Source organism: Lagopus muta, chromosome 7 (assembly GCF_023343835.1).
Source record: "Lagopus muta isolate bLagMut1 chromosome 7, bLagMut1 primary, whole genome shotgun sequence".
In the NCBI taxonomy this organism is placed as follows: domain Eukaryota; kingdom Metazoa; phylum Chordata; class Aves; order Galliformes; family Phasianidae; genus Lagopus; species Lagopus muta.
Window position 1 is genome coordinate 30,827,829 of NC_064439.1, and position 143,180 is coordinate 30,971,008.

The window sequence follows — 143,180 nt, forward strand, 5'->3', positions numbered from 1 at the left end:
TCTGCCACTGTGCAAGGCAGGCAGAGAAAAGTAGATGAGAGCAGGGGTATGGAGCAGCTGCCCCAGCCTGGGGTTGGGGTGGCAGCCAGGGAGGTCAGCATTCTGCTAACAGGAGGCTTTATTACACATAATTAACCTTCCTCTAAGGAGAATGGATTGCTCTGAAGGTACAAGAACTGTTAGAGGTTTCTGTGTCTACAGAATTACACAAAGAGTTCAGCTGAGCTGAGATGCATCTGAGTGGGTTTCCTTGTTTATTTGTCTGTCTGTCTGGGGAGGGGGGGGCTTTTATTTTATTTTATTGTTGTTTTTGATGACCAACTTCTGAACATTTGCTGCACTACAATCACAACCTAGAAATCCAAATCAGATCCTCAGCCAGGAGGGACTCGGCTGTATAGTGACCATGGGATTTCACACCTGGGATTTCTCACAATGAAGCAGATTAGCTTTCTCAAGATTTTGCTTCTCTCCACCTGCCCCCAGCACTGCACCAAACCCAGAGAGAGGGAAAAGCTGACACTGTGAGCCAGGAGCAGAAGAAAAATGGGAGCACTAGGAAAGCACAAGAAGAGGTGAAATGTTACAAGCAGGAGATAGGAGCTGCTGACAAAGTTCTTCATTCTGTTGCTGTTCTGCTACAATCCAGATCATGCCAACATATTCCACTGTGTGAGAGATCGCCATCAAAGTAGCTGAATTTTTTCTACTGAAAATATTTTGTGCATTTGATGGGAATTAGATGCTTTATATTACTTATATTCATAAGGATCTTGAATCACATATCACCAATCATGTTTCAGTCAACAACAGCCAAGAGCTTTTTCTTCCTACATGAACGACTGCTGAGAACTGAGTGTCCATTGCCACAGACCCCTATGGAAGAGGGCTGAGCTATTGCAAATTATTAGAAACTGACTGCATAGAGGGTACAAGTATTAGTTATCTTTAGCTGTTCTTCGAGTCTTCTGTATCTTCTCATTTCCACCACAAGACAGAGGGGGCCAGCTGACAGATATTGTAGTACAGTAAATAAGCATCTCATTTTCATTACCCTGGTTCATTACCATCATGCTGAGAATGTGAGCAAACGTGGAGCAGTACAACAGATGGGTCCAAACAGCCCGTGGTTCCTCCACATGGAGATCTGCAAGACTGCTCTCTAGTAGCACCGACACATTGCTCTACCCCATCGAGTTTATAGGTGCATGTATTTTTTTTTTTCCTTTTAAAATAAAGACCCACAGAAGCTCCTCCCAATAACTGTGATGCATCTCTGTGCAACTTGAGGAATGCTGTCAGTGCCTCCCCTTGGGGTACATCTTGAAAGCCAAAGCCACTGAAGCAGCCTGGAAGGCTATCACATGCCTGGCAATGCTTATTTGTAACAGCATATTCCATGCAATAAGGGAGCAGGTTTGCAAGAGAAAAAAATCAGCCTGGAAGATTTGACAGATCACAAACTACTGGATTTGAGCTTTTCAGAGAAGGTGCATCCCAGTCCTGTAAGGGTGAGACTGTGGTCACAGGCAGGATGTCAGGAGCATTTACAGTCAGGATTGCTTTCTTCTGTGACAACTCACCACTCACACAGGAAGCACTGCAAGCCTTTTCTCACTTAGGGAAACTTCTATTTCCATAGCAGCCACCCATTTTTTCCAAGAACTGATTTAAATACAGGTATCCTATCTTAGTTAATCACCTTTAGTGTTCAGCCAAATACGTTAATGGTTAATTTGAATATGAAAAGGTATCTGCTATTAGACATCAATGATGCCACAAGGGCTGTCATTCTGTGTAAGGTGATCTCTCTCCTCATCATGTCCTTCAACAGCAGCGACTTACAGCTCTCTCTAAGGCACTTAGAGCTGTGATTTCTTTAAAACAAACATGTAACATCTTTTATCCACAGCTCCTATCTAAAGCAGAGAAGAAAAATGATTAAGCTTATTCGCTCCGGTTTAATGATACTTTTGACACAAGCTGAAGGAGTGTGATGATGGCATTCCCACGCTGTCTACGCATAGTACTGATCTACTTATGGGAAACAGTGCTTTCCACCTAGACGGGATGCAGGTGCTGTACTTCCAGCTCTGTACAGCACAAACATGATGAAACACGATACAAACTGATGAAACTAGCACTCCTTCACCCAGGAGCCAAACATAAATAGCATGGGAGATGTCTGGATATTGGAGACAGCGTGGCTTGAAAACATTGCACTCTCCATCACACTTCTATTTAGAAGAGAAAGATGCTGACCACGTGCACAAGGAGTTTGGCTACATCATTCACCCAACTTCTACCATAGGAAGCAATACAGACTGCTTGTGCCAGATTGTGGCATTGAGAGGTCCTGTAAGCCCCTGAGAAGTGCAGCAGCTCCACAGAAGGCAGCTGGGTAAGAGCTGGAGCCTCTTCCACAGGAGGAAAATTGTGCAGAGCTGTAATGACAAGGTTTATTCACTCAGCTCGTGCTTGTCCCTATCTACTGAGAATATATCAAGGAAAGGGTAAGCATACTTAACTACTGTTCCTTACTGAAGCCGTGCAACAGAAGGTGCTTCTCCCACAAAGCATTACTCAGTAGACTAGGTCACAACTGCTTGGTCAGTACTGCAGGACAGAACCTTCCATGTTGTCAAGCATAAATGACATCAAATGATAGCCCTAATAAACTTCACCTTATGCACGTATCTTAGCTTTGCACATGCAAACTCAGAAGTTATTTTGACCAAATACGTAAAGCAGTGTTTCTCTTAACGGCTGCCATCAGTTGCAGGCTTTCTGGTACAGCCTTGGGCTGGCCTGCACAGCAGCTGTTGGGAGCATTATCTTGCACTCTATATGCTAAGCTTTCAATTAGAGCTACAGAAGAACCAAGGTGAATCACTGGGTTTTTCCTTAGTACTTATTTAAATCCCATGGCAAAATCCAGCTTTCTGGGTACTAGCACAAAGCAACATCTTCTCCGAGTTTTGTTACGTAGGTTGACTTAATTCTACTTTGTTGCAAAACTTCTGTGTACCATCAGAGCCCTAGAACTCAAAACTGGCAAGAGGAAGTACTTCCTGTGCAATCAGCTGTCTTTCAAGGCTCCGCACACACTGCCTCACCAGGCTGCTCTCTTTCATAAACACTACCAGCACTATCAGTCAGATAAATGGCGCTCCTAAATCCATTGAACACCGACCCTAAAGAAAAGTTCTCCTCTGGGAGCACACAGGCTCATTTTATTGAGAACTTTCAATTGCAATTTAGGGATAAACCGTAACAGATAAACACTGAGCAGCAGCAGAAGATACACATTTCTCCATGTGTGTTCTATCAAATCTTTTAAAAATATGTGGGTGTCTGTTTCTTTTAATTACTCGTAAATAGTTCCTGGCACCGACACTCAGCAATAGTTACAATTGCTTCATACGCTTACCCTTAAAATTATGAGAAATGTTTTTGGTGGCATTCTGTGACAATCAGGACGCGATGCTTCTTGCTAAAAGAGCTTGGTAGTTCCATTGCTTTTGCTGTGCCAACACCAACACTGAGCCAGCCACATGGCAAGTTAATTCAGGGAGCAGAACTTGCCAGAAACCCAAACAAAGTTAATAGTGTTTCCTCTCCTTAAACCATCTCGCCATGATTCCACTAAGTGCCAAAACTGTCGGGGACAACCCGGACTGCCCACTCTGCTTAGCCATCTCACACCACTGCGTGCCACTTCTCAGGGAAGGCAAAGTCCCCAGGCAAACTGATAAATGCTGACTTTACTAACCATCCAGCAGTATCGCGTCCTGCTTAACCTGTCTACCAAGGTGATGGGACACGCACAGCAGACAACAAGAAAGCACATCTCAGTGGAATTTACTTTTATTGAAAGGAAAGAAAAGTTTACATGTAGTTACAGGTTTTCCATCCATGCTTTCAAAAGGACTGGAAACAAAACTTCATCATTATTGCAATACCAAAAGTCTGGGGTTTTGTTTGTTGTTAAGTGAACAGCAAATTATATAACTAATTGCTATGTTCAATAAATAGTTGTTTTCTCCTGCACTTATTAAGGGGAAATATTTAACCAAGCACAATAAAAAAAAGTCCCAGGAGTTCTATGGTTTTAACTCCAAATATTTTCCACTGTTCAGCTATCCAGAAATTTATCTATAAAACGCAGCCTTAATTTTCAGTGTACAAGGATGTTTTCCAAGTCAGCCAAATACCCATTTTTTTCTCTAGCTCAAATATTCTACACTCAAAGCAACTACCTGACCAAAAAACAGAACAAAAAAAACCAACCAAAATCCTCTGGTTCATCACTACCTAAATAAATTTGTCTTTACAGTAAAGGCTCGAAGTCGTTACTTGTTTATCAAAGTAAAATGTTTGCCTTTTAACAGAAGGATCAACGAGTTACTTGGAAATGCAGGTTTATATCAAAGTATCTGAGTGTGTGCATTACGTATGACATGCAAGCTTTAAAAATATCACTGCTCTCTTGATTAGCCAGGAGTCCAATTGTTTTAAAAACAAAATAGGAATGACTTCCAAAATGTATCAACACTTTGGGTTTTCTATTTAACTTTGCTTAAGATGTTATACTACACAAAAACTACAATTACGATATTTAAGAGTATTACATAAGGAGGGATGAAAACAGGAATACTTCAACGGAAGATATGTATATTCTAAATGAACCCAAGTTTTCTAAAATAGCTGGATGGAGGTCAAGGAAGGGAGGGAAAGGAGGGAAAACAGTAGGGAAGCTAAGATCTAAACTTTTTATTTAAAAATCAAGTCCTCAACTGTTCGTTCTTCTGATCTTCAGTAGCGCCCTGGAAAGAAACAAAAGACAACATTGTTACTATGAACGAAGAGCACACACAGACTCCAGCATTGCAGAGCCCAGGCTTTTTTGCTCTCACGTTCAGAACTCTCACTGATCAGTCAGTACTGTAACAAGTGTCACACCAGCCCGATTCTATTTATTCATTCATGTTTACTTACTTGGACTATAGGAACGGGATCTTGACCGTGACCGGTACCTGCTATAGTAAGGCGATGGTGATCGTCTCCTTTAAAGGAAATTAAAAAGAAAGCAAACAATCATAATGAAAGAGGCCTCATTCACATTACTTCTACAGAATATTATCATTTCCTTAGCACTGAAAACCTTGGACTGCATGAATGACTCCTGCTTGATCTGGCTGCAGCTTACAGTTATTTAACAAATGCTTTTGTATTTCTCTATCTGATGTGTTTAAAACCTGATGTATCTCTACAGCACATTTAATAAACTCTCACTAGCTCTGTAAACACCTAAGTGCTTTTACAGATGCCTACCATTCTTGTTGTACAACATTCTCTGAAACTAGATAACTTTCAGAATGGTCAGATAGCTGTGAAATGTCAAGCATTAAAAACCCCATCTACAAATAACTCCTTCTTCAGCAGCACTGTTTGTCAGCTGTTCCTGGCTCTATATACAGTACGGAACAGAAGAGTTCCCTTTTATTCCTGTCTGCTACAGTTGGAGGGTATACGTTCTACACCTTCTCCAGCTAGCAAAATTAACCTCTCACACAACCCATTAACAAGTAACTGCACTACAGAAACACTGAAGATTACAAGCACTTCAATCTTGCATTACAAAATCTACTGTAAGGCGGCTCTCAACAAAGCAAGCACACATGAGGAATCTTGGTACAAATGGAGTAACATTTCTACCATCTAAAACTGAGAAATTTGTTTTCTTCCAACTTTTTTTTTTTCTTCCAGAAATACAACCATTACTTACCTGTATCTGTAGTCATATTCTTCGTATCTGTCATACCCTCTGTCATACCCCCTATCATAGTAAGAGTCACGGCGTCGACCTGCTCCACCACCACCACCTCCTCCACTGCTGTTAGGAAAAAATAAGAAGGAATTCAGATTATAGTCTCATCAAATTAAATCATTCAAAAACATTTTTCAGTGTTGTAAATCACACACTGAAGACTGAGCCCTTAAACAATCTAATAATTAAGCACGTAAACACCTTCCAAACAAATAACCCTTAAGACCTACTCCCTCCCAAAAAAGGCAAAATACCATCAAGACTTTCAGCCTAGATCTCATTAGAATTGAAGGCAAATAGGCACCCTGGTATTTCATAAAGCTAAGGGTGCGTTAGCTGACTGTGCTGGATGAAATTTTTAAAAAATAACACACTTTTTTTTAGATAAAAACACAAGAAACCACAGAAGGACTTAAATCTGAATCGCAGTAACACACTTTACATTAACACCTTTGTGCAGAAAAACATTTAATTCTAAAATGTAAAAATAAAATAGGTAGTCTGCAGCACAGTTTCCTCAACCAGACTTCAGTCTTCCCATTTAAATCAATTTTAGTCCCACCACAGGAAATGAGGACTCCTTACTGCGTTGGCCTGCCCATGTAGATGCCTGGGGTGGGTGTATGCGCTCTCTTGGTGATGGAGTAATCCACCCGAATCCTCCTGCCATCCAGCTCCATTCCGTTTGCATGCTCCATTGCCTGCAGGAAAGAGAAGGAATGAGGACATGAAACCTTCGACCTCCTATGGAAAGCTAGGCACAAACCACACTGATTTCTGCCAGACCCAGACCAACAAGCCCCAAGCCGGCTCCACTTAGGCTGGCTACTAGTGCCCCATTGTGGTGGCTCGGCCCCAGCCCCCGGCCCGCTTGCCGGCAGCGCTTTCAGGGCTGCATCGAGGCGCCGAGTGCCGTGGCAGGCAATCAATCCCTTTTTAAGAAAGCACAGGACCATCCACTAGCACAATCGCTTCCCTTGTAGTAGACTTTGCCTTCTACCCATCAAAAAGGTAAACAAAGTCAAAACGGCTTTTCCTGAAAACCACATCTTTCCTACCATCGGCTCCGACCCAGAGGGGATGGGCGGATTCAAAGGCTGTGCAAAACAGTGGCTTCCTGTAGGGTGCATATGGCCGGATTACTGCTAGTCGGCTGCCATTTCATGCTCTCCCAGCCTCCTGCCATCTCCCTTACAAGGACCTACTCCAGCTTAGTAAAATGGCGGGTTCAGCCTACATGGATACCTAATTACAACCTTCCTCCCCACCCGCCCTCACAATAGCGGCCAGCCAAAGCCATACGCACAGGGGGCTGCGCCTGAGAAGCCCGCGCCTTCAGAGCTGCTCACAGCCGTGCACGCGCTCACTGGGGGTCCTACCCCGCTCCTTTCAGCTTTGAATCAATACAACGGCCTTTCGCAAACCCAAATCACGCAAGCAGTTTTTCCAAAGGACCACAGCAAACTTATGAGAATTATACACAGGGAATGCTGCCTTGAAAAAAATAATTTCACAAATAATAACGATTAAATCCACCATCAGTTAAAATTTTCAAAGGACATTTTTGGTGTTTGCACCTTCCATCTACCACTGCCCTAAGATCTCCAAAATACTACTTTACTAGGCAGCTTGTCCTATATGTATTATTTTCATTTTTGGGACAGATATATCTTACAATCTTGAGTTTAACTCAAGACTTTTTTCTATTATTTACCTGAGACACAATTCACACCCCAGCTCATGAACACGCCTCTGAGCAGAGCAGCTTTTCCCTTTTTCTAAAATCAAAAAAGAGTATAACAGCTGCTCAGAAATTCACTTCTTACCAGTTCCGTAACAGGAACCCTGCTGAATTCACATCTAATCTACGCAGAGGAGGAAACAAAACTAACACCCACATGAGTTCACTTTGTGGCTCCAAACTGGAAGTGACCGAGCTATCTATCACTAGCCTATTTATCCCCACTTATTGTGCTTTACGAGCTCTGTTCATATCTGTGCTATATCGCCACCTAGTGACGCCTGTTCCTACACAGCAACATCACACCTAGGCTAACTGCTCGGCTGAGCCAGACCATGGCACATCTCAACATACACTACTATGTTTTCTGAACAAAGCATGTTCATTAACTTCAGCTTCCCAGCCTTTAATTTTTTAGATCTTGCTGCACAAGGATGAAATTAAAATAATTCTGCGCACGCATACTGTGAGTTATTACAAATCCAAAACAATGCTGCAAACAAGCTGGTGGAAATACAAACTTTTATGATTAAAAGCATCTTTCTGGAAGTTTGGCAATACACAATGCATCCTAAAAAGAAAGGAATTTCCTGCTTCGTGGCACTTTCATGTCCGATCCCCAACATGCGGTGAGCTGACAGACAGCCACCTGAAACCCAGACCATTTGGCACTGATTTCATTTAGAACAAATGAAACGACAGAAGAACAAACACTTCTTAGCAGAAAAAAAACCCCAACAGTTCTTTGACATAGGGAGCGGTGCAGAGAATAGCAAGATAACAGCAAGACAGCCAACAAGTGACTTTTGATAACAAAATCTGATGGTTCATCTTCAAAGTACTGAGATGCGTTACATTTCAACAGATGATGACTAGCTGATAGTTCCCAGTCTGCACGGAACCCAGAAGCCTCAGTCACAATATCTGATGTCTTTCTCAGTGGTAAAACTTCCACTGTATTTGCTTTTAACAGCTGTTAGCAATAACTGGTAACTATGAAGGTTAGCCAAAATGTTAATAGATACATAGGCACGTGAAGCCTTCCACGGTTATCTTCATCCTCAAGCTGCAAGAAAGCAACAATACTGACCACCACTCAGTTCAGTCCCTCACAACTGCAGCTCACACACCTTAACGCCCCGAAGCCAAGCACTAACTAGCGAACGAGTGCGGCGCTTCCACCAGTATTTTAAAACCACCTCAGACATGCGGCACCACATGTTTGTTTTGAACACAGACTGGAATCATAAATGTGACTGACAATTACTCACATTTTCATTTTCTCCTCAAACTAAGAGCACCTTATAACCAAATGTGGGATTTCACGGTTTTGTTAGAGTAGCTGTTTCATTCCGAACAAATCTCTGCTCGCTTCTCCTGCTGCTTTTGTACGTGCACAAACGCTAAGAGCATCTGGATGTCCAAGTGAAAAGACATTGCACACTTGGGCCAACAATTAAGAAGCATTCTCAAATGCTGTCTAGAAATCGGAAGTATATTTTTCAGATCATCAAATAAAACATGCTGAAGAAAAAAAATCATATTATATTGGGATTTAGAGGCTTATAATACCCTCTCAGGAGCCTTTAACTGACAAATCTATTTTTATTCCACAGCCTGGGTTTTCTTCTAAATATCTGAGCACTGTTAAAAGACAAAAGGCACAGCTTTTGCAAGAGGACAGTAAGCAAGCAAGCAGCCGGGATTCACATGAACATACACTAGCAGCTTTGGCTGCAAAACGCAGACTGATGTCATACACCACATTCTGTACCTGTACACGGAGGGTCAGAAACAGAATAAGACTTGGCAATGACACAGGTAGGAACTCAATCTCAGATTACAGTTTTAAACCTAGAACAATGTACCCTTAACAATAAAGGTCTTTTGAATTAGTACTGGTAAGGCGTTAATTAGTCAAGATGAGCAGCTCCCTAACTACTGGGTCAGACCTCCATCGGCTACAAACAGAAAACTTGAAATTCAACAGATTTCAACTCATCCAATGTGTATTACAGTACTTGGCATTTTGTAAATGTCCAAGTGCTTACAGAAAGTAGTCTGAATATATTTAAATAGCCAAACACGAACAATTTGTTACAACTCATTTTATAAGAAATCTACTTTGAGGATCTAAACTTATTTTCTTTATGAAACCAAATCCTTCCTATGTCGTACTTAGCATCAACAGTAATAAGATCACCTCTACTGAATTGCAGGTGAAGCACGGGATGAACAGACATCATTGCTGCTTTTTGTTTTTAAATATAATCAAAATACTGGTAATTACTTCCCTCCCCCCCCAGTTTCTGAGCTTTAACATCTATTGATTACATGGATTCTTTTTATAGCAAACCTTAGAGCTGTAGAGTAAAGACAAACAAGATTTTAGAGAATCAGAATGAGTAACTGGGTATGCTTCTCTAACTATTAGCAATGGTCTCCAGAAGCCTGTAAATCCAGGCTTACCCAATTTCAATTCCAAACATGGGAGACATTCTCATGCTCTTTTCTGGTTTACCAAGAGTCCTCTTGATGCTGAAAACATCACTTAAGGCAGTGGGAGAAGTTTTGATCAATAACAACTCTTCTAAATTGCTCTGCCTGCACCACAGAATGTCTTGCACAAACGAACAAAGAAACACACAGAAACTTGGAAATATTATAGTCTTAGGCAACAAATTATGTCAGAGGTTCAGTTGTCTGTGTCAGGGTTGTCTTAATTGTCAATATACACTACTTTAGAAAAGTGTTCTGAAATATGGTCAAAACTGTAAATAGCATGTAAGTAGCATGAGAAACTGAATATTCCGTACTGCCAACAGCTGTTGTAGTTAATGCTTCACAGATGAGTTCCTTGTACAGACACAGCATTCACAGTAGTCTCAGTTTTAACAACTACTGGTTGATTGTGTGACAAGTGACTGAAAAGCCGGAATGAAATCCCTAGTAATGTAGTAAATGTAGAACCACCTCCGTACAACTCCAAGCCTTTTACTTGTGATCCTGTTATTACTGACCCCAAGACAATCAATCTGCCTCAAAAGGTGGTTGTTTTTTTTCCCATTCTACTACACAGCTTGCAACACAGTGTGTATTTCTTCTGTAAGAGGAAGAAACAAAAATCCTCAACTACTAACATGGTGGACACGGGAATAACTCAGCTAAAACACTGCAAAACTGTTCAGTGCTAGTGTTGCAAAACAAAGTATGTCAGTCTTTAGAAAGAGGTCTTCCACAGAAGATAAGTCTGGCTCTTCACACAGCAATGCTGTACTCCTCATGTGTGGCTCTGAAGTCTTAGCAGAAGGATGATAACTTAAGACAAGACCTTGCAACACACAGGGCAAAAACAACACCAAATACTACTTCTCTTGCTTTCAAGAAACCAAAATGTAATTTCATAAAAAAGCAAGACACAGTTACGCTTCCACCAGCTCAATACCTGAGGTGATTTTTAAGGAAGTTTACTAGTGTCAGCAAAGATCCCAGCAGGATTTCAGCTGCAAGAGAACCCATGCAATACCACAGCTGACCAAACTGCAAAGTTTAAAGACAACTACTCACTACTCTTCAGGTGTCCTATCTGAAATCAACACTGTTTCAAAGCACACCAACTAAAAGGCTTTCTCGAGCACCCCTCTGGGAAGGGTAGAAGATGATGTGAAATCTCAGTGATTACCCCCTCTTGCCAGGGTTTTTCTACACCTATTTAATCCATCTATGACTGCCTTAAAAAGACAGGAGTTCCACTTCACTTCTTACCTGGAGTTTTACACTGCCTTTACTCAGAGGCTTGGTTTATTTTATTGTTTCTTTAAAGAGGAAACATATTTACATGAAACAGAAGCAGCTCAAGTAACATTACTTTTAGCACACCCAGCTTTTCACATCTGACCCATCTTCCCCAAGGATTTATATCACTCCTCTTAGTCCTCCTTCAGGGCCTGTCAGTTTCATGCCTATAGCTATATCCTCTTTTCCTACTTCAAATCTGCCTTCATGGTCTGTGAAATTAAGCCAAATGAAGCCATCTTTTCTCCCCAGTGAGCTGATGTGGGGAGGAGGAGGGATGAAAAAAGTCCCACCACTTGGAACAAAGCGGAGATGGGAAACGTTTGTTTATATTCCCATCTAGTTTAGTTCCTTCTTACAGTGCTCATCTTTATTACAACATTTTTGCTTCTGCATGTAATATCCCATTTTTTTGCCCTGCATTCCAATTTTGTACCTTCTGCCAAAGCAGCTTCATACTAAACAAATTACTTCATGGTATTTACACGGAACATTTTAAAAAATGTATGATGTCATGCATGACCATTGCCAATGACAACTAGCAAAAAAGTACTTCTAAAGACACGAAGTTTTAAAACAGACAAAACCAGCACATGAATGCCACAAAACAACATGCAAGTGTTTTGGATACTGACTGCACTACAGAACAGTCATAGTTTCAGAATCCTACCAGTCTGCAAAGAAACACAAGACTAAGAAGTAGAACCAAAGAGACCACTAAATATGAACACACAACAATCCAGCCCATTAACTCCTCTCTTAACCTTTCAAGGTGATACTGGGGAAACAAAGGAAAGCTGAAGGTAGCTTCCAGCTCTTTTTACTTGCTCCTCTCCTATAACCTACAACAATCATACACATACAACTTCTATCCTTGTCATAAACTGGCTCTCTGTAAGTCTTGTTTCATCACCTTCTACAGCTGCATGCTCTATCACAATTGCTTGTAGAATCATACCAGAAATGAGTTAAAGTTCAAAAATGCATCTAGCCCAACTAAGTTATTCATGACTTTCAGTACCATAATTCCCATCAGCAGTTTTCATTTTTAAGTTACTGACAGTAGGTCCACAGCTGTCATCCTCCCACCCTGCAACGCTAAGTGAGAGAAGTCATACCCAAACATCATGAATATGAATACTTTCACCTAGTGAAAACAGAATCAAACAGCTTATCTGAAACATCTGCCCATGACTGTTTATGCACAAACGTGTTAAGTCCGTCCATAGGAAAGAAAAGATATCCCCATGAGGAAGGTATGACATTCAAGTGCACTGTTACTAAAAAGGAGTGTATGATAAAATACCTTGGGTAACTGAAAGACAGGCACTTCTTTATTTTGTCAGAACAAACAGAATACATCTATTTAACAGCAAACTCATGAAATCTTAGTAAGGCTTGCTGCATCCTTACACAGGTTAAAAAAAAAAAACAAAACTTAATGTAGCAAACCATAATACAGACTGCAGTTCAGATTCTTTGATTGCTTCCTTACACATCAATTACACTAATGGACACTTAGTCCAGACACGCACAGCTATTTTCTAACTAGCCACTAACTCAAGACAAAAATACTCTCAAACGCACAACACACTTCCAAAGAGAATGGTGAAGTATTCAGAATTTTGATACAGAAAGTTATTTTCAAGAGTTAGTTTTCAAAAAATTTGAAAAATCCTATGATTCTTCTGTGCCTGTCTGAAGATTTTCATCTTGAAGTAACAGATTAAGAAATCAAATTGCCACTTTTGTTAGTGATTCAATACAAACAACAGTCAGCCTCAAACTTCACTTGAGCATCTCAACACAAACTGGTGTTGTTAATCTGTTTAGAAGTGCCACACAGTTTGAAGAAAGCATTTGAAATGAATCTCAGAGAACTTCTGTAGTGAACACACACAACTTTTTACAAAGATACTTGTGAAGACAATACACAAACAGTATGCTGGTTAAGTAGTAAATGTTGAATTTACCTCTTTAGAATCATCAATTCTCTCAAAATAAACAAAAGCAAATCCTCTCGATCGTCCAGTCCGTTGGTCATAAACAACATTGACACCAGTCAAAGGTCCATAACGAGAGAAGACTTCACGCAAATCTCTCTCAGTGGTGTATAAACTGAGACCAAACACTCCAAGACATGTATTTGGATCTGGATTAGCCTGGTAAGATAAGAGGTTAACACCAGTTAATAAAAAACAAGTCATGCATTTACACATATACATTTCTCAACGTTTTATGAAGAAAGTTAAGTATAGCTCATTACACATTTTAATACTTCAAGAGTTAACACTCCAATCTGAAGACACTTTCAAAATGTAACTAATTTCCTGATATTTTAGAAAAAACAAGGGTAAACTTCTCAAGTTTCTGAAGTGTGCCATCAGTACCACACGAGGTATTACAACTACAGAAAAGAGGCAGCAAACAGGAAACTGTTTTACTCATATTTTTCACTTGAATCATCAACAAGATGCAGTCAGGATAGTTAAGGGTGCTAAAAACGGGCCAGTCATTCCAAAGTCCCTCCCATCTTTAACATTCCCACACGGTCACCAATGATGCCAAATTGCCAAATGTTGGACGCTGCCTCTACTTTCATACAATAAATACACTTGAGCTTGTCAGCACGAACAGCTGAACTTTAACTCACCTTTTACCAGAACTGGGTACTTCCTTCCCACCTCAACACTTCCCCTTCAGATATAGTGAAGGTTAGTATTCAAATTGAAAATTTTCTCTCTGCCCCATAAAACTGGATCAAAATCACCAACTTAACTACACAGAAACAAATACTAGTTCAACCAAACTAATTCAGAAGCATGTGCGCTTGTTTAGAACAAGACTCTAGACTCCTTTAACATGATGCAAGAGATTGAACTATTTGTATACTTCAACTAAAGTAAGTCAAACATGGAATTGTACAATTGCTCAAGGTAATGCAATTCATTTTTTTATTAGGTTCAAAGTTTCCCTACAAGCCTCAAGAGCTAAGCCAACCCCTAAGGGGCTACCTTTATCAACATAAGTGGAGTGTTTTTTGTTAGCTTTTTTCCTTTCCAGTTAAGTTCCTGACATCTGCTACGCTAGATACTCTAAAATAACAGCAACAGGCATAGGGATTTCATTTTTTCCTGCTGAAATACTAATGGGAAGTTGAAATTTCTGTTTCAGATTTTCAGAGCCACTGGTGCACAGTAATATGCCTCAGAGCTTCCTCTTCATTGTGACTTGAAGAATGAAGAGGCCTTGCTCTTCTCACATGCTCTTTTATGAACTCTACTCTGTAGTTCTGGATACCAAGATGACAGTTTTTAGACGACAATTTTGAAGTAAAGCCTTCAAATTCAAAACTTCCATAACAAAGGAAGTTTCTGCTTTAAAGCACAGACAGGAGGCAAGTTGAGACTAAAGGCTGAGCCAAGGTATTCCATGGTCATTACCTGAAATCTAAACTTAAAAAAATAACTAAACCAAAATTTTGGAGCATGCACATAAGTAGCCGGGTTTTAAACTGCAACATGCAGATTTTGAAATAAAGAGCTCTGGGAGTCAGCATGCAAAACATAAAGACAAACACACCTATGACCTGTATGCCCCAAGTTTAATCTACAAGGCTCTGCTTAAGGCTTAAACTCCTTTTCTGGAGAACCATAGCATTAGTTCACTAGCTGTGACTGAGATAAGCACATCTTTATATGCAGGAGGTAAAAAGCATCTGGATAGTATTTTCCCATGTAGAAAATAGGGGCATCATACACAGTTATTTTCACAAGCATTTTGAAGAATGTTAAAAGCCCTGCTCACCTGCTTCCATCTAAGCATGTTCAACTAGCCCATCAGTTTCTTCTATCAGGAGATCTGCAACCTAGCTTTGCTCTTGTTGCAAGAATCCAATTTAACTCAACTCTCTTTTAAAAGGATTCTCCCTCACCATAAAGAGAAAAGACTGAACAGAGAAAAAATTATCACACACAAAGTTCAGTAAACAAACCGTATTCCAAGCCACTCACTATTAAGAGCGGAGCATAGGTTCAGCCAAAGGCTTCTCATCAAGGAAGAGGTCTGGATGAGGCAGCAGCTGAGCATCTCCTGAGCACTGCGACAGCACAACTCTCACTTTTCTTAAACAGGAGCACGCTTCCCCCCAAAAAACCCACAGCTGACAAACTCTCCTCATCTTCTACCAAGACACAGAAGAGGGATGAAGAATGTGATTTACCTACACTCCCATCCTACCTTTCCTTATTTTTGTGATGCTACATTTCAAATTGGTGTGGATTTTTCCACTTTCAGAGTTTGTGTTCAGGAGCCCATTGTAAAAAATAGTGGACAAAATTCTTGCCTATTTGCTTTTTCCATTTGCCAAATTTCCAGCTTTTAGAACATGAACTTCATACAACTCCTCATCACATTAAATGGCACAACAAAAACTGGCAGTCTGCCACTTTGAAGTTTCAATTAGAGAGGTTTACATTTCTTTTTTATTCCTCTTCATTTAAGGCTATTTAATAATCCAGTGGCATTAGCATCCACTGACACACAAGTGCAGTGAGACCTCACAGTCTTTTAAAACATTGTGTAGACAAGTCCCTGCACACGGTGCTCCTCAGTATTGCTCTCTTATACATCCCCACACAAAATTAAACCTAATTACCTTTTCTGAGACAAGAGAATCAGTCTGTGCAACCTAAGCAACAAGAGATAGTTACATCATCCATCACTAGATGGATTTCAGTGGTAGAGGACAAAAAGACAGCTTTAATATCAAGTTTTTGTACTGCCTCCACAGACCCAGGTCAGCAGAAGTGGCAAAATTGTCACCAATTTCTCTAGTGTCTGTAGGACCTTGCATTTAGAGAATTCAAATCTGGTTTATTTTGTTTTGACATTACTAGAACTATTGTTCAGAATTAGTGTGGAATTCATTTTGAAAAGGAGTTTCATGTTTCACAGTCACTGAGTCATTTCCAAGAAAAAAAAAACTCCCAGAATTTATTCAGAGCAAAACATCCTAGTATTTCTAAAAGTAATAAAGTAGATTTGTCTTTCACCAGGAAATCTGCTATGCCTTTTGAAGTTCAGTTATTGCTTCCAATTTTTCAGGACATTAGATTCATATTTACTACATCGTGATTAAACACCAGCAACAATTCACAAACAGCTTAACTATAAATGCTGCTTCACAGCAGCTTAAGACACTGTACATTAACTAGCACTGGTGTAGTCTTGCTGTCTTCCACACACTCATTTCTCTCTCACATCGGTATTATCTGGTCCTAGTGAGCTGCTTCATCATAAGCAGAACGCATTCATAAATACATTCAGAAAAACTAAACTACATCAAAGCTGAAAGTATCACAGCCCTCACCAAGGAAGAAGTGTTTATTTAGCACCAATGTTTATTTTGATCAGCTTGAAGCAATGCAAAAAACTAAGGTGCTGAAGAAGGAATGACTTTGGGGGAGATCTCTCAGAATGACATACAAGAAGTATCCTGCATCTTAGTTGGTTTACCTACACTTTCTATTCTATCCACAGAAAGACTATTTATTTCCCATTTGAATTCTCAGAGGCCTACTGGTCCTTTTCATAACTTCTTCTCTAGCTTATTAAGATCTACACATTAGCTAACAGTGCACAGGTGTATTCAAGTTAAACCCAATTCATTTACTTAGAGGTATAAAATCACAAGCAACCTTCAACATTGTAAACTATGTTATAAACAAGAACACTTCCGAAGTCTGTTCCTTTGTTTCATTGTATCCAGAAGACCTTATTTTGTGAAGGAGGTATATGCTGGGAACAAAAAAAAAAAAAAACTCCAAAGGTAGAGCAGAGGGAAGTAGACATTAACAATCTGCCTACACTGAACTGCAGTGGTATGGTTCTTAGCCTCTGCCTCATTACTGGCACAAGCAGTAAGGCCAGTGGAAAGACTTTGCTGTTTCCAACCCCTTCTTTCACTCAAAACCCAATTCCCCTATCTTCCACTGACACGACAGTAAATCACACAGCCTGCAGTTAACTTGATCACACCGGTGTTAAAGCAGCAACCATTTTGTTAACAGTCAGCCGTGAACATGACATACCCTGCTGCCTGTGTGCCTTCTTCTGTTGGACATTGGAGAGTGACTACGGCTCCTTCGACGACGATATTCTGGCGTGTACGATCTGCTTCGAGAACGTCTCCTATGGGAATGAGAATGGGAATGGGATCTGGAGCGAGTGTAACGTCTGTGCGAGTGTCTTCTGGACCTGGATCTTCAACAAAGATAAAGGTTTTGGTTACATCATATGCACACAAGCATATAGAATTGTGAGCTTTGCTCTTCCCAGAGAAAAACCTCAAGTTCATTTTTCTGAGGCTCGCTACAATTAAAATAGTTGTTTGAGCTGAAAAATATTTTAAGACACATTTAAAGAAAAGAGGCACGCAGTTCTCCCTGTACTCAGAGGGATCGCTCTGTTTTACCACTTCCATAAAAGGGAGAGCTATAGAGCTTTGCCTGCACAGGTACACACTGACAGGGAGATGAAGAGATTTAAAAATGAATTTAAATCTTAAAACCCAGGAAAATCAAGAAGCTACCCATCCTCAACTTTAGCTGTAGTTTTCAGATTTTGTTTTTATAAAGACTCAGCGTTTCAGTGAAGAAATGTCAAGAACTGCCCCCAAGCAATTATCCTTCAACATTTCCAATAGTTCCAATGCAGAGCTAACCCTTATCTAACACAGGCTACTTTTGCTGTGGTTTTCAGTTGAGTCTTCCTTCGTACCTGCACAAAGGGTTGACACACAAGACCCTCCCCATGAAGATTTTTGAGGAAAGAGACCATTAGATTTTAAATAAGTGAACTGTAACCTCTTCTCCCTTCTCAGGAATAGTTAAATCTCTTTATTTTAGGGGTGACTTCTACACAGCTACTCCAATTTACATTACTTCCTCTTGACATACACATGCTTTATTACTTATGGAATCTTCCCCCAGCCTTTGCCACCAAAATGCAAATTAACACGGCCCTCTTAACACCCTCTAAAATATAACTTTTACAGGAGAAAAAAAATCTCAGTAATGTAACGAATGAATGAACAAAAGCAATAACTCTGAATGAACCTGAACTACTTCCCAGACATACCTCGATTTTGATCTTGACCTAGAGTGTGATTCAGAATGTTTGGAAGCTCTCGATGGACTGCGAGATCCTGACCTGCTCTCCGATTTTACACGAGCAGGACTCCCAGCTGGAGATTTTGACTGGGAGCGAGACTCCTAACAAAAAGAACAGTATTACAAATGGTATTGGTTGTATAAATGCCTAACTCCTAACATTTAAAGTACAGTAATTCTATTACATTGATTGCTCCTGAAAAACAAATGGTTAGGGAATACCCTCCAGAACAAATTTCATTTTGCTAGCCCACTGTTAATATTGTATGCTTTCCTCAAATAGATCCCTGCTCGAACCAGATCACCAGTTCTCTATTAACTAAGTAATCATGCAAATTCATCTACAACTTGATCATACAGACACTGGAACATAAACCATACATTTACTTAACCTAGGACCCATTCATTCTTCCAGATTCTTTTAATTCTACTTCACTCTTGCTTTCTACTTTTCTTCATTCTTCATTGAGTTTTTCATTTTTCATACTTCGTGTATTCTTCCCCAATTCAAACAATTCATTATAGCCTTAAAAAAACATTCAAGTGCTTCTATCTGACCAATCTTCTGTTCAATTTTTTCCCCCATTCAATTTTAATTTTCTGATCTTTAATACTTTTCATTAGCCTTCTTTTATCTTGATTTATCTTCCACATTCTTGGAAAAAACTCTTCAATTTCTTCACGAACATTAACCTTAATGGAAAAAGAACATTTAGTATATTTAAGCACGTGGGGATTATAAAACTCTGCTGGAGTTCAGATGTTATCTACCAAATTGAAAAGCCAGCAGGTAAAGTGCAAGAAACTACTTTATAAAACAACTTTTCTTAAAAAAGCTTTAAAACTGTATAAGTGTCTATGGTCTAACAATAAGCTTACTGGGTTCTCAGTGTTTTACTGTATTTTCAAAGCTACCCTCCTCCCCTTTCAAACTTGTTATTCTTTGTAAGATACACAAATGAACTAAACGACCACTTAGCACAAATATATTAAAATATTGATACCGGCAACTGAATTTCCCCCCTAAAAAAGCAACTGTGTTTTCTCAGCATTCAATACCCCAAATTCTACTCCTACACATTATTACTAAGACACTCTCAGTTCAATAGAATGGCCAACAATTTCCAGTCAAAATCTATCTATGCACATACTTACTCGCACAGTACATGCACATAGATATACGCAAGACAAAATTTTCTTCCTACTTTCTCTTCCTCATTGTTATCCTGTTTTTCTTGCATACAACTTAATCCACAAAAACAAAAAGACATAATACAGCAGTTCAAAGCAATCCAATGAAATACACAACTTTCTTGTTTTCTTGTATGATAGTGCACACGAGAAAAACTAAGAAAACAAGTAAACAAAGAGCAGGTTAGGATTTCCTCACATTCCTTTAGTATGCAGCATTTCTAGGGAGCCCAGCAACAAGAACAAACTATGGAAATACTACACATATAATCTGTATGTATCTATAATATCTACATTATCACAAAAAATTGTGCAGAACTCTTAACAGAAAAAAGCATAGCAAGTTCCCCTCCCACAAGTGACATTTCACTCTTATTTTCACCATTTCCCCTCCTGCTTGTCCCCAGAACGTATTTCTCAATTTATCACTCTATGTAAATTCAGATTTGTATTTCCTTTCACAGTTAGCACTCTGAACCCAACCCCTTCTTCAAAGGGCTCCTTCCTCGCATTTCTAGACAATAAAAATGTGCAAAATGGAACTTGAAAGATCCCTTACTAACAAGCATTACAGCTACGCTACCTGTTGCCCTTCACCTCAATGAAAAGGACAAGGGATATATGGAGAACGTCACTTACTGGGATGACAGGCATGTTAAACTTATCAGCAAGGGCTACGTTGAAAGCCTGGCTGTGACATGAGTACCACAGCATTAGAGGTTTCCCTTATTAAACCAGCCAACTGCTGATCTAGCTACAAGGCTGTCACAGAAATAGGAGGAAGGATGCACACTTTGATATCACTGAATTTTGATGTTTATATTTTTACATCTAAAATTGACTGTTCACAAAAAAAAAAAAAAAAAAAAAAAAAAGCATCTATACACACATTATCCTTTTAAGGGCACTAATGTGATTTTTTAAGTACCTCTCCTCAATTCTTCCCTTTACACTTAATCCCCAGCAGCAGCTCTCATTTTCTCTGGCAGTTACTTCCACCCGTCCCCCTTCTCCTCCCAGTAAGAGTAATCAGCAATACAGAAAAGCATTTAATGCATCACTATCAAGATTTAAATAAGAACTTCCAATAAAAAAAGCAAACAAGTGAGGGAATTATATTGCCCACTCTTATTACTTTTGGAAGACCACTTCTTGAACAATAATGATACAAACAACAAAAAGAACAGCAGCAGCAAAAAAAAAAAAAAAAAAAAAAAAAAAAGAAAGAAAAAAGAAAAAAGAAAAAAGTAACGTCACAGTTCTGTTGGGAGGCACCAAAAATATTGAGGACCTGGTAATTCCCATACATGAAAAAATTAGCTTAGCATCCTTATCTATTCACCTGCAGCATCTTCTGACACCACCCACAGCTTTTTCTAATAGCATTGGTTATGACAGTGAGTCCATACGCAGCTGCCGAGAGCAAATATTACGTTATTCCATGTAGGCCACGTTCATTCAGAGCTCGTTGCTTAAGCCCTTCACAGGCTGCATTTGCAAGCATATAACCTTCGAAGTGGAGCAACAGAGGTGACAGCGTAAGTCTGTATACATTTCAAACTTCCTCAACTTAGGTGTAACTGCAGCTAAAGAGAGATTACCTGTTAGCAGTTGCATAGTGTGTGTGGCATTGGCAGGCAATTACATCTCATCTTCCGATGCAAACTGATCACCTAGTTATATCTCCTACAGTGCTCTTCACCAGGAGGGACTAAGAGAATCATAATAAGCTGCAAGAGTTTAAGGACTTAAGGAAGTCACTGAAAAAGCACCTAATAAGATTTATATTAGCAAGACTACAGGTACGGATTAAGAGATTCAGAGCTTCAAAGTGTCACAAAGTGAGATTTTAAGGAACTTTCCTCCTCTGTTTCCCCATAAGGAAATAATCAAGGTAACTCTTAGTCTGTGTTAGACAGATCCAACAGTCCTGCATTAACAATTTATGTCCACTGCAGTATCAAAAAGAATGCTATGTTTAACTTTTTTCTTATTATGTCATCTTTAACAAGAGCAAATAGACACCTCTATTATCCAAAGCATTCCAATCCCTTACTACTCTTTAAGCAATTTACACACTCCGATCTTTGTCCATATTTACCCAGAAATGAATTCGACTACTGACAAGAGAACAAGCTACACTTTCTGCATCCTCAACATTTACTTCTCTTTCTGCTCTGAAGATCCTCAGCCACCTGAAGGCCATAGATTAGACTGCACTTATTTCAACTCAGCTTCTCACCCCACCACCACCTCACGAGTGACAGCAGGCATCTTCTGCTTTGTTGTGCAGCTACCAGTCACTGCTCTCACCCTCACAAACTCGCAAGGCAGATACTCACTGTCACCATTTCCAAGTATCTAGATTTGCTGTCACTACAGCCTGTGGGAGACTGACTGTCTAATATTCTTCAGATCAAGTTTCCCTTTCAGAGGGAAAACGCATGCAAATAACACTTTTTCCCATGGCAAAATGGAAAAAAAAAGTGTGCTCCTCAGAACGTCCCATTGCAGTACCCTCAGCATATGGGGGAAGTGGGATTAATGATTCATAAAGAACTGGAACCAGGAGCCAAATAAACTGCTGTAGGTGAATACAATCTAAGGACTGCAGCTTCAGCAATTGATTCTGTGGATGACAACTCCAAAGCCAATGAGTATTTTCCATTCTTCACACCCTCTTTATTCCAGAAAGACCAATGTGAAACCAAGCGGTACGGACAGGAAAAGTCCCTTCCTATCATTACCTAACAATTGCATATATCTAGGCACTGAATAATTCATCGACAGCTCCCCACCAGCCAGCTGAGCAAGATGTCAGAGCATTTCATCCACACTGGTACAACTGTATCAACAGATCCCAGGTACATCTGTCTCTCATTTGTCTTCCTCACATCCTTCAGCAGAAATGCTGCTTTCAAATATAGGTATTCCTTGAAGAAAAAAAAGAAGTTATTCAAAACAGTTCTACAGTGAACGGAACTGCTGAAGTCTTCACAAAATACTTTTAGGTTTCCAGCTGCCATCAGAGGGTATGATAAAGACAGCGAGACGACAAAAACAGCTCTCTTAAGCCACTTCTCACCCTCACTGTGTCATGTCTTACCTCACCCCAGGTGCTACCATTTCAGGGTATGACAGAACAGGATTACCACGAGGCTATCAAAATTTACAGTGACACTAAATAAGAAGAGCTGATGAAGCTTATGCTAGGCTTTCTGCTAACAAAATATGGGAAGTAAAACAGGAAGAAAAAAATCATGAAATCACACTAATTTCAGCTGCGCTTCATTCAACCTTAGGAAGTACCCACAGCACACCAGGGATGGAAGCACACAGCACCAGTAGCCCAGCAACACCACTGAACGAGCAAAACAAAAGCTCAGACTTCATAAAAATCTTGCTAGAAAACTCCTGCCCAAATGCCAAAAAATAAATGAAGTCCAACTTTATCAGGAAACAGAAAAGTATAAGTGGTCAGAAAAGCAGCAAATTTAATATCATCCTACGTGCACTGGATGAATCCATCAATTCAGTAGCAAAGCTCTGAGATAAGACAATCATACCTTTTAGCTATTGCTTTGACAGGAGTCTACTGACTTGAAGCTCACAAGAGAAGTTAAAAAATATTTGTTTAATGCTATGACCTGTCACTCTATACTCAAACTAATCCCTTTATTAGCTATTCTTCCATAAATGTTTTAATGCGTATGTGTAGGCAATAAACTTTTCTATAAAGCAAAATTAACCTGTGCTGCCTTGCAGACACCTTTAAAAAGTTAGCAGCATCAACAAGCATTATGCATTCATTTATGACACTACTCCAACTAAGAAAAAAAATCTTCAGCAATTAATTTCTTGCAGATTATCACCTTATAATTCTGCATCTTCTCACTGAGGGCTGAATGTACACCTGCTCAGGGAAGGGTTCAGTAGGCAGTCTTTTGCCCAGGTACTGACCTCAACTTTAAGCTCAACTGAACAAAAAAGCAATCAACTTGCCAAAGAAGTCTCCTTTCCATGCCTGCCATTAGAAACACCATCACAGCTTTCTCCAAGCTAATGCAGAACTACACAGCACGAGCACAGCCACATCTGTACCTCAACAACCATAGTAAGCAATGTGCCTCCTTGCTGCTGAAGTAGCAGACTGCCACTACACTAGTCTGAATCAAAGTGCTGCAGGCGTGATCAGGTTTAGATAATTAACATCAGCACGTATGTTAACTTTAATATTTTCTTCATGAAGCTTGTGATTAGCAGGTCTAAAAGCCACTCGCATACATAGGAACAACACATATACTTCCTTTAGCAGTAATATACACTTCAAGTGCTTTTTTAGAAGGAGTTCACTGTGATTTTACAGCAAGCAGGAAGAGGCATCTCGTGAGAATCAAGGGCAATCAATCTGAAGTTCTGCCTTCGTTGTAATGCTGCAAGTGGAGCTTCTGCCCAGCTCTGTTCAGACTGCCAGTCCTTCACTGCTCAGAGAAAGCTTCCAAAGAAGTTGCATCACAGAATATGCACTGGATGAGTGCGTTATTACAAATAAGGACAAAGATGAAAGGAAATAACACCTAAATTCTTGTTTAAAGTTGCCTGCTACCTAACAACAGGATAAAAAGCCTCATCTGCCTAACCTGCTCTCAATGAATACTGATAAAATCCTTTAACCGCTCCAAAACTCAAGTCACTGCATACAAACATGACTTAAAATCATCTTCCTCCTTGAAACCCATCAACTTAACTCTAATGTCTGTTATGTTTCCAACTACTCTAGCAATTTCTATTAAATCACCATATTTCTGTGCTTTCTGGGGAGGAAGTGGAAGAGAGTTCTTCTGTTCAACCAGCAACTAAGCTTGCTGAAGTTGAAGCAAAATGATACAAAGCCAGAGCAGATGTTGATTAGCCTAAGCATATCTGATTAACAGCTGCTTTGAAAAAAAGCAGTCACTAAAGAAATGAGCAAGCTCGAGAGTAATAATAGTTTAAAAATCCCTACTGATGTCTACAATGATTTTATCCAATGCTTCAGAAAGGCAGTTTCCTAGACAGCACAAACTACACAGCCTTGCTGTTAAGTTGCTTCCGAGATCATCCTAAATCTCCTCTACATATTAAATGATGGTAATGATTCTAAAATTTACAAATTAAAAAAAAAAGTAGAAAATTAAGTCAACTATCAATAATCACATACGAAACTTATCCACAAGTAAGAGGCAAAACAGGAAAGACTTTCTAGCTAATCTTATACCAGGATGTGTTTTGCTTACTACTCATTCAATCAGTACCTTCATCTCAGCATCAGATTACCGCTACCTGCAAGAACCAGGCCTCCTCAAACACCACTCCAGGGGGTACGAAACCCAGTAGTGAAGGAGGTGGGGGGAACTCAAAAGGCACTCACACCTCTTTCGTGGTAAGCTTGAGGAAAGCAGGCTCTCCACAAACCCTCTCCCACCCCCAAACCCCACCCCATGTCTTCTGTTTCTTCTCCCGCTGAAGACTTAGGCCGCGCAATCCTCACGTCACGTGCCTGCACATAGCACACTAAACCACTAAGACATCCTAGTGTTTAAGAGTTCTGGTCTGACCAGGAACATCAAGTCAAACACCAAATCCCCTCCTCCCACAAATTTACACATTTAATTTTACGCCTGCAACTATTTTCAGTTACAATAAAATAAATAAATATATTAGGCTACAAGGTTTTCTAAGTATTTTAATAGTGCTATCAAAAATGCATTACTGAAATAAGTAAAAGAACTACTTAGGAACATTCTTAATTAGAACAAAAAAAACGCTGTGGGGGAATCAATTATCTGCCATTGTGTTCAGCTACATTTAGAAAAATGAGACTCTCACATGCGAGTGCTTCATAAATTCCAGTACTGAGGACTGAAAAGAATGCAAGTTTTCCAAAGAAAAGCTCAATAAGGTCAGCAGCTCTTCCCAACAGGTAGACTTTCCACCTCAAAAAAAATAAAGCATAAGCCAACTGAGAGGCAACAGAAAAACTGCTATGTGGGACTCCTCATACTTCACATACTGTCAAAATGCTGTTTCACTTCTACGTTTGGCAGAACGTATGCAGAAATCCTCAGCTCTATTTGTTTCTTTAGCACTAACAAGAGACCCATTAAGGAACCTAATATAAATATTTCAATCAAAAAGCAAGAGCTGCCAAAATATGAAGAAAAAAATATAAAAATATATATATAAATCTTGATAGAGATGATGTGACTGGAGTAACAAACCTTAAAAATGAACGACAAAGAACACATGCTGCTCAGCTTCCTCAGACCTGGCTGGCTTCCCCCAGAGATTAGCTTATTTAACTGGAAAAAGCACAGGTACCTGCCACCTTTGTGTAGCAATTAACACAAGAACAGATTTTGTTTACCTCACCTGAGGAACCAGCAGCAGTCACTGCACAGGTAAAACACACCGAGCCTGGGGACTGGGTTTTTCGGTTGTTTTTGTTTTTTAAACTAACAACGCAAAAGGATAAGCACGTTTCTGTAAAGATCATTACTGGAATAAGACTCAGCTCTTTTAAAACGTTCATTTCTCCAGGCAACAGCCTGATAGAAGCGAAAAGCTGCTACCACTGGTTCATCAGAAAAAGTCACCAAAAGGATGCTCAGGTGTTCTTCTAAAGCAATTCTTAGGGAGCAAACAAAAAAATCTTCAAAATTAAAAAAAGTCAGCAGTGATGGAGCGAGGATAACACACGTTTAATTTCTGCTTCAAGCAGCTTCCAACTGCTGCTTATCCTCATCATCACTAAGCAATAAAAAAAAAAAAAAAAAAAAAAAAAAAACGAAACAGAAAATAGAAAGGCCCGGTTATTACAGGCGTACAGAGAAACCGCAGCAATGGGAGGGAGGGGAAGAGAAGACACGGGCCTAACAGCGTTATAAAACCACAGCGGCGCTGAGATAAAGCCCTCGGCTACACGGCCGGGCGCCGCGCGGCTCCCGAGGAGGGCCCTGCCTCCGGGGATCCCGGCGCGGCCCGAGGGCGCTGCCGCGGGCGGCGCCGCTCACAAAGGGACCGGGCGGGCACGGCGAGGGCCGCACGCGGGGTGAGCGGGAGCGGACGGCTCGGGACGGCGGGCAGGGACGGAAATAATGGAGAAGTGGGGAGAGAGTGCGGGGCTCGGCGAGCCCAGGCCGAGAGGGAGGGAGGAAGGAGGGGAGGGAGGAGGGGGGCGACAGCGCCCGCAGCCCGGGGCAGGGGGTCGGGACGGAGCCGTGAAGGGAGAAGGAAGCGGGCGAGGGCCGAGGCGGCGGGGCCCAATCCGCGCCGGGCCGAGTCACAAGAGAAATAAAAGAAATAAATGAGGACGGCGGGGAGAGGAGGGACGCGAGCGCCCGGGCCCCGCCAGGAGCTGGGCTCCCCAAGGAGCCATTTTAGACACGGCCGCGCCGCCACCTCCGCCCGAGCCGCACCGGGCGCCCCCGCCACCCGCCCGGGCCCGGCCGGCCCTCAGCACGGCCCCGGCAGGGACGGCCACTCACCCTCCCCTCGAAGTTGTTCTCCTCCACGTCGCTCATGTCGGCAAAGTCCTGACCGCGGGGCCGGGCGAACGGGGACGCTAGTCCCAAGCAGCGACCGCACCCGCCGCCGCTACCGCTACGGTTACCGCGGTTAATGCTATCCCTACCGCCACCGTCCGCCCCCCTCCCGCCAAAGCTCCCAACCCGTCTCCCGCAGCAGCGCAAAATGGCGCCTCCGCTTCGTCTGCGCCCGACACGGCTCGGGGGTGGGGCCGGGCCCGGCCCGCCCGCCCGCCACAAAGGAGGCGCCGCCGGCGGACGACGAGCGGCTGCGACGAGCTCCGAGCCGTGCGGCCGCCACGCACGCGCAGGCTCGTCCTCGTGCCGCCGAGGGCCGAGTCCCACCCGGCAGCGCGCGGCTCCGCGCCTCCTCACGGCGGCCGTACGAGGACGTGCCAGGTCGATAATACCGCGCAGCTTTACTTTTCTTCTCTCGTTAACGTCACCCCTTCTGCTCCTTTCTAGTAAATTGCCCTGAGTTCTGCACCGCTAGAAAGGCATCTAAACGGAAACACGTTCAGGCTACCAGTACCAGTCTTGTGTCGCAACAAATGGTTACTTCATTTACAGGGCTGGAAGGTTGCTTTCATTGTAAAAGAAAAAAAAAAAAAAAAAGCCAAATGAGGAAAATTTTAAGAAAGACAGCTTTCCCAGAAAGGAACAGAGCTCAGAGGTGCCCAAGCAGCCAGGGAGCGCTCCCTAAAGATCACATCCTTGCTTCATGAGGCATGCTCCAGGGGCTCCAGCAATCAGCAGTGCCTGCAGCTCTGCCTGGCTCTCCTCCAGTCCATCACACAGGATTCCAACAGCACCTGTACAGCCACTCCAGCCAGGTTGCAGCAGAGAAGCTCATCCCTATGCAGCTGGGGCAGAAATTCCAATACAGCTGTAGCAGAAATGCTAAGTCACAGCATGAAACAGTGAGCACCTGGTGGGAACGTAGGCTAACCCAGGGGAGCTCAGTGCAATGCACCTGAGTGACCTGAAGGGGTGAAGTCAGGATCCATCCCTTTCCAAACCTCACTTAAGGGTTGGCAGTGGAGGCAAGGATATCTTACCGTAGAGCCTTAGCTACCTGTGGCCTTTCAAAGGTAAACAGCTTTTTTTTCCTTAGTTTCTACAGCAGCAGCTGCTGCTTTTGGGCTTATCCTCACTTGCTGCAGTCTAGGACATTGCCTAGAGGACTGACTCTGCTTTTACCCTGTGCTTTTCATTGCACTGTAACTTTACAATAGCCATTGTGTATGCTTATCTGTATGTAAAGGATTGGTGTTGTTTCCTACATCAGTGAAGCTGATTAAATGAAAGGCTGGGGCTCTACACACTAGCCTTTCCTCTTTTTGCCCAGAGAACCAGAAGCAAATATTTTAACTAACCAATACCACAGTAGTAAAAGTAGGTGGCATATCAGAAAGATCTTCATTCTCTAGGCTTTTGAAATGTTTCATTTTGGCTGAAAGCTTCTTGCTTTTGACTTCTCTGAAAAGTTTAACTCCTTAACCTTGTTTAATTGCAATTAATTTGTCATTCCTAAAAGGCTAGGCTATATTGTAGACACTGCTGTTGTCTAGCTTTCCAAAATACATTCTTAGTCCATGTCCTAATGTCTTTTATACCAGCTCCGCTCCATTCAGTTCTAGTAGATAGGTTTGCTCATGTCCCCTTCCCAGTGTAACTCTATCAGTGAGCAAATATCCTACCACAGGATTGCATTCTGTTCTGGCATAATCCGATCCTGGTCCTAGCTGATGCTGCATATAAGCAGAGGGAACAAAAGGAAAAGGACACAAAAGCCACACTTAAATTCTAACACAAATAAGCTTATCAGTCTTCTGCCACCAGGTGGATCAGTGGAAAAAAAAGGGAACCAATAACAGAGTGGAAAAAGAATATGTATATATAAAATACAACACTTAAAAAAAAAAAAAAAAAAAAAAGAGGGAGGGGAAGGAAAATGAGGCAAGAGAACATAGGACAGGAATATATTCTCATTAACATGTACATATGTGAGACTTAGCCACAGTGTACAGTGACAGTGCTTCCTAAGTACCAATATTAATTCCAGTAGTATTTTAAGATATTCTGATGGTTAAAATAAAATAAAAAAAAAAAAGTAGAAACTGATACAAAGACCTACTTGTAAAAAAAATAAAATAAAATCAGATTTACATTTTAAATTGAAAACTGCAAGCACTCTGTGTTTTCCACAACCAGCCTGTCTTCATCATTTCCTACAATAAGCTACAATAACATCAGCACAGCTTCCTGGAGTCTAAAATTGATAATTATTTGATATTACCTGTGTATTTCAGGTTTGACTTTTACAATCTATAAGGTGGCGAGGATAAAAAGAGTATATGATGAGATGCACGTTCAAGAAGGATGACCAAATGCATGAGGCCTTCAGGCAACAGAAAAAAAAATATTATTAATAGTTGAGAGTTCCTGTAAACAGAGGATACATTTATAACAGAGACATATCTTAATTTGCAATCCCACCAGCAAATCTTCTTGTGCTTACACTATTGACAGATTTCCCTTTCTTTCCCTTGCAAGCTCTAAATTTCATATAATTTATATTTGCAAAGATATTACAGCTGCTCACTGCGTGTCTGTGAAAATAAAGGATTAATCACTGTGCAAGTAGTACAGCAATAAATGGCAGTAAATAGCTGTGATACATTTGTTACATGAAGTCCATTTCAGCTGTTGTTTTTGATCTTTTCTTGATGTTAGGGGAGAATTATTAATGAGAAAGTGCTTACAGAAACTGATGAGATTATTTGCCTTTGGAAAATAATTCTACCAACAAATTTATTGGTGGTGTACAACATATAATCAGTCTCTTCCCTCAAAAGCTAAATTATGAAATATTTCATGTCTTAATTTTTGCCTCTTGTCTGTGTTGTGTAATTTAGCAAAAGTCTTTTTTCCATGGGACAGATTGAATAATCAAAAATTTTAAAAATTCCTTTAACGCAGCTTCTTATGGTTTCTCTGTGGGAATGCAGCATCTAGCTCAATAACTGTATAATCTTCCAAACTGAAATGGGCCTTTGGGTGAACACCAATATTTTTCACACCAGCAAGAAAAATTCATTTTTCCAAAGTAGCTCTTACAAGACTGAAATAAAAGCACTGTAGACTAGTCAGCATCAGAAAACTCATACAAGTAAATATTTGCATACATGTCTGATTTGCTGTCTGTTGGGATACCACCTACCCCCAGTTCTATTTGTTTTCTTAGGCCTAGGCCACCAACCCCTCTGACGCATTAATATCCTTTTCTTCCTGTTGGAGCAACAGATTTAAATGCTGAATTTTCCCATGTCTAATCCATTCAGAAAAGAAGGTTGAAAAATTCAGAACTGGCAAGTAGATTCAGACAAGCACTGGAAATGAGGGAAGAAATGCACATGTGGGAAGATGGTGTGATCAGCAAAGTGAAAACACTGCTTTCTGCATCTCTGTTTATTTTACAAGGTGAAGCTATGCATGCAGAACAACACTGCAAGTAAAACTTTCTAATACACTAAAATTGAGTTACTTGATTGGTAACAGGTATGAGAGCTAGCCTAGACATAGAGAATTCTGAAGAGATTAAGTAAACTAGAAGTACTTCTGATCACAGCAACGTGACAGTTGAAGGTGCCCACACCTTCACATTTGGTAAATTGATACCAATTTCCTTATATGCAGCACTGTAGGAATACGATGTAACTTGCTGGCACAGCTCTGTACGTACATCTGACTTACATGAATGTTTGAATACTATGGCATTAGAGTGCCGAAGTGCCAAAGCTGTGAGTAGCTTCTGCAACCCATTACAATAACTGAACTGTATGTAACAGCAAACTAACCACATGCCAAACCAGATGGATGGTGAGAGCTTCTGTGCCTACCGTCAAAATTCATTTACACCAGTAGAGGGCAGAAATGATAACTTTCCCATTTTTGTAAAGGCTCCCTAACTTCATCCAAATCGTAGAATTGAATAGGAAAGGACCCTTAAAGGCCATCTAGACAAACTTCCCTGTAATTAACAGGGACACTTACAGCTAGATCATGTTGTTCAGAGCCCTGTCCAGCCTTTATCTTGAATGTCCCAAGAGTTGAGATATCTACCACCTCTCTGGGCAACTTGTTCCAGTGCTTCACTACCATTATTGTAAAAATCTGTGTCCTTGACATATCTAGTCTAAGTCTCACCTCTCCTACTTTGAAACCATTTCCCCTTGTTCTGTCACAACAGATACTGTTAAAGAGTCCGTCCCCTTCTTTCTTCAGCCCCCCTTTAGAAACAGAAAGGCTGCACTAAGGTCTTCCCATATCCTTCTCTTCTCCAAGCTGAACAGCCTCAGCTCTCTCAGCGTGCTCTCACAGGGGAGGTGTTCCAACCCTTGGATCGTTTCTGTGGACTTTCTCTGTTCACGCTCCAACAGGTCCACATCTCTCCTGTACTGAGGACTCCACATCTGGACGCAGTACTCCAGGTGAGGTCTCACCAGCACAGAGCAGAGGGGCAGGACCACCTCCCTCACCTTGCTGGCCGTGCTACTTTTTGTGCAGCCCAAGATACAGTTGGCATTCTGGGCTGTGAGGGCACACTGCTGGCTCATGTCCAGCTGCCACCCACCAGTGTCCCCAGGTCCTTTTCAGTAGGGCTGTTCTCTAGCCTTCCATCCCCCAGCTTGTGCTGATAACGGAAGTTGCTGTGACCCACGCGTGAGACCTTACACTTGGCTTTTCTAGCCTCATACGGTTCTCCTAGGCTCATCGCTTCAGACTGTCTAGGTCGCTGTGGATGGCATCCCACCCTTCAGCTGACGTCCCTACGTCCACCGCCTCGCCGCCGGCCCTAACGGCGCTCCCTGGAGAGCAGCGCGGCCGAGAGCACCGCTTCCGCCGAGCACGAGCCCCTCCCGCTGCCAAGATGGTGGTTGCGGAGGGGCTCCCAGGAGGCGGGAAGAAGCGGTGTTCTGCGCATGCGCCGCAGGGGCGTTGCGGCAGCCCTCCCGGTGGGGAGGGGAAGTAGGCGGGCCTGTGGGCGAGCGCCGAGTGGTGCGGTAGGGTCGGTGGAAGCGGAGAGCGGAGCGTTGTCAGGTGGGTGCGGTTGGGAGCAGAGACAACGCGCAGTGTGCGCGCGGGGAGCGGGAGCGTCCCACGTGTGCAGAAGGGTGAGGACGGCCGTGCGCTGCGCCCCAGGGTCGGGGCCGTGCGGGGAGGTGGGCGCACCGCCGGCATGGGGCCGGGGAGGGGTGAGCGGGCGGCCGCGGCTTGCCGGCGGCCGGACCCGGGCTTCCGCTTCGCCTCGGCGCCCGCTTTGTTCGGCTTCGTAGTTTTATTTTCTTGCTTGCAGGCGCCGGCTGCTGGCCGGCGTCCGCGCGGCTTTCCTTCCCGTAGCGTCGGTTGTGCGTTATTTGCGATTTTTCAAGTGTGGAAGTATCCAGTGAGGTAGTGAAACATCCGATATAACTTAAGCGGGTCTGGAACTTGCTTTGAACTCGCAAAAATCCGTCGTGGTTTCCTTCCTCGCATGCAGTGGCCTTTCAGTCAGCAGCGGTGAGTGCGGTGACTCTGCAGGATTTACTTCTGCCTCGTGCTCCAGTGACCCGGCTTGTGGAGAGGCTGGGCGCGCTCAGCGCTGCGATGGAACTTAAAGACAGCTCGGCCCACGTTCGAGCAGAGGTGGAATCATTAGCTGTAGTAATTTCCGTTAGCGTTTGTAATGCGCTAGCATCTGTCTCCCTTGTTTCTGTAGTTTCATTAATCACTCAATAAATTTTTTTTTCAGTTTTCTAATCCAACACGTTAGCATCCCGTATGTTCTCTTTTACGTATTATGTCTCTAAAAGATAGTGACAGAGAGAAGGGAGCGCAAGTTCTGGGTTTGTGTGCCGCAGAGCGGTGCAGAGAGAAGACGTGTGGTGTTTCTTATGACTTTATTCCCCTCAGTGGGTAACTTATGGGAGTGGGGGGAAGCTTCTCTCTTTAGAAATTGAGCTTTGTCGGAACTGGGATTTTTATTTTGTAACAAAGCCTTCAGAATATGAGCACGTTGAATATAAAAGCTAATTGTGTATGAGATTTGTTCTGACTAATTGTGATGTGTTGTTATTCTGCTGCAAGTGTCATGAATTGCGATTGCATCCTTGTGAGGATATCACGGAGAAGAGACAGGATGGTGGTGGTAACAACGCACTGTGAGCAGCATCTTGTTCTAGTGTTGCAGAGATTGCAGTTTTAGATCAAATTTATTGCTCCCTTTGTTCCTAGTTTGACTGCTGGATATATCCATGTATAAAGCTGAAATTTTTGTGTCCTATTTATGTTATTTTATGCGTTTCAGTATGTTCAGTGATTTAACTGGGAGCTCCAGAGAATTAAGTAATTGTGATGAAATCAATTCGGTCCAATAAGTAGGTCTCTCTCTTAAAGCTTTTTCAGGTAAAAATGTAGCTATTTGGAGTTCTTTTCGTTTCTTGTTACTGCTTTGTTTTAAACCCCCTCATGGCTTCTCGCTTCCTGAGGGAGGCATTGGTATTAGGTAATCCCATGCTGTTTAGCTTGGAGGTTGAATGTTGTTTAACCGCTAAAAGTAAAATATTTCCCCTGGAGTTCATGAGCACTCATACCTTTTTTTGAGAATAGCTACAAGCACTGGTTTTTGCATCTTGCCCACACTGTGAGTAGGATAACTGCATGCTGACAGCTTAAATTGTCAGCTGTGTACACTCCATATCTGCAGACAAGTAAGCATCAAAAATACATGTTAAGTTGTTTACAGTAGCTGTCAAAAATCTGTTGCGGATCTCAGTCATTTGGATGAATGTGTTTTGTCCTGGTGGAAATTTACTGCTGAAATGTTCTTTATAAGGTATTTGTTATTTGAAAAGCCCTTTCAGCTGTGACTGAAATCTTGCACCGTCGAGTGGGCTGGGTTTCCTGAACCAAGTGTTAGTAACAGTCTCTTAACTTTTCTTGTATGATTATCAGATTTACAAGAATTATTTTATCGCTTGCCTGTGCCATTTAAAAGGTTAATTTTGAACTAAGTAGGTACTTTGTTTATTTAAAAGAGGGTGTGTGCTAATGCTGGACTTGAGAGGACTTCAATTTCACTGGGGTAAATTTTATCTCTGCAGTAGCAACAAAGAAATGAGGCTACCTCAAGATGGACTGCCTGGATAAGTTTCTGGGTATCTTCTTCTTTTGAAGAATGAATTCTTCTGCTTTCCCTACTTTTATGGTTAAAGATTGTCTGTCATAATGCATATGATGTTAAGGTAAAATGACAGAGTAATCTAGCCATAATGGAACATGAAGAAGGAGCGAAATCGTCTGTCTTTAACATTTCCTCTGCTTTCATTTTAGGTCAGCTTCCTGGGAGAGGGAGTGTGAGCCTGAGGCCTGGTCCATGCTGTAGTGTGACCACTCAGTGGTATTCTTGATGAACGAGTCTTGCGCATATCCATACTTAGTTTGAATTCTGAGGGTTTCCTGAAATAAAATCACACATGTTACGTCCTTCCTCTCTCCCCAGTATGCTCTTTTGCTACTTATTACAGGAGTAGTGTTTCTATGAGTGCTGTGTATATGCATGTGGGTGTGTATGACCAGTTTTACAGAGGCAAACTTTCTGCCTTTGTAGCAGTCACTTTACTAGTTGGCTTTAATCCCCCTCCTTCCCTCCCAGTTATTTTTAAAACATTTAGTGAAAATCTCTCTCAATTGCCCACGTTGATGGTCTTGAAATTGTGGCTCCTGGTATAACTAGCTAAAATTAGCCAAATGTTAACATTTCAGAAGGAAGTTTTGGGTACGTGGTGCAAACATAGCTGTGAAATTTCACAGAGGAAGTTGTCAAGGAAGTGTCTTTTATAGCCTGGTATTCAACTGCACTGAAAATATAGTGGCAAAACTAGCAGAAGAAGGTGGGGTGGTACCTCATGCTCTGCTGTAGCTGTGGTTCTTGTGAGCAGGTGTCCCACTATGATGGCCTGAACGACAGTGGCAGAGCATACAGACAAAAGTGGACCAGATGAAGTGAAGAAGCTGTTAAGAAGTTGTAGGAATGCTTTGAGGCCCAGATGGACCTAGTGGGCAGCAAGTAGAATATAATATACTGTCCCCATTGATGTTTGCTTGCTTTGAGTTTCTTCATAGCACTTGCCAAGTCATTTCCCCTCTCAAAACCTTGGCTGACTGCCTGCAGACAAGGAACAAAGAATTTCTGTTGGTTGATTTTTTGAAGCATTTGCTGCCAGTGGTAGGCAAAACAAAGGGGAGGGGAGGAAGAAAAAGAGAGGCAAGCCAGGATACTTTACAGGAACCAAAAGGTATTCAGCAGACTCCTTAGGCTAATGCAGAGTAAGAAGAGTCATTGGCAGAAAATGCAAAATAAAAAAGTACAAATTGGGTTACATTCAAAATTGAAACAAGTCACCAGAATTTCTCAAATTCTGCAGTACTAAATGTCGTGTAGCATTTGGGTGCTCAGATCACTTTGATCAGAGACACTGTAAACCTGATGGGTGGATCTTCAAGTCTAAACTTTTTTTATTACTTTCAATTCAAAGTCCACCTGCAATAAGTTGTTTGTGTGCTGTTCCCAGAGGCTTGTGGGAGATGAATCTGCTGCTTACCTTCTTACCCATTCTTGAGTGCTGTTCTTTGTATTTGAGCCTAGCAGACATTAGTATTAATTCTTTCTATCAACAGATCAGTGCTGCAGTCTGAAAAGGGCTTCAGGCCATATCAGCATCCAGGTGTAGTATTTTGAAGGACTTTGTTGTGCCAGGCATCACTGAGGCTTTTGGCAATAGGATATCTTTTTTCTTTCCCCCCCAGTAGTGGCATTTCTTCGTTGACCAGATTTTACACTGGCAGTAAAAGGAATACTTAATGTGCTGAGGGTTAGTCTTGTCAAAAACCAGCTCGAATGTGGTTTCATTTGTCTTGGGGCACACTTTGCTGGTAATTTTTTGCTACCTAGTAGAACATCTAGGTCTTTTATGGAGCTGTGCAGCTCTTTTCTGTCATAGTTTCTCAGATGGAGAAATATATATACATATATACACAAATACATTAATATATATATATATAATTATTTTCTCCTGGTTCTCACCAGGAGTCGCAGTCCTGTTATAAGAGGATGTACATAATTTCTCTGAGCATCAATTTGTCAATGGCACCCTGTGCAGACTTCTGTCCCGCTGCCAAGCAGATAGCCAGATAAAAACACAAAGAAACAGAATATCAGAAATCAGTTTTGATTTTCCTGTTCTGGAAAAGACTTGGTGTGTGGCTCCTGTGCTTCTGTGCTTATTTCATTGTCCTCATCTTCGAAGATTAGTTGGTCGGTATGTACATTCAACTGCACTTCTGTGCTTTTTTGTGTCAGCCATTCTCTTCTTTAAGCTGCACAGTGACTGATCTGATAGGTCTCCAGATACCAATGACACTGTTCTCAGTGTGATGTCTGTAGGTTAACTCACTATGATTTTGGAGATTTTCTGTTGGAAAGTCAGAAAAAAGGTTTTGGAGTTTGTAGAGATAATGAGGGATGGGTTCTAAATACATGTGTAAAAAAGAACTAATAGAATATTGTTGATGGAACCTTGGAAGCTTTTCCAGGAGTTCTGTTAGGCTCTGTGATTTGGTTTTCCAGAAAGGTACGTTGACTGTTTCAATGAGAGCATCATGCATTCTGTTTGCAGCTTGTTTGTTAATATATCCCCACTGCACTGAGAAATGTTTGCTGCCATAAATCTAACAAATTCCTAGTACGGACTAGTAAATAATTTTAGTATGCTGATTTAAAATCCCTGATGTTTTCAGAAAGTTGTTACACTTCCACTGAGACTGTAGTACAGTACTGTACAATTACTTCATAGTAACCATTAATCTCAGCTTTTATTGGTACTGTTCTAGTTTTTGTCTGCTCTCTGTTCTTTTGCAGCATTTTTCCCCTTCATCTGCCTGTAGATGGATGCAGTCTTGTTGGTTCTATTTGGCGTTTCTTTTTTATGTCTTGATAAATCACTTTTTGTTTATACAGTTAATGATAATTACAAAGCCAGACTTGCTTTGGAACTCACCGTGTCATGTTGTTGAGCATAATTTGTCAGTCAGACACAGAGAGTATTATCACAGTATGTAATACATTGAGTAAAATTGCTATTTATCAAGGTTACTTCCTTCATATATTAGTTTGAGACCTATACAGATAAATCTCTGGGGAATTGCTTAGAAATTATTGCTTCAACACTTGGCATTCTGTCTTTCAAATTAGGTAACCAAAGGTGATTGAATCAGGCTATGTTAATAATACTATATTGAGGGCATTTTTCCTGGCTTCATCCTGCAAAGTAATGTGATTTGGAGGCTTCTGTTCCAGTCCCTCCCTCTCCCCCGTATTTACACTGTTTATCTTTTTTGCTGAAGCTGCTCACCAGAAGCACCTGCTGGTTGCCCGCTCCTTTCTTGTGCCCTTATGCTCAACTTCCTCTGTGCTGTCGTTCTTTCCAAGCCAGGCGGTCCGGACCATCTCTGCTGCAGTTGCAACTTGCTGTTCTGATGTCGGTAACTGCTTTTTGCAGTTTTGTGAAGGGAGATCACTTGGACAGACAAGAGCAGTGATGGTGAATATGTACAGGTCTTTCATGAGCTGACTGACTAGCAGAACTGACTGTGCTGCAAGGTGAATTGTAACCTGTTAAGAAATTGAGTGTGCCTTGTCTTCACAATACTCTTTTGTTGTGTAAGAGGATGTATGAGGTGTGCCTTTGTCTTGCAAATTGTTGCGTTTCTTGTGAGGACATGGTTGTCATCTCTGGGTTTTGCTAGGAATAAATAATGCAGAATGTAAGGAAAACTGCAGCACGATTCAGCTATCATGGTTTTAAGTATGGCTTGGTTTCCATGGAGCAGAGTCAGTATTAAGATTGAAGTCTAATGCTATTGTTAAGTAGCATCAGAGAGTAGAGCTTTGCTTTATTACAGAGCATACAATGGATTTTACCTGGCATTTTCTTTGGTCCCTATTTCTTTCATTTCACACACTCATGATAAAATTGATGTGGTGACTTCAGAGCCAGCACACAGGTGAGAGGATAGAGGTGTGATTTATTTTGGAGAGGACAAAGTCCTTAGTTCACTGTTTTCATTGTGAGATATGTCACTGTTGTGTCATCACTGGATGATGTTAAATCAACACTGACAGGTTTTGACAGTAGATTTCTTAAACTGTGGTGGCGACAGTGAGCAAACCCGAACTCTGTTGTAGAAGTGAAACCAAGTCTCTGTTCTGAAATTCGCTGTAGTTTCAAGCTCTCCTGTTGCCTCTGGCTTGGGATAATCATTTGGAAAATAATTCAAATATTCACTTTGGCTTCAGTGATCTTAGAAAAATTGCCTCTTGAAACGCTCATCTTTGCCTGCCTGTTGATTATCTGGAAGATGCTCATTTCTGCATGGTTCCTGGACTTGTCATTTTGCCTGTGTAGTTGCTGTTTTGTTTTGTCCTCCTCCTCCATGGAATTTCAAGATTTGTCTCATCCGTACTTCTGTCTTCACGGTCGGCTTCACTTTGTCTTCAGCAAGGGATGGCAGGAGCTCCAGCAGTGTGTAATTCTGTTCTTTTTTCCTGTTGTTTTCTGCAATGACCTCCTTTGCCATAAAATCACTTCAGTTGAGGCTGGGAGAGCAGTAAGCCTGGGTTCCCACACAGGCTGAGTCACTGTGAAGAAGGAAGTCTCAGCTGCTTTTTTTTCCCCTTTTCAGCAGGAAGTAGTAGGTAAGGAGGAATTAAGAGAATGAGGGGAAAAAATCACAGGGAGCGATGTTAGTTGTTTTGTACAAGTGTGCTGTTATTTCATTAGATGTTACCTCTGTATTATTGAAAAGAAAAGAATCCATTCTGAGTACAATTGTTTTAAACTATAATGTTCGTGCTCCAGAAGTACCAACCTTTCAGGTCAACAAGAGATTCAAGGTTTTTCCAGTCCTTTTTATTTATTGTGCTATTTTCTTCCTAATGTCTGCTGCTGCTGCTCAGAAGCCCTTTTTTTTTTTTTTTTTTTTTTTTCCCTACCTGCAGATCACTTGAGTGATTGGCTTGCTTGCCTTTTTTCACTCTGCTCTGTGTTGATCTTGGAAGGTTTTTGCTGAGTGTGTGTTACAGGTGACTGGAAGCACCTATTTCTCAAAGGAGTAAGAGGCCACATCTCCAGAGCTCTGAAATAACACTGGAATTCATATGAGGGTGAAAGCCCTCTTAAAAATGCCTTTATAACATAGGTAAAGTGACAGCTGCAAATAATTGCGTTCATTCTGGTAAACCTTACTCCCTGTTTCTTTCTCTGGGTTACTTGTGAGATGTTACGCCATTTGCCCAGCAGGTTGAGGCTGCTAGTTTCAGTGGTCAGCGTGTGCACTGTGAATCAAATACATGTGACAGAGGCCCACTCTGTAGTTCCCGCTGCTCTTTGGCAAGAGTTTATTCAATCTGTTCATCTTGGCCAGGGTTCTTATCTTGGCTTGTGGTGTTACTTACAGTGTGGTAGCAGAGTTATTGCTACTGCAAAGCTCTCTAGTGATACTGTCTAGTAAAGTGGTTCAGGATGAGATTTGAGTGGGGATCTGTGGGAGCGGAACTTCATGAAAATTCTGCAAGAATTATTTCAAACAGAACCAAAAAAAAAAAAATCAGGTATGCACACTTCAGGCTTTCAAGAAGGGGGAGTGGAACTTCTGGTCTTCCTTTTTGAGGGAGGTATTGTTTGTTTTGAGTCATCACATGAGTGCACTACTGTGGTGCATCCTGTGTAAATGTTTTCCATTGTGTTGGATGCTATCCTGGGATTATGTATCTGCCTAACAGCATAGGTGCAGTAACCTATTCCTGATTCACAGGGTTCTGTTTACCTCTTATTTCAGTACATCTACATCAAAAGTAAGATTTTGTGTACTGACAGTTTATCCTCGTGCAATGCCTTGTGACTTCTCAGCAACTTTGTTCTCCAAGTCCTCATATCGCCCCTGGTTGGGGTTTAGAGTTTTCAGAGTACTGTTGATATATTAGCTAAGAATGAAGGTTTAGAAGCAATCAGCACAACTCAGAGCACTGCTGATGGTAACACTTCAATTTGCTGTAGGCTGTGGTTTGTTGGTATTAGGCCAGTTGCAGTACTGCGCAGAGGTGATGAACATACCGTGGAGACTGAGTTCAGTCTAGGTGAGTGCTCAGCAGGATGAGGACTGCAGTCTCAATATTCTGAGCTAACCTTGTCTATTCAAAACAAAGACTGAAGTATCAGTAAAGGAGGTTTGCTGAAGAGCGTGTATCTACAGTCAGAAAACTACTTGTGTCAGATTACGTGTGGGAGAGAATGGAGAGTAACGTGAAAATGCAGTTATGTAGAATCAGTTGCTTTTTGCAGACTTAAGTGATGGGAATTTCAATTATTGATGCTTTTTTGAGAGGAAGTTGGAGTTAGCTGGGAGATGAGAAATGATGACTGGGTTATTTGAAGAGGAAAAATGAGTAAGAACACAAATTGTGGGTATGCAAATGTGATCAATCTGTAGCGTGTGTCCACCATAGCATAAGAAGAATGAGTTATTTCAGTGAGGTTCTTAAGTTTTGTGTTTTTTTTTTTTTTTTTTTAAACTACTGTGTTCAAATCAATTTGGGGGCATTCAAATGTAATAAAGTGGATTTGGATTGTGTGATTTCCTCTAACAGTGGCTTTAAAACTGAAAATGTATTTCATTTTGGCTCAAAGAGATCAATTTCAACTACTATATGGGAAAATTAAGGTCTTTTAGTGCTGCACTTTGTCTTGTTTGATTGATTTTTTTCTTCCAATACAGGGCTCCTAAAAGATGTCTGGCTTGTTTTACTTCAAACTGTCTGGCTATTTGCTGTTTAGCTGCTGAAGTTTTCCTACTGCTTGTTCTCCTGAATCCTTAATATATCAAGTTGTCAGAAGTGGCTGCTATGGTAAGTTTTCTTTTTTTTTTTTTTAATAGTAGTAGCAAGCAGCTAGAAGTGTGTCCAGTGTACATCTCTGTTTTGGTTTTATTTATGAGCAAGGCACCAAAAAGGGCAAAAAAACCCAAAACTGGAACACAACAGTACTGTACAAAAGCAGATGGCAACCAACTTGGAACTAACAAGCCAAGAAGCCTTGTTTTATCTCTTTATATTGCCCAGTGCTTCTACGTGAATAATAAAGATCAAGTGAGTCATTTCAGAAGTCAATTCCAGATGTTGCATTTGGGCTTACTAGTTCAAAGTACAGTATTTAAAATATTTAAGGTAACTTGTAGAGGCATAGAAGTTTAGAAGAACAAAAATAGAAAAAGAGGAAGCCCTATAACAGCAGACGAGACAGAAGGATGACCGTACCTCTGAGCAGATACAAATCTGCAGCTCTGTTCTATGTTCTGTTCTGCTGTAGTATTGCATTTGGAAAATTGTGTTTGTCATTGATCTCAACAACTACAGCAATTTTGAGTAACTAAGTAATGTTTTACAAATTTCAGGAATCAAGACCAGCTAAACTAAGAAGATGTATTCAAGATGATCCAGCCAGAAGACTTCTTACTTTATAGAAATTCTGATTTCATTTAATATGTAATATCACTTGACTAACCTAGGTTCAGTTATTCTTCTTGAAAGTAAGACACCTGTGGCCTTCATCAGAAATGTTTCTAACATTTTCAAGAAAAAACATGTCCCAGAAACTAAGCATGTTTTTACTGGTTTTTGGAATCATTTGGGGTTTGATGTTGCTACGCTACACCTTCCAGTATCCAAGACGTCAAAGCAGTGCTGAGCTGCGTGGTCAGATATTAGACCTAAGTAAAAGATATGTCAAAGCACTGGCAGAAGAAAATAAGAACTTAATGAATGGTGGCAGCGGAGCCTCTGTAGCAGGATATGGTAAGAGGGAAAAAAGCATCATAATTGTTCAGATAACTTTTTAAGTGGAATCCATGAGGTTGTACTTCTTGAAGCAATATATGTTGATTGCTCTTTAAGAGAAAATATCTCTTTCTACTGATTATTTTGGTTTTAGTACCAGGTAAGTTTAAATGTCATCTTTGTCCCAAATTTGAGAGAAGACAGTGATGCAGTGTGCTTTATAGCTTATGTAGGTGTATATGATATATTTTAACAGCAGATTTTCTGTCACTTGGAGGAAAGTGTTTAATAACTACTCTTTTATATTGGAAGGTATTTAAAAATATTCTATCACTGTCCAAAGCTGAATGGTGACACGTGGATATTATCTGGGTGAAATTTGAAATACTGCCTTTGAAGAATCACCACCCTTCTGTTTGAACTTGAAGTTTTGTTCTTAGATTCTTAATATTTAGCTGGCTTGCTTTACATCTTAGTATTATGAGGGTATCTTCCTAAAGTAACAAAGAAATTGTATTTAAAACAAACAAACACAAAAACTTGTAATTCTCCCACCCCTCAGTCTTTTTGAAATAGAATATTACACAGGATAACAAACTAAGATCTGAATATTTTGAAATAGCAGTTATTTTCTGCACGCAATAAATAACAGGAGTTTGTTTCATTGCCTTTCAGCTGATCTTAAGAGGACAATTGCTGTTCTTCTGGATGACATCTTACAGCGTCTTGTGAAATTGGAAAACAAAGTGGATTACATCATTGTGAATGGTTCAGCAACAAATACCACTAATGGAACTAGCAACCAAGTATCAGTAAATTCAATTAAACGTGCAAAAGCAGCTGGCAACATTAGATAGCAAAGCAGGCTGTGTTGTGTTGCTACATGTATGATAGGTCATAATTAAGACAAGCTTTATCTCTGGCTGGGGCAAAGCAGTAGCTGACTCTAAATGAAGCATACGCTGTTCTGTTGAAGAATGCCTGGATATGTGTGTATATATATAGGCCTAACTTATGTGCATAAGGTTGTTAAAGCACTATTTCATTGCCTTTGAGCAGTGCTTCTAAAGCGATCCTTGTTGTCTTTAAAAATATTTTGATATCATGATTTGATGTAGTATGCCCTTGGGTAATAACAATAAATGGACAGCAATGAGGTACTTAGAGGTAGGTTTATAAATGTATTTAAGTATAAATATAGCATATCTTTTGGGTAGGTGAGCAGCGTTGTAGCTTATTCATTTCTGTGATCTGCATTAAACAGGTAACTGAGGAGAACATCGTTAAACAGATGTTAGAAAGCGTGTACACTTAACAGTATTTTGTTACTCATTTGCTAAAATATTAAATTGAGGATAGCGCTTTAGGGGGGATAGCGTTTTAGAATTGTGACCCAAAGAATGTCTTTATTTGCACTATCAGAGTAGCTAGAGAGAACTTACTGTATATTTAAGAAAATTAGTTACAATAGGAAAACATCCCAGGTAGTTACACTGTCCAGGTGTGTCCGTGTGTCACAATTAAGGCAGTTAGATTACGAGAAGCAAACATAACCTGTGATATCTTACAGTTGTTTCTTACTAAGATATTTAAGTGTATGTATTTTTTAACTGCAGATGAAACTATTTAAGTGATGGAAATAAGTTTTAGATATGTGAATACTGTTTATTTTTATTCACTGCTGTTTCTTTTTAACTCATGAGTAACTTGTGATTTGTGATGAGAATAGCACACCAGCTCCCTGAAATGCTTCCTTATCAGGAGGGAGAGCAGCGAAGGGAGACGAGGCATCTCTGCCTTTAACAGAGATATGTACTAAAGGTGTCTTACCATGGAATATTTCAGAGCTAAGGTAATGTTTGCCTTATGTCTAAGTTAGCCTTATAGCAAAGCGAATTGCAGTGTGGATGCACTGTATTCCAAATGTTACTGAAGTCATATTCAAGTGCCACTGAGCCTGCTTTTTTAAAATGTAGTGAATGGTGAATGTTTTGCAGGGAGGGGAAGGGTATGTTCAGGGACTTTTGCCAAAAATGTGCTAGTTATTTATCTTTTAATGTGATGGGTCTTTTTCTTTCTTTTTCTTTTTTTTTTTTTTTTAATTAAAGTAATGGTCTAATTTTAATTAAGGAAAAACATGCAGTAAAAATGGAGGTGCTGGATGATATACCATCCAAAGTTCCGTGTCCTTTTTTCTTTTTTTCCCCTGCTGTTACTCTGGATTTGTATGATGGAAAACATAGTTAGAACCATAGCAGACAGATAACATTTTTTTTTCCTGTCAAATTGTGTGTAAAGTTGTACTTCCTTGCAGAAAGAGAAAAATAAATTTTTAATTGTACTTACAAAGACTCCTGTGTGTTGTTTTTTTAACAGTGCTGTCATTCTTTATGTGCCTCAGGTGTTTCAGGAAAGTTGTATGTCTCTGAGGTCTAGTAGGAGGTTTAGTGGTAACATCTACTACACTTGCAGCTGAATCACCAGATCCTCTTACTGTCTAATGTTTGGGAAACTTTCAGACTGGAGGTGAGTGGAGAAAGATACTGAAATGTAACAAAACAGACCTGTTTTAAATCTTTAATCATGAAGACCCCACTCTTAAATTAAAAGTAAGAGAAGTGCCATCTGCAAGTTTGTAATGTGGAGGTAGGTTTTTATATCTCTGTGCTTTTTATTCCTTGTCTGTTTGATCTGTAGCAATAGAAACCTTGGTGGTGCTCCTTGGCACTATAAAGAATAATGGAGGTGTCTTTGTGTATGTAAAGCATCTTCTCTTTTTCTTGTAAGGGTATATGAAGTCAAAAACAAATTTAAGGATTGCTAAAGAAGCCTAAAAAAAAAGCTGCCAGGTGTATATTTGTGAGCACACAGTTTGAATAGGATTTTGGAAACAGACATACTGACTTAAATGCAGTTATGTACCCCTCATGGTAATTCATGGTTGCATTAGTGAAGTTGCTTTTCTCAGTGTCACAATGACTTACACGAGCTGTCTTGTATTTAATGTGTGTATATATGTGTGTGTGTGTGTGTATGTAGGAAGAACAGTGAGCAAGCAATAGTATGAATGTTCTTTTCATAATACAGTTTATCAAGAAGCAAACTCAAAACATTCAACTAGCTTGTTGTACTTATTTTTACATGAAAGCAGCATTGCTAGGGCATGTATAGCATTATATCAGTATCCAAGATACATCTTGCCCCTTTCTTTGTGGCCGGTCCTGTTTGGTGCTGAGTGGTTCCACACTTTGGATGGATGAACAGATACTCCACTGACGCCCACTAAAACTGCTCAAAGCAAATCTGTTCATCCATTGTTGGGGTCACAGAATTTTTCTGATCTGTGTCCAATGAAATAAAAAGTAGTAATACAGCAGTGTAGCACAAGAATGTAGTGGTTTTTGTAGACAGTGCTCTGAAACATCCATCTTCTTGGCAGCCAGTAATATGCTGCACAGTTGTCTATTCCAAGTATCTACTCAATATTCGCTTTTCTTTAATGCAGTCATTAATGGGGTCTGGCTAGATAGATGCAAATATTTTCGAGTAGAATTATCTAATGCTGACAATTCCAGATGGCATCGTCAGACTCATGAAGGAGGCAAGTTGCACAAGGGACCCAAGTGTTTCCTTGTGCAGATACTTAATGTGGAATTAACTGCCACAGGAAAATGATTGGGAAAGTAATTACATGAACTTTGAAATCTAAGTTTATTAAGTTTTCTTAAAATGTCTTCAAAACCATCAAATCCATGGAATGAACTAAACTTCTTAACCCAGTTAATTGGTGATTTATTTTTCAGATGATACAGGGTGTCAGTGGACATCTTTAACGATTAACCCAAATGCGACCTCCTTACCCAGGACTTTGATCAGTTTGTGTTGCACAACCGGCTGGCTGCCCACAGGATTTGAGCTAATATATTTGACAGTATGGAAAAGGTTTTCTTTCAGAGGCAAGTTTTAATTTTATAGCAGCTAAAAAGGTGAATCAGACTTCTGCGATGTTGTATCCCACTTGTTTTTGTTGCCTTATTTTTTATATTTTAATAAAATATAAAGTTTTGTAACTTCTATACGTCAACTATATATTTTGTGTGGCCCAAGACAATTCCTCTTCATGCAGTCAAGATCATTAAGGTTGAGAAGACCTCTGCAATCTTCAAGTCTAGGCCCGCCAAAAGGTTGGACGCCCATGGAATAGGCTGTTACTGAATTGATGCTTCGATGAACCCGAAGCCTCGGGTTCTCTGGGATGATGCACGCATACTTTTTGTATCTCTTTAAAATGTCATTAAGATTCTTAAAATGTGGCCCAAGTTGAAGGAAAAAAAATCACATGATATACGTCAGTGTAATCACACCACTGAAATGCCAGTGGCATCACGTGCTGCAGAATTACCAGTAAGTGATGTAATTACTACAAATTTCCCACCTCTGTTTCTAAGCCCTCCAGTAAAAACCTTTCATTATGAGTTGGCCCTTGGTTCATTCATCAACTTCCTGTGGTTGGTCAGTAGATATCTAATCATGGTCTGTTTCTATGATGGCAAAACTGAAAAGAAATGTGTTGACATCTTTCACGTGCCCGTGAGCTAGAGCTAATCATAAGGTTTGTTTTTTTAATTGTAGCATATTGTATGGTCACTGCTAGAAGCGGATAGCAATAGCTTTTGTTTTCAAGTATATCAGAATATTGGTAAGAAGTGTGGAAGGAGGAAACAATTGGATGGAGACTGTTTCCATTATTCTTTATGCTACTCTAATTGGTCTCAGTTTTGGAGCAGCTAATTAGAGATGATCATTTACCAAACACATACAAACAGAATGGCTGATTACTACTTTAAAAGGATGACTTAAGAGTCTAAAATACAGTTATTTCTGATTTACTTATTATTCCTTTAATAAATCAGCTCTTTTCTATTTACATAGGTATTCCACTGAGGTGATTTTTAAAGCACTTCTCGAACTTGCCAGGATTTTTTAAAAGTTGCACATTTCATTGTTAACAGAGGGTGTTAATGGAGAGTGTCAGCACCCTGCGCAGCTTTAATCTGTTGCCTTTGATGTGTAGGTGGCACCTCAGGTCTCCCGGAGCTGTCCTGTGGGTGAGCGTCCATATGTTTAGCCCACTTCAATATGTTCCGAAAGCTTGGGCCAGCAATGCTTGTATGCTATGTGGCAGACACGGGAGGTAAAACAGCCATCTGGACTTCATAGAATCATAGAATAGCCTGGGTTGAAAAGGACCACAATGATCATTTAGTTTCAACCCCCCTGCTATGTGCAGGGTTACTAACCACCAGACCAGGCTGCTCAGAGCCACATCCAGCCTGGCCTTGTGTTTTTTGAACTTACCTTCTGGCACTCCTTGTTTGCAGTAGCGGAAAGCCCCACATGTGCTAATCTGATGGTTTACTGTGCAAAGACTGGTTTGGCTTGGTATTTAATGATTGTGATTTCAGATGTCCACTAACAATCTCTTAAAAGGAATGGGAGACAAGACAAGGTTTTCTGAATCCAAAATGTATTCCGGTACTTTTGCTGTGACACAGGAGCACTGGGTGCTTGAAATAGCCATTTTAGAAATGGATTTCTTTGTTGAAGTCTTTATGTCCATTCCCAAAGAAACTGGTGAGCACAAATTTGGATCCAAACAGACACTGGGACACTGCTGAGCTGAACACTGGCTCTTTGTCACAGAGATCACTTGCTGGGATCAAACCTGTTAATAGAGCCTTGGTTTTTAAGGTAGAGGATTAGTTGCTCTGGGGCAGGTGGCCCACAAAAATTTTTCTTAGTTCCAACACCTTCACACTGACTGCTTGTAGGTATTTTGATGCTGAAATATGGTACAGATGAATGTTTGTAGCCCTCACCAACAGCTGTCCTATTCAGAAACATGGCTCTGCATTCTGAACCCAAACTACTCAAGGGCACCATTTTATATGAAAGTTTCTTGGATGAGGTATGGGAAGGTGTGATACTGAAACTCTGCTCCTTCTGTGTGACCCAAGCTTGCCAGAGCCACTTCTCACTGTATTGGCAGAGCTGGGATCTCTGGCAGTGATGAAATGTGCGTACAGATGAGGCATTCCAGCTTTAGTGCAGCTCCTGTACAGCGCTGTGTTCCAGTACGTGCTAATTCCATGTTTGCAGGGCTTGTTCTCCTGCTTTCAAAGTTCCATCTCCCCTGTCTGTTTCAAAATGTTGGTCGCTGTAGGAATTCTTTTTTTCTTGGAGAGACATTCCTAACATTTGTTTTCCTCATCTAACTGCTGCTTTGCAGGAGCGCTGACTGCCACCATGAGTTGCTCCCATGTCATCTCTGCCTTTAAGATGTATAAATTCTGGGTACAGAGCTCAGAGGGGCAGATCTGTGCTGTAGTGCTGGCTGCTCTGCTGCCATTTCTTATACGTGGGGCATAGCCACAGGGCTAACAGCCCAACCATATGCCCTGTCACCTTGCTCAGATCCTGCTGGAAAGCTGACAGTGTCCCTGTGGTTTCAGCTCTCTGGGGGAGGCATTGGCAAAGCACTACCTTGGTCCTTGTGACACCGACACCTCTTCACCTTCTGTTTCCTTGCTGATGGCTTGCCCAGTGCAAAGCAATCCAGAGATTTCTTTGAACAGCCATGAATTTTTCAATAGGCATCTGTCACTTCACTGCTTGGAAAAGCTTTCCCTCTCGCTGTGACAGCCTGAGTATGAGCTCATGGCTTATGCTGATGTGCAATTTCAACATCAATTTCCTAAAGCTCGGTCCAGAAAAATACACCATATCCTATGCTCTCACATTCAGTCACTGTGCATGAAGTGCAAGGGTCCATGTGTTTGCATCAGGCAGTCAATTCATAGATAATGTAGTAAGTATCAGAAACAACCACTGTGGTCTGCCTGCTGCAGAAGGAGTTGTGCTGCTGCTTGTGGTGCTTTGAGAGCTGAGGGGGAACTGCAGGTTGCCAGAAGCACCTGTGGCTATGGGCTGTTCCTTCAGTTGGCCTCCTTTTGTCTTGAACTATGGATGATTTATTTCATAAAAGATGAGCTTTCAAAGAACATTAATGAGTTGGAGGTAACATTTATGATAGCAGGAGGCAGCTTTGGTGTTCTACATGAAATAGATCTTCCAAGCTGTGCTGGGTAAATGGCAAGTGATTTTTTAGGACCAACAGCTCTGGATTAGTTCACAATGATGGGGACTGTGCTGTACAGCAAATACTGCTGCTGGGTCACATCCTTCACATTCTGTGTAGATGCCTTCATTCACCAGAATGAAATGCTCCATAACGTCTTAAGTTCACCCCTGGAGGAACCTTTAGGTTCAGGATGTACAACATTACATTCAGGACTGGCAGAGGGTGGGGGGAGACCAAGGGGAGGTAGGCTCTTTGTTAAATGTGCACATTGTGGGGTGAGTCATAATAGGTATCTTCAGCATCAAGAATTACACAACATATGAAGGCAGGTCTGAAAGCAATGCCTCTGATTTCGTTATGTTGGCCCACGACGTCAGAGGTGGATGTTGGTGGTATGGCAGCACAGGTTGAAGCTTTCCATCAATATCTTGCTACATTTCATTGCTGTGTGACAGATGGCAGCAGAGGGGCAATCTGACAGGATGGCATCTGACGTGGAAGCATTGATGAAGCAAAGGGCTGTCACTGAGTTCCTCCGTGTGGGAAAAAATGGCGCCGTTGACATTCATTAGCATTTGCTGCATGTTCATAGAGACCAAACAGCAGGTGTTTGAACAGTGATGTGGTGGGTAGTACCAGTGATGAGAACTGGTGTCACCTCTACGAGCCAGAGTCAGAGCAGCAGTCCATGGAGCAGCGATGTGAATTCCCCGTTGCAAAAAAAGTTCAAGGCGAGGATTTGTACGTGGCTGGTTTGGGTGTGCAGTCCTCAACCACATAAGCTATGCCTGTCCGAGCACGTGACAGCTGACTGACTTACTGCACGGTGGGTGACGAATCCGCTTCTTGGCCGCTTCCACCCCTACTACCCTGAACAACGATGGCTTCCGTTATACTGCAGGAACAAGCAGTGAAAGCCAAGCCGCGCGGGGCTGCGTTAGCCTTTATTTCACACGGAACGTTTCCAGGACTTCTGTTTGCTTACAGGCACGGCAGCAGGACGAGAAGCAAACAGGTCCGTACCGGCAGCAGCCAAGGGCTGAGCGCAGCACGGAGCCGCTCCCCGCGCGCCGCGGTCAGTGCGCGCCTGCAAGGCTCGGGGGGCGCGGCCGCTGCCCGGCGGTCCGGGAATGGAGCGGCTGTCGGCGGACGCGGCGGCCTTGGAGGAGTACGCGGAGTACCGGCGGTGAGAGCGGGGCCCGGCCCGGCACGGGCATCCCGAGGGGAGGGGAGTTCTGGGAAACGCGGGTGGATCGCACCGAAAGTAATGCCTCCCGTTTATTTCCGTTTATTTACAACAGAGCGAGCACAGTAACGGTATTCGATAGAGCAAATTCTCAGCCACAAGGCGTTACTTTCCAGTGCGGTCACCACCATCAGCTGTGCGTTGTCGCCCATGATGAACGAGAGCCTGCATGCCACACTCATAAGAATCTGCAGTGGAGGTGACCCACTGCTTCACAGCCACTGTGGCAAACATCACTGCTAGGAAAACACTGCCCACACAGCCCATCTTTCATCGGCCCAAACAGAAGGCACCAAGTCTGCACTACCTGATGGGTGTGGTAGGAGTGCCCAGCCAAGATCAGCAGTCTTCTGAATGGGGTGTGGCCTGGCATTATGGTTTTACAAGGTTTTACAAGGGAAAGGCTGCTTTCTCTGGCCTGACTGGCAGTTTGAGCCTTCAGCTCAGTCAGAGGTCAGAGTTAAAGATTTGTCCAAGTTCCAGGAAATCCAGAAGGATCGCCCCTTTCCTGTCCCAAAGGACAGTGCCCATCTCTTTACCTGAAGGCAGTGTCTTGAACATTTTCTTTGATGGGGAATTTGTGTGTCACCACTCCATGGCCTGCCATCCTGTCTCTAGCTCGCAGCGATGATACGGCATCTCATCACAGGTGATGATGTGATCCAGGAAACTGTCGCCTTCAGCCTCATACTGGTTCCATAGGACCTGACAAACTCCCTCACAGTTGCCACTGCTGAAACGCACTGCCCATCGCCTTGCTGTGCTCACATCCACTGTTTGGCCTCCCTTACCATTCAGCATGTATTGATGAATGTCAGTGGGTGTTATTTTTTCTTCATGGAGGAGTTGAGTGGCACACCTTTGCTTCATACACATGTCCATGTCAGATGCCATTCTTCAGCCTGCCCCTCCGCTGCCATCTGTCACAGGGCAATGCCATGTAACAGGACATTGGTGGGAATGTTCAACCTGTGCTGCCATACCACCAACATCCGCCTCCAATCCTCCGATGTTGTGGGCCAGTATAATGAAATACTGGGCATCACTGTTGGAACAGACCTAATATATTACTAGAATAGTAATACACAACTTTTTGCTTTTATAGCAAAAATACCGTTATGTATTGTTTGATATAGTGAGAAACCTTTTAGTTTCTCCTTTTTGATTTTTTTATGACATGCTTACAGAATTGTAGGTGATGATGATGGAGGAAAGCTTTTTACCCCTGAGGAATACGAGGAGTACAAAAGAAAGGTGCTGCCCATCCGGCTGCAGAACAGGCTGTACGTCAGCTGGAGATCCCCCACGGGCATGGACTGCAAGCTGGTGGGACCAGAGACGCTGTGCTTCTGTACTCACCGGTGGGGTTCTTCGCTTTTTTTCTGCACCTTTGTGTTCTTTTTACATCAAAGAAATTTACAATTTTCTAGATCCAAATACAGCACAGGCAAGTTAATTTCGGGTCTGTTTTGGAAAATTAGGTTTTGAATCATGAGATTTTTTTTTTTTTTTTTAATCTAAATCCCAGTAACTTTTGTGCAGGCCAAAACAATTCTGCAGCCATCAATAAATTCAGCTTCAAGGCACAAGTTATTGTAGATCAGATTGATTGTGCCGGAGTTATCTGTAGGTGGGATTGGTTCCGACATTGTTATCAAAGTGAAACATAATTATCTGTAATATTTATAAAATAGATGGATGTAAATATACCTGATATTAAGTATCTGATTAAACATCAGTAATTAACAGTAATTAAGATAATTAAAGATACTTCAACTCAGAAGTTGTAAGGTAAATTATAAGTCTTCTGACGAGTTTTATCACACGTACTAACAAGGTTATAAAAGCTGTTATTTTTGCCCATTTCAGGTATAAACAACACAAAACAGACTACGAAGTGATTCCCAAAGACCGTCCCATCTGTGTGCCGTGCAGAGTGAGCCACTGTCCCTGCCAGTCCTACCACTACGTTCCTCTCAATGGCACGCAGCCCATCCGCTGTAGGTGCAAACACTTTGCTGATCAGCACAGTGCAGCTCCTGGATTTTCCTGCAACTCGTGTAAGTTACCATCAGCTTGCAGCAACCTTCACTTGTGAACTGAGTGGGAGCTGTGTCTGCCCAGAGAATTGCTAACGCTGTAACAAAGCAGTTCCTGAAGATACTGATTATTGGTCCAGAAAGGCAAATGGCAGCAAAATCCCACACAAAAGGTTTGGGAAAGCATTCGGGGGAAGCTTTTTGCTTCACTTGATTGAGGTTATTGTAATGAAACAGCAGTAATAACCATAGAAATTAAATAATGCACAAACTTCTTTGGAATCATATAAGCTGAAGATTTTTTCTTAGATTTCTATAATATTAGTGAATTTCTTTCTTGAAATCTATTTAATATGTACAGTAAAAATCATAATCAGCTTTTGCTGGATGAGGTGAGAATCACATCCCACAGGATTAACATAAAATATTTATGTTATGTTATGTTATGACAGCCTTTCAAGTGTTTGCTCTGAATAATGTGTAAGACTTAAACGTGCAGTTGGATGGTTCAAAGTGGAACCTTAGAACAAAAGGTTTTAAATAATCATTTATATCCTACACTTTTTCTTGTGTTTTTGAAAAGAGCAGGCACTTCTGAGAGCTTCAGAGATCGCACAGAGAAGGGCTAAGACTTGCTTCAGTGTTGTTTTATTGTACTAGTGCTGCTCTAGCCCAGCTGTCAAACATGGTAGATAAATTAGATGTAATATTAACATTTAAAAAGTACTTACTGTATGGTACATACAATATTTTGTATGAAAATACAGAGTAAGAACTCAATGACTGAAGAGTGCCCAAAATGAAGTAAGCAAGCCTTTCATGATTCTGAGAATGGCTCTACAAAATGACCTGTAACTGAGATTAGTTAGGGGCAGGTCATAAATAGGTTTGTAATGCAGTCCTAAAAGAATAACGAAACACCTGTAGTTCTTGTGCAGAACTCTCTCCAGCAGAGCTTTATGATATTTGGTCTGAGCCTTACTTAGGGCAGATACACCTCTATATCTGTTTCATGCTGTGTTGAAATGAGGCTGAGCAAAGACCAAATCATGTACAAGCTTCCCTATAGAAGATGTGGCTGGATGCTTTTGCTGTGAAGAAACTCTAGTTTTTGACAAGATCAGTTTGGAGAAATAGCGTTTTGTCTGCTGTGAGGTATAAATTCCATTACCATCTCCCTCAAAACATTTATTTATTTGTTAATTAGGTTCCACGTGTTCAGGATTTCACAGCTGCTTTACCTGTGGGTGCGGTCAGCCGACATACGCACATGAAACAGTAGTGGAAACTAAACAAGAGCGGTTAGCCCAGGGAAGGCCAGTTGGGCAGGATGTTCCCTATGCTGCTATGGGAGGACTGACTGGCTTCAGCTCACTGGCAGAAGGCTACATGAGACTTGATGACAGCGGAATAGGTGAGTGCAGCTGGCCTAAGATGAAATTTGAGTGCTCCAACTGGGTATTTTTGTGAAGTAGTCATTCAACAGAGACTTTCAGAGTCTGAAGGTGAACTGGATCAAAAGGAGTAGGACTTAAAGACAGACTTTTTTTCAGTAGTCTAAGGACTGCCCTGTCCAACTGCACATAGTGAAATGATCAAAATGGTGTTCTGTCAATAATTTCAGTGTTCAGCACAGTAGTTTCTAGCTAAATTGCATGTATTTTAAAGATAATTCTGCAACTTCTCTTTTATACTAATTTTCATTTTGTATTTATGTTAATCCTTTAGCATAATTCTGCCCAGATCTTCCTTTTTTATATTATTCCAACATTAACCCCCCTCCCCCCAGGTAGATCAGTGCCCATTCTGCACATACACACACACAAAACATCTGGACTTAGAAACCTCTGCTGCTCTGAGGTTTTGTGTCATATAGTAATGGACACATTCTATTCTGATATACTGTTTTATTTATTACTTCCATGCACTCTCTGCTTCTTTTTTCATATTCTGATCTTCTTTCCTGAGTTTGTTGTGGTTTAGAAGCCATTCTGTACCTGTATTAACTAAAGAACTGGAGATCTTCATTTCTTTTGAAGCCACTCTCTTTAACGTTTTTCTGCACAGTGTTTGTATGAATCTACACCTTTGTTTTGACACCAGCATCTGTGTTTTTAATACATCCTGCAAAGTGAATTTTTGTTTTCATTCAACTTATTGTTTTTTTTTTAACAGGGACTCCTTCTGCTGAGCTGTTAGAATCCCCTGTAACCAGCATGGATCATCCATTTCTAAAGGCATTTCAGGGACCTTCTGGCTCTGCTCAGACCATCTCGCAGCTAGCAGGTGGTATATTGGTAGAATAATACTTCTTACAGTAAATGTATCATATAAAATCTAATTTATTTATGAGTTGTGGAATGTTTAGGGATAAAAATCAAAGTTAAATACTAAAACAAGTCTTGATGCCTGCTGATCTGGAAGTTAGTGCAGTTGTTTAGCTCAATCCAGTAAGAGTGCCTTCTGCCAGAAAGTCTTTTCTTCATGGAATTAGGAATCAGTTATGCTTGTTTTAGATCCCTTCTTTTGAGAAAGTATTTAGCCATTAATGTCACTGTTGAATTCCTGTTTATCATAGCTGCTAGCCTTAGACTAAAAGGGATACTCATTAGTTCAACTTCTGAGGCTTGTTACTTGCATATCAAGGTGTTTTACTACATCCATACCACATCTCATTTTTAAACTAGTTTTGCCAATACTGTGGAACAGAGAGTATCATCAGTGGAAAAGTTTTCTTGTTTTTTTTTCTCTGTAGGTGGTTCCAGTGCTTCAGCACAAGTTTCTCATGAAAGGCATTCAGAAGAAGATGACATGGCTTATTTTGAGAAGCGTTATCAGGAGCGGGCAAGTTATTGTATTTATTGCTTAAATTAAATATATTCTCTCAAAGTGATGGCTAAGAAAGTTAAACATCTAATTTAAGTGGCATATAAATGTATTATGTCATCTCTTCATGTGAAAAACTAGCCTATTAAGGTAAGGTTTGAAATACAATTATGTGCTATTGCAGGATGGTAGTGGTCAGTCATGTCTGGATGGTATTTGCCTTAAACAAATGGATTTTTATTGTGTTAACTCTTCATAACACTAATAAAAACTCCTAAAAGCTCAACTGCTGTTACACTTGCTTCTTGCAACAAGAAAGCTGTTGGAGCTTTGTGAAACTTTAAGTCATTTTCTTTATTTTGGAAATCATTACAAAATGTGGTCAAACGTTGCAAATATGGGATCTATTTATAGGAGAAAATGTTATCATAACATTCAAATTGCTAAGTCTTTTCTCCATGCCAAGATTTTCTTTTCTCTGCAAGAGTTAGGAGGGATTTCAGTTACAGACCTCACACTCCAAATAAGGAAAGATGTTTTAAAATGAGTTCCTGTGTAGAAGTGTAGACATCTACAGGAATACTTAGCAGTCAGCTTGCTTCTGTACATCCTTTGCTTATTCTTAGTGTTACACAGGGGAAAAAAAACATGTTAAAAATATTGTTTTCTTTCTCCCTGCATTTCTGATAGCTACATACCCCTTTTGTATAATTGCTCTAAATAGGATCTCATTCACTTTAACATTTTATTTTATGATTTCAGTCACTTTTATATCTTTTATCACTTTTATAATAATACACGAGGAAAACTGTTGCTTCTGAAACCAACCGTTAGATTTGCTTGGACTAATTAATAAGTCTTACTACAAAATGGATGAGGTGAAATAGGTGTGTGTTGGCAGATCATACCATGCTCTAAGAGCCTACTATGTGGAAAAAACCTGCTGAGAAGAGGTGACTGTGCTGAGCAAGGTGTTGAGATGCAGGTTTAACATCTACTTCAGCAACAAAATTTCACTGTGATTTTGTGCATGGCGGTTGTCCTGTGTCTGTTACACTGCTGTAATAAACACCTGTAATTTTCATTGAGGTTAAGATTAATCCATGAACTGAGGGAATACCTGCATTGCCATTGTCAGAAATAAAGGCAGTCCTGGCTTGAATAGCAGAGGAACTGCAGAGCTATGAAAGCACTCCTTTGTCACTTGATTCAAAAGTGAGAACTTCTGGGTTGAACTAAGAATAATCTCTACCTCTCTCTGTCCCATAAATTGCTGATAAATTTGTGACTGGTTGTAGAGGCTCAATACTGCATTATTAGCCTACTTGCAAATTAACTCTTGAATCACTGTTGTGACTTTCTTTCTAACAGCTGAAAAAGGAGAAGGCTGCTAAAGGAAAAGAGAAAAGTCTGGTGCCATCAAAGAAGCCATGAGTTTAATGAATAAATATTAACTACATGGTTAATCATTTGTTACTTGTTGATTACATGTTAATTACATATTGTTTATTGAAGAATATTTTGTCACTGTACCTATTTGTTTACTTCTTTCTTCCCTTCTTTATTCAGTTCTGTTCTTTTACCAAAATTAATTTTTAATTATCTTGTAATGAATTTGGTACTTTAATCCAAGCGTTTCTAGTTGCTAGAATTGTTATATAAGTATAGAAAGGGCAAAGGAAGTATTGTACATCCTGTTCTTAGACTTTTATGATACACTTTATTTACAGAATTGCTAGGACTCATCTTGTTCATGGATTTGTACTCGGTAGTGTTTGTTTTATTAACGCTAGCATTTTAGTCATTAAATTGTTCATTTTTCTTTCTGTTGGTTCCGTCTCTGTTGCATAAAATTCAGATGTACCTTTTGTTTCTCACACTTCTCTAGGCTCTGTTCTTCCAATGTATATTTGTTACATCTGAAGTTCCATGTGCTCACAACCCCATTTCCACCCATTACTGGCTAGCTGAAAGGATCCTGCTGTCTGCATAGCAGTGACTGTCAGACTGAACTTTTGACAACATAAAGTGGACATGGATATGCTATTTATTGCACATAAGTAATTATATATTGCTTGATATAAAGTTCTTTATCCAACAGGTTCTCTTTCATTGTGTCTAATGCAAGAGTCCCTCAGGACGGGAGATGTCCATTTGTTTTGTCTGTGCACAGCTGTGGCAGCATGTATTGTCGTAAAGGTTGTGGCCATTTGTGTGAAAACTGAAAATTAGGTAACGCTGTGTGGTGCTTTAGGTCTGTTAAGTAGCACAATGCTGAATACCTGGCTGAGGCTGCAGGATGGTTGGAACTGGGAGGCAAAAATTGTGCCTGAGTTAACTTTGTAGGCTTGCCTGAAAACAGAGATGTAAGGTTGTTTGCCCTTAAGAGCTCTTGAACATGATTCTTGGACTGAAGGTTTTCAGGTGGTGTCTGCTGAGACTTTATAGCAAGAGCTGGCAGAAGCTTTAAAAGCTTTGATTCTCATCAGAGAACTGAATGTGGTGCCTGTATGTACCATACTGGCGGAGGAAATAAGGGGAGGTGGAATGCATTTGGGCAACTTCCTTTTCTTCAAACAGCAGCTGTGCAAAAGAAGGAAGGCTCCTGGAAGTGCGTGTGAGTCATACAGTGACTGATGGAGGTGGCTGGATCTGAGTGCAAACAGAATAAAGGCTTGTGACTGCTCTGCACAGCGACGTGTGCTGTGTTGCTGTTACCTTCGTTTAAATGCATTATATATTGAAGTGTATACTGAATGCTTAAAACAGATCTTTACCTTTAAATTCTAGAGTGTTACATATGGTTTTATCTTAATAAATAAAAATACTGATTTGAGCTCCCTCTTCTGGTCCTTATAAGTAATCATTTCTATAGTGCCTTGCGTGGTTTTGCAGTAGAATTACAAGAAAAAAAAACCCCACGTAGATAACATTTCTAAAAAATGGCAAATATACAGAAAAAAATAATTTTATTTCTGTTTTTCAAGAGATTATTACAAAATAAAATGAGAAATGTATTCCAACAGTCTTCTATTTATCCCTATAGCTGTAGCCATTGGAGAACACAGTTCCAGAAATGTATGTGTACATTTCAAAGATGAGATGTATCACAACAATATACTTTACAGGGAGAGGTTTTGATAGTTTCATTTCTCCATTGGAAGAAGGAAAGAAAATGGGAAAGGGAAAGGGCAGAGGAAGAGGAAAAGGAAAGGGAAGGAGAAAGGGAAAGGGATGGGGAAAGAGAAAGGCAGTGAAGGGGAGTGAAAGGAAAGGGAAAAGGAAAAAGGAAAAAGGGAAGGAAAAAGGAAAGGATTTAAGTTAAAAATACTTGCCAATTTGAAATGCTTGATTTGCCCAAATCCAGTTTTACTGAACTTCACACATCATTAACTCTTTTTTATCCTAGTCAATCTGTTAAAATTTTGTTCCATGCTTAAATTTAATTTAAAATTTCCAGTATAACAACACTAGAAAGTCATTACATGTAATTGATAATACTTTATAGTTGGAAAATAGTGGGATTTTAAAAATATCAACTGCATTAGATATTGTGTAGGAGTTCTGACCTCTTTTCACCAGTGTTGACGACTTTGAAGTAAAAGCAAGTTGGTTTGTTGCTACAAGGCATACTTTTGACTTCTTGGTACTACACTGTAGAACATCTTGCAGAATTTTTAGTATCCTTATATGAAAAAATCAGTGAAATATATTTTATAATGTTGCTGGCTGTGAAAACTGGAGACTGCTGTCATGTCTTGTGTGAAATTTGCAGATCAGAACGACTCTCAAAGTAACTAATCCAAAATTATCCTAAAAAAAAACCACATAATTTTTGTACTTCTATTAAAAAAAAGGAATTTTGTTAAAGGTAAAAGCAGAGATCAGATGCCAAAGTGTTTGCCACTGACAGCGTTCATGAAAGAGCTCAATTTCATGTGCACTTGTTGACAACTTGTTTCCTGAGAGAGGTCCTGGACTTTGGACGGAATGTTGGAAGGCAGATAAGTTATCACTTCATGATTTATCTGTGTGCATCTATCTGTCATTCAGCTGCACACATTAACTACTCCTGACTTTGATCCAAGGAATCGGGCAAGGAGATACGGGGATTTGTCGTAATAGAGAGCTCTAACCCATTCAAATGTAATTGCGTAGGTCTGAGACAGCACTTAGCCACTATTTGTGTTTAGAATAATTGGCTTTCAAACGAGTATTTGCCATTATTACAGTGCTCAGAGTAGAAGATAATTTTTTTCACTAGTGTTCATCCTCTATGGAAAAACTGAGGTGTAATATTAATGACACTAAAGACTAGCCAGCGATAAGGGAAGGAGAAGGGGTTCCTTCTGATTCTCTGATGCTAAATATAAAATGTGTGTCTTTCTCAGGTTGGGAGGAAGGGAACTGTGTGAATTCACAGCCAGCAATGCTGCAGAATGGTGCAATCAGCACAGAATTACTTTTGCAAGTTGTCAGAGTCTTTCTTGCACGTCGTGCATATTAAACGGCTCGTTGACAAGTCTCTGTAACACACTGATCGGGCTGCCCAGGGGAGCGGCGGGCTCACCGTCCCCAGAGGCCTTAAAGAAGTGTGCGTACGGCACTGAGGGACGTGGCCGGTTGGCACCGTGGGGATGGGCTGGTGGTTGGGCTGGATGATCTTTCCCAAACGGAATGATTCTATTCTAGGATTCTAATGAAAGCAGACCTGCTGCCGCTCCAAAACGAAGCGGTAAACGCGCTCACCTCTCCCCACCCTGCCCCAGGGCCTCGCTCCCTCAGCCGCCCCCCACCACGCATGGCAGCCCCGGGGCGCTGTGCGCACGCGCAGGGCCAGCGGCGGGAAACTGCGCGAAAGGCGGCAGCGCGTGCGAGCGCCGAGTCTTCGGCGGTGGCGCCGTGCGGTGGGGCTCCTTGTGGTTAAAAGTGCTGTGAGCTCCTTCAGCGGGGATCCAATTTGTGGGTAAGGTGAGAGCAGAGAGGGGGGCTGAGGGGTGGAGATCTTGCTTTTAGCGGGAGAAGGGTCTTATGGCTGTATGGGTGATACTGCCTTTTGCTTCAGCTGAAGCAAAGTCTGTGGTGTTGCAGGGGCAGTCATGAGTTCTGTCATGGGTGTTTGTGTGGATGAAGGCACGGACAACGGAAAAGGTAATGTGAAGTTTTTCTTCATCAAACAGTGTAATCTTACTCTTGAGAATAGAGTTAGCCTGGTTTTGCCTGGGGTGGAGTTTTGCTTCACAGCGCCCGGTGCGATGCTGTTGTGACTGCAGGAGAAAAGCAGCGTTGGTAGCACAGCGGTTGTTGCTGAGTAGCGCTGCGCCGAGCCACGGACCTGTCAGTTTCTCTGCTTCTCCTGCTGTACTGCTAGGAGGGGTGGGAGGGAGCAGAACCACAACGGCTGACCTCAGATATTCCCTACCCTGGGGCAATATGTGAAAAAACCGTAGAACTGAAGAGTTGCTTGTGTGCGGGCTGTCTGGGCATTGGTTGGCAGGTGGTGAGCAGTTGCTTTGTGTACTGCTTGTTTGGTATATTTATGTATTAATATCATATCCTTTTTTCCTCTGCCTTATTTTTTTTTAAATCTCAAACAGTGACTTTTTCTTGTTCCCCCCCTGTTCTCTCCCCCACTCCATCGAGAGGTGGGCAGTGAACAAAGGGCTGTGTAGTGCTCAGCTGCTGCTGGGTTAAACCACCACAAATGTTTCATTACTATTTTTTTTTTTCTTCCTCCTTCAAGCTGAGGATGTTGTGGGCTGTCATGTTGAAGATGCCATAACGTTTTGGGCACAGGTGAGTTTAAAAAAGAAGGTTATTCTAGATCTCAGAATCACAAGTGCTGTATCATTTAAAACTGAAATCAATCACTTTTCTAAAAAGTCAAAAATAATTGTCTGTCCATCTGTTTGAACTGTAGCCAGGTTTTTGTAGAATCGCTGTGGTTGGAAGAGATCACTAAGATCAAGTTCAGCCATCAGCCCATCACCACCACGTCTACTAATCCATGTCTCTTAATGCCACATAGATGCGTTTCTTGAACACCTCCAGGGATGGTGACTCTACCACCTCTCTGGGTAGTTTGTTCCACAAATGTTTGGTAGCCATTTGGTTTAAAAAAAAAAAAAAAAAAAAAAAAAAAGTTTTCGATATTACCTGCAAAATACTGCAGGAGGCAACAGGAGTACTCCAGGAGACAGGTTGGGTGTGGGTGAGTGTCTTCTGCTCTGTGGGACCCATTTCAGCTGAAGTGAACAGGGAGTTGTTTGAGGCATCAGGTCCCTTCCATTTTAGGCTGTGTGGGCAGGAGGGAGGTGTGAATAAGATGAAAAGCAGCAGCTTTCATTAATGGGTGCAGAAGGGAGAAGAGAGAACCAGGTGGCTTTGGGTTTACATGATCTGTTGACTGATGGAGTGTGTGTTAGTCAGCACCTGTCTCACTGCGAGCCCCATGGGCACAGCAGGCACTGGCCATCTTAATAAGAGCTGGGGGGAGAGAGCAACCTTTGCTTGTACTGTTTATGAAACAGCTTCCTCTTTTAAAAGAAAAGTAGATGTAATAGTTCATTCTCCTTTGCATTCTTACCCCGGTGTTCTGAGTCTTGGTTACAGTGTTTTATTTCATATTGCAAAGTGCAGAAGTTAGGAGTGTACTTCTGAGGATGACAGAATGTTTGGCTGCACTGATGTTTTCTTTCAGAGCTCTGAATGTTTTGCTTTGAATTACATGTAAAATTAACGTTGAATGTATACCATGCTATTGGATCTGACCCAGCCTCTCAGTGGTTCACATTAACCAAGCTGTAACTAGAAAGTGTCTGCTTTGCTTTGCTAAACCAAAACCTAAACCTTCAAAGTAAGGAGATGAGAGGTATGCTAGGGCTGTTGTCTCTTGGGTTTATGGAGAGAGATACAAAGAACACTGATCATGTACAAAAGTTTGTGAGGTGGGATTGATATGTGGGGTCTGTGTATTTCTTGCAGAATCTGGTAATTAAACAGTTAAAAATGCTCTATGTGGACTGTTTATTTGGGATATATTTATCTGCCTCTCCATGAAGTTTTGAAATATGAGCAGGCTTCCAAGTACAATTAAAGCCATGAAGTTCTAAACTTTAAGATCGGACATTACTTCAGTGGCTGTGCAACTGTTCTGACTTTGTTTTTGTAAGCATCAAGCAGCTATTAAAAATTGCAGTAACTCATGCCCTCTCTCCACACCTAGAACATCAGTAGCTGTAATGACCTCTTGAAATTAAGTTGTGCTCTGGCAGAAGCTTGTCCTCGGGCTCAAGCAGCATTTGGCAAGCTTGATTTTAATAAGGTACGTAGGTTATGCATATATAAAATTTGTTCTTCCCTTGGATGTAAAAGCTTTAATTGAATGTAGCCATTTTCTTTGCTGTCTTATTGGTCTTTATGTTGTGGGTCTGTGCTCTCCAAACCTATTTAAGAACTGCTGTTGGCCCTAACGAAAATGCTTAGTTGTTGTGTGCAAATTTTATTTCTTTCTTCACTTCAGACCTCAATTATAAATTATGCAACCATGTATGTGTGTGTATGTACATGTATATGAAATGATGGTTTGTAACTACAGAGCAATGCTTTTCTAGAGAAGGGATTCTTTGCTGCCTCAGAAAGTGTGGAAGATTAGATGAAAATCTGTAGTGCTTAGTGGGCTATACAAAGTGGTGTTAAGAGGATAAGAATACGTTTAGTTGCAGTTTTATGCAACTTTAGCTTATAAAGAGTGGTAACAACTTTTGTGTGAACTGCTGGTGGCTTGCTGCAGAAGAAGATTTAATAGAACAGTTTATCTTTGAGCTGTTTATTGTGTAGGTGAATGGCCGCCTGCCTTCCTCTTGAAGAAAACCCATTGATAGCAAACTCAGCACGTTGTGGTGTGACTGTTCCTTTGTTCAGCTTACTAAGCTGTCAGTGCCAATTCGATGTTGTAGCAACGCATTTGTAGGAAAAAAAACATACGAACCTGCTGTGTAAAACGTTAGTTTTTATAGTTGTGAGATTTTCTTTGAGTATTGTTTGTGGAGTAGAGGTTTATAGTTTTTGAAGCATCTAGTAAATGTTGTTATGAGAGATGGAACATCAAATGCATCACTTTGTTTTCAGAGTGCTGTTGAGATCATTGTAGCAGAGCGAAAACAAGATTTGCAGTGTATTACGAATATCGTTTTGATCTATGTTTATGCTTTCAGATTGCTGTTCTTGACTTTTCTGCCTAATTTTCAGATTTATGGTGGCTGTTTCTCTGAAGATAGATGTTGGTACAGATGTATGGTGCAGCGTATGATCAACAGTGAAAAGGCAGGAACAATTTTTTTTTCCAGTTTTTATGCACTTGTCAGCTTTTTTATTTTCTATGCTCCTGTGGGAAATAAATGCAACTCCTCCCTCCTTCTTCTAACCTTCCTGTCTGAATAAATACAAAAATCACTGAATATGGATGTGTGACAGAAATCCAAGCGACCCGTAATTTTGAATGTTGCTGATGAGAAGACTGACAAGACGTGCCATACTTGCAAAGTGCTGTTGGGATGTCTTGGAAAAAAAACAAAATCACAAGTGGTAGTTCATGTTGTTAAACGATGCAATTTAATTTCAAGCTGCTGAGAGGTGAAAATGGTAGCTGTTGTGTGATGTGTTAGTGCTGATCCGATTGCACCGAAAGGCTTCTTTGTCACTTTGGGTGGCTGACACAGAAGGCTTGTAGATCCTCTTTAAAATCATGATTTCTGAACGCCTTAGATTGTGTATCTGCCTATGGAAGGAAGTCTTCTGTATTACTTCCAAGTTGTAGTTCTTCGGAGGGGGGAGAAGAATATTGCCAATAAATGTCCTGGTACTCAAAGGTTTTCCAGTTCTTACGCAGTTCTTTAACTCTTTGAACTTTCTTTGAAGAGTGTGTTAGACTTAGTATGGGAGGGTCTGATTCCTGCCTCAGACACAGTACTGTGTCACACACATCTGTTAAAAAGCTTGTGCTGTAGTTCTTCTCAGTGCACGTTTTGGTAGGAGGTTCACATAACTTCTGCTTAATTATATTTTATGTCATTGTTACAGTGTCAGGTATTATACATTGACTATGGAAATTCTGAGATTATAAATAGATCAGAAATAGTTGAAATTCCTGAAAGCTTGCAATATCCAAGTATTGCCAAGAAGTACAGACTCTGGGGACTGCAGTTACCAGCTGAGCAGAACTTAAGCATGTTTGACCAGGTGAGTGGCAGATTTTGAAGCACTTATGATGTGCCTGCAACAGACGGTGCCAAATGTCTGTGTAGTGTCTTGAGGAGTTTTCGATGAGCAGAGTGTTCAGCTGTGATAGCAGGACATGCTGAGAAGCTCTGATTACTTGCCCTGAATGTACTCCAGAAGCTAAAATGGTTTGGTTCATGGTGTCCTGGGGAGGGATGATTTTAGAGTATGGTTTTGCAGTTCTGCGTACTCAGCAGCTGCTGCCAACAAGACTGATAACAACTCAGAGCTGTTCTGAGTGGCTCTACTCGGTCTAGTTTTGAGAAGTGATCTTCTTGTGGACATCACCAATTCTGCACTCTTAAAATTATGCTCTGCTGCTCTCAGCTGCCTCAAGCGGCAGTTGCCAGGGGAGCTGAACAGGGAGTGGCTGTCCTGCCTGCCGTGTGGCTCTGTGCCATTCAGAGGAGATACTGAGACCCCTTGTGTGTAGTCTCTTCCCTGTGTCCTATTCACATTGCTTAATGTGATGAGGACGTGAAAATCTGTTATGATTTCTGGTTGGCTTTTGTTTGCTTGTTCTTTCCATCACTTTGTATTGCTTGTGGTAGAGCTTTCTTTGCTTCCTGTGTGTTGAAATATCTCTTTCCTTCCTCCAGTCTCTTCCACTCTTAATTTTAAGTGATGGCAGCTTATGTTCAGATGTTCAGGCTGAACAAAAATCAAAACTGCTAGTTTATATTTTTGTTAGTGGCATTTTGGACTCGCCATCTATAAATGATACCGAATTCTTTGAAGTTAAATAATGAGTGAGAAATATTGGTGATGTCCAATCTGGTGTTAACAGAGATTACATCAGGTAGAGGCAGAGTTGCACAGATGCACTGTTGTTTCAGAATAAGTGTGTCAAACATATGAAGCTTTATTTGTGTTGCTCCTTGGGTTTTGGTCTTAAATTCTGTTTTGTTTTGGTTTCATAGCAGAAAGTTGTCAAAAATGAGTTGTAAGTTTTCAAAATGACTGGTACACAACATCAGTATATTTTACTTCACAGGGGAAGACATTCTTGGGTAGCCTCGTTTTTGAAAAAGCAATAAAAGTACGGCAGAAGGCCAGGCAGAAGGATGATATCATTCTTGTCCAGGCAGAATGTGAAAAAGTAGACATTGGAGAAGAGGTGGCCAAGGCGGGGTTTGCTGAAAAGTGCAGATCTCCGGGAAGCACTGAAGATATGGAAAAGAGAGAAGATGCCGTGCAAAACCAGCGTAAGAAGATGAAAGCTCCTGCTCCTCTGTGGGTGAACAGGCCTGGTCATGTGCTGTGCAACCGTCCCACAGCAGTCTTGGACCCTGTAGCTGCCACTGCAAGGAATCAGGCTTTTGCTGGAAACCGTGTGATTCTTACAAAGTAAGGCAGTGGGATGTCAGGGAAAGGTTTGTGTGAGTGTGTGATCGGTGTAGTTGCTGGGATGTGTTTATGTGAGAAGGTGGTGGGTAAATGATTGTCTGAGATGAAAGGTTCTTCTGTCTTCCCAGCATCCAGTAATGCTGGTACTGAGTGGAAGAGAGATACAAAAGCACGTGTGTGGTGTGCTGTGGTAATGGGAGTTAGGGCAGTAACCTGTACAAAACCTATTCTTACTGTTGTTGCGTGTTGTTCTTCATTTGCTTTCCAAAGAGAATTTTGTTTGTCTTAATGCAACACTTCTGAAAAAGTAGAAAGTATGGCATCTATTAAGCAGTGAACCTTAGTTGGAAGTGAAGGTTGCAGGGTATTGGGCCTCCTGGAGATTCTGCACTGACAGTCAGTGATGTTCCTTTATGCATCTGCGTAATTGCCACAGGCTTATCTCTGAGAGTCTTTGTTACTACTCCATGTTTATTTACATGTGTTAAAACTCATGGACTCAAATGTGGAATGTGAAAGTACATTCACCTGGCAGGACAAACATTTTGGTTATTTATTTGTGCAGGAGCTCAACTGTGTGTGCTGGTTAAGAAACAAAGCCAGCAATTGTAGTCTGAAGGCTTTAGGGGGTAGTGATGTCTGCAGCTGGTAATTACATTGACAAGAGCTAGTGGTAACTTGGCAGTTTGAGTTGTCAGAAATCTTTTAAAATAAACTTGTCCTACAATTGCTAGGATTGCCATGGCAACAGGCTGCTGGGGAAGATGTTTGTGGATGGAAAAGATGGTACTTCTCATTCAGAGAGCTGCAGTGATGTAAGAAATCATATTCTTAAAAAAAAAAAAAACAAAAAACCAAGAAACCAACCCCAAACACCCTGGGTTGGTTAAATTTACAATTAAATCACATAGGCAGTTCTGTGCTGTTAACAAATACTAATATGAGATGAAGTGCTCTTTAAAGAAGTCTGAATTCACAGTGTAGTGCCTTATCATAAATCACTTAAATACTCTGAGCTGGCCTGATTTCTGAGTTACATACACCCCAAATCTAATTTTTAAAAAAGAGACAATAATTGTTATTATCTAGTATTATTGTTATGTGACTCTTGCTGTTGAGCTGGCACTGTACCCCAAAGAATCCTGTCTGGTCTGAGTGGTTGGCAGCTGCAGATCCTTTATTCCATTTCCACATATTCTGGTGATTTTAGCATGTTGCAGGAGGGCTGTAATCATGAAGGAGAATGAGGTGGAAAGAAAAACTGTGATGTAAGTAATGCCATGCAGGGGTAGAGATCCAAAATGCTTCCCTTAAAGTAGTTCAAAAAGAAAAGTCTATTCAGTAGGTATAAAATTGGAATTATTGGCTACTGTGGGTCTGATGTGTGGTGCAGCAAGATGGTTTGGTTTTTTTGGATGGAGAGGCATTTGAGTTAGCAATAGTAAAACATAAAGGGTTCTCTTCAAATGATGTATGAATGTTGTGCTTCTTGATTGTTTTCTTCTTCAGTGTTGTGTAACAGCCTTTGAAGACTCCAGTGGAGAGAGTTATAAATTGTGAAGAAATAAAACACAATTATGTAGATGCTTTTATAGTCTCCTTATGGGTATTTTGTAGTCATTACTGAAACTATGATAGCATGAACGAATGCACATTGTGGTGGGTTTTGTCTTGTTAATTCCCCTTAATTTTTTAAAGGGACAAAACACCAGCTTCTGCCCCAGTGCTTAACAGAAGTTTGGCGCGTGTAAGAGATCAGAACCTGGCTGAAGAGAATGACATCTTTGAAGAGGAGAAAGAAACTCGAAGAAAGGAGAATGTAAATCTATTGAGAAGACAGAAGGAACTAGAACTGGAAGTAGAGCATCTGAAAGGTGAACTTCAGGTATGTGAACATTATTTTTTTTTAAATGCAAGCTTCTTTGCTGGTTGCAGATGTTTTTCATGGTGCTTCTGTCTTGTAGTTTCTTCAGGCTGCAGTTCAAGGCTGTGCTCTGCTGTTGGAAATACAACAGGATCACACTGGTTGGACAGACTTGGTTTTCCCCAGTGCAGGGCATGCTGGCAGTGTTGTCACATGCACTGTGGTCCAGGCTGCACCCTCACTCCCTTGGGTGTATGTAGCAGCTTGCTGCTGCACTTAGTGCAGTTTGAGCTTTGAGTTTTGCATTTTGTGATTAAAAACATGCTTTGTTTCTAAGGACGTTGTCCAGCCTTTTTTTCCTCGCTTAAAGGCTAAATAAAACTCTGTATGCTAGGCTGAAAACTCCAAAGCATCACAGAATCGCAGCAGCTATTGAATTTTAGGACTGGAGGAAAATGTTTGTTTTCTGAATTGCTGCTGAATAGAAAAGATACAAATACCACATGCTTGTATTTCTTCCAGGGAAATGCAGTTCTTCCTAACGTTGTGTGAGAAGTGCAGTGCTTAATTACTGATAGGCTTCAGAATGCTGTGTGGTTTTGTGTGGTAAACAGCAAGAGTGAGAAGAGGTCAATGTGTGAAGGGATGTAATTCTTGTGTGAGTTGAGGAAAAAATCTCGCAACCTCTTAAACGTAGAGATAAGAAGGAGGATGTAGCATTGTGTAAAGCATTCTGATGCCCTCAACACCGAGGTTGTGAAGAAGAGCTCCTTCCTATTTCTCTGTTGCTTTAATGAGACTACTGGTAACCTGGCTCTCCCTTGAATACCCTTGTTTCTACGTGCACTGACCTGTTACAATTGTTTGTCATCAGCTAAAGATACCAAGTTTGTGCACTAATGCAAATTAAATTTACAAATATCAGTGTAGGATCTGAAGCTAACAAAAAGTTCCTTAAATTCAAGGAGTTCTTGGAAGCGTTTCTTAACTGTATTCTGATTTTTTTTTTTTTTTTTTTAAGGTGTTTTCTACAAATTTTAATTACCTTTTTGTTGACTGGAAGTAAATGCTTTAAAGGAAACGGTTGTGGATGTTTGCTGAAGTATGAAAATCTTTGCTTGTTGCTAAAAACACTGAAGTGATGTGTTTTTAGAAAGGGCTATGGGTGATGGTTGCTGCTTTAAGGAGTGCTTCAGAAATGTCCTACAGTCAGTAGGCTTTAAATGCTCATCAGTAAATACAAAACAGTGTGTAGTGTGAGGTGGGTGTTTTTGCTGGGGGGGGGGTTTACTGTATATAATATAGATGTAGCTAGTCTAGAGAGGTTCACAGTCTCTGAAGACTGTTCTGATACTTGAAATGGGGTTTATAAGTGCATCTCAGTGGTATGAAAGCAAGGGCTTTTAACTTCAGGTTGTCCCTTGTAGAATGTAGCCTGATTGGTTTTTTTTCTTTGTTTTTCTGCTGAGAAAATTCTTTGTGGGAAGATCCGTATGGTTGTAAAGTACAGTAAGAACTGTACTGCACTGTTTTAGGTGTGATTTTGGGAGTAAGGAGTTGAATGTGGTCCCAACAGTGACTTCCCTAGACTAATGCTTTGCAATTTGTCAGTAAGAAAAGAAAAAATTCCATATTGTCTTAAGGGATGCTAGCAAATGGGGAGTACACTTAAACACATTACTACTAAAATGAGAGGAAGGAAATGAACCAAGGACTGACAAGAAGCTATTAAAAGGAAAAACACTTTCATATTGGTTTTTGTGTTCCTGGGCATTTTGTCAGTGTTTCAATAGCAGCTAGGCTTTTAAAGGTTTAAACTGTGGTCTGTGTGTTAGTCATCCCAGCTGATTCTGTCTTTCTGTCTGAAACATTACTCCAAAATTGACAGATGATTAAACAAGAGAAGGAAGAATCCAGGAAAAGAGCTGAGTATCTTGAGGAAACCCTGCAGAAGTACGTTGGAACAAAAATGAAAGATTTGGCTGCTAAGGTGAAGATGTTGAAAGAAATCAGGTATGTATTTGTTTCTAACGTAGTACTTTTTAATGTTGCCCTCTTTATCCTCTGAAAGCATACTTTCATTTCCCAGGTTCTTTTCTAGAACAAGTACTGTGTTGGGAGGGTAATCTCCAAAGCTTAAACTTGAGGTTTTTTTTTCTTTTTTTTTATCACACTGGGATTTGTGTTGCCTTTCAATTCCAGTGTTAAGGAAGATGCTCATTACTATTTAGTTTAGATATCTTTATTGCTGGTAGAGGTAATCTCATTGGGTACTTGAAGTTAGCTCTCTAGTATTAAAAGAAGGAATGAAGCTGCAAGGGGCTGAGACTTGAAATAGAAATGACCGTCAGTGCCTTTAAGAAGGAGCATACGTAATGCTCACATGTTCATAACAGTTGAATAAAGAAAATGTAGAGGGGCGAAATAATACAGAATAGAAATTAAGAGTGTAATACTGAGATATAATGGATGTACTCTTCGTACTTCCTTCCTCAAAGAGGGGTTTAACATCTGAGGGAGGCATGCTGCTTTTACTGCCTTGTGGTAGAAACTAGGTGAACATGATAGTTGTCAAGCTCTGTATGTGGAAGGTGAGCGAATAGCACTGAGTTCTAAAGTGCTTGAGTTCTGGGGAAAAATAAGTATTTTCTGGATAAAAAGTCTGTTTCTTCCTTAATATTCAGGCGTGCAAAAAAGAATGCTGGTTTTGGGGAGCAGCTTTCACAAGCCATAAAACTGGTTACAGAAGGAAATATCACTGTTCCGTGTTCCTTGGAAAAAGTGCAGAAGCTTTGGACAGAGTATGACTTGGCTCAGGAGATGATTCAGTTATGCAAAAATGGGGTACGTTTTGACAAGAGCATTTTAGTCTTGTGAGTGCACCGGGGTATCGTGGGCACAGCAAGGAAATGCTACCTGGCAAAAGGCAGACATCAGATCTCTGTTACCTTCTGCAACTGATAAATTTATGAACTGTTATTTTTCTATTTGATGTAGACTGCTTTGACACCCTTGATAGTTATGAAAACATGTGAGCATATCAGAATGCATTGACTGAAGGTCTTCTATTCTGTAATAATTAAAAACCACTTCAGCTGTGCAGCTGATGTGTCTTTAAAGCCTTTCTTGAAGCAGTGTGCCACTACAGTATTATGTAAGTCCCTCCCGTGGGGGTGTATAGGGAAATTGATATGCAAATGGCAACTGTGCAGGCAGATGGGCTTGTACGGGGGAAAGATGCCATCTAGTGTAACTTCTCAGCTGCTACAATCAGTGAAAGCCTGCCTGAGTATGTAAGAAGTGGCTGTGATGATAAATATGGTTATGTACTGCCTCTTGTTGGAGGTGCTGCTTTTGAGAACAGGAGGGTTCTGTACACTGTGGCAGGTGGTGTGGTGTGGTGGGCCTGGGGAAGTAGCAGTGCTCTGGGAACGTGGCAGCAAACATGTTGTGTTATCATATATAACCTGAAACCTTTTTAAATGTCTTTGCTGAAGAGGTATTGCAGCATTTCAGTGAATTTAATGGCTCATGAAATGGACTAAAAAATAAGCCATATGGTTGAATAAAATACATTCTGTTCTTGTGCAGGGCAAGAATTAGAACATCTGTAGCATAGCTCACATTCAATTGATGTAGGTGAGAAGAGATTCTTTCATTTACTGAAAACTTAGTCAAATGCTTAAAATATTGTGTTAGTAAACATACAGCACTTTGGGCTTGCTTTGTACAGGCTGGCAACATATAGAAGAGTAGCTGCTGCTGCTACTTTTCTCTCCTCTGAGTTGCTAACCCCAGAAAGCAGCATTCATCCAGGAAAAGCTTCCTGAAAAGAGGTCTCAGTTTTGAAGAGTGTTTCAGGATTTTCTTTCTTTTTTTTTTTTTTTTTTTTTTTTTTTTTTTTTTAGTGAATTTACTTTTATATGTCAGAGCATCTTGGTATTGCCATTCTTTTTAGCTGTGGGTGGCTAACAGTGATGTTGTCTACAGGATGCGTTGTAGTGTTGAACTGTTAGAGCAGTTGAAATGCTATGGCCAGGCTGCACTGTGTTCTTCCAGATATGTTTGTTTTAGCACTGTGTTTCATGTTGGCAAGGTGTGGCCTTGCAGCAGCCTGAAAACCAGTTCTGTTCAGAAATAAACCCTCCACCTTCCTTCTTGGCATTGTTCCTAATTACCTTAAACTAAGGCATAAATGAATGGTGGCACAAACTCTTATGACTTCTCAAGAGCCTTCTGTGGCTTTCGAAGATTCCTGCTGTGGAAGGTTGTCATGACAGTGTCACTAATATTTTAAATAGGGGAAAAGGAGAAAAGACAGGAGTTCTGCTGAGTGTCAGGTATCCCCTAGAGTGCCTGAGAACTGCAAAGAGTGTGCAGTTGGGATTGTGCGCTGAAGAGTAGAGCTCCCTTGAAGAGCTAATTTAGTTTTCAAGATGAATTGCTGGAAGCAGGGCATTCTAAGGCTCTTGTAGAACTTGCCTGCAGATATAAGAAATGTCCAAGGTGCTCACAGTAAAATGATCTGCTTGTTATTCTGCTTGATGTCCTTATTTAAATACTTAACAAATATTTTTTAATAGCCAGCAACATCAGCATACTCAGTTGCACTTTGTTTCCCATTTAGTGGAAATGAGATGCCAGCACATAGGAAGCCCTCTGAACCCAAACAGGTGGAAGAAATAGCTGCCTATTGAGCTGTAACAGATTAAGTCTGTTTGCTTCGTCTGTCGACTTAGCTGCCAAGACTAGTTTTGTAAGGCTAAATCTTGCTATTAGGTCATCTAATCAACGTGCTCTTCCTTTAACTTTGCTCTCTCCCTGTAACAAATCTGGTTTGTCAGCTCTTGAACGTAAATGTTTTATCTTGCTTTTGGAGAAACCTAGTGCATCTTAAACAATATTACAGGTAAGCCCAATAGAATTTGAATGCACAGTAAGAGGTGTTTCAGTATTCACATTCTGTAGTTTCATAGTTGATTTATGCTGATTTAACTTGGTTACTTTTGATTTGTTACTTTTTAATAGTTTCTTCATTTGTTTAGACTAAATATCCTCAAACGAGGGTGTCTGGTTGAATTGTTTGATCTTGAATAAGATGGTTATGTAATGGATGTCTTGGAAGCATAACAATTAGTGAACTGAGATGGTACTGAGGTATGATTTGCATAAAAACAATGTAAGTTGCTCATCTGGAGTGGAAGAGCTTAAAAATGTACCTGAAAGTCATCACAGAATTGGATGTGAACTGTGTGCTCAGTATGGGAAGGATATATACTGAAATAGGAAGGACATTGCTGGTTACTTAAGCAGCTCTTGTGTGAAACTTTACAGAGAGGGTGACAGCTTTACAGGTAAGGGAACAGGGATAATTGGAAGTTGCTCTGATTGCAGTGTATGCTCTTAGTGTAACTCTGTAATGCAAACACTGCATACTCAGACACTGTAGGTAGTGTTTTATGGAGTGTTGCTTCATTTATGTTTTGGAATTAGAAATCATATTCAAGGTTTGCTTTATGAAGGTGGGATAAATAGAGCAGTTTAATGAGGATGCTGATTCTAGTGCTAGTTTTAACTATTTCACATCCTGCAAGTTAGTAATTTGCACTAAATAAAGCCAAAACCTGATGCCAGAAGTAGAGAAGGGCTGAAAACATGGACTAGAAAGTATCCATGGAAATGCATTTTTCTCTTGCATATGACGTGATGGAGGTAAGAAGGCATTGATTAAGTGGTTGCACTACTGAATCCTGCTCTTAGAGCCTTTAATAATAAAGATTGCTGTTGTTGGAAACAAGTTGCTGAGCTGGACTGGTATTTGGTGTGACTGAGACGAATGGGGTGCTGGGGTTTTCATGTCTGTTTGAGATATGAGATGGATAAATCACTTTTCTAAGTATAGTTTGAGAAGTTTTCAGCCTGTTGATTCCGCTGTCTGCTGTTGTGATGAGCTTAAGTCTTTGTAATGTAGGTTTTCAAAATAGTTAATGCTCTCAGGAGTTATGTAACAGGTGTTTCCTGAGGCACCCACTGCTATATGCACCCAGTGAAATGGCAGACGCAGGAAGGAAGGAGACTTGTGGTTCTTAAGCCATGCACTGACTTCCTGGTCTCTCACTCTGTCCTGTACAAACTGTTGAATTGATGCTAGTGCTTCAGCTGCCATGAGTTGGGGTTTGGTTGCTTGATGGAATCTTCTGCTGCAATTCAGTCTCTATTGTCCCATTTCTAAAGCAATATTTTGCAGAAATCTTGTCTTAGAAAGCGTTCTGTGTAACAAGGTGTCCTTCAATGTTTTTATGCAGTGTTGAATATTCGTTCACAATCTAGCCTGTAAAAATGATGTGTGTGCTTAATTACCAGAAATGCCCAGAAAGCAAAGTGCCTTTAAAACTTTTTGGTTGTTTGGTGTTTTCTTAAGCATGGAAGCAATACTTTAAGTTCTGCGTTAAAACTTAGTTCACAGATATTTATTTTTTATTATCCAGTCCATTTATATCTGGCTGGCTGAATAATATCTGCTCAATGGCTGATCTGGATTTTAGGTTTTCAAATGGCATGTGATGCAGTTTGTGGAGGTGAATGTAGAACGTGCCTGTAAGTCTTTACAGCAGGTCTGTAAAGCTGTACTTTGGTTTTTCACATTCATATGTGTTTTCATATTTCTGTTGGCACATTGTATTAAATCATTATTGAAAGAACACTGCAAGCATGCTTGAGTGTAGATTTCTACTTCCCTCACCCACTTCAAGAGATTTGATATTGATTAGCCTGTTAGGTGCCTTGTCTGATAGGAACGAGGGATTCTTCTCCCAACAGCAGAGCTGCCAGTCATCCAGAGGAAACTTTTCATTTCCTAGAAAACTACTTAGTGTTCTCTTTTATCATGTGTTGCGTGTGGCATTTGTGTGCAAGTTACTGATTTGCTTTTCTTTCTGCATAGGATGAAAGAGATGAGTTGATTATAAAAAGAAATGAGGTGCAGCAAAGTTTGTATTCTACAGTTAAGGAATTTATTTTGGAAGTGGATCGACTGCTCATCAGTGAGCGCTCGAACATCTTACAGGTATGGCAGGAGGTCTTATGACTGAGTCTGGAACATTGGGAGCCTTTGGAAATGTTTCTTAAATGTTTTATGGCTGTAGACCTAAGCAGCAGGTGAAGCATAGGATCTCACTTCTGAGTTAAACTGTACATCTGACACTTGTCATTCTCAGAGTTTCTTGTGATCTTGGTTTTCAGGATGTTTTGTTTCTAGAAACTAATGATTTTGATCCCAAAATCATTTGGGCAAGAGTTTTATCTTAATGTATTGTGTTTGGTGACTAACAAGAATTCAAAAAACACAAAACACAGAAGACTAGCACTGATAAGAACCTAAAATTCAAGAAAATTGTAAGTGAGGAAATAGTCTTTGTAGATGCAGTAGGAACTCTTGAAAATTACTAATGGAAGTACTGCCAAACTGGTATTGGGGATTTTATTACTGAAAATAAATTATTTTCTTCTTTTTTACTGTAGAAATAGTACTTTCATTTTGACTGTGCAGGTATACGGACAGTGAAAGATGTTATTAGTTTGACAGCTTGTACAAATCCTGGACACTTATTGGGAGTTGAAACTTCATGATCTTTGAGGTCCCTTTGACTCAAGCCATTCTGTGATTCTTCCACAAAAGTACAGAATTGGGTTCCTATGAAGAAGTGCCCCATTAAAGGCAGCATGCAGTTTTAAATAAGGTTGGACCAGCATTACTAAAATAAAAGCATCCAGTTTCTAAGGGAATTGCTCAATTTCTAATGGAATTATTTTATAGCACTATTTGGGAGTATGCTTTGATGCGCTTACTTTTGGTTACAAGTCTGAAATGCAGGTTAGTGTCGTCTTAGAAAAAAGTTTGGATGAGTATCATTTCATAGCTTTCCATAATGTGGGGCCCTTCATGGCTCCTGGTTTGTTTTTTTTTTTTCCAAACAGAAGAAAACTGTGATGTGTTTTTGTTTTTTTTTTTTGTTTTTTTTTTTTTCTTTTTTTTGCATGAATGTAAAGGTTGTGCTGTGCTAATCCACTAGGTGGTAGGCATTAAACGTTCCCTGGATAATTGTACTGCAGTCAAACTGTAATAGTTTGTCTGAAAGATATTTGAAAGAATACTGCCATGCTGCAGTGTGTATTAACTGAGTTCCGTGCTTTAGCTTAACTGTGTTGATGCCCTTCTCTTTTATTAGAAGGTAGATGATACAAGTAGTTTTTCTGAACAGGAAGATTCAGTGAGAACTATGACTGCTATGATATGGAGCTAGAGAGGTCATGCTCTTTTCTCTGGGGCAGCACGGTATTTTCCTCTCTCAGAAGAGCAGGAGATTGGGAACTAATGCCTGTCTCACTGAGGCTATGTGTTGCAAACCCACCCTGTCGCATGTTTCTTTTGACTTGAGGCTTTTTGCTGAGAACTGTTACTGGCCTGAGCTACAGACAAATTCAAACAGTTTCCACCTCAGTTGAATCCAACTGACCCAAATAAACAGTTGTTTTTAGATGCCTGCTTTCCAAGTGTTAAAATTGCATTGGTTAAGAAAAAAAGATGTGTGGGTTTACATATTGTATGTTACCTTACAGTAGGCTAGGGTGAGCTGAACACTTGTGAGCTTTTTCATGTTAGCTGTCCATAAGCATGCAGGCAGTTCCTGGTAGTGTGTCCCTCTCCCTGAATTCCACGCTTGCCATTCCATGCCTGCACATAGTGACTGGTTTCAATGTTGGTGGGCCATTGAACAGACTTTGGATAGCAGCTTGTTATTCTTCTGAAATCTGTTCCCATGTCCTTCTGCTGATAAAGCTGCTAGTGCTTTAGGAAAGTATGTTTATGTAAAAGATAAATGGGAAGAAATAGGACTTATTTATAGGACTGTTTTCTTTGAGGACTGTCTGGAATATGTTCAGGTGCTCTTCTGGTGTGACAGGTTCTGTTTCTGTAGGCATGTCTTACTCGTATAAAGCTTGTGCCACCTGGCTCACTGGGAATGACTGTTTTAAACAACCTATTATACTGACTACATGCTATTTGCAGTCAAGTTAGAATTTTATAAGATTCTATTTTATTGCCTTTTGGAAAGGCTCTTGATTGAGTGACTTAAATTGTTACATGTTGCTTTTTCAGTAGCACTGACTGAGTTTGAAAGAGCCTTTGATGTTGACTAAGCTGAAAGCTGTCACATAAGGAAGAGAAAGAAGTGTTCTGCTGTTGTTTGTTTTTGTCTGCATCAGCAAGACTTTTTAGGGAAGGCCTGTGATACTTAAAACTTCTCCATTGCGGAAGAGAAAAAAGTGCAACACTATGTATAAGTAAACTTTCATTAGCCCTTTCTAGAATGTCTTTAGTCCTCTTATTGCAGGGAACAATGTAAGTGAAACAGTCCGTCTTCAGGATGGACTTGAAAGCTGAGGAATGCCACTTATTACAAAAGCACAAGGCAATGTAGTCAGATCACAGAATCATATGGGTTGAAAAGGACCACAATGCTCATCTAGTTTCAACCCCCTGCCGTGTGCAGGGTTGCCAGCCACCAGATCAGGCTGCCCAGAGCCACATCCAGCCTGGCCTTGAATGCCTTCAGGAATGGGGCGTCCACAACCTCCTTGGGCAACCTGTTCCAGTGCATCATCACCCTGTGTGGGAAAACTTCCTCCTAATATCTAACCTAAATATCCTTTGTCTTGGTTTAAAGCCATTCCCCCTTGTCCTGTCACAATCTACCCTTGTAAGCAGTCATTCTCCCTCCTGTTTATACACTCCCTTCAAGTACTGGAAGGCCACATTAAGGTTTCCCTGGAGCCTTCTCTTCTCCAAGCTAAACAAGCCCAGTTCCCTCAACCTTTCTTCATAGGAAAGCTGCTCCCAGCCCTCTGATCATATTAGTGGCCCTCCTCTGGACCCATTCTAAGAACTCCATGTCCTTCTTGTGCTAGCTATCTGGATGCTGTACACCAGGTGGGGTCTGATGAGGGGGGAACAGTCACCTCCCTCTCCCTGCTGGCCACCCCTTTTTTAATGCAGCCCAGAACACAGCTGGCCTCCTAGGCTGCAAATGCACACTGCTGGCTCATGTCCAGCTTCTCGTCCGCCAGGACCCCCTGAGTCCTTCTCCACAGGGCTGCTCTCAAGATCTTCCCCTAGTTTGTATAAATACCTGGGATTTCCCCAACTCAGGTGCAGCAGCCTGCACTTGCTGTTGTTGAACCTCATTATGTTCTCATGGGCCCACTTCTCCAGCCTGTCCAGATCCCTCTGGATGGCTTCCCTTCCCTCCAGTGTATCAACTTATCAACTGCCCTGCACAGCTTGGTGTCGTCTGCAGACTTGCTGAGGCTGCGCTCAATGCCATCGTCTGTCATTGATGAAGATGTTGAAGAGCACCAGTCCCAAGGCTGACTCTTGGAAGACACCACTTGTGGCCGCCTTCACCCTGACACAGAACCATTAATCACAATCCTTTGGCTGTGTCCAGCCGACCAGTTCTTAATTCACTAAACAATTCATCCTTCAAATCCTCACCTCTCCAATTTATAGAGAAGGGTGTGGTGAGTAACAATGTCAGAGGCTTTGCAGAAGTCCAGGTAGATGATACCCGTTGCCCTTCCCCTGCCCACTGATGCTGTCACTCCATCATAAAAGGCCACCATACTGATCAGGTAAAATCTGCCCTTGGTGAAGCCATGCTGGCTGTCTCAAATCACCTCTTTATCTCATATGTGCCTTAACACAGCTTCCAGGAGGATCTGCTCCGTGATCTTCCCAGGCATAGATGTGAGGCTCACTGGCCTGTAGTTTCCTGGGTCTTCCTTACTCCCTATCTTAAAAATGGGGGTAATGTTTGGTCAAGTGTTTTTCAGTATGACTTTCTACTTGGGTGCAAGGAAGGCTGCCTTCTGTTAAGATGTTTTCTCAAGTGCTGTCTGAAATAATGGTCTGCTTGTTGTTGAGGATATTTGACTGGTCTTATTTTTAAAAGTGATTTGTTTGCCATGAGCTTTAGCTTTTGTGCCTTTCCTATGTATGTACTACTGATCTATTTTCCAGTGACTGTTCTCCAGTCAAAAGGAGGTTTTTAATACTTTTATCAGAATACATGGCATCTAGGTGGAAGTAAATGTTTCTAGGCAGTGAAAATAACTTCAGAGGTCCTTAGGGGTATTGGACACAGAGATGGTTTGGTTCCATCTGGAGATCGATGTGGTGATGAAAGTGTCAGAAGAGCTTTGCCTAATGACTCTTACTGGGAGATATCAGTGTCCAGAACCATCCATGGGCCATCAGGCTGCTCACCTTGTTCCTTAGTACAAGTTCACTTTGTTCTGAGGAACATTATAAACCGAACCTGTTCTTGCTTTTTGTCCCAATGAACATGGTGTCAAAGTCCAGGCTGTAAGTAAAAGAGCATGGAGCACTTCTGTCTTATGATCTGTTTTTTGTGGTCTTTTCCTTCCATATTTTGAAGGGAGTATCAGACTCAGTAGTGTGCTTGTTCTTTTCTGCATTGCATTTCCTGATAGACACCGCCAGGAAATTTGGCAGCAAAGTGGATTATACTCCACTTTGAGAAGAACTTCACTGTAAGAGGGTTTTGTGGTAGCACTGCTGACATAAAACTAGTTCTTACTCTTTCCACATTAAATGTTTTGTTTTGTTTTTGTTGCTTTTTTTAAAATATAATGCACTGGTAAAAAGTACTTTTTATGTGCTGACATGCTGTTTTTGTTTGCTTAATGCACAGGAACTGTCTGTTTCTCTGGAGATGGTTTATGGTGAAGTTTGTGAAGGGAATGATTCTGAAGAGGTATTTCAACAGTTCCTTAAGTGGAAGCATGCTAAAATAGAGGAGTTCATTGATATTAGAAATAATACAGATGCTGCTTTGCACATTCTCACTGACTTGTTCAGTGGCATCCTAAAGGTAAAGCAAACAAATCTTATCTTTTCTCTTTCTGAAAAAGATGAAGTATGATGCATATAACCAAGCTTGTGTGCAGTAGTCATTAGTAGAGAGGGAGATAGTTCTACTGTTATGCACAAAGCCTTAGCTGCAGTACGCAGGAAGAAGGTGTATCTTGAGGAACTCATACCAGGCAAGGGTTTATGCTTTCATATGAAAGAGCATCTTTTATATTAAGCAGAGTGCTTTTGTGTAACCTGTGTGTGCACTACCTAATCCTTGTGTGACTGAAATACTGTAAAGGAGTAAAGTGGCCTTTTAGAAACACCTCATATTTTCAATGTGGAGATTGGCAGCCCTGCCTGAAGCAGGGGGTTGAAGCTTCGTGATCCTTGAAGTCCCTTCCACCCAACCCATTCTGTGATTCTGTAAATGCCTGTAACCTGGTGTAACATCCATCAAAATCTAGAATGGAATTGGATCAGTGATAGATAAAGGTTTTTGTTTTTAGAGAATGAATGGCTCCTTTTCACTGTATAACTCCAAAGTTTTTGGAAGCAATATATCATTTGAACATGACTATAAAAGTTTTTGTTTATTTAAGACAACAAAATATTTTTGTGATCTTTTAGTGAAATACCCATGCTTGACAGGTAAATGAATGAGGAAGAGTTTAACGCTTCCTATTATGAGGATGCATATTGCACATTAAATACAGAAACAAATTTTCATTGCAGTTCTTGTTGCCAGTGTAATTAATAGATGGCATGTAATTAGTAGACGAAAGTAACAAAGTTTTGCCAAAAACATCCAATGCAATTATAAACTGATCTTACTGACTCAATCTAGTGTTTTCTGTATCTTTATCTCAAAGCTGTTAATTCTGCCTTGTATGGAAGTATTCAAGGTTTGCTGGCGGAAATCTTTAACTTTACATCACCGTTTATCAGCAGTGAATTAGATCCCAAGGTGCATCTTTATCTCAAGCAGCATCTCCATTAAAAAAAAAATAAAACAAAAAAAAGCAAATTTATCTCCACATTTTAAAAAAAAAAAAAAAAGCCCACTGAGCACTGAGGGTGCCACACTGAGCTTTGGTATCAGCATTTTGTGTATGGTGGTGTAGACAGGATTGATGTTGATTTTGCACATTACACCCAATAGTGTGGGAGGATTAGGGTTTGTCTACTATATATATATATATATATATTTTTTTTTTTCTCTTAATCATAGTGAGATTAGGAAAGTAAAATGTGATCAAGGCAAGAGTCAACTTTTGCTTGCTATGTTCTAGAAATTGCTATCATTGCTATGATAGCAATGGATTGTATCATTGAAGCATCAGGCAATTAAAGGTGATATTTGACGTACGTTCTTATTAGATCTCTATTAGTGGTGATTTTTGTATTTTCTTGTCTGTTCTTGTAATTGAAAGCTAGAAGATAACAAGAAGATAGCAAGGTTGATTTTATATTTTCCTCTCTTTTGAAGAGCTTTGACCTGAGCTCAGAGGCATCTTCTGATACAGAGGAAGTTCCCGGTAATGTGGATGAAGCTCTCAAAGAAGCTGAGTTGTGTGTTTCCAAAGAGCTGAAGACAGATTTAACAGTATGTTTCTTTCTTAATATTGTTTTATTTTCTTTTTTGGGCCAGGGGATGGGGGAAAGTGATGAAACATCACTCTGATTGTTTCTCAGAGAGAAAAGAATGTTGTCCAGGCAACAGGCAGAGGGCAGCCTTGGGTTCCAGGAACTTAGCTCTGTGACTGACTTAACTAAGAAATACTGAGAGAACTAATGCTTCCCTCTGTAGAAGCAGAGAAGCATTGGTCACATGGTCATAGAAGATCAGGTTCGTCAGGTAGGATTTGCCTTTTATGAACCTGTGCTGGCTAGATCTGATACATAGTGAATGACTTTTAAACTTTAATCTTTGTAATTCAATCTAGGAGCATGATGAGAAAGAGAAAGGAATAATTAAGAGTGCGTACAGTAAAGTTATGCATAAAGTTCGTCAAGAGCAAAATCTGATCACAGTCATACAAAAAACATACCTGGCCAGTGTTGAGGTTAGTTCTTAACTTATTTGTGTCATGCTGACCTGCATTAGTAATTCTTCCTGACATACCTTACTAAAAAGGTTAAATTTTTACCTTTTCCCTCTCTTACAGTGGGAAATTCTAGTGTATGTTGGTGAGAGATTGGTTAAGTTCAAGTGTGAGAGAGGTAGAAAAGACTTTGTTTTGTATGAGTACAGTGTTGTGTGTTTGGGTGCTTTGTGTGGCTGTGTGGTGTTGCTTTGCTGAGGCAATGGGCACTGGAATTTGTGGATTCATTGCAAATCTGTAGTATGTAACTCAAGTGAACTTAAGTAGGATGTTTTCCAGCAGGTTATGAATGTAATCAAAACTAAACACAACAAAAAACTTATTTTTGTGGGGAAGATTCTGAAAAGCTGAATTCAGATGGGCTTCAGGCAGTTTCTCTCAGTGCATTGGATTAAAGCCTATTAAAATAGAATTCTTGAATGTTGTTGTGATTTTTTTTTTAATTACTTTTTTTTTCTAGTTCAAAAAACAAGCTGAGAAATGGCTGAATAGACGACCTAATTCTGACAATTTACTATCAATTAAAAAAAACATGAGAAGTTTGAAAGCCCAGTTAAGATGGAAGTTGACTGAGAAGAACAACCTTGAGGAAGTATGAAAATCTTAGGGGTCATTTTTTCCAAGTTTATTTAGAAATGCAAATTTTGTTCAAAGGGGTGGTAACTAGACAGGACAAAATGTTCTTTTGGTGCTTGGAAGATTGTTCTTCAGGCTCGGTTAGGACTAAGAAGTTGCTTGATCTGAGTTCTTGTAACTACACAGCCATTCCTTTCAGTCCCCAGCCACACTACCGTTCCTTTTAACTAGAGCTGAATAACTTGCATTCCCATCATGTCAAAATAGGAACTGCACTCAGGTAGCACTTAGAAATCATGGGAAATCCCTCACCAAATGCTGCTGCTATGAAGTTTGGGCCGGCTCTGAAGGGAGCCCTTCTGGGAAGAACAGTGATTTTTCTTTTAAGGGAATCTTTTGGGTTGCCTGAATGGAGGCTGAAACACAGGCTCCAGAGCTGTAACATGGAAACTGCTTTTTAATCCTAACATAGTAGATGATTGTTGTTTGGTATAATAGCAGAATGAGAGTTATACACTAACTTTGTTATTCCTTATGCAGGCTGATGATTACAGTGAGCTGGAAATTACAAGAATAAAAGAAGAAATTGCTGCTCTGCGAAATAAGCTTCTTCAGGAAATACATAAGGAACGAGAAGAATATGTAAGTATTATTTAGGCAACTAAAATAAAGCTGTTTGGGCCCCATCTGCTTTTCAGTTGCTTTTTTGTATGTTGCGGATTTAAAAAAAAAATGGTTTTTTTTTGTAGTGTTGAATGTTAAGGTGGCTTTTTCTTGGCAAAATCTGTGGGAGAAGGAAAGGAAGCAGGTATTTGGGTGCAGTCTCTTCAGACAGTTCTCTCCCCATATTCTACCAGTCTTCCCCCTTCCCATCCCCCCTACTTAAAGCAGGTGAAGCAAGCAAAAGAAAATGAGCTGCAGTTCTTGACCAAGAAGAACTGCTGGTGAGACTGGAAGATCAGGTTTAGAAGAGAGATTATTTCTTGAAAAGGGGAATATTTTCTTTTAACTAGGCTAAGATAGGATTTATCCTGAATTGAAGGAGATCATGTTTTCACTGAGCCCTCCATCTGGAGGGAAGAGTTGAAACCATTGCCTTGCAACTTACCTCTGCAGATACAGCATTTTTGTGCAGTAGTTACCTTGCATTATGGCTGTAAGGGATCTGGAGCTGATTTGAGTGCTTTGGTCCATGTTACTACTTGATTTGTCTTCTCTGTTTAGTCTGAGTGAAGTTGTGCCTTTTGTCTGGTCGAAAAAGTGTAATATTGTAGAGAAAGCAGTTCCTTTTTGCACCTTAACATTAGTGATCTCACCCTTAGAGCTTTTGGAAATCCATCCGTATTGAACTCTGTATTAATAGGTGAGGTGAGGTGTTTTTTTTTTTTTTTTTTTTGGTAGAGAAAAGTGGTGGTGGTTTTACTTTGAGTGGTGCTGCTAAAGGAGGTACAAATGTGTGTATGCAGGATGTGACAAGTACGTACTTTTCAGATGTCAACATCTGTGATGTCAGAAGCCAGTGACTTAAAGCTGCCTTGTTTCCTTCAGGAGAAACTTGCGTATTTGGTAGAGAAGTGGTTCCCTGAGCTGCCCCTTCTGTATCCAGAAGCAGGAATTCTAACATATATGGTAAGCACAGATTGTGTTTGATCGCCCTGTCAGTTGTTGTTTAGGACATTACCATGAATTTTCATCTCTTTCTGCCCATCCTCCTGGGAGATGTTCAGTATTTTGGTAAGTGCCTTGCAAATGCCATTTTGTCTGCAGCTAGACTCTTGCTCACACATGCTGTCATTTTAACAAGTCCCCGCTGTGGTTGTGCTTTGCTAAGCTTTCTGAGAAAGAGGAGAGATGGTCAAAGCCCATTATCTTGAACCTTACCAACTGTTAAAGCTGTACTCTTAGCCCAGCTCTGTGTGTGTATGTGTGCTTCAGAATTCAGGTGGGCTTCTGTCGCACAGCCTGGAGCGAGACCTTTTAGATGCTGAGCCCATGAAGAAACTGAGCACGAGGCGGCCGTTGGTGTGTTCAGAAATTCAGGATCAGAAGGTTCTTCTAAAGGTAATGTTTGTCCAGGCTTTCAGGTACCACTGCAGGTAAGACCTTGGCTCGTGAATCTGCTGATTCTGAATTAACTCTGCTGTCTCTTTTCAGTTCCTGCATTCAAAAACCTGCTAGCACATAGCACTAGCCTGTAGAACACAACATTGTTCTCCCTCTGGATTGTTTTCCTGTTGCCTACTGATTTTTTTTCTTCCCTATTTGAGGGCAGCTGTAGTAAATAGTGCTTCTCTTCTGCTGACTGTTCCTTCTGGTATTTGATGGGCCCTTTAGCTTGTTCATTCCTCTAGTGTTTTTTGTTTGTTTTTTTTTTTTTTGTAAATGCAGGTTTGTCTTCCAGATGATTTCATGGTGAAACTCCAGAACTGCTGGTTTTGCTTTGCTTTGCTTTTTTTCCAAAGTGCTTCCAATTAAAAATCCAAGGGATATAGTATTACAGGAGGCATTGTTATTTAAAAAAAAACTGTTTTGGACTTAATATTAAATGTGAGACTTGCTCCTTGTTTCACTGGTACAGACTTCAAGTGTTGATAAATGGGCATAAGACACTTGGAAATTAGTTTATATAAAGAAAAAGTTATTAGAATGTAACAGCATGCCTTTCTTTAGCTATAAGTGTCACGTGGTGATGTTACAGGCATCAGAAACAGGAGGTTGGGTATTTGTCTTGTTTTTCAGGGATACTCTGTGGATGTGAGCTCAGAAGCCAAAGTGATAGAGAGAGTTGCCAAGTATCGCAAAGCCTGGGATCAGCAGAAGGAGAAATCCAGTTTATTACAACTATTGTTTCTTCTTTTCTGCAAGGCAAGATTCAAGCCTGTAATGCTGGTGGTTTTTTGTTTAAGCTGGAAGACTTTCAAGTTGAACTTTGAGGTTTTAACATATTTAAAGTTGGATCATTGAATCAGTTTCTTTTTTACTTTCTGACCTTAGTTTATGTTTACTAAGAAAATAGTTTAGATAATCAATTGATTCATCATATACCTAGTGCATGTGAAACTGTCCAGTATTCCTGACTTTTGAAGTAATGCATTTTTTTTTTCTTGTTGAAGTCTGATCCTCTTGTGTATTTAATGGTCCCATACTACCCTGGAGCAAGTCTGACTGCTGTACAGGCTGATGCACCTTTAACTTTAGAAGTAAGTACAACTACTTAGACTATCAGTGTGTTCCTTTTTATGAGTTTGGACTCTGCTTTTACCATTTTGCTGCTGCTGAAGGAGTTTCAACAGTAGTCTTCCTTAGGTGGCTGAATTTTGAATGTAGAGATGCACAGAATAGGTTGATTAGCATTTTGTCAAGCAGTAGACTGTAATTTTCCATGAGATTTTGCTTGGGTTTGCTATTTTATTGAAATCCATGCCTCAGCTGTCTGACTAGTATGTTTAAAGACTGGAGTGAGCGTGTCAAGTTTGTTAGTGTGGACGTTCTTGTGTTGGAGAATAAAGAACTTGTTGGGTAGGGAGGAGATTGCTCTCTGGGAGCCTCAGTGTGTCTCTCCCCTCTTTCCTTTCCATGCACAATTCATTGGCAGTTTGGCTGCCAGCCCTTCTCAAAGAAGAGGTAGCAGGAAGCCAGTACAAATTTTTTCCTTAGTTCTGTTTGATGGCTTAAAGCTTCTGGTTGCTAACTTGGAGACACTTGAAAGGTGCATTTCTCAAAGCATGTTGCATGGATTTTTTTTTAATTTTATTTTTAGCTTAATTCTCTGTTTCATATTAGTGATTTGGTAATTAGTGGTTGCAATTTGTTTTTGACTGACTGCAGGTTATCACAATCACACTGGGCATTAATCTATACTCTGTAGAACAGTTATCAGAAACTTTGAATTTGTATGAATCTTAAATCAGTAAAATCTTAGTTTTGGAAGAAAACAGTGTTTTGCTTTGTTTCTCCTGTATCTATCTTTTTAATAAGCACCTGAATTAAATCGCTAGGAGACATTAAAAGTGATGAAAGGAGTGGCCCAGGGTCTGCAAACATTGCATGAAGCTAACATAGTACATGGATCTCTGCATGGAAATAATGTTTTTGCTGTGAATCGAAAGCAAGGAGTTGTTGGAGACTTTGACTTCACTAAATCGGAGGTAAAATAAAACAAAATCCAAACTTGCAGTGATTTTTCTTTTTTTAGTCAGTTATGTATCAAAAATGAAGTGTATCCACAATTTGTGAGATACATTTGTCATTTGAGAAGTGTCACAGTTTGTGTTATCACCTTTATGACCTTTGATAGTTCTAGTGTGGGCTAAAATCTGGCAGTGTATTCTATTACAGTTAGAGATGATAGGTGTGTGTGACTTTATCTCCTTTCTACTTTACACACAATTTTTTCTGTCAGAAAAAAGAGGATATTATGGTTCTTTTGAAGTCAGCATAGAATGTTGTGATTAAAGTTGGCTGACCTGTTTAAAGAGAGAGGGTGATGCCTCTGCTGCAACATGCTGTTGGTCTCACTTGAAATTCTGAGTGCAGCTTTTTCCCGCAGGAGCAACGTGCTGCTGCAGACACGATGGTTGTTGGTACCCTGAGCTTGGTTTCTCCTGAACTGAAGATGGGGCAGCCAGCTTCTCCAGCCTCTGACATGTATGCCTATGGCTGCCTTCTGTTCTGGGTGAGTTATGGCTTATGAGAGAGTTTCTGGTAATAGTACTGTAGCACATGTAGCAATAAATGAATAAATGTTATTTTCTACTTTGAAATATTTTGGAGAAATAAGCATTCATATGGTAGGATGGGTCCCTGGACAACCTGATGTAGTATTTGATCTAGCAGTTGACTACATCTGTAGCAAGAGGACTGGAACTTGATGATCCTCAAAGTCTCTTCCAACCCAAGCCATTCTATGGTGATTCTTTGAAATTTTTAAACTAGGTGGTAGTTGTGGAACAGATGGGAGTTAAGACTGAGCAGAAAGTAGGTTTTTTTTTCTGTTAGGTGTGCAATGTAATCTACATAGAGTGTAGTAACATGACCAAGAACTGTTACTGTTCCTCATGCTGTGGATTGTTGGCTCTTACTAATTCATTCACTGTGAGCCTTTTTTTCTTTCACCCTTGCCCATGAGGAATTGCCTTCATCTTCCTGTTGTTTGATTTGGGTAAGAACAGGACTTTCAAATGGATATTTTGTTTCTTGTGTGATGTGTCAGAGGGGAGGAGAAAGCAGTCTGCTTTCCTGTGCTAGGTTGTGTGTTACACAGCATCTCCTCTTCCTTGTCCTTTTTTTGCTTCTAGTATTGCACTGCAGTTTCCTTAGCTCAGTACATCAATGTCATGTGTTCCAAATGGAAGACTTCAAACCTCATAGGCTTTAAAAACCATGAGCTACCCAGCAGTTATTGATGTTGTCATGCAATGATTTTTCACGAACACTTGGTATGTTGGGGCCAGTTCACTGAGTCCCTCTTGGTGGGCCAGGTACATCATTTCATCTTCTTGGGAAATGTGGGCAGTTCAATCGGCTGTGCAGCATAGCTTTGTTAATTCCTTCTGTGTCACAGGATCTGGAGATGCTTTGTAAATTGCATGTTAATTTTTATCCTCTACCAGTTACGTCTGCTGAGAAGATGAGCCTTGTTCATATGAAAGTCATAACTCTTTGTTTTCCTCCCAGTTTAGGTAGCAGTTGCTTAAAATTGAGTAACTTTTCTATGGAAGTAGATAAACTAAAGTATAGCTTAATATTGTAATGCTTGTAACTTATTAATATGGTATAGTTTGGTTGGAATGATTTCAGTACCACTCAGATCTTCATCTGCTTTAAAAAAATTCTTATTAAAAGTTGAATTCCCGGTGAGTGAAAAAAAGTGAGTGTGAAATAAATGGAGAAAATGAAGCCACCATAACAAATGGTAATTGCTGGCTCTACTCAAAGAGAATATCTGGGATGCAGCAATATCTGCAGTCTTTTGAAACCCTATCCAAGCTCCCCAGGTGAATTTCGAAGTAATCTGTGTATATTTAATTAATCTGTAGCTCAGTCTTGTTGTATTGATCGTTTGAAAATATTCAGCTTGTTGACTCAGCAGATACCAGTTTAATGACAGGTGTCTGAAATGGTGTTCTTCTGAACAGTCCTGCCACCTGTAAAATGGAGACAGTGGTTTTGTGAGTTCTTGAAGGCTCTTGTGTCACAAGAGCTCAGCACTGATTAAAGAGATGCTTCTTTCTCCTGTCTTTGTACAGAGGAATTTGCAGCTTAATTTGCAAACAGAATTTTGAGGGGAGAAAAAAAAAAAAAAAGCTGAATATAGATATAGTTTTCTGGGCAATAGTAAAGGGATGGGGAAATTTCACTTCATTGATGGGTGTAGGATTCACATCTGTCTGTTAGAGCACACTCTAAGAGGTGTTGTGGGGTATGGAATTAAATATACAGCTTAGGCATCGACTTTGAGTCATATTTCAGAGTCCATTTTCTTTGGACATCTGATAGTTGCTTTTCTAATACTGTATTTTTATATGAGTCTTGTTTCTGTGCAAGGGCACCCCGAGGCCCCTGTGTATTTTTCCCTATTGTGAAAATACAAGCAAGTCAATAGAAGCAACTGTTTTCCACAGCAATCATTTTCATTTGAATCTTCCTGACTGATACTTGTTTAAACTAAAGGAGAAAACAGTGTTACGTATTAGGTATCTTTTAATTTACAGCTTTGCATTCAAAACCAGGAATTTGGCATAAAAGAAGATGGAACGCCTGAGGTGGATGCAGTTGGCATGGTATGTGTATTGTCTGAGGCAGATTAGACTGGTGTTACTTAGAGATATCTATTAATAATATTTTTTTTGAAAGTAAAAAAAAATTGTATGTACTGGGTTGAAAGTGTTCTGACTTGAATATTCTAGATGGCATGCATAAATTATATTTGAGGAAGAGGAAAATTCCAGAGTTTTCTTAATAATTAAATTAACCTCAGAAGAACAACTTTGCATGTAACTTGGTATCCTCCAATTAAAGACTTGGAAATAAATAATTGAGATTTGTGCCTCAGATGATAATTGAGGTAGGAACCTCTTTTCTCAGGTCAAGGAAGTTGATTTTGCTCATCTGTCTTTTACATAATAATTGCATAATTCATGAGCATTAATAACATGGCCAACTTCCATTTTAGTCACTTAATTGCAGTTGTAAAGAAGTATCATACTCCTTATCTTTTGCCCATTTTCTCTTTTTGTGTGTGTGAAACGTAAGCTTTCCCTTGCCTCTGAAAGGAATCCAGAGGCATAAGACAACCGTGCATGATATGAACTTCTTTTGATGCTTTCACTCTTTTCTGTCAGCCATTGTGCTATGCCTGCCTTAGCATCAGCAACTGTTGACTCCTGGAACTGTATTTTCGCTCTGTGTTTTGAGACTTAGTGTTAGCCATTGTCTTGATTTTGAAGTTAATTCTTTGCTTATGATAGGAAACATCTCTTGGATGTTAATCGCAGTTAGATATTTTTATGGCCTTCTCTAGATCTTTATTAATGTGAGTACTTCTCTTTCCTTGGGTTTATTTTCTAATGTGACTCTTTCCCATAAGCTTTCTGTCGTCCTGCCAGGACTTAAGATCTTTTCTTTTGCCTGCTTTTAACTTCTGCATTTGCTGCAGGTGCTGCCTTTTTCTTCTCATGTCTTAATGTTATTCCATCTTTTATGCCACCATACATAGTTTAAAGAAATCCCATGGGAAATTAATGGACCTTTTTTCAAATCACTTGCCTCAAACCTCTGCTAGGTCTTGTTCTCTTCTAGTTAGTGACTGCTTTGCTCTTTTCCTCTGCTTCTCCCAGCTCCTTCAATGGGCAACTTCTATTTTTCTTTTTTAAATCATTGGAGATCCTACTTTTTCTACTGATTTTACTGCACGTGTTAATCTACTCCTTTGCTTTTGAGACTTGAGAAGGCTGTGAGACTCTTTAAATCATGCCTTACACTATTACAAAAGCCCTGCAAGCTGTTTAGTTTTTAAGTATTACGTAGTAGACCAAGCTGCCTTAGGAATATAGGGAGGAACTAGAGGTAAGTCTCCTCGTTGCCCAGAGAAGCAGAAAAATACTTTAAATGGAGAAGTGGAGGACGAAACAGCAGAGGTGCTGGTGGTTGGGTAAGTTTTGGTTGTTTAGCAAGGGAAAACAAAACTGATAATAAATCACTTTTTTGATTGGTTATGCTTCTATATCAATGATATGATTGGTTATGCTTCTATATCAATGATATGATTGGTTATGCTTCTATATCAATGATATGAATGCTTTGCAAAGATGTCTTAGATAACATGGGGCAAAGATTGATGTAGATTTACTAGAGTTCTGTTTGTTCTGAGCTGAGCTGTTACTGTGTTTAAGTTAAGAAACGGTATCAGGCAGTCCTAGACTAACATGGCTGTTGTGCTTCCAGTGTGTTATCACGGCATAGCCCAGTACTGTAAATAACTTTATTAGATTGCTTATCTTCTCTACAGTGTCTTTTTAGTAACATTCAGCCATGTTCTCCAGTGATGAAGTTGCTGCTACTAAAGCACAGGACTGTCTATCAACTCCCTTTGCAAAATTAATTCAAGTGTGACAGTGTCACGAAAAACGAATTAAAAATGTAACATTTGAGCAGTGAGGTGATCCTGTAAATAGTATTTCTTATTTCTCATTATTGGTTCTCAGTTCTTAATTAAAGATTTAAATGAATCTCATGAAATGTGTAGTATTGTAGAGAAGACCCAGTACTTCATGAATCACCATTAGTGCTAACTGTAGGATTTAAACTTTATTCCATGAAGCTTGTACAGAACTGGTCAGTGCATCATTTAGGGTTATGTGTAATCCTTAGATACTCAAAAAAGTTAATTTTCATAAGGGAAACTTGTTTAAGGAAGTAGAAGAGTTTCTACAGACATAAAAATAGAAATGATTCACTTTGGTTTTCCATAAGATTCCTGCATAAGAGAGAGCCAGTTTCAGTTTATCTTTTTTCTTCTTCTCTAGTAGGTACATTCTGAAATCCTAACAACTGCTTTTGTCTGAAGGATCAATATTCTTCTTTATCGTTTTTAGATTGCTTTATTTTTTCACTGAACTTTTTTTAACCTTGATGGGTGATACAATCATAATCAATGCATCATCGTTCATTTTGAAGAATTCATTCTTGATATGTGTTGATGCATGTGCTCCAACTACCAGAGTTTGTTGGGAAAACTATTTGTGTATCCTACAATCCCCAGGAACACCCCTGAGGGTTTACTAAGAACTGTGATACTAATAAATATATTCCAACTGTTTCTTGAGGAAAATCTTAGACCTCTGGCTGTTAATACTTGCCCCGGTTCTTGGGGAAAATGTATGTTGCTTTTAAGGACCTTATCTATAATCACCTTATTCAGAATTAATCTCTATGCCCATGTGCAAGTTTTTGACAGGCCGGTAATTTCTCTTCCATCTCAGTCTTGTGCCTAGAGGAACTGTACATTTGCATCTAGTAAAATATTTATTGTTTTCCAGAAATGTAAAATTGATGCAGGAAGGTAGCATTCAACTTCAAAAAGGGGATATTAATTTTAGGTAGCTGCTGAGGAGAAGTCGTGAGTAGAGACAGCATCTTGTAGCTACCCAGTTGGTCATGCTCAGCTTCAGTGTTTGATGTATGTCAGTGTTCAGTTTTGTAAATTTATAAAAAGATGTAAACGAGACCAAGGAAGTGCAATGAATGTTTTCCTACAGCAGTATTACCTTGGGGGGTCAGTTTTCAGTTGCTGTAGTGTGAGAAACCGATGAGAAAAGGGATCTTGTTGATGAACACTTGACGTGGAAATATATAAGAGCAAAGCTTTTCAAGCTCCATAAATTCTTGGACTTTCTTTATTTTTAATTCTACTGAGGAAGCGTATAGGCATGGTTTACCCCTGCATTGTAGTGCATGAGATATTTGAATGCTTTTGTCTAGAGGTTCTCCTTCAAGCACTCCTAATGTCTTGTAAGCATTTTAAAAATCCTTTATATCTGTAAGATCAACAGTTTTCAGATCTCATATTTTCACCCAGATTTCCAGTTATCTGGGGAAAGGTTAATTTTCTTGAGCCACTTGGCTAGTCAGTGGGGGTTGGAAGTTGTCTGCTTGCTTCTGTCTTCAAGCTTTTGGCAGCTTGTGTGTATTCCTTTCCATCACAGATCCTCTTTTGTCTGAATGAAATTTATGTGCTTTGCTGTCTTATTGAGCCAGGTAGGTGGTGATGCTGGTTTGCAGAGGCTACAGTCAATCAAGTGCTCTTGTGGAAAGATTCTTTTTATGCTCTGTTTTGGTAATATGTCTCTAGGTGAACACTTGAGCGTTCCTTGCAGCTCCCTTATCCGAATCCAGTGCATGTCCTTCCTCAACAACCGATGTTTATGTGCGTGTGTAGCAGTTGTGTTCTGGTGTTTTAAGTAAGCAGACTATCACTGTTGATGTTCCAAGCATTTGCTATGTAATCCTTCTGAAAAATCCAAGAAGCTGAAGTGTAGCTTTGTGGTTGAATAGCAAAACAGCTGCTGTTGATTTAGAGCCCAACTTTGGTTATTGTATAAAGTGATAGGAGAAGTTGAAAGTTTATGTTGTAGAGCGTCACTAGCATCAGCTCTGTTCCTTTCCAGTAAAAAGGCAGACTTTGGAATTTCTCTAATCTATACTAGTTCATGGAATTGGTGTTTTGAAACAAACGTTTTGCTCTTCTGTGAAATCTGCTAGCTCTAAGTTGGCCAACCTGATGTGGAAAACTTGCTTTTATTGTGCAATTACGAGACCTGTTCATCAAATACTTGGTTGTTATTTGGAATCATGTTTGTTCTGCTTGCTGATGAAATTCTTCTCCCTCTGTTTGTAGGATGATAAAGTTAAATCTCTTATCCTGAATTTGTTCCGCTGTGACAGACTGACAGCTGAGCAGGTGCTGAGGGATGATTGCTTCCTCTTAGTTGATGCCATTCCAGTTCCTTCACAGCTAGTTGAAGAGCATGAGCCGCCTGAGGAACATGATTCTGAGAAGACAGATGAAGAGGAAGATGTAGTTAACTCCAAGAAGAATGCAGTAAACCCTACCCAGTAGACAAGGAACTTGTCCATCAGGTGTCTGACACTTGTTTTTGGTTCGAGATCAGTTGTTGATTTAAAATCTCAAAATATAAAAGGTTTGGTAGGTGCAGTCATGTTCTGTGAGGTTTATATAATCAGTGTTTTCTTTCAAGTACATATCTGAGAGCTCAGAAATATGTAATTTTTTCTTAATTTGTTACCCTTTTCTTTTCCTGTTATATAGGCTTTGCACTTACGAAATATAGTTTGTTAATGCCAGAAATATTTAAGATTAAGGTCTAGTGACTTTTGTATCCAGTTTTCTATCCCTCTTCTTGCTGCAGTTTCAGAATACATGTTCCTGCTAGAGACACTCTAGGGTGTTACCTTTTCAGTTAAGATTTTTGTTACTGCAGTCAAGGTATTTCCTACTGTAATTGTCTTCAAGATTTAAGAACAGCTTCCACAATTGGTCAGGAAAATAGGAAGCAAGCTGCCTCTTTTATCTTTCTGCACTAAAAGATTTCTAAATAGCAAACACTGTTTCAGTGGCTCTTTCACAGTGTTGCTGTGCTAAGTGGAATACTGCACACACTTGTTGCAGTAATCACTGCTTGTCTTTTCGACCGTGTGTATCGTCTGCTCTTAGATATTGTTGACTGTAGGTTGGCATATTGAGTGTGTTTTCTTGCCTGCAGTGCTTTTCTGTTAGCATTACCCCTGAAAGAGTTTTGTTATCTATTTATTTTAATAGGAAACTGTTGCTTATCTATAGTTCACCTTTCTTGAGAGGGAGAAAGGTTAATGTTCAGAGTTTCTGTAGCAATATATTTAGCCTCTGGGTGTTGCTCTTGGACAGTGCTGTTGGCAGACTAGTATTTTGCAGAGGAATTATTGAAGATGCATGTTGTCAGATGAAGAATGTGAAAAATTGGTGTGTAATGGGCAAGGTGCAGCAGCAGGGAAACCAGGAAGCCCTCGGGTACAATAACAGTCAACAGCAGAATATATCATTCTGGCACTTCCTTCTGTGATAACAGGCTAGCTTGCCTATGTCACTGTTCTTTACTTAAAGTAGCATGTAAAATGCCTGGTCCTATTTTCATTGAACTGTAATGATTTTTGATTTCTAGTGTGTATGTAATTAATGTTATTAAAACACTTGTTAAAATAGTTTGGACTTCTTGGTTAGTGTGATTAATGTATTTCTGTTATTGAAATCTCAGAAGACGAATTCCTTCCTTTTTGTTGATGAAAACAACAACTGTGAGCAGTTCTGTGGGATGCTTTCCAAATGCTGATTGAAGCCTTTTGCTGTTGATAACCTTTAATATTAAACAGTGAACAAGTTTGTAACTGTAACCTGATGTTCTGTCATTTAATAAACTTTTGCCCTGTTTTCTGCACCTGTTTTCTCTGCGCAACCTAAACTGACTTCTTAAATCTCACAATTCTTAACTTCTTTTTTTTTTTTTTTTTTTTTTAAACGAGAAGTCTCTGTTTATGCTTGATTCAAAAACAGTGATCTTTTAGAATCTCTCCTCCAACTGTAAGCAATCTGATTTCTACATGTGGAGCCTAATATAGGAGATCAAATTATTTATAAAATCTGCAAGTAAGCCTTTGAAAACTTCTGGTATGTACAAGCATCAGGGTATGGGACAGCTTTTCTATTCAAATTAAGTGTAGATTTGAGCAGTGACAGTTGTACAGTGTCACTATTTTAGTTTATTTCTGCTTTGAGCTTTTCTGTGATGTAACACTGGCTTTCTTTTTCCTTTGTTGTTTCCAAGCGAATATGCTTTCTTTATGCACATACAAGCAGCCACTTGATTTGGCTTTACCCAACTTATCTTGCAGACCTGATATAGGGCTGTTCCTCTTACTGAAGAGGACCTTTTTCAGGAGGTTTGGAGAAAGCAAAGGCTTTTATCTGCTGTAGGAATAAGCATCTGGTTATTTCTTGAGACTCCTGCTGTTCTGTTCACTGCCTCCTGAACTGCAAGCTCTTCCCAACATCCATAATAACTTCGCATCTTCCATGTAATTCCAGCTGGTCACTCTACTAGCATTTGGTGTTTCAGCCTGCATAGTTTTTAGAAGTTTGTTTCTTGTATTACAGAATAGTTATCTGCAAGTAGAGTCCTTATTAACATTCACTGGTGTTTTAACAGGTTTTTCTCCTGATGATGATAGCTGAAAGTAGGTATAGCCTTACAGGTTAAATTACTTTGTAGCAGCTGCCTCAAAGACTTCCCCTAAATGAGGTAAAAATTTATTTTATCTGCAGTCACTTCATTTCCCCAGCTTGGAAGGAAATACATCAAGATCACACCATGTAGATGCATCTTCAGAAGGAGCACATAATCAGATCTTTTTGTTTTGTCTGGTGTCTGTGTGTTAGTGCTGTAAAAACTAGTCACCAGTAGGTGGAGAGAAACAGTATTTGCTTTGCCACAAGAAGTGAAGTTCATTTGCATTTGTTGTACTTCTGTGTTGGTAGTAGCTAGCTAACTGCTGGAGCTGAAGACACTGCTGAGCAGAGCTGGGAAAGCTTGGCAAAACTCACTGACATGTTTCTTCATTTGTGGGTGTAGTTAAGTCACAGCTTAAATTGGTGATTAAGCACCTGGTGGGACGGCAGGGCCAAACCGGGGGAGCTCAGGTGCAAGCAATGCACCTGATTGACCAGAAGGTTGGAGTTAGGATCCACCCCTTCCCAGACCTCATTTAAGGGCTGGTAGTGGAGGCAAGCGTGTCTCAACTGGAGATCCCTGCCTACGTGAGGACCTTACGGGCCTTCGGAAGGTAAGCAGCTTCTTATTTTTGTGCCCACTGTTGTTGTTTCTGATTGGATCCTCGCTTGCTGTGGCCTGGGATTTTGTTGCTCACTGTCTTGTTGCACTTTCAATTGCATTACAGTGGAATTCTAGCTTTTCAGTTTTTCTGTAATCCTTTTGACTGGTAGTTTCAGTCAACCAGACAGGTGTGTTATGTCTCCTGTTGATGGATGGATCAGTAATGGGGGTGTTTTGGGTTTGGTTTTTTTTTTTTTTTTTGGTATTTCAGGTATGGTATTAAAAGCCTGTTAATCTGGAGCCTCTCTGGCTTCTTTACGATTTCTTTTTCTAACTCAGTTGCTTGATGTTTCAGCAAAGACAACAAAGGTGTGCTTATACACCTGGCATAGTGATGTAGGATATTGGTGGTTTTGATGCTTCTGGAAAGGGAGTCTTTGAAGTAAAAGGTGATTCGTCTGTAAGCTGTGGGGCTTTGAGATGCAAGATGTCAGTTTTGCAGAACATTTTGCCCTTACCCAACTGTGACTTGGTTTGTTTTCCCAAGTGTAGTCTGGGGTACTTAACAGGTACATGTTGTGGCCTTTCAGGCAGTATAAGGCTGCACGTAGTTAGTTCCAGCAGCTGAGGGAATGTTTACGGTTGCCTCTCCGTTGCTTACTGAATCTTTTGCACGTTACTGTGCCTTGTCTTTCTAGTCTCTTGAGATCTTTTCTTCTGTTCCTTGATTTCAGCCTGGTATTCTGGTTTCTGTTCCTCTGGTCTGTGGAGGCATTGCCAGAACCTGAAAAATCTGTGAAATGGAATTTTCTTAATAGTCTTGACACTGTACTCTGTGGTACGTTATTCCTCACCAAGGCAGAAGTAGATGTGTGGGCAACTCCTGAAGAAGAATATGTGTTGATGCATCTGCTTGAAAGTCTCTTGAGTGTCTCAAGGTTTGGTAGAAGAATTTGAAGTGATAGTTAAACTGCTGCAAATGTTTATGCTGTGTTTACATGAACTGCAGTAAACTGCAGACTGCCACATGCTATGCAAGGCCTACTGGCTGAAAGACTGTACAAACATCTAAGTGTAAGTGTGTATGGCCAGGAGAATTCCTTTGGAGGAGATAGATTGAAGTTACCTTGGTCCAACTTCTGAGATGAAAGCTGGATGAATACTCAAAAGTAAATGTGTGCCAAAATTGATATCGAAAGATGCGTGTGAAGGCTGCTGGAATTGGAATTATTTTTATTTGAAGGCATCTTTTTTTCTGTTAGAATAGTTTAAAACTGAAGTTCATTCTTGTGAAACACAGGTTTATTCCAGCACATTTTTTTCTTCTGATTTTGAAAAGCTGTCAAAACAATGATTTCACAAAAGCAATGCATGCTAGTTTTTGAAGGCTGGTTGTTGCCAGTGTTCATGTTACAGGTATGTGGTTATTATAAGCTCGTTAGTCAGATTTCTACCTGAATTTTGTGTTCTATGTTCTCTCCTTGCCAGCAAGAGGTGGAGCTATTGTTCAAGTCTTCTGGCTGCCTCTCTTTATGTAGGACAAGCGTTTTGTTTCTCCCTTACCCTTGTGTCTGTTGGTGCCTTTTTTTATTTTTAAAACTTGGTCTAAGGATTGGCTGCTGTGTCTACGTATTTTCTATGTACCTTTGTGTAATCTTTTGATGAAATGATAGATTACTGGCATGTTGAATTTTGCAGCACTTGCATATACTTCAGGTTATACCTCTCCCAGTTTTCTTTCCAGCAGATCTTGTGATACTTTTCTGTAGAGTTAATCCTGGGTTGAGAAACACTGGGTTATTAGTTACCTTCCTTCTGCTTAGCAAGAAAAGTGTAAATATGTTGCCTCATGCACTGTTGTGATATATGTAATTCTGATAGTGTGATTTCCATAGTCTCAAAGCAAATACCTTCCTGTGTTTTCCACTCTAGCACGTGCAATCTACTGACTTTCAGAATGTTTGAGCTTCTACAAACTGATGTTCATCCTTTTAAGACAAGCATACTCCTTCCTTTTGCAGTGTATCAGGTAATGCTCAGAGGAACACTGCTGCTTCATCCTGGCTGTATGGGAACTGTTGATCATGGCCTGAACCTCTGACGGACCACCTGAGGCAGGCAATGAGTCAGCTGTGGGAGCACAGGTGAGGCCAATTCACCTGTGTTACCAGAAGGGGTGGAGCCTGGCTCCACCTCTCCTAGATAGCATTTATGTGCTGTCTGCCACTGAGGAAGGATCTCTTTCTGGAGATTGCTCCTCGTAGAGTTTATTGCAAGCCTACAACATTGGTGAGCATGTTTCACTTATCTTTCCACTGTATAATTCTACTTAGCCTAACTTTTGTACACTCACTGAGTGTATACCTCTGTACACCTATTGGTTGTATACAGTTCAAACAGGTTGTGCTTCTGTTTGGGTGTCTTCTCCACATACGTACTTTGAGTTTTCTATTGCTGGTACTGTGTGCTGTGCCTCACTACTCAGGAACTGCTCAAATAGACCTGCAGACTCCATTCTTCCCTTCATTTCCCTTTTCCTGTGGCTGGTTCTCTAATCTTTAAATTTCCTGTGTTACATTAGAGAATTCCTTGATGATTTCACACTTGGTTTTTTTTTTTTTTTTTTTTAAACAACTTCTCAGTATCAGTAACTTCTAAGTGAGGACGAGTAGAGGAGTAAGCCTCTGACACAGATCACCTGTTCTTATATACAGCTGACAGATAGTTCTTGAATTACAACCCGTTGTTCTAGGTGGTTTCACACTGAACACAAAATCTTTCTTTTTGCCTAAATTGATCTGTGAAACTCTCCTTTGTTAAGGACATGGAATCAGTATGTTTGTGGAGACCTTTCCCCTTCTGATACTGGAGAGCACGAAGAGTTGGGGCTTGTTTGTGCAGGGTCAGCCACCTATATCTGCTAATGTAGAATGCTCAATAAGTGAATGTGTGGGATGTGTAGGTAAAGCTGGAGCCAGTTTTCAACATGTGGTATGAAATGAATATTACAAAGTTGTTACTGGTAGATGACAACCTGTTTACATTAATGACCTTTTCCTAATACTCCCCTGAAGTACTGTGTTAAACAGAGCATTTGCTGTATTACTACCTCATAGGTCTGCAAAGCTGTAAAATTCATTGGATATCTTTTGCTGTCAGGGCCTCATAGCATGGTGACTGACTGAGCAGCCTTTATATTTCAGTATTCCCTATGTTGTTTCCACAAAGATGACTGTCATCTAGAACAGGAATAGTTTGATGCTTCTGTTTGCTTGGAGTTGCTGATATTTGCTTCATGTTGCTGTTTGCAAGTTTTATGTGACTGCTGATGTGCGTAAACTGTGAAACTGATTGTTTGGATTTGCTGTAGTGATTTGTTACAAAGCAGCCTTTTTCCCTCCAGCTTAGTAACCGTCCTCCAGCCTCATCTGGATGTGCGCTGTATTGTTTTCTTTTCCCCCCATAGGGGAGCAGCTAATCTTTAAAGATGAAGATCAAAACCCTCACTCATAGCCATCTGCTTCCACTGCTGGAGAGCTGAAGGAGATACTGGTTACCAGTAACTTGCTGCTTGAAAGCTGCTTTTTCTTCCTGGGTCTTTCTCTTCAGTGGAAGTGACTTTAAAAGACAGGGGATTTCAATAGGAAGCTTGAGCACTGAAACTTGTTCTAAGCAATACAATTGAAGAGCACTTGATAGTGCCTATACTTGCCATTCTTAGAATTCATGTGCTATTGCAAAGCATTGGTGGTAGTATTGTTTCCTATTAGTCTAAACTCTTCAGGGAATTCCCATTTGCCTCCTGTATGAGATCACAGAGCAAGAAACAACGTGTAACAGTTGTTTAAAGGGCCAAAATGTTGAACCTGCCTTACTGGAAATGCAAAGTACATCCTTGGAGAGTTGCTGGCAGACCAGCAGCTGTGTTAGTATTATGTCTCAGGGCATTGATAAAGATACTAAGTTAATCTTTTGACATTTTAATTTGATTTTTAACTTCACGCCATGATTCATTTTTAACTTTTAGAAGCTCCGTTTATGACGATCATTTAATTGATAGTAACTGTAAATTGTACTAGTTGCAAAGGAATGCATAAAAGAGATGCATGTAGTATAATTTGGAATGTGATAGTCTTAGTAGCCTGAGTCATGTGTTTCATCATCTACACCAGTTAGTATCATTTGGTGATTCATAAGTCTATTTGTTGCTTTTTTTAGTGTGTCATCAGTAAATAGCTCAGCGGTAAGGTGGTACAGCAGTCTTACCTCAGTGATAGGAACAATCAAACCTGCATTCTTTCCTACGTCCGTACTGTAAATCTCCATCTGACCTATTAAATAACTTCCTTTGCTTCAATGGATGCTCTCTGGTTAAGACACAAATTGGCATATTAAGATTACCAGAGGACTGCTATCTCAACCTAAAATTTACGATTTGGACAAAGTATTTGGAAATGTTTGTTCACTTGCTAAAGGTGACCTGTTGCCATAGAACCTGGGCTGATATAAGCAGGAAGCAATCAGCATTTGCTTTATGTTAAGTCGGTGCTTCTACAGAAGTACTGTAAGGTTCTTGAATAGTTGACGTCTCTAACTTAATTAGAGAAAACTTAATCTTTTCATTAGACTCTGTGAGTTCACTTTCAGTTTAAAATCCTCAAGCAGCATGATTTGTTTTGGAGTGTCCCCTCTGTTTATCTGCTGCACCAGCAATAGTACCTGCCACATAATAACTTCTCTTTGAAGTTTGAAAAGCTCTCCAGAAATGGTCAGTCCTCATGTAGATAGGCAAAGATAGATTACTAAATTGGCATTTGCAACACTCAAGGGAATGAATTATGCTCTAATAATGCTCACTGCTTATTCAGGTGTTGGTATGGTGAGGAGAAAAGTTACTAGCCTATTGCCAGCGTATTGCTGACGTTTCTCTCCTTGTAGCTTATGAAAAGGTAAATGTCAAAGCATAAACTGCTAGGGTATTGCCTCTGGGCGCAGACTTGGCTGTCTGATAACCTGAAGTAATAATATAATTGTAGTTTGCCATTGAGAGGTGATTTCTCACTGAAACAAACCTTGTCTTTATAAAATTTTTGCAGCGCTTCCTACTGCCACTTGCTTTCTATCCATTGTTTCAGAAAGCTGATACTGTCAGATGCGTGTGTGTGTATCTGTAGGTATTTGGGTATTTGTACTTAAATTCCTCTAAGGCTGATGTTTACCAGCTTACATATGCTTTTGTCTGTTGTCTGAGGGCTCTGTGAATACTTAGTTGTGCTGTGCCATTAGAATAGCCATGTTGATTCTGAAATGATCAGTGAGTTGTTGACTACTGTTTAGTGTCTGCTTTTTCAATTGTCTTGATAAATAAAATGGTAGTATGGTAACGCACTGCCGTTTGCATAAAGTACTGTGCAGACTTGTAGCACTTTTAGCAAATATGCCAATTTGTGTATTTTGGCCATGCACTCATTATCCTAGGAGCGCAAATGAAGGCTAAACTTGCTTTAGCAAATTAAATGCTAAAGAAATTTGGGGTAAATCAGTCTGAGGAGACAGAATTCTTGAATACTTAAAACATCTCCGCTGACTTTGGTGCTACTGCCTGTCTTCTCAGTAAAATATTGGGAATTTCTTGGTACCCTTTTTCTTAGCTGAGATATTCTTTACAGGCTTGGGTATCACGCATCAAAGAAGATTAAAACCTCAGGTAATTTGTGTAAGAGTATGAGGAACGTCTACAGATACGGATCTGTTCTGGAAAAAAGACTTAGGCAAACAAAGAGTGGGTTTTAAGTCCTTTAAGAGGTAAAAGCCTAGAAGAGGGATGAACAGGATGGAGTTACTATACTTCTGCCCTTTTGGGGATTAATGGGCTGAATTGTACAGTGAAGGAAGTGAAGGCTAGATATTAGAAACATTCTAATTCTGCATAGTTGAGCACTGGTATGTATTCCTTGGGGAGATCTGAAGCCTGTTAGCACTGTACAAAGATAAGACAACCATCTGGCAGGAATGACATAAATACGAATAACCAGTGGAAGAAGGGATGGAAGGTAGACTGGATAATCCTGTTTGTTCTGTTTAATTCTTTTATAGTATAGTACTTTTTTTTTTTTAATCACTTTGCTTTAAGCAATCACTACTAGGCAGGTTGGATCATCAAATAAAACAGTGTGAACATGGAATAAGGTCATGAACTGTGTAAATTAAGGTGTGAAAACTTGGGTCACAATATTTTTGCAGATCACAGCGAATGGAAATATGGATTAACTGAATGCAATCCAGATCCATCTGCAATTCTAGCTCTAGAAAGCCGAAGTAACATCTACCTTTCACCTATTGGAGGCTGCACACCTGGCTTGCTGTGTACCAAGGGTAGATTGACATTTGCAGAGACCTGAGGCACTCAAAATAATTGACTCTGCCTGTGAGGATGACTTAAACAAAAGCTTTATCACTTATAAAGTTTTGTTGCATTCATTTGCAAATCAATTTTAAGGCATTTTATTTTATACAGAAGCCTGTCTCCTTAGCTAGCTGTCAAATGCCCTTTTGCAGGCAGTAAAGTCTTTTGTGGCCAGAATGTTATGAGCATGTGATTAATAGGATATTGAACTTTGGATATAAGGCTGAAAACAGCCATGGCTTTTTCATCCTGTTGGGAAACGTTATATTTGGAGTATTCTGCCTATATGTCTAACCTGTTGTAGGGAAAGAACTGCCAGATCAGTCATCAGATGGGAAAGGAAGCTATGTTTACATTCACATTTATAGGGAACCTGCCAAAAATGTGCTTTAAAAGGGACTTGCTTTGTCCCTTGAGTGAGGTTACCAAAGTCCTGTCCTCTGTTAAAGAATCCCAGGGGTTGGAAGGGACCTTGAGATTGAGTCCAGCCCCCGTGCTAATGCAGGTACCCTATAATAGGTCACATAGGGAGGCATCCAGACAGGTCTTCAGTATCTCCATAGGAGGAGACTCCACACCCTCTCTGGGCAGCCTCTTCCCAGTGCTCCCTCACCCTTACCGTAAAGAAGTTCTTCCTCATGTTAGTAGGAATCTTCCTGTGTTCAAGTTTCAGGCTGTTACTCCTTGTCCTATTGCTGCCTTACACTGAGAAGAGCCTGGCTTGTGTGTCTCACCTTTAGATATTTATAAAGAACTGGGGAGCCCAGAATAGGACGCAGTAGTCTGAATATGGTCTCACTAGGACATAGTAGAGGGGGAAGATCACCTCCCTTGACCAGCTGGCCACGCTTTTTATAATGTACCCCTGTTCTTAAACCTTTTTAATGGTATCCACCAATGAAAACAAGATTCCTGTCTGTACTTATTGTCATCTGCTATTGGTTCCCTATCTGTTGTGCTTGTTAGATGTCTCTGTTGCAGAGAGGGCTATGATGATCTAGTCACAGTTGCCTTCAGGCAGGGTTACACTTCCAAGGAACACCTGCTTTTGTTCTGCCATCCCTGGCAGAAGTAATATTAAAAAAAAAAAAAAAGCATACACAATAAACAAGCATGTTCTGAAATGGAGTGACATGCCAACTATTTCAGAAGAGATTCAGTTTGTAGAATATTTTGGCCCATTAGCTCTGTAGTGTATTTGTCTCTTTCACAAGAAGCCTGAAAAAACCAGAGGTATGGGGAATTCTGAACCAGCTGAGGGAAAGTGAACCCAACTGGCTCTTTGTGCCAATTAAAAGGAGTAAATGGGCTGAAGTGTTCCTTTTCTCACAAGTGGGTTGTGGAGGCAGTGAGAGTTCTGCTCGCTGTACCTGTACAATCAGGATGGTGCTGGGCTTGGCAGGGAATTTGGTTATGTGATGTGACCCTAGAAAGTGTACTAAACTTACAGTATGTGCCACAGTTCTAAGGGACTTCAAGACACAGACTAATAAAGTGCTTGAGTTTGTGCTGAAATGCTTGTTGAGAGAAGGTGGATTGAAGCAGGTGTATTGAGTGCTTGGTGAATTTGGTCCAGGGTTTTCTCAGCTGAGCTCTCAAAACTTTGTAATTCTTTTGGAGCAAGGAGTCCTGATGCCTAGCTAGACTTGCTTGAAATTGCAGTATTTCTGCGATGCAGAGCAGATCTTACAATTTCTGGCCCCCTGCCCCAGACAAAGCTGTGTTGTTTGACTAAACATGTTTGTCTTGCATTTACTGCCTGTCATTTCTACTGTTTGTATTTAGACTTGCAGCAGTGCTGTACTGCTAGTGCCCTGCATAGCTTAATGGCTTCTAGAAATTCTCCTTATAACCTGTCAGGCTTCCTTGCACATTCTTCAAGCAGTTTCTTTCTTATATCCGCAAACCTATTTCCTTCTCTTCCCTCTGACAGGGAGAGCTCTGAACTACATATGTAGTGTAAATGGGCTCTGGTTCTAGAATATCAGAGCTTGTAAAACTGAGTTCTTACAAAAATGCAGGGCACTAGCAAAACAAGTGCAGCTCTTTCAAACTAGAGAAGTGTGCTCTGTATTGTCCTGGATGTGCTGTGTGGAGTGGCAGCTTCTGAGTGCAGTTACCTTATTAAGTTAAAAGCCAGTGTCCTGAGCTGCTCTGCAGTGCCCAGAGATGAACGTTTTGTTGTAAATCTTGTTTCTTCTTGCTGGCAACTTGCGAAGTTTCTTGGAGTTGATATGTTTTAACTGAAATAGTGACAGAAGTTTACGTAGTGTTAAGTGGAAAACATGAGAAGAGGTGTTTGCAGTGAGTGGCAGGAGGCATTGTGTTTAGGGATGAAAGTCCACTTCTCTCAGTGCTATATGGAATGTTGAGATAAGGAGAAGGAGGTGAAGGAGAGGAGGTCTGTGTTATTACACTAAAAAAAAGATCTGTGAAGATAAGCCAAGAATTTGAAGTACATCTAAAAGGAAGATAAAAAGCTGTGGTGCTACTGTTAAATATGTGACATATTTTTAGAAGTTCATAAAAGTGGAACTTAATGGACCAGAGACAAGGGAAAATGGAGTGAAGTCCTTGTAATTATGCACTCCTAGGATTTTCATTATGGGACAATAGCTATCGCTCCAATTCCAAGAGGATTTGCAATGAATCTCTGTTTTAGACCTGATCTTGGTTTGTTCAAAGTTTCATAATATGGATGTGTAGACTTGGATCCAAAATATGAGTTTTTCTAGACACTGAAGAAAAATCCTAAGAGACAGTGTTCTTGCAAAAGCCCTGACAGGATAGCAGTTAACAAAATTTAACTTCCTGCTTTTTATTGGGCCAGGACTAAACTTAATGGCAGTAAGTGTCTGAACTGTGAGGATCACTGAATGTGAGGAGGTACTGTGTAGCCAAGTACAGTGCAAATGATTACTGGAATACAAATTCTTTCCTTCAGTGCAATTAAATCTATTGCTTGTAGAGATCTTGCCCGAACCCCAATAAATTACTGAAATGTTTGCTGGTGAAAGTGAAGGTACCTAGAAATGTCTGGGGATTCTTTCCTCTTGTCTTCCACTGGGGTAAGTTGCACGAAAGATGTCTTCTAGGAAGCTAGTGTTGATGTAGGACTGTTTGTGACAGATCTGAGTAATGCTGGAGGCAAGGCATTGATCTGAGAAATGGCTTCAAAATAGAATTACTATCGATGATATTAAGAGACTGCTATTACCTAAATACAATTGTGACGTGTTTTGCTGTACTAAACTATCTAAGTGGACTTAAAAGATAATGTAAAAAGTACATATTGGCTACCACGTTATTTGGAATACTTCTTTCCTTGTGCTTTTCCTGGCCTATTTTAAATGTGGAAGTGAGGAAGAAGTTTTCTGACTGTCGGAGTGAAGTGCTGAGTTTCATAATGCAATGTCATGCCCAAAGGCTCGAACGCTTTGGAGTTTGCTTGGAATGAGCTTTCATCATATTACTGATACCTTTTTCATTCTGTGCTTTTTTCCCTTTGAAAGTGTTCTGCCTTGTCATAGGGGAAGGGGAAAAAAAAGTATCTAGGGGTCAGTGTCAATGTTTTCTGCAGATCAGGATTAATAATACCACTAAATTTGATGTGTGTTCCTTGACTTTCTCTGAATGCAGAGGAAGGTGGTGTTGGCACGGACCTGTTTGGATAAGTTCCAGTGTACTCTTCAGATGAAGTTAAAAGATCAGCTGACAGCTGTGTGGTTTCTTCCATGCCACAGGGCATGCCTCCTCATGCAGAAGTGGAATGGAAAAAACATTTTTCCAGTTTAATTAATGCACTGATTTATTTTAAATTGATTTATCAGTCTGTAAATTGTGTATTTTGTCTTCACCACAACTTATTTTTAAATTGCCCTCTTTTTGAGGATAACTATGGGGTTTCATCACTTCCCGTGCTGGGTAGTGGTACAGATGGGTTCTCTGTTCATATGCAGATGTTTACCCAGTTCTTACTTTAAGAGGGTACTTAAGGGATACAGAGCATTCTCATTACGGCATTGAGCCTTCAGCATTGATCCATTCTTCAGTTGTACCGTTTGTCAGACATCAAACTGCAGCTGCTCAGTTTCTCCAGGTGCTAAAACTTATAAAATCTTTCCAATAACAAGTGTATAAAATGGGTGTTGGAAATTGTATTTCTTTGTGGCTGTTGATTTTTCATATAGGAAGAGGTGTTTGCATCCTCATACTACTTCAGTGTTGCTGTGTGAAATAAGTGCAGCCTCCTGGGGGTGATGATTGAAACACGTGTGCGTATGTGCTGTGTTTGTTTCTTTTTTTGTGCTGTGACTCAGCTCAGTTACTTTCCTCCAGGAGTCAGTAAACGTTAGGGCAAAGCCTGTTTGCATCCGAGATCTTCAGAGATGCGTCTCCTAACTGATGACAAGAAATACAGAAAGGCGCTCACGTGTATCTGATCTGAAAGCTGGCATTTTAGTTTAATATTCCCCAGAATTGTGTGGACAACTTGGGCATGCCAAAGCAGAACTGTCACAAGCACTGGGTAGGCAGATGCGTAATGTACACATGCTGTGTTTAAATAAAAAAAGGAGAATGGTAATATTTTTTTGATAAACTGATCTGGCCTGCATATCCTTTTGTGTATTTGCTCTTTTTGTCTTGGGTGCTACTTGCTTGTTTGAATGTAAGGCCAACAACAGACACTTGAAGCCATTGTGTCACAGGATCATAGGGTGGATGAGATTGGAAGGTGCCCCTGGAGCCTGCCAGTGCAACCTCCTGGTCCAGGCAGGGTCAGTGAAAGCAGGGTGCTCAGGACCATGCCCAGGCGAGTGTGGGTGTCTCCAAGGATGGAGACTGAACCTCTGGGTAATCTGTTCTATTTTTATTTTTTTTTTTTACCACCTTCAGAGTAAAACAAAACAAAAAAACTATTGTGTTTAAACAGTTTTCTGTATTTCAGTTTGTGCTCATTTTCTTGTCCTTTCATAGATGCACCACTGAGAAGAGTGTTTCAATCTTCTTTATGTTCCCTCAGCTAATACTTCTGGTCTTCAGGCTGAGTTCTCAGCTTCTTGTATGACAGATTCTGGTCCATGTAGCTGTCTTTATGACTCTTTGCTGGATTTGTTCCAGTATATCTGTACCCCTTTAGTATGGGCAAGTCCAGTACTGAATACAGTGCTGCAGATGTCCTAGCAGCGCAAAGCAGAGGGGAAGAAATCACCTCCCTCAGCCTGCTGGTGTCAGCATGCATTCTTGGAGTATGAACTTCTTCTGTGGCTTAAACTCCAGATGCTGAAAAAAATCTCTTGATGCTGCCTCATTTTGGGCCATCGTGTGCCTGCTGCATGCATACTGAAAGCTTCAGTGCAGCTGATCAGGATCTGCTTGCTGGCTGTGCCTGCTGGCAGGAGGCTGCTATTCATCCTCAGTGTAATTTAGCATGTCACCTGTTGATTTCAACAGCAGTGTTTGGTTTGTGCTAGTTTCTACCACCTGTGAGAAGAACAGAGGTAAATTTCTCAGGGTCTCTCTCCAACCTGGAACAAAGATTTCTAATAAAGCAGTGTCTGCAAAGGTTTATATCATTTAAACAAATAAATAGAATTATGGCACCAGCATGACATGGTCCTGCTTTTTGTTGGATTTCTGATTTATTTTTTTTAACCTTCTGGTGCAAACTGTGCGAGCAGTTGAATGTTCTGGTGTTACAGTATGTCCTCAGCACAGCATTTTATCACTTTGTTGTGCATGTTGGCACCTTAAGCCTTTAAACAGCACTGTTTTTGTATAATCAGCAGGGATGTTTGTACTGATATTTTCCTGAAAGAGCCTGTTTATGACTCATGTAGCTATATCTTCAGGCTAATTTGCTGCAGGCTGCTGTAGCCTCACTAATTGTCCTTAGTTATGACACTGTCAGATATCTGCAGTTAATCTCAGCAGAAAGGCACCACCATTGCTGGCCGAGGGCTGGTGTGTGTTGTCAGTTTATTGCCACAGAACCTGCTGACTTAGAAGCTGGATGCTTTGCACCTCATAGAGCAAATGATCATTTCTAAAATATTTTAAGAAACAGAATGTGTTTGTCAGAGGAACTGCTTTGAAGGCATATCTTTATTTCTGTACAAAACCAGTGGAAATACATTGATTTCCATCAGAGACATTCAAGTCTTATATACAGTTTTGGACCTTCGGTCCTTAAGGAAAGTGTGAGGATCTGTCAGTATGTGTAAATACCTCAAGGGTGGGTGCAAAGAGGAAGGAACTGGGCTTTTTCCTTGGTGCCCACTGCTGGAACAAGAGGCAATAGGTACAACTAGCACACAGGAGGCTCTACCTGAGCATCAGGGAATGCTATTGTACAGCTAGAGAACAGGCTGCCCAGAGAGGCTGCAGGGTCTCCTCCTTGGTTGTCTTCAGAAGTTGCCTGGGAACCCTGCTGTGAGTGTCTTTGCTTGGGTGGGGTTGGGCCAGATGGGCTTAAAGGTCCCCGCCACTCTCAACAACTCAAGAGGCTTTCACACTGAATATTCCCTTTGATGTGCAGTGATAGCAGAGCCAAGTCTTCCCCTTTTATCTTCTGTAGTATGTTGTTTGCAGCCCACAGTTGATGTTCTCAGATGAAGAGCTCTCACTTTACCACTGTTCCAGCCTGTATGTATCTCTTGCAGTTTCCTCTCTAGAAGGTGAGGAGACTCTGGAATTGAGATTAAGGTACACAACTATTTCAGGTGTGTAGCAGTGGAATTATGTGGGAATGTTTGTGTATGGGTCTTGTGAGAGTGGTTGGCAGCATTCTGTTCTGAGCAGTGAATTATGGGACCATTACTATCAAGTACAGGCTGTTGTAGAATGTAGGAGCTGGGAAATATATCTGGGGGTTGCTTAGAAAAGTATGTTGCTGAAAACAAGAATGGTACTTTGTGCTAAAAACAAGGGAATGGAGAAGACAAGTGAGATTAAAGATGGCTAGAGAGTGTAGGCAAATATCTGTGCCTCTGAAAGTGAGGACAAACATTTTAAGGTTGAAATCTCTTGATAAATTTTGTGAGAAAGAAACACTTTTTCATTTGTAGCTAGGGACTGGTGTGGAGTCTGCAGAGAAGAATGGAAGGCAGCTGATGTAGCTGTTGCAGAGAAGTGTCAGCCATCTGGTGGCAGGAGGCTCTGGGACATGCTTGGATGGACCTCCAGGGAGTGTAACTTGCTTCAGAATTAAGCCTACAGTGAACTACGTGAATGCTCTTCTATTTCTAAATAGTGCAATGAAGAAAGGTTCATTGGGTGTGCTGTCTCAAATAATGAGTGTTGAGTCAGCCATGAAGAAACATAGATGCAAACTGAAATGAAAATGGGAATTCTTCTGAGAAATCTCTTTTAGCCCATGCAAACCATTGGTCACGTTGCTCACTGAGGTCTGTATGGAGCATCAGTGTATTCCCATGCCAAACTGCTGTCTTCTGTAATGGATACTTTCTCATGAAGCGCAGAACAAAGTGTCCTGTGTGCTGTACAAGCAATCCTCATTATTTTTTATGTGCTACTTCTGCAGTTCAAATCCAGGCAGACACCTCTTGCCTACTGCGTGTACCTCTGATTTGAAGAGTATTGGAAGACTGGGATGTTAGTGTGATTAATCAGTTATGTACCTCCAGTGAGGGGAGAGATGGAGAGGTCTCCTTGCAGAAAGGAGCATTAAGAATGTTATTCTTAACAAAGTAAGATATGAAGTCCTTTTGTTGCTTTTTCTGACACTTTTCTTTCACTAAGAAAAGCATGGATGAAAGAAACAGTGTTTAATGACAGCATTTAATGATCTCTTTTAAACACAAGATGTTTCCATTCTCTAAGCTTCTTTCTTCATTGTATAGCCTACCTATTGCAGCACCATTTGTAAACACTACACCTGCTCTGCAGGTTGTTAGGCTTCACACTCTTCTTTAGAAGACATTTGCTTTCTCTGTTGTAGAGAAATTACCAGTAGTCTAAAACTCATCTTTTATGAGGCCACAACTTCATCTTTGTGCCCCCAAGAAATGCATAGATGGAACATAATCCTCCCTGATTTTCCTTATTTCCCAGGGGACCTGACTATTGTCATGCTTCACTTATTCTGGGGAGGGAGATCTGGAGCTTCCTGTGTTGCACATCATGTCTTTCTACTTGACTTATTTGATTCCACAGGTTCCTTTCTGCTGTAGCTTGGGTCCTGGGGATTTAATTTCACTCTCTGAAATATTAACAGGACGATGCATGCTGATGTATTTGCTAGGCTCTAATGTGAGAAAACCACCACCTACCCACTGTAATAGCAACAGAGTAGAGCTCCTGCTCTCCTCCCTTGTGCGGGATGCTGAATAATGGCATGAATGGTCTGGTTCATACAGAGGGAGATTGAATTAGTGAACCATCACCAGCATTTCTGTGATAAACACTGTTCTTTGGTTTGTCTGTAATTTCCTCTACTGAAGAACAGAAAGAAAGTCCTTGGGGGGCAGCTGGGAAATAGGGGGAATATTAAAGGAGAACTGTATAAGGGCTTTTTCTGCCCATTTTTTCCTAGTGTGTGAGATAGTGAACCAAAGCCTCAAGGTTCTTAAGTCTCTTCCGTATGCCATCAGTGATGCAGGTTTGATTCATTGTGATGGTTGGACAAACAATTTCCTTCCTTAGTGTCGTAGTGTACTCAGACTTTGCCAAAGCAAGCAAGAACTAAAACTCCTGCTGCTGAAGCTGGCATTGAAAAAGAATTCATCTGAAATTTTATCCATGTCTGTTGGTCAAGAGCATGCTTAAAGGTATCCAAAGTTTGTTAGCCTTTGTGCTGTGGAGAAGAAATATTGAGTCCAAAATCTTCCTGTTATCTTTAAAAAATAAAAATAATTAAATCAGGAATGCATGGGTCAATCAAACTTACTGACAGACTGATCACTTAATGGCACTTTAATTGTTGCTACTTTATTATGAAAATAACTGCAAAGGCTCCTATAAGGAAAGGTACATACACATAATTATAGGATGCTTTTGGTGTTTGATAAAAAGAAAGATGGAGTGACTAATACATTTTACTGGTGGAACTGACAGCTGTAACAAACCTGCTTCTCTCATCAGCCATAAGCTTTTATCTGTGCCTTGTACTAATGAATAAATCATCTTATTACATAAAATTGCATTCTAATTGTGCCCATGTCAGTCTATTTGAGGTTGGGCCGAAGCAGCAAGGCTCCCTGGGGGCCTGGGCTTTCCTGTTCTGCTGAGTGCTGAGTAGTTGCATTTTCAAGTGCTTGTGGAGTGCTTGTAGGAAAGAATGGAGAGGGGACTGGAGGAAGGTAGGGCTTGAGAGGGCAAGGTGGGGTGTGCAGGGCATAAGGAACGAATATGGGAGATGCAGAAATTGTTGAATGGGAGAACCAGCTGAAAAAACATGATGAAAGCTCGTGGGGTGAGTGGGAAGAGAGGGAAGATGAGTCAAAACTACGGCAAACGTTTTTGTGGAGTGGTTTGTGGGAACTCGTGCTGTTCTCAGCAGTGGAAGGGCTTTCCTTGGTGCTCGCTGTGAGCAGTGCCACGCTGCTGCCTATGTCTGCACGGCTTTTGTTCACGCAAATTGTGTATTCTGTGCCAAGCAGCAATTTCTGTAGTTTTCTGACACTTGCATGGGTGTGTGGCTGGAGCTGGTTCAGTGGGGCTGGCCCTCAGGTGTGTAAGTTCCTCCACTGGTGGAGCTAATAAACAGGGAGCCCGGCCTGCTGTTACCAAACAGCGGGCACTTGGGGTGGCGGGAGGCCTTCCCAAGGCTCTGGCAAGTTGTTACAGTCAAAACTCTACTTTTTGTCACTTAAAATGTTACCTGGAAAACACAAATTAGTCATTTAATACGTAGAGTGGAACGATGCATCCCCCTACTCCTTGTCAACAAGTCAGACAGTTGATTCTCAGATAAGAGAAAATGGCAATTTGGGCAGACTTTGTGTAGTAAAGAACATTTTTCTAAATTAACTGTAACTAAGTGACTTGGGACTCATCCTTCAACTACAGCAAACTGCGTTAACTCTTGTGTATTGATTTTGCTTATGTTGATTAGAAAGAAGTTGAGTCCAAGTAAGACTCGCACAAAAGCAAGTGAATCTGTACAGAAGTTGCACAGCTTTAATTAATTGGGTTTAATAACTAATTTAATTAGAGCTTCCTTTTGTAGACAAGGGATTTGGAAATGATGGTGCAGCTCCTAAGTGATTTATTTAATTATCTGCAAGGGGGAAAAGGAGTCTGACTTGTTACTCTTATTAGAACCACATCTAGAATTTCTGCTGCTTGCTGTTGTATTACAAGGTCCTTATCTTGCCTAACCCATTTTGTTCTTGGTAGCATCATGCATTATAACCTAATGAATGTGGTCAACTGAGGTGACATGATTCATTGTTTAGGACTCTTTAAAGGTCTCTTTCATTTGTTGTCTATGAAGTTGATGTGTCTTAAGGTGTTGGCAAGTAGAGAAAATGTTGATGCAGGACCTTTTTCCTACCAGGTATTTCGGGGTTGTTCCGGAGAAAAGATGGAACACTTCTGACATCGCCTAATCTTGATGACAAAAGTGCTGAACAGAAAGAAGTCTCCCAGGGAACAAAATAAACTCTTTGGGCTGCCTTTTCAGGATGTAAAATAGAAAAGGAGGTCACAATCATTGCTCTTTTGTTCATTAAGTCTTCACTTAAGAAAGTTCTTATTACTGCAGCCCATTCCAAGGAAGAGTCCCTTTGTAGGGCTGCTCAGCGAGTGCGTAGGATCGTGTTTTTTATTTCAGCTTTGAGTGTAGAAATAAACTGGCAGTCGTTTGGTTTTGCTGGAGAAAATGAACAGGGAGTTGAGCATCTGTTCCAGCACTGTGAAGCAAGAATAACCCAAACAAATGAATTCCTTGATTGCTTTTTCTACGTGGATGCAGGCAGTCTTTGTTTGACGTAGGCCTGAGTGAAAGATTTGCTCCAGCTCCAAACTTTGTGTCAAGGGTGTCCCTTCAGTCTGATTGTCTTCACTTGATGTTATACTAAAGGACTGCTTAACACCCAGTGTGTGCATACCCTCTAGAGCAGGTATGTGTTGTTGAGTTGGAGGATCCATTTGCACTGATCTTCTATGAGGTTTCCACATGTTTAAGCAGCAGGAGGACTTGACAAGTGGCTATTTGTTAATTATTGGGGTATTGGGTTTGGCAGCTGAAAGCTCAGCGGTGAGAAGTGCTGTTAGTGTGCTAGGAGAGGGGACAGGTGACGGTCCTACTATGTGCTGATTCTGATCTCTTGTTTGAGGCTTTGGCCAAAGGCAGCCAGAAGCAAAATGCAATTAAGAAACATTTTAAATATTTAAAAGAAGGAGAAAAAATTGATTTGGATTGGTAACATCTGGAACAAGAAGGTAAAAGCACTGAAATGGGATAAATGAGCTGTGAAAGAACAGTCTGCACAGAACAGTGAGAAGGGGTTAAATTAGTGAGAAAGACCTAGCTCAGAACAGACCAGGCCTGTGGAGGTAGGACTGAGAAACTGAACAAAATGGGAGAAGTATGTTGATGTGGATGACTGTAAGAAAATAAAACATGCAGGAACATGGATGACTGGATGTTAGAAGATAGGGTTAGGTAGTGGCATTGAAGAGATCTTGAAGACTGACTTCTTCAGGCTCTGAGAGAGATGTGGGTTCCCCCTTTTGTGCAGCTCCTCGTTAACAGCCTTCCTGCAGAGACTGGCAGGCATAGGAGGACAGGGTACAGTCCCAGATGCTGAAAAAGGAGCTAACTTGAGGTAGAATTAAACATGTTGTTATTTTCCAAGGAACATGCATAAACCTTTCCGTATTCCTCACAGGATTCCTGGTCCTGCCAATTCCCTGAAATGGGATATGCACGAATGGCAGAAGGAGCAGACTTACCATAAGAATGGTGGCACCTGCTGGGGCCATGGTGGGTGCAGGGCTGGCCCTGCAAGACCAAGCCAGCACATGGGGATGGCAGCGTGGAGGCCTGTGTCGTTATCAACAGCTGGTGTGAGGTGCAGGAAAGCTACTGCAGTGATTATGTACATGGGGGGTGGGGGAAACCTGAGCAGTAAGTAAATGGAATGGAAAAAATAGCAGTGGGAATGGAATTGAATGGGTAGGGCTTAGTTTGTGCACCTGTAAGAAACAAGCTGCTGGGTCCCATGTCGCTGAGGCATATGTTCAGCAGGCTGAGTGGAAGTTAACGAGAGGCAATGGGCACTGCTGAGAGGAACCCAGTGTGTTCTTTGTGCATTGGTTCTTTGAAAGAAGCAGGGTCAGCCTTTCTGGAGATATTTTCTTAGAAAAGAAGCTGTAAAGCCCATGATTGTCAGATCAGGTACACCAACAGTTACTGCCATTAAATATAGGGCAGCGTGTAGTCAGATCACCCTAGGGAGTTCTGATAACAGAGTAATCAAATGAAAAAGTGGCTTAACTAATGGCCCATGCATTTTACTTGCTTATGTTGTGAGCTATAATAAATATAAAACTCATGCATCTATTTCTGCTAGGAGATCCCAGCTCATTAAACATGTAATACCCCAGGAGATGAGTTTGTTGGGCTCACCTGTGTTACAGGCTGTGTGCAGTGGCTGCTGTACAAGCTGCTGGTCAGTGATGTGGACTGTGGAGGGCTCCTGGCAGGTAGCACTTTGCTGTAAACTTGAATTTGAGGGTTGAAGGTAATAAATGTTATTGAAGATGTTTTTTCTTTAGTGGGAGTGCTGCATGGGGTAGCTGCAGACCTGGTGGATGTGACTGTTTCTGCCCTTGGTTTTACTCTCACTGGGTGGTATGGAAGTTGTTTTTTTGTTTTCCAGAGCCAGAGGTATCCAGTCTGTGTGTTGAAGGTGAGCATGTAATGATTTTGTGGCACTTTGTTGTTTCATGATCTCATGTTTTCCGATTGCTCTCTGCTCTTATTGATGCTTTATGGATTTTTGTATTCTATTTCATTGCCCACAAACATGAGCACGCACACAGGCAGGAGCCTGCATCAGCAGCAGTGCTCATGTGCATTACTTCCTAACCCCATGTAGCAATTTGCTCTTTCCATCAGACTACGCCAGGCTAATCACGTACAGAGAGCCATGTGTGCTGCTGCAGTAGAAGCAAAGGGTTCTCAAGAATACTCTGCAAGTGAGGTTGCATAGTGCAGGTAGCCAGGCCCTGGCTCATAGCAAGCACTGACCGTGTCCTGTTGATCCATGCCCTGGCAAAGCTAGCTGCATCCTGGCACTAGTGGGGATGGCAGTAGCTCCCAGCTGTGCAGAAGGTGTTCAAGCATGATAGTGACCTTTGTCTCGCTAGTGGAATTAGTACTGCTGATGTGCAGACCCTTTCTGTACTGTTATGGATAAAAGCAGTGTTGGTTTCTGTGTGTTACAGTAATGCACTCAGAGCAGCAGGATGAATTGTTTACAAGATCATATCTAGGGAATGGTGGTTTCAATGTCTGGATGGAGATCATTGACAAGTGGTCTCCCTCAGAGATCAATACTGGGAATGATGCTCTCTATTATCTTCATCTGTGACATCAATAGTGGGATTGAGTGTGCCCTCAGCAAGCTTGTGGATGATACCGAACTGTGTGGTGAGGTCGACACTCCTGAGGGATGGGATGCCGTCCAGAGAGACCTAGACAGGCTTGAGCAGTGGGCCCAGATGAACCTCCTGAGGTTCAACAAATCCAACTGCAAGATCTTTCACTGAATCACAGCAACCCCTACTATCACTACAAGCTGGGAGACTAAAAGATTGAGTACAGCCCTACTTGAAAAGTAGTTGTAAACTGAGGCTGGCAGCTGGACATGAGCCAGCAACGTGCCTTCGCAGCCCAGAAAGCTAACTGTATCCTCAGCTGCATCCAAAGAAGCATGGCCAGCATGTTGAGGGAGTGATCCTGTCCTCTGCTCTGTTCTGGTGAGACCTCACTGGAGTACTGCATCCAGATGTGGAGTTCTCAGCACAGGAGAGACATGGACCTGTTGGAGCATGTGCAGAGGAGGGCCACAGAAATGATCCAAGGGATGGAACAGCTGCCCTGTAAGGACAGGCTGAAAAAGCTGGGGCTGTTCAGCCTGGAGAAGGCTCCAGAAAGATCTGGCAGCAGACTTTGAATATCTGAAGGGAGCTATAAGAAAGAAGAGGGATAGACCTTTTAGCAGCCTGTTGTGACAGAACAAGGGGAAATGGTTTCAAAACTCAAAGAGGGGAGATTTAGATTGGGTGTAAGGACAAAGTGGTTTTTAGGGTAGTGAGGCACTGGAACAGACTAACTAGAGAAGTGGCAGGAGTCCCTGTCTTTGGAGACATTCAGGGTCTGTCTGGACATGGCTCTGAGCAAACTGATTTGTCTATAGGTGTCCCTGTTCATAGCAGGAGAGTTGGATGAGATGACCTTTAAGGGTTTCTTCCAACTCGAATGATTAAATGATTCTATGAATATCCTCTGGGAGACCGTGGGTTGTGGACTGGTCACCTTTGGACCTGGGGAGGTAGAGGAAGGTGGCCAGTTGCAGCATGTGTAGCCATGTATGGCTGTGGGCAGCCTCATTGTTTTGCTATAAATAGTGCTTTCCTGCGTGGAACCATCTTTTATTCACAGGTGTAATATTCAGAGATCTTTCTTACAGAGTGTTTGTCCAAGCCATTCTACAGCCTCAGCCTTAAATGACTCTTCCTATGAGGCTTTGGCTCTGCTCCAGGTTTTACTTTCTGCTGGTAGAGACTGCAGGTTTTGTCCCACTCCTTTTCTGCTGTTTGATGCGTTTCATGAAGATGTTCTGTGGTGCCCTTTTGCAGCCACTGCAGCTTAAGGAAGCTTACTGGATAGTGAAAAAGTAAAGGACAAATGGGGTGAAGTTGGTGGGGCAAGGTGAGAGTAAGTGGGACAGCACAGAGAGGCAGGAGCAGCAGGCAGGATACTCAGCAGCAGGTAAATGTCCTTCATGGCCTTCGTATCAGGTTTTCCTAGTTCCTTCTTGCTGCAGCTAGGAGGGGCAGTGTGGCCTTGGTTCAGGGTTATAGCTGAGCCGTCATTCCTAACTCTGCCCAGGTTCAGTTTGTTTCAAGCACTTATAAACAAAACTTAAAAAAATAAATAAAAAAAAATAGGGAAAGAAAGAAGATCTGAAGCAGAATAATTGATCTCAAATCTACATTTGGGGCTAGAATCTCTTGGTTAATGCATCTGCTGTGAGGCCAGCAGTGTTAAGTGGAGAAGTCCCTGGGGTGGGAATTCATGCACTGCTTCTTCTAAAATGGTGTGTACATGAGGATTTTGTTTGTGAAAGATGAACTGACATCAAGGGCCCTCCTTCCCCCCATGTATGCATGCACACACACATGCTGTCCTACCTGCTTCCTAACCACTGTCTGTATGTGCCTGATGGCCATTTCAGTGCCTTTTTCAATTTCCTTTTGAAATAACTGAAGCTCAGTTGTGTTTTGTTTCATCTCATCCAGTCAATTTGGAAAAAGCTGGCACTCTTATTTATATAACTTGCCATGTCCCCTCTTTTTCTTGGCTCTGCTTTTGTAATTTTTTCTGCCTCTTAAAAACCCATTCACACATTGACATAGCATCCAAGAAAACACGCCCTGCCGTTCTCTACTAAGAAGTAGTGCAATTAATTCCAAAGACCTTCAGCTGAAAGGAGACTTGGCCTTCCTCTGAACAGTGAGAGCTTTTCAATTATGCTGAAAAGCTGTGTGTGGGCCAGCCCCAGAGCCCCTCCCTAACCGTCCCGGCCCTTTCTGAAGGCTGCTATATTGTGATCTGTCGGAGTTGCTCATTTCCAGATAATTGGCTTTTAAAGGGCATCTATTAGGACCCGAATAACTCCTGGCATACTGTTTATACCATTGACCTGCCAGGTTAGCAAAGGTTAGGCTTAATTGCCTCATTTATGCCTAATGCATTCCAGTTTTGCTCTTGCTTTTTCTCAGAGGATAATTGCTTAGACCTGGATTTTTGTTTCTGAAATCTTGATGGAAAAATTACAGCAGTCCTGCTTGGTGGTTAGAGATGTCGCTTTCACTGGGACAGATGGAGATAACATAAAATTACTATGCTAATAAAGTGACCACAATATGTAGGTTGCTCCAAAAGTAATGCCTCCTATTTATTTCCATGGAAGCTACAGCAGGTACAAAGAGTGCAACAGCATTGTTTGATAGAGAAATGCTCAGCTACAACACAGTTTTTCAACACAGTCACTACCATTAGCTATGCATTTTTGCCAGCCATACTTGTAAAAATCTGCACCAGCAGAGGTGATCTGTTGTTGCCAATGCTGAAATGCATCATCTCACATTCACTGTTTGGTCTCCATAAACATTCAGCAGGCATTGGTGAATGTCAGTAGGTGCCATTTTTTTTCTGTGTGGAGGAATTCAGTGGCACAACTTTGCTTTATGCGCACTTCTGTGTCAGATGCCATTCTGGCAGATTGCCCCTCTGCTGCCATCTGTCACACGGCAACAGCATCTAATCAGATACTGGTGGGAAGGTTCAACCTCTGCTGCCACACCCCCAGCTTCTGCCTCTGATGCTGTGGGGCAATGTAGTGAAATAGGAGTCTGTACTTTCAGAGCTACCTTTGTACACAGAGTGGAGGTTGTGCGGATGAGCCTTCTGCACTCACTGCACTCTGTTGACAGATCTCATTGTGCAGCGCATGTTATTGCAACATAAGGCAATTCTAGGGTAAGTTGTGCCTAACACCACTCTTATTAGTCCTGTCTTTGGGCAGTGTGAGCCCACAGGCTGCCTGGACAGCCTGTATGGCACTGAGATGTGATGCAGATCACGAAACCTGTGGAATAAATCCAGCACTGCTCTTCTGTGTTCTGCAGAACAGATCCTGATGTTTTTACAGATGTTTACTGCACATCTTGTGTATGTCCACAGACTTGAGTGGTGAAGTATAATTTGCATAATTTGGTATCAGCTTTCAAGGTACAGATGTGCACTCCTGGTAGCTCTGCCCTGTACCACTTCAGAACCACTACAGTCCTTGCGTGTTCTCTGTTGAAGTGCTAACACATTTGGAAGGAGTTTATTAAAGCTCTTTTAAAATGTTTTGATTTCTTTTCATGTTCTCTCTTTCCTGATGTGATGGATGAAGCAGTTGAGTTCTGTGTTGCTGCCTTCTCTGTGGGCAGCTGGGGATGTGGGCTGCCACTGTAAGACACAGCTGGTTCCAGTGCATCCACCACAGGGCATAGCTGAGCCCATCAGCCATCATGCTGGTGGTGCCTCTAGGAAAATGCATTCAAGAAAGGGCAGAAAATGATGTATAGACTGACAAGGAGGGGAGAGAAATGGTGGAGGCTGAAGGAGGAGGCACTTGGGGCTGGTGTAGATACTCACTGTGACTTCTGGAGACTGTATGATCCACCCTAAAGGGATGGTCCTTACCAGAGCCCGAAGTCTGCTCCCAGCCCACCCTGTGCAGGGACAGTGCTGATTTCAGTGTAAGTCTCCACCACGGCAAAACAAAGGTGGTTTCCTTAGGTATGCGGGTAGGAAATAAATGTTTGCATCTTTAAAGGTATTTGGACCCACTGTCTTAATGAAAACATCAGTTAACGGGGGTACTGTGCCCTAATAAAGACATTTGTGCAGAACCATCCTAAAGATGTGGTCTAGCCTTCACAAAGAGGCTGCATTCAGCACATTGGCCCAGGTGATAAAGTGGTTGATAATAGGTTTGGGTTTGATCCCTTCCATTTGCAGGAGGAGAAGAGGCTTTCAGCAATTTTCTTCTAAGATGCAAGGTTTCTTAATTTATAGCCCTTTTCACAGTCCATATATGTGCACATCTGGATGACCTTTAAGGGTCCCTTCCAACTTGAATGATTCCAATTCTGACTCTATACACAGTAGCACTGTTTTATGTATGTGAGGTGCATATTTAACAGAAGGGACTAATAGCCATTGAATCCCACGGGAGCATAGAGATATGATAAAAAAAAAAAAGCCTGTAAATCATGACAGCCCTCTGGAAAGTGAGGAGATGTCAGAACAGGGTTTTATGGGCTCTGATGCAGAAATTGCTTCATCTGTCAGTGATGCTTCTTAGTAACCCAGACTCTATGGTCATAATCTTCCTGTCTAAAAGTAAAATCTATGGGCACCTTTGGTAAATGTTACAACTGCTTCTGGAGCAGCATTTTTTGTATTACCATCCTCAAAAATAAATCTTGCCTCCTTTATTAGCGCAATCTTTTTTTATAGCCATTGCTAAGAGAAAGGAAGAATGTCTTATGGCATCAAAATTAGATATCTATTATTCATTATTAGTGAAAAATATGGGATTTGATACATTGCAGAAATTGTATTCTGCTTTCAATTAGGTTATTTTAAAATGTATAGTATATGAATTGGAAGAATTGCCATTATTTAACATCCAGTACTCCAGATAGCTGTCTGGGAGGTTTACCTGTCTTGCTTAGCAGATTCAAACAGTGATGTTCAGAAGTGATGTGTCTCTAAGCGCATGAAAAACCTTGTTCAATTGTTCAAACTTTTGGCCCACAGATTCCACTTATGTGTTGTATTTTTCCTTGTGATCTTCTGTTGCAGAATCCCAAAATGTGTGTTAATGAGGTATCATGTAGTTAATATTCTCCTGTATTACTATTGCTTGTTTGATGGTGTTCTCTTTCTATTCTTGTCTTTTTAAATTCATGCCTCCCCCCCTGCAGTCCTATCCTGGAGAACTACAAAAAGATTCAGTCATTCAAGATATAGCAAAATTAGGTGCCTGTGTCTTAGAAGGTAATTTACAGTTGTTTCCAAACCTCCCGTGGTTATGTTATTTTATGAAGGTGGAAGTTCTGGGGAGGAAGTGCTCAGGGTAAAGACAAGAACAGAAATAGCTCCCGTGTGGCTTTGGAAATAATCAGATTTTGTGTGATCCAGAAAACCTCCAGGAGAGGCTATAAATCCCAAACTGATACAAGTGTTTAAGCCCTAGTAAAAACTGGGGTTGCAGGCAGAATTTCCTTGTTGTCAGCGTTAGGTGGATCCCTAAAATGTGCCAGCTGCTGTACTGAACTTAATTCTGTGCAGGGCGGTTGGTAACTCAGAATTACAGTTCTCTACCCAGGCGCCAAGAGGTTGCATGTGTTCTGTAGCTCTTCCGCAGAGAGCCGTTTCTATCCATCAACACTTAAATGGATGTGACTTTTTAAATACTTCGGAATAGACTAATGTGATGACTGCAGGGGCACAATCATCTGTGAGAAAGAAGTGTTTCGTACCGAGGCTGACTTCTGACAAAGCACCTGCAGCACTGAACACAAGGAGAAATGGGAAGAGAGGTACTTCTTGTGTAACTGTGGTCAGGTTCCCAAGGCTGAAAGGTGGCTGACTTGCATTGACCTGTAGCTTGCTGAAGGAGCATCTTCACCTTCAGGAGCTGGGCTCTAGATTAGTTGTTTGCTGCTTGTCTCAAGCTGTACGGTCTGGTAAAACTGCCAGAGTAAAGTGTGGCCCCAGGTGTAGGAAGTGGAACAGGACCAGAAGGGCTAGTTTTTCACTTTTCCTGCTTGACTGTGGCACTGATTAATAGGATGCCAGTTCTAGACTGGCAAACTCATTTTGTTTCTGAGACATTTCTGCTCTCTTAGCCTTAATTCACTCTGAAGGACCTATTTTCATTTTAAACTCTGGAAGGCCAGAGAGCAGATGCTGTCAGCTGTAGAGCCTGTTGTTTACTGCGTGTGAATATACTTTGTGAAACTATAAGCCAGAAGACATTTTTTCTTTCACTGGCATTTCTTATATTTACAGTTACTTTATTTTAGGTTTGTGTGACAGCTGGTCTGATACATGATAGCTATTATTCCATCATAGCAAGGGCCTAGCAGTAGTCTCCCTAGGATTTGGTTGTTTGAAAGTGCTATTACCATCCATGCTACTGACAGCTATCAAAATAGAGCTAAGTCTGCATAGACGCTATTGGTCCACTACGTACCAGTGTGAATAACATAGACAAAAAGGTGTAGATTACAGGCTGTTGTAATGAATGGCTATAAATTGTATTGTCAGAGTAAAAAGATCCTTCAGATTTGGACTCTGATTCTCAGATGTGTTGGTGACTAACATCTTTATTGGAAGCTGTGGGAGTGCTGTACTTGAAAAGGATCTTGGAATATTGCTTTCCACAAGCAGCCATGTTATATCATCTCTTAAGAAAATTGCCCTGATTCATTGTTAGAACAAGTTACTTTTATTGACTACTTTAGCAAAAATGAACTAAGTTGGTTGGCTTAAGTGATAGTAGCTCTTCCTTAATGATCTTCAGCAAATGAGAATAAATTTGATACTGATAATTGACGGCTTGATGACTCAAGGAAAATCCTGTTTATTGGACTGTATGATATAAATTGAAAGAACTGAAAATATAGCTTGTGAAAATGTGGCTTGTGTTAACCCACTTTTACTGATTCATCTAGAGAGTTGGGATTTAGTGACTTATGCCAGGAATCAAATGAGAGGCAAAACCTTTCATACTGGTTGCTGGCAACTTCGTGGCTTTTTTTTTGGTAAAACTGTTTTGAATTTAGGTATACCTCCTCTGAGGCACGTTATAGGCTGAATCATTCTTTTTTACAGCTAAGTCATCAGCTCTCCCTTTTATTCTGCTTTCAGAGGGGAAAAAATAGTTCAGACTTTGATAATTGTTGTCTGATTATTTCTATTTTCAGAAACTGAAAATCATACTGTACCTCTGGCATGAATTATCTGCTTTGCATTTGCTGTGGACATCGTGATATAAAGATCTTAAAGCTATGCAGCGTGATAAAATTGTAATCTTAAATTAATTTGCATCTTTTCTAATAACTTGGATTCACGACTGAACATCGCTGAACATGAGCCAGCAGTGTGCCTGGGTGGCCAAAAAGGCCAATGACATCTTGTTCTGCATCAGAAATGATGTGGTCAGCAGGACAAGGGATGTGACTGTCCCCTCGCCTGTGGCACTGGTGAGACTTCACCTCAAGCATGCGTTCAGCTTTGGGCGCCTCGCTACAGGAAGGACATTAAATTACTCGAGCAGCAAAGCTGGTGAAGGGACTAGAAAATGAGTTATGAGGAGCAAGTGAGGGACTTCAGGCTGTTTAGTCTGGAAAAGAGGAGGCCTCTGGAGGGGAGACCTCATCAGTCTGCAACTGTTTGAAAGGAGGCTGCAGTGAGGAGGGTGTCAGTCTCTTTTCTCAGGTGACAGGTGATAGGAAACAAGGAAGTGGTCTCAAATTATGGGAGGTTTAGTTTGGGCACTGGGAATAATTTATTCATGGAAAGGCTAGTCATACATTGGAATGTGCTGCTCGGGGAATCATAAAGTCCTAGAATGTCTTAAGTTGGAAGGGACCTTAAAGATCATCAAGTTCCAACCGCAGTGTTGCAGGCTGCTCAGGGCACCATCTGACCTGGCCTTGAGTGCCCCAGGGATGGGGCAGCCTCAGCTTCTCTGGCAGCCTGTGCCAGTGCCTCACCACCCTCTGAGTAAAGAATTTCTTCATAATGTCTAACATTTTTCCTCTTTTAGTGTTTAAAGCCATTCTCCCTTGTTCTATCACTATTAGACTGCATGAACAGCCGTTCCCCTTTCTGCCTATAAGCTCCCTTCAAGTACTGGAAGGCCTCAATGAGGTCTCCCCAGTGCCTTCTCTTCTCCAACCTAGACAAGAGGTGAAGTGGTGGAATCCCCGTGCCGCATCCCTGGAGGTATTTAAGAGACAAATGGACATGGCACAGGGACATGGTTTAGTGATGAGACTTTGTAGGTCAGGTGGATAGTTAAATTGGTGATCTTTTCCAGCCAAGGACTTGTGTAATGCTTATTCTCTTCAGGCCTTCCCTGTCAGCACGATTTTGAACTTAAATGTCTCATAAAGTCTCCATATTGCTATAGCATCAGGTTCTTGAACCATCCCTTCCTTGGAGTGAACTGTACCCCATGTAACTCGCTTAGAGTTGTCTCCTAACCATTGAGAAAGGCCTTTGAAAGAGAAAGTTTTGTATATATTCTGTTTTAGATGTCCCACTGCAATAGTCCCTCATTTCATATATAATATAACCAAGATCTTTTCACACGCCAAGAGAATTTGTGGGAGTAATCAACCAGTTACATATTGTGTTGAAGCCAGGTAGTTGAAGTGTGATTTGAACTAAATTTTTTTTCCAAATGTTTCCATTTGTCATCTGCCTATATCTTCCATTTTTAAAAATGTGTCTGCTAACCAGAAAGTACTGCTAGTTTTCAGGAAGGACCTCAAGCCATTTTGGGGTAGAAGTTGATGATCACTTGTTCAAGAGTTGATAAATTATCTGTAGTCTTTTGACTTAAAAAATAAAAACAAAAACAAACAACAAACAAAAAACACGCATATTATTTTTCCATATTTCATTTATCTTCTAACATTAACCTTAAATGCTAGTATTTGTATGACTTGTGATACATGATCCAGTTATGCTAAGCCAGGTAAACCAGAAAAGGAAGACTGTGAGACTGCAAGACTTCAGTTCATCCATGAATGTGGTCATAAGAGAAGTGTCCTTAAGAAAAGTTACACAAAAAGAAAGGGGGGACTTGTGCTTTGGTGTATCCTGTTTTACAGAAGTATTTTGTCTGAAGTGCTGAATGGTAGGAATCCATATACTTTTAACTATCATTGCAATATATGGATGTGGTATAGGAGAGAGGAGAGGCTTAGGAAAGGCTTCTCAGGGGGATAGTCAGGTAGAAAATGGTGTTCAAAACCAGTTTTGAGGAAAAATGTATTGATAAAGGCTGGTTGGTTTAGCTGTAGGCTGGTCTGTTTAGGGATCAGTAGATTAGCTTAATAAAAGGAATCAGTGAGTGCTAATTCTAAAACTTTCCATTTCACCTTTGGCGTGTAAACAGCCTTGTTTTCTCTTAATTCTACTTCACAAGAAGCTCTGGGGTCTTAATAGACTACTTATCCTTGCATTTCACCAGGTGCAAGGACATTTTTCTTGGACTCTACATATATTGTTTTGGAAGTTGCTCATTATGGCCTAACAAGCAATGGAAATTTGCCAAACGGGAAAAGCAGCTAAAGGGCAGACAAAAGTCTCAGTGATGAAGCTGATGGTGGAAAAGTGGGGATAAAGTAAGTGGGCGTATGACCCCCCCCTAGATGCTACCAAGCATGCCCAGAGGGACATTAGCATTAGCATAAATTAATGAGTTCTTGGAAAAGAATAGATATGTATGCCAACGTACTGCATACGTATGTCTTAATGGTTTCAGTGTAGGACCTGAACTCTAAGAACTTGTGCTTGTTCATCAAGTCACCTGGTATGTATGGTGAGGAGCAAAGGAATGCTGCTTTCTAACTCCTCATTGGAGTTAGAGAGTTTTCTTCCCTGATTTTGGATGACAGTATCAAAAACTGATACACCTGGGAGGTGGTGCTTCACAGCCAATACAGGGTACAGTTTGGTGACAGACCTATGTCTGCCACCTCTGAAATGGCCAGCGCTGCCCTATGCCTGCCTGTATGTTTCTGCTCCCTTCCCTGTGTCAGCATTGACTTACAGGTTGCTGTGCAGTGCATCTGCAGTTAGCCAGTAATTTTCTAAGGTTAATTTTCAACTGTGTGTCAGCTTGTAAACCTGGTTGTCCAGATGGCCATGTGAGCATAACTGCTAGCACAAGGGTAGGAGCATGTGGCTGGGAGCAGCTTTGCCCCTTTAGGTGACATCATGGATTTAGATCACCTTCATCCAACTGTGAAATTGCACTGGGGGGATGGACTAATGTGCTGGACCAAAGGGCATGTCACGTACAAAACAACAAGTTTGTTTGGATCTGCCTTGCTACTGTCAGCAGCACTGCTTGTAGTAAGAACATTTGCGATGTGTGGGAGAAAGAGAGGGAACAGATAGTGCCAGTCAAATAGCCCCTTATGTATTAAGACTGTAAGCAGCAATTTTTCCCCTCTGAACGCCTCTCCCATACCACTCAAAAGCTTTTTTCTTTCCATTAACTTTGCTATTGAGTGATTTTTAACCATTTCTTCTGATAATGCCATCGGGGAGGAAATCCCAGACCTGAACCATTGTGATAACTAGATTTAGCTATTATGACTGAATTTAACCAAGTCATGATTAAGTTCTGATTACTCTTATTAGGTGACGTTTTAAATTATGTTTTGCAATTTGTGTTTTAGTTTTCTTTTTAACCTGATAACTAAGAGGGAGAAGGTTGCCTGTGTAAGTATTGGGATGTCTCTAGTATATTTGCCATGCTCCTGCATAAAAGCCTATTGAATGAAGTTAACACTGCTAAAGTCCAACCTTTGTTGCTTGTCTGTTTTGAAGTCCAAATATGATTTGCCAGAAAATGTTTCATTGTCAGATATTTAAATTAAGACCATTTTCTTAACACCTTTTTCCTGTTTCTTTATGTGTGTTTGTATGACCAGGTATAGCAGTTTGCGTGGCTCTGCTTACTTCACTCAAAGTGAGAAATGACTGCTGCATTTGAGGCATTGTGCTGAGCATATGCTCACAAATTGTCTACATGCATTATTAATCTTGCTTTGCTGGCAGTTGCTTGGAGATGGAAGTAACCATACAGACAGGTGTGTTAGGTAAGAAGGGCAGCTTTCAGAAGAATGTTTTGTGCCTGTGTACTGAGTCACACATGCTGGGTAACCTGGGAAGTGCAGTTAAGGGAGCAGTGCTAATGGGTCTGCCTTCACTGGGGCTTTATACTGAGGCAATTCCTCCCTGGCCTTGTTGTGTCTTGTGCTTATGTCATTATGGTTTATGTCATCTCCACCTCAGCTTTGCTTTAGTGGTGGCTTCACTTCTGGTCTTTCACTGGTAACTGCTGGAGACAGCAGTGAAGTATAACTGGGCTTTGACAGATATTTTGAGGTGATTGACTGGAGTCTCCAGGTTTTGGCCAAGGACAGGAATGATGAAGGCAGTCTGCTGCTGTATGCAGTAATAAGTGAAGAAGGCTGAGCTGCCATGCATTCAATTCTGTTCTGAATATTCAGGTGTTTTTCAGTTAATTAAATTTAAGTAACTCCTTCCTGATTTCATTTCAGGCAAATAATGAAAGATGATGAAATAAATTCCCTGGATTACAGCCTTTTTAGGCATTTAGAATTGTTGGTTTGATCTTTTTGCATTTCCTTACTTCAGTTTACATCCCTAGAGTCTGAAGCCCTCTGTGCGTATTTAATGTCATGTTTTCTGGCTTTTATATAAGATGCTGCTACCCTGAACAAACTTCTTGGGTTTCTTAAATGTCTAAAATTTATCTTTGATCACTTTACTGTATTTAGATGTGATTTTCCTTATGTTTCCTTTGCTTTGGCATGCATGACTGGTTCAGGCTGTTAACCCAGTGGGCAGCTCAGCACCATGCAGCCCTCCTCTCTCTCTTCCCCATCAGGGGAATGAGGGAGAATTGGAAACAAAATAGAACTCGTACGTTGAGATAAAAACTATTTACTATGACAGCAAAGGAAACAAGGAAGAAAAAGAAGCAATGATAACTATATATATACAGCCACAGTGCAACTCCCTGCCAACTGACTCCCAGCTAACAGCAGAGCTGCCCACTGACAACGCACACCTTATGCTCAGCAACCACAGCACTGGCCACACCCCCCCCCCCCACCAATTCCCCCCAGCTTTGTAGCCTTCTGTGTGGTGTCACACAGTATGGAATAACCCCTTTTACCTAATTATGACCAGCTGTTCTGAGAATGGCTAGGAAGTTTTCACTTGTGAAAACATTAAACCCAAGCAAATCTGCATGGTGGTGAGTCACCAGTGCTAAAATATTTGTATTTAGGTCCTTCCCACAAAGCCTGACTTTTAGGTCGGAATCCTGAAATTTCTTTCAGTGCAAAGATTGAAAACAATTTTTTTTTTTCTAGTCAGTGTTATAAATATCTTCATCTCCTTACTCCCACCTGTTCTTCTCCAACGGAAAATGGAAGATTAAATAAAATGAAACTATTAATGAATCTGATAAAGTTAGAATCTGACTGCACATCTTGTTTTGTCTTTGTTGTGAAAATGTAGGACCCTTTGACTGAACAGCATGACGAATTTTAAAATTAACTGAAATTGAAGAGTAAAATTAAAAAAAAAAATGTTCAGGTGCTAACATCACATGTCCTGTGATTTGCACAACACCTTTAGTGTTTGCATGTAACATAAGGACCGATATAGAGCAAGGGGAATGCTTGTCAATATGGCTTTTTATACTATAAGAAGAGGTGGCCTTGAACTGATCTACTGTGTCTTGAACTGTATTGTGTGACAGCTCAAAAGAAACAAAAGAGGTACTTCTTTGTGCAGAAAATCACTGTTACAGAAACCCCATGGTTTATCTGTGTTCAGAAACATACAGGAAGATGAAAAGTCCTTTGGCTGTTAAGTAGCGGATCATGCCTCAAATTCAGGGTGTTTGAGATTACTGGGGGAGGTTTCATGGCGTACTTGTCCAGTTCCTGCTCTGTATCAGAGGAATCTCATCACCGTGGGAGCCTGGATGTGAGGTATAAGGTTCTTCTTTCTCTCAGATCCAGAAGGGCTGATTATTATTAAACGTAGTTGTTCCAATACAGTGCTACAAACCTAGCTAACATTACTTCATTTAAGAAGGGGCAGCTCACCAAACATGTCTCATCCCTGACATCAACTGACTTCCCTTCATCAGCTAGATAGAGCTAAAAGAAAATGAAGTTCCTTAAACAGGACTTTCCCTTTGTGAGCCTGCGTAGGTGATGGTCAGCAACTATATTGTCTTTCAAGTGGTTTTCAGTAACTTCCAGAATACTCTCCATAATTTTAGCTGTAAAGATGCTTTTGTTTGTGGTGTGGGAAATAAAGCATTGAACAAATATACCAGGTTGACAGGAGACAAGACCATAATCTGTACAGGATAGGGCTCAGAGCCCCTGGCTGTTCAGATAATCAGGAGAGTGCTACTGTGGTTTCAGAAGAAAGACTAACAACAAGAAAGCTGTCAAATTTGAAGCTGTGTTTGCTTTCTGAAGTGGCAGATAGCAGCTGAGGGGCAGGAGATCTATATTCGTAGAGCCAGGCTCATTAGAGAAAGGAAATAAAAGATTAAGCAAGCGACTGTTGACTGTTTCTGCTTTGGGTGATTCAAAATCCACAATCTCCAAGGTTTGTGTGCTGTAATCTTGCCCTTCTCATTCCCTCTTCCCTTTGGAGAATGTTATTGGACATCATAGGCAAAGATTTTATTTCAACTCCTCTTGAGATTGAAATGTGTTGACAAGCTGAATGTGTTAAGGATGCTTACATGTGCTCTTGCCTAATAATAACAGCAGCTCGGAACAACCGTGAGGCATTGTGTCAGGCTTGCAGCTCACATAGAAGACTTGAATGACATTGCTAACTGCAAAATTCTTGGCATCTCTCCTCGAGACTGACTAGCTTCCTGTGCTTATAGCCAAACTTGATCCACATTGTGCATTTTCAAAACAGAACTGGAATTTGTTTATTTGTTCTTAAAAGATTTATCCTGTTTTCTTTTTAATTGCAAGGTTGTTTTCTCCCCTTCTCACCAACCACACCTGCTTACCTTTTTTCTTTTTTCTTTTTTTTTTTTTTAATATAGGATGAAATCTTGAAAGAAAAGATTGCTTTGCAAAGGTTTTATTTTTTTCTGCACTATAGATATAGATAGAATTGCTGTGCAGCAAGAGACCAGAAATCCAGCCAGAATCATTGTCACCAGAACAGCCTGGAGAGTCGGCTGGCTGTATCTTGAAGTAGGGTAAAGACTCCAACAGCTAAACTCCCTGCTTCTACTATTTCAGTTGGCACAGTGCCTTGTGCATGCCAGCTAAATTAGGGGAATTCAGAGAAAGCAACTTTCCCTGGGCTTTTTGAATGTCAGTAGTGACCGGGGCAGTTAGCAATTGAATACATTATCCCTTAACTGCAAACAGCACTTGAAAATGTTTGAATTATTGTGGAAAGGGATTCTTTAAATGTGTTTTGAACTCAGTTTTTTAAGTGAGCGCAGAGGACCTCCACCATGCAAAGTGCTAAGGCCTTCTTCCTTTGCATGCTGCCACCTTTCCTCCCTTTGGTTTGGTTAGGTACTTGATACTTCAGCCCTATGGCTAAAAAAATGTGGTGTTTTTGTTGTTTCCAACCCTCAGCCATAAATGCCCATTAAGTGCACGGAGCACGGAACATCTGATATTGTTGGCAAATCAGGATTCATAGTGGCAGTAGAGGGATTTCAGGGCAGTGAGAAAGGAGGAAAGGCTCAGCATCACACTTGGTAGAGATGCTGGGCTCACCTACAGCCAACTCACGGGAATGGCCCTGGTTTCTCACAGGCTCCAGGAAAACCCCATCCTCTATTGTGCTTCCACATTTGGCTTTGGCTTTTTAACATCAGAAAGAAAGTGGACATTAAGGTTTCAGGCAAGATTAAAATCCTGATGATATGCAAGGGACAAAACATGGGAAAAGTCACCACAAAAGCCTTTTCAAGATACACTTTTTGACATCAGGGTCCTGCATATTTTAACTCTTATCTCGTAGTTGTTATTCCACAGTAGCTCTTTTTCCGTAGGGGAAACAAGCCACATATTTTTGGCCAGCGCTAGTTTGTGTTGAGAGGATGATTTGATAGAAGGATCTGGCTGTTCTAGCACTGATTGCTTACCTGCTGAATCTATATTTCTATACATGGTGTTCTAAAACCCCTTTGGCACCCAGTTGCCTAGTTGCACAATGCTAAATTTCATTATGTTGACATCTTACTATCAGCCAGAGGAAAGAACTGGCATTATCAGCTGTGATCTATCATTTCTTTAACTTTGTGGATTTGAAAGAGAAATCATCAGTTAAATTACTTCCTTAGAAATAATAAATGCAGCTCTGCAAATTTCATCCCTTATATCTTAAATTGTGTTCAGAGCCTGGGAGCTGTAGGGAGAAAAGGGGTTATTTTGTGAATGTAGCATTAACAAAAAGGATGGGGAGCATTTTGGACGGATGCCCAAAGGCAGTCAGGTGGATTGGTACAGTGAAGAGCAGATATAGTACTTCCTTTCCTATGAAGGAAACAAAGCTATTTCTTTTGCTTCTTTTATCATAGTAATCAGCCTTTATGCTTGTTAGTGTGCTGTAATGCGTTTCAGATATCAGTAGGAGTTTATTACATTTGCAGAAGCTAATGCATTTTTCTCTGTTTCTTGTTTGAAAATGGCGTCTTTGTAGAACATCTCACCTGTCTGGGTTTCTTTATTTAAAAGTAACACAGGCAGTTCAAGGCTAGCTGATAATCGGTGTTAGATAATATCTTGGATACTGCAGCATAAATTGCAAGATGACTGTATTCTGTCATGATGAATATTAGATAATGATACCTTGTCCCTGTAAGAATAACTTAATTTATTATTCAGAATGATCTTATGAGCTCTTTGGATTCATGGGAAATAACTTAGTAGAAACCATAAACTATTCAGATTTTGCTGAATATTTTAATTGCACTTGCATCATTCTTAATTGTGAATTTGAGGAACTGCCAAAAAAGAGACAGAGGCGGTATAGAACAGCTTTCCATTAACTCTATGGTTGGAGTGCTGGTTGTGTTTCCTTGTGTGCCCCTGTGTTGTAATCTGCCTTGGATATTTCCTGTTTCCAGTGTTCATGTTACTGTGTCCCTTCCAAATGTTCTGTGTTGGGTACTGCCCAGCTGCAGACTCTAGATTTATCACTAAAGACGACTTTGCTCATTTATTTGGCACTTAGAGTGAGTCAAAAAAGTTACGTGCCTCAGCAAGGCAGCAGGGCTCAGGATTAGTGCACAGATCTCACCATAGGATGGGCTGGAAGTGCTTTGTCAGAACGAACATTGCCTGCAAGTTATTTTTCACCTGGGTTATAGTATTCTGGGTTTTATCTGGAGGTGGACGTTAACAAGACTGTATTTTCCATGGAGCACCTTGGCAATGGATTTGTCATGGGATGGTTGTGCATGTCTGGAATTGTAATTTGACCGGGGGTTGCTGTTTGTAAAAGAGGGTAGGAGCAGTGAGCACCCAGGTGGAGTTCTTTAGAAGCTCTTTAGATTTAAAATGTTCTAACTCTTGACTGGAAAGCCAACATTTTTCATAGAAAGGAGCCCAATTTTGACCTAACTTGAAGACTGACTGCACATCATAAGCCCTGACATCCCTGATTTCTATTTTTATTTTTTTAATGAAGAAACACATTCCTTAAAGACACTGTTTAAAGGAGTAATATGTCATCTGTGGAGACAGTGAAACACAACAGGCCCTATCTTTTCTCCTTGAGAGCTAGAGGGTCTGGCTCAGAAAATGTCAGACTGGGAAGGTCAAGTGAAATGTGTGCAGATGGAGAGTCTGTGTCTCACGGTCTTCAGATTTCACAGCTTTGTGTTTTATGGTGGAATATACTTAGAGACAATAAAATGTACATTAGTGGAGGAGTATATTTTTTCCTTGAACAAAGAGAAGAGACTCCCAGCAGAGTTAATATAGGTTGCTTAGTTGCATTATGAAATTTCATAACCTTCCAAATAGCTGGTTTTGCCGCGTGAACCACAAAGCAATCTGGTGAGCTTTAGTTGTTCTGGAAAGAAAGCATTTTAAGAGGCTTACTGAGTAATAAATGAATGCATTTCAAAAGTGATGTGGAATGCTTGGGAATATAGCATGAATGGTGAAAGACACTTGTCTGAAGAAAGCTGGTTATGTACTGGCATAGATTTTAGAGCTCTGGCCATATACAACTGTGATGTGAAGCACAAGCAGTGGCCACAAATTGTGTTCGGATTATACGTCCATGAATATATGAAAAGTATATTTATGTATCTGTGTATCTCAGAAGAGTCCCATGGAACGCCCTGTCTTGTGGATGACAATTGCTGCTATTAGCTCTAATCCTCTGCACTGAGATTTCAGGAACTTCAGCTTGGAAGTTTAAATCAACTCCAAAGAATTTCTGATCTTAGAATCCATACAGAGTGAGAAAATATCTCCCAAATTTTTTAGACTCAAAACTTAAGCTGTGCAGACCCGTCAGATTTTGCTCAGGGAGTAGCTTTTCTTTGCAACCTACCTGGTGTCTTTTGTCTTAGTTATGCTTGCTGAATGTATACAAAATTTGAAATATAAAATAATGTGTTCAGTACCAGATTTTACAACACAGAGTTTTTAAAGGTGGCAGAAGCACAATAAAATGTCACCTTCCCAATAAAGCACAAGCTCATGCTAGTTCCCTTGTGGCAGACTATTCAACACGTTCTTGAACTACAGTGTCAGAACCAATTTTTTAAGCTTGAGTAAAAAATTAAAGCAAGACTAAACATTATGAAGTACAAGAGTAGATGGTGTACTTTTTTATGAGCTCACAAAAACATGAAATTCCCCATATGCAGATAATGTTTTTCATGATAGCTCTAGGGGGAAACTTCTTTCTGATTTCCTTAGCATATTTTCATATAAACAAAATTGCATGGACTCTCAGAAAGCCTGAGCAAAGAAAAAAATGTGAAAAATACTGAAGTTTGCAGCATTTGTTATATACTTAGATCTATACGGTGATGTCTGTGTGCGTGCACATGCATGTATGTGAGAATCTGCATCTCCAGTTTTGGAATGTCTGTCTTTAAAAAAGTTGAAGTGGTATTCCCAGAGCCTCTTTGTGAAAATCCTTGATTAAACACAGTATGTTCTTGGAGAATTTGCTGGACAAGATGAAGCGTTATCAGATTTAAAAAAGGTCTGCTGAGCTCTGGAAAATACAGAATACTTTAAAAAAAAATATAGAGAGATATGGATTTTTCAAACTACACACAAGATACACGAAAACTTTCAGGAAACAAATTGCTGCTGCAGTACCAGAAGAATAATATTTATGTCCTTCTATTTAATTCAGTTCTAGTTTTACAGTAGCTCAGTGTCTGTGAGAAGATAAGTGTGCTTGCAGTCTGTGTTCTTACAGATGGCTGAAGAAACTTCTACATAGTGATGGGGCAAGCCATATCAGACTGATGTCTGCCAAGTAGGACCTGCTATCATTCCAGTTCAGTTGTAGATATTGGGTGTTTTCTGTTGTGAACCACAGCATCCTAAACCCTGCTGTACCTCCCCCAAGTACCAGAGGCTCTAGTAAAGAAGCAGTTGTTACCTGAAAGTTCATGAGAAAGCATGGGTAGATGCCTAGAGCCTTTGCTTATCAAGCGTATAGCTACAATAACTTCAAAGCCCCTCACAAGTATTTCTATAATAACTATGCAATGCAATAATTCAGGACTTCCAGGTCATAGGCAATGTTGAGAAGCACTGTCTGACTGAGGAAGCCCCAGATCACTGAATTCTAAGTTATAACTGTGAAGAAAAACCATCTACACACACTATGTATGCTCAGTTAAGGACTCTAGTTACAAGACATTATTCTAAACAGTTTGCTTAACACCAGTTCCACCCTTTCCAGTGTACAAAATGTGAATATACTGTTAGAAATTTAGAAGAAATCTAGGAATTGAAGAGAAAATATCTTTTTGCTTGTATAAATATGTTCTTCATTCATATCTTGAATATTGCTTTATCTATAAAGAGAGTTAACTGGACTTCGGAGAGTGCAAAAAAGGGAAGCATGAATGACCTAGGGCATGGAATAGCTATTTCTTGAGGAGAACGCTGACTGAGTTAGTACTTAAGCTTGTAAAGAGGAGAGTAAGGAAGAGATGAGAAAATCTTTGGAATCATATAGCAGTGGAGAAGGCAAGAGAATATTCGTCGCTTCTCAGGGGCGTAATAATGTGAAGGTCCTGAGGTGCCAATTGTGGGAAGTGGGGAAAACCTTCAGGAAGGACATATGCGGGATATTTATGTTCTTTCAGTATTTCCTACTGATTATCAAATAGAAAATACAGGGCCACACAGAATTCTTGTCCAGCTCAGTGCAGCTATCTCTGTTCTAAGTCTAGTTGGTGCCATGTCCAGTATGAAAATAAACTCAGGTGTAGGGAAGTGTCAGGCGATGCAGAAACCATGGTTTTGGTGGCAAAATGGACAGCTTCACATCATACGTGATTCATTTTAGATTATCCAGGCTTCAATCTGCAGGAAGATGTTCCCTATCAGCTTTACTGTTAGCTTTCTCAGTACAGTTCCGACACCTCAAGGTTAATGATTTTGTTCTGTCACTGCACTGATGACTCTGGAAGGCTGGACCCTGAGTTTGATACCTTTTCCTAAAGATAAAGCGTATATCAGGGCAAGTCTTAAAAGATGGATGTGAGCCTACTGGAGGGAGTCTGGCACAGAGCCATGAAATTGATAAAGGGACTCCAGCACCTGACACGGGAGGAGAGGGTGAGAGCTGCGACTGTTGAGCATGGAGAAGCCGTGGCTCAGGGGTTCTCTTATCATTGTCTGAACATTATAGTTCTGTGATTGAACCATTGGTGTTGGAAGAGTGGTGTGTCTGTGAGCTGCTGCCTGCATTGTAGTCATGCTGCAGCTTCATGACAGCAAATCTAGTGGAAAGCTTTAGGTTTTTATTAAGCGAGTTACTGGCAGTTGTGTACATACATGTAAATAGGTGGCAGGTAGATACTGCATGTATAACTTGGCAAAGAGCCTTTAGGTTCTTTTTCAGTTGGAGCAATTTACACAATAGCACTGTGTGCACAGGTGCAGTGTCGTGCTCTTTCATGTGTCTTGATCCACTGTGCTGGAAGATGATAATGAAGGTGCCTAATGTTTAGATTCTTCTGCTTTTTGGAAGCCTATGCCTAAATGTAATTTCCATCATCTAGTCCTAAAAAAAATACGTCATTTTCAGGTGTGTTTTAATGTATTGACGTACTAAACTTCTGTTAAAGAGGAGGTGCCAAAACAGTTTTACAGAAAATGGCTTTATAAATTCAGCCTTCTTAACTGAAATCAAGCAATGACATAAGTAAAATATTTACTTCTGTGTGATAAAAATGCGTGTTGAATCGTTACTTCGATGTGAATTTTGCACAGGATTTTTTTTCTCCAGAGATTTTTTGGATCACTTTGCGGTGATAATGACAGAGTCTCTGAGAAACGCTATAACTGGCAGGTAGGAAATGGGGATGCTCTAATACCTGATCAACAGACTTACTAGAAAAAAAAAAAAAAAAATTGTATCTCAGAATGTAAGTTCACCTTGATGTCAGATAAATACATCTGAATCTGGCTAATTTGTATTTCTGTGGCTAGGAGTTAAGAAAATTAATTTTTGAGAGTTCAGTGATAGAATCAAGGTCAAATTTACCATCAACTGTGAACCACAATTCAGTTTGACCTTGTCAAAATATTTCAACAATGTATAGTTAAATGAATGGAAAACTCAAAGTTTTCATAGGTTTGACTTTGTATTACCCAGTATTTCCCTCTGAAAAGCAAACATGTGATGTATGGCTTCGAGTAGGGTTGTGTGTGGGATGAATGCTGTGAAATAAAGCAGTTGAGAAAGGCATTGGTTTTAGAATGTTGTATAGGCCTTGATGTATTTGCCATTGATAGGCTCCTTGTTTACTGTGGTTTTCTTTTAATCTATGATCTTGGGAAAAGTAGCTGAAAATCAAGCAAGACATGATGCCCTCTAATCCCACTGCTATCATATTTATAGCCTAGAATCTTACCTCTCCTGCGGGAACCTGTCTTTTACAGTAAAGTAGGCAAACACAGAACACTCTTGAGACTATTCTTAGTCCAGCAGACCGTCCTTAGTCCAGCAGATGAAATGTTTCTTCCTGGGAAACACCAAGAAAAAAATGCAGAAGATGAAGAGAATAGGGAAGACCTTTTCCCTCCTAAGGCATTAGAGTTGTGCCTTCTGTTGCATACATACTGCATGTTAAAAAAAAAAAAAACAACAACAACAAAAACTACCAGCAAATAAAAAAGTCCCGCTCCATAAACTTCCCTTTTGATTGCTTGTGTATCCTGGCAATAAAGATGGTTTAGCACTGCAGGGACAAAACACTGCTGGAGTAGTCTGCAGGACTGCTTTTGGATGCCCGGAGAGTTCTCATAATGTGCATTCAGAAATATAGGCCCTATTTGGCTCCTGAAACAAAATCTGGGTTATGCTCTTTGGGGAAAGCTATGACAGGGTTCTGCAAACTGCACTGCAGCTTTACTGTGGCCTTCGCTGTACACTGCGATGATATGGACAAAATACAAAATTAATCTGAAAGATATCTACTTAATGAGCTGATGTGGAATCAAATTATACACGTTGGAGATGAAGAACAAATCTGCTAAAATGTGCTGATTTTCATGAAATGGTGTAATTCCTAAGAAATTCGCAGAGTAATCTGGTTTTATTCTGTGCTGTGTAGAAGCTTCTCATTTTTATTCACGTCTTGAACATTTTCAAGCGAAGGAACACGCACCAAACAAATGGCAGGGCAAGTTCCCTTGATGGTGAATCTAGGAACTGACTTGATACAAAGGGGCCAACTCATCTCTCTGTTTTTTGGTGGTTTTTTTTTTTTCTCAGCACTAATTTCAGGAGATTTAAGTGCCTTCTGCTCCTACTGAAGCTCAGATTGCAGAGCAGATAATCAGTTTGCATATCCCACTTAAAAAGCTTTGATTTGATTTATTGGACTGGGCAGGCTATGATGTTCTTGCTTTGGCTGAGAAGTGCATTATTTAATGAATAATTCTAATTCTAGTGATTTCAAGAGGAACTGTGGGATAAAGCTGTGCTGCAAAAGAAAGCCAGTCTATTTCAAAACAGTAATTTACTGTGCTGTTCACAGGGACCATGAAGAAAACAAGAAAAAAATACAACAGAAAAAAATGTCAAATTGTGGAGAAAAGCCATGAGGTTGAGCTAAGCCAGGAAATCTAGGAGAGGAGCGTAACGTGAAAGTTTCATGTCAAGATATGGTGTTTATAATTACTTCACTGTTATTTAAAAAAACAACCATCAGCCAAGAAACAGAGAGAAAATAATCACAGGGTTAAATAGCTATGCTTTGTCTCGTGAGAAAGTAAGGAAGGGAGAAATAGGAACTTTTCAGTTCTGCTGCAATTCAGTGTCATCTCACAAACATTCTAACTTTCCATAGCCTTTCCATAGTAGCGTCCAGTGGACTGTGTCAGCTGACTGAGGAGTAGCAGTTTCATCAATGTGAGGCCAGATGTATTATCCAGACTTCTTTTTGCAAGCTAGTTGCACTACAAAGTTATGTGGCTTTGTTCCCTGGTCATGCTGTAGGAATAAATTTTTAATGGGTGTATTTGAGATTAGTTTAAATTCTCTTGGTTTAGATGTGTGTACAGCTACACTTTTATTTAACTGCAGAGTCAAAGGAGTGCACCTAATCTGAAAAGGAGTGCTCCATAAATATGCAAGAATCCCTGTAGATATTTGCATTCCCAACCAGAGCCCCTGAAACCAGAGCCTTTGTGTGCTTGGCTGATAGGGCACGCTTCTGGGTAGCACCAGGAGCCTCTCTTCTCCCTTGGCATCATGCATTCGTGTCAACCCAGAAACAAAATGAGCCTGATTTTTCTTTCTTGTATGATGAGAGGGCAGGGGAGCATTACCACTTTCTTGGCATTTTCCATACAAATCCTTCCTCTTTTGTTCTTGTGCAGATGTAGTTGTTCTCATATCCCACTTTGGGAAGCTTGCCAGCCCCACTGCAGATCTCTGATGAGTTTTCCCACAGGTTTCCTTCTTCCTGGTTCTCCTTCACTTAGATGTTTTCCCATTCTGATTAGGAACCGATTCCATGACTTTCCATCTTTTGAGCTGTGCTGAACTGGGCTGGGCTTTCATTCCTTCACTTCCACGTGGGCTTTCACTCCAGTGATCTGCAGTCCACCCCTGGAGCAATCTGTCTTCTCTTGTCTCTCAGCAACACTATAGCTGGGCTTTGTAACATCCAGAAGGTACTGCACAATGAGCAAGTCCTTCCCTTCTTCAAGTGCAAGTCTTGTGGACCTGTGCTTCCTTAAGCATACTGCAAGGGAGCCTGGGGTCTGAGCACTGGGAATTATGCATCCATACTGGCAGATAGCAGTTAGGAAATTGGTGTAGAGAGAATAACGCAGGTGATAATCCCCTCAGTTACTGTCTCTTGCTATTACCTTTTCCCCTTTCTTTCCACGGGGCTGTATCTGTATTTCCTGCCTTCTTCCTTTCCTTTCTCACTTGCATAAAAGTAGCAACAAAGCCTTGCAGATCTGTTTCATTAGTAATAGTGCATGTTAAGAGGCACAGCTTGCACAGCAGAGGTGAACGTAAGTGTGTATTTGTAAACGCAGTAGTCATCTACTAAATAAGTAGTGCAAAATCTTAATTTTTTCCAAATATTATTTTCTCAGTTCAATAGAATAAAAGCAATTTTGACAATGTGGGCCATTCTGTTAAAACACAGGGTAATGGAAAGGTTGTGAATTATCACAGGTGCATCTGCGAAGCATTAAGAATGATATTTGGTGATCTGAACTGGAGGGATATGGTTAGCATGTTTTTAGAGGGAGGAGGAAGAACAGAAAGGGAAGGATAATACTGAGGGAAGGGATGAATGCATAGTTGTGATTTTCTTACTTAGCCTCACATATACTTCTCCATCTATATAGGAGGATGGTCAGAACATGTAACGCAGTTCTGATAAGGGTATAGGCAGAGGTTTTAGTTCCTTGAGGCTGGAGGCTTTGTAATCTTGCTCAGCAATAGTTCCCATTAATATTTGTTTTCATTAGACTTGTGGATAAGGAGGAAGTTGTTAGAAATGGCAACAGAGATGTGAGAAGGAACTGCAGAGATTTTTATAGAGGACAGAACTGCTGAAAAGTAACTGTAAATCCTCAGGTTTACTAGTTTGTGTTTCACTTCACAAATTTTATGATTGTCTAACGTATCTTTAACTGTACTGCGAGAGCTTCTGAACAGGCATACTTGTTAATGCCACTTCCAAGTATTTCAGCTCACCACTTGAGAGTTTATTCTTATTTCTCAATTTTCTGCATCATTGCTTCCATACTTCAAAGCATATACCAGTATTGGCTTTCCTGGCATGATGCTTGGTTAAAATAAAATAGTAGATACACAAAATATCTCTGTGTATGACGTATGTTTAAAAAAGAAAAGTGTATTGGCATATATATATTTATATATATATATATATATATGAGACATAAATAAAAGACAAGAGGTTATACTCAAGGAACGGAGTTATGTGTAGTAAATGAAGGCCTAAAAATACAGAAAAATTAGAATTAATGATCCTGATAACAGAACTGACACTATGGAATAATATTTCACTAGCACACTTTTACCAGGATAACTGGAAGCCCTATTTCTGACTTGTGCGAATAATCGTCTTTGCAAACCACTTGCACTATTCCTGTGAGAGCTGTTGAGTAAATGATGCTGCCTGTGGATGTGGGTCATGTTGGAAAACTGTTAATAACAGTCATCAGAAAAGGAAAGGAGATGAATATTTTTGCTCTAGCCAAGCTCTTATACTATACCCCCCACTTATTCTTGTCAAAATCGTGATGCACAAGTGAGAGAAGAATTGGGGCAGGAAAATGAAAGGTGTTCCCTTAAGCACTACTCCTATGCTGCAAGGATCTTCCTATTTTCTTTCCCCACCAAAGTACCTCCCATCAAAAAACAAGGTCATACTCCATGCTGTCAAGGACCTTTATTCTCCTGCCTTCTCCTGGCCCCACAGCGTTGATTGAAAGAGGTTGAAATCATTGTTGAGTTTGCAGTGAGTATGTTCCCAGGGATCTTTGAATCATCCATCATATGATGCTGGTAGGCAGTGTTGGTACAGACAGAGTTGGTGAGAGGCAAAGTAAAAGCTTGAAGTTTTGAACAAACTCATTTGTTTGTATCAAGAAGTGATGAAAGGATGCCTGGGGCATGGCGAGTGCCATGGTGACGTATGAAGACCCATCACAAGATCTCAGTTGCTCAAGAGCAGTGTTTCAAAGTGAGACATTTCCTGGGAACAATCAGCAGTAATTTCCAATTAGCTTCATCTTTATCTGAAGTTTGTCTTTGTGAGAATAATCATTTGCTTTCTCTGCAGTCCTGAGGCTTTCTCTTTGAACTGCTAAGACATTCCTCTGCAGTGAGTTGAATAAATACTAGTGCATGAATGAGATCCAGCATGTTAGTGCCCTATGGGATGTAGAGTTCAAGATGGTTTTACATGTCCAGGTGAATCAGTGCAAGCAATAAGTGGCCTGAATTGTTCTATTTGGGTATGGAGAGGTTAAACCGTGATTAGGCAGGGTGTTGTGTTGGTTGCAAAGCTTGTGTCCTTGCTGAACACCCTGGGAGATGGTCAGTGCTGATGTCCCTTTGTTCTGGCCAGCGTGGTCAGGACCTACATGCTGTGCATGCCCCATCCTCAGAGGCATTCGAGACTGGATTGGATGGGGCCCTGGTCAACCAGAGCTGGTGGGTGATAACCCAGCCCATAGGGGTTTGGAACCAGATGAACTTTGGGGTGCCTTCCAACCTAAGCCATTCTCGATTCTATGATGCTTGTGTAAGCCCCAGCCCCATGCTCTGGCACACAGAAGATATACTCTTCTTGGTATGGCTGATTGTGGATACTTTTGTATTACATAAACGGAGTCCAACACAATCTTTTTTTCTCTTGAACTACCTGTTGTTAACTAGAGTTTTACTGAGGCTTTAATAATAAATTTTTAAAAAAGCATGTTGTCAATTCTGTCGATTTTAAACCTAGCTGATAAATCCACTTCTGTAATGCATGCACACTTACTGCACTGTCTGATGTCACATATTTTCTTTTCTTCCTGTCATCACTAGGAGCTGAATGCTCCATCCAGCAGAGCAGGACTTCCTTCTTCTTCTGAAGATGTATAGGCGTGGAGAACAGGATGTTGCTTTTGGTATTCTGTAAGAAGCACAACATGCTGAATTTCAGCTTTCAATTTTATTTTATAGCTAAGCTAGGAAGTAACAAGATGTGTGAAATGGCGCAGTTACTGATGATCAGTGAGCACTTTTTAAAGGTCAGGAAATATTATCTTTTCCTTTTTTCTTATCAGCAGAAGGGCTGGATTGCTGCTGTGTGTGTGACAGAGAGACAAGGCTCAGTTTGAAAGGAAAAGATTCTGGAGACCTCTATTTTCTCCTTGAGGGCATCTCCATCATTATGAATGCTTGTGTTTCAGCTGTTATTGCTGAAAGCTGGAGT

General features: G+C 40.7%; 4 protein-coding genes across 10 annotated transcripts; 3 read left to right on the forward strand and 1 right to left on the reverse strand.

Moving 5' to 3' along the window:
* Positions 1-3,851: 3,851 nt before the first annotated feature.
* TRA2A (transformer 2 alpha homolog) lies at positions 3,852-27,489 on the reverse strand. Its single transcript, XM_048950749.1, has 8 exons — positions 27,256-27,489; positions 18,507-18,640; positions 17,459-17,630; positions 13,340-13,528; positions 6,416-6,531; positions 5,789-5,896; positions 4,999-5,066; positions 3,852-4,826 (listed from the first exon to the last, which is right to left on the reverse strand). The coding sequence occupies exons 1-8, from the start codon at positions 27,289-27,291 to the stop codon at positions 4,816-4,818; spliced, it is 834 nt and encodes a 277-aa protein (XP_048806706.1). The 5' UTR covers positions 27,292-27,489; the 3' UTR covers positions 3,852-4,815.
* A 4,780-nt stretch (positions 27,490-32,269) lies between these two features.
* CCDC126 (coiled-coil domain containing 126) lies at positions 32,270-44,323 on the forward strand. Of its 2 annotated transcripts, none has more exons than XM_048951323.1 (4): positions 32,270-32,397; positions 41,170-41,299; positions 41,845-42,244; positions 42,902-44,323. In XM_048951323.1, exons 3-4 carry the CDS (start codon positions 42,007-42,009, stop codon positions 43,081-43,083), a joined length of 420 nt encoding a protein of 139 aa, XP_048807280.1. In that variant the 5' UTR covers positions 32,270-32,397; positions 41,170-41,299; positions 41,845-42,006; the 3' UTR covers positions 43,084-44,323. The 2 variants fall into 2 exon arrangements, with proteins under 2 accessions (XP_048807280.1, XP_048807281.1); XM_048951324.1 differs by having other exon boundaries at positions 32,350-32,471.
* A 5,746-nt stretch (positions 44,324-50,069) lies between these two features.
* FAM221A (family with sequence similarity 221 member A) lies at positions 50,070-58,368 on the forward strand. 3 transcript variants are annotated; one of them, XM_048951809.1, is made up of 8 exons: positions 50,070-50,193; positions 50,355-50,553; positions 51,801-51,974; positions 52,483-52,673; positions 53,860-54,066; positions 54,828-54,938; positions 55,408-55,496; positions 56,850-58,366. In XM_048951809.1, the coding sequence occupies exons 2-8, from the start codon at positions 50,498-50,500 to the stop codon at positions 56,910-56,912; spliced, it is 891 nt and encodes a 296-aa protein (XP_048807766.1). In that variant the 5' UTR covers positions 50,070-50,193; positions 50,355-50,497; the 3' UTR covers positions 56,913-58,366. The 3 variants fall into 3 exon arrangements, with proteins under 3 accessions (XP_048807766.1, XP_048807765.1, XP_048807767.1); XM_048951808.1 differs by lacking the exon at positions 50,070-50,193 and having other exon boundaries at positions 50,218-50,553; XM_048951810.1 differs by lacking the exons at positions 50,070-50,193; positions 51,801-51,974 and having other exon boundaries at positions 50,218-50,553; positions 56,850-58,368.
* Positions 58,369-60,293: 1,925 nt separating this feature from the next.
* On the forward strand, positions 60,294-95,075 carry STK31 (serine/threonine kinase 31). Of its 4 annotated transcripts, none has more exons than XM_048951795.1 (24): positions 60,295-60,449; positions 60,570-60,629; positions 61,222-61,274; positions 62,704-62,802; positions 63,729-63,803; positions 64,560-64,718; positions 65,752-66,104; positions 67,803-67,989; positions 69,857-69,981; positions 70,653-70,812; positions 74,912-75,034; positions 79,743-79,922; positions 81,393-81,509; positions 81,850-81,969; positions 82,469-82,600; positions 83,125-83,226; positions 84,133-84,213; positions 84,520-84,645; positions 85,324-85,518; positions 85,698-85,784; positions 86,583-86,732; positions 87,134-87,259; positions 89,298-89,366; positions 93,482-95,075. In XM_048951795.1, exons 2-24 carry the CDS (start codon positions 60,578-60,580, stop codon positions 93,701-93,703), a joined length of 3,093 nt encoding a protein of 1,030 aa, XP_048807752.1. In that variant the 5' UTR covers positions 60,295-60,449; positions 60,570-60,577; the 3' UTR covers positions 93,704-95,075. The 4 variants fall into 4 exon arrangements, with proteins under 4 accessions (XP_048807755.1, XP_048807752.1, XP_048807753.1 ...); XM_048951796.1 differs by having other exon boundaries at positions 60,295-60,444; XM_048951797.1 differs by having other exon boundaries at positions 60,297-60,449; positions 85,324-85,449.
* Positions 95,076-143,180: the final 48,105 nt, after the last annotated feature.

Bases quoted from the DNA above. Each gene is read 5' to 3' on its own strand.
- STK31 (XM_048951795.1), top strand. From the start codon at position 60,578: ATGAGTTCTGTCATGGGTGTTTGTGTGGATGAAGGCACGGACAACGGA. The intron at 60,630-61,221 runs GTAATGTGAAGT...TCCTCCTTCAAG, and splicing joins AGGCACGGACAACGGAAAAG to CTGAGGATGTTGTGGGCTGT. The intron at 85,785-86,582 runs GTAAGTACAACT...TTAAATCGCTAG, and splicing joins ATGCACCTTTAACTTTAGAA to GAGACATTAAAAGTGATGAA.
- TRA2A (XM_048950749.1), bottom strand. From the start codon at position 27,291: ATGAGCGACGTGGAGGAGAACAACTTCGAGGGGAGG. The intron at 6,532-13,339 runs GTAAATTCAACA...TCTTTCCTGCAG, and splicing joins GAATTGATGATTCTAAAGAG to GCAATGGAGCATGCAAACGG. The intron at 5,897-6,415 runs GTAAGGAGTCCT...TTTTCCTAACAG, and splicing joins TACATGGGCAGGCCAACGCA to CAGTGGAGGAGGTGGTGGTG.
- FAM221A (XM_048951809.1), top strand. From the start codon at position 50,498: ATGGAGCGGCTGTCGGCGGACGCGGCGGCCTTGGAGGAGTACGCGGAG. The intron at 54,939-55,407 runs GTGGTATATTGG...TTTTCTCTGTAG, and splicing joins GACCATCTCGCAGCTAGCAG to GTGGTTCCAGTGCTTCAGCA. The intron at 55,497-56,849 runs GCAAGTTATTGT...TCTTTCTAACAG, and splicing joins AGAAGCGTTATCAGGAGCGG to CTGAAAAAGGAGAAGGCTGC.
- CCDC126 (XM_048951323.1), top strand. From the start codon at position 42,007: ATGTTTCTAACATTTTCAAGAAAAAACATGTCCCAGAAACTAAGCATG. The intron at 42,245-42,901 runs GTAAGAGGGAAA...ATTGCCTTTCAG, and splicing joins AGCCTCTGTAGCAGGATATG to CTGATCTTAAGAGGACAATT.